At 44.0% G+C, this 109,099-nt stretch overlaps 1 protein-coding gene across 3 annotated transcripts; it reads left to right on the top strand.

Moving 5' to 3' along the window:
• The first annotated feature begins 46,098 nt into the window (after nt 1–46,098).
• LOC141476647 (alpha-2,8-sialyltransferase 8E-like) lies at nt 46,099–85,501 on the top strand. Of its 3 annotated transcripts, XM_074165430.1 has the most exons (8): nt 46,099–46,229; nt 53,313–53,420; nt 68,886–68,978; nt 72,191–72,277; nt 76,449–76,593; nt 79,737–79,849; nt 83,963–84,055; nt 85,033–85,501. In XM_074165430.1, exons 1-8 carry the CDS (start codon nt 46,099–46,101, stop codon nt 85,499–85,501), a joined length of 1,239 nt encoding a protein of 412 aa, XP_074021531.1. The 3 variants fall into 3 exon arrangements, with proteins under 3 accessions (XP_074021531.1, XP_074021532.1, XP_074021533.1); XM_074165431.1 differs by lacking the exon at nt 53,313–53,420; XM_074165432.1 differs by lacking the exons at nt 53,313–53,420; nt 68,886–68,978.
• Nucleotides 85,502–109,099: the final 23,598 nt, after the last annotated feature.

Below are 109,099 nucleotides of genomic sequence, written 5' to 3'. Positions count from 1 at the left end.
GCAATGAAGCTGGTGAGGGGCCTGGAGTCTTGTGAGGAGTGACTGAGGGAGCTGGGGTTGTTCAGCCTAGAGAAAAGGAGGCTATGAGGGAGTTGTAGAGCGCGAGGTCTCACCTAAGGAGGTTGTAGAGCAGCGGGGGTCGGTCTCTTCTCCCAAGTCACATGCGATAGGACAAGAGGAAATGGCCTTGGGTTGTACTAGGGGAGGTTTAGATTAGATATTAGGAAAAAATTCTTCACCAACATGGTTATCAAGCATTAGAACAGGCTGCCTAGGGAAGTGGTGGAGTCGCCATCCCTGGAGGTATTTAAAAGTTGGGCAGACATGGTGCTGAGGGACATGGTTTAGTGGCAGTTTTTGTCAGTGTTAGTTTGATGGTTGGACTTGATGATCTGAAAGGTACCCTCCAACCTGGACGATTCTATGACTGTGCCCTGTCAGTAGTTACTTATCAGGGCTGAGTTACGGTTGTGTTCTCCAGCTGTTTTGGGCAGGAGTTTTGCAGATGTGTTTCACTTTAAACCTTCAAGACCCTTGACAAATGTAAACTTTAAGTCATTTGAGCATCACCTGTTTAGGAGAGAGTGAGAGTGTCATAGGCTGTGGCATGAGGTAAGAGTTCAGGTGAACAGTACCGTTATCCTGCAAAGCTGATTGTAGTGAGATGAGGGAAAAAATAAACCAAAACCTCAAGTTCTAAAATGCCTCAGAATGTCCATCTGAGAACTTCTAAAAGGAGAAAAGTCTTGAAGAAAAGCTGAGATGACTTCTTACCTCTCTGTTTCTACTAGGGAAGTAGCTGGTTACTGCTTTGGGTGGACTCTGTCAAATAGACCTTCAAACCAACTGCAGAAGGAAAGCAAAGCTTATGAGACTAATACAAAGTCCCTCTACTGCACAGATAAGCAGTGTGAAATGAGTCATGGTGCAAGGACTAGTACTTTATCCCCACCCATCTGTTTATTAAATCTTTTTCTGCACTTTCTAGAAGTGAGCAGGCTCCTGGAATACCAGATACTGAAAGGCTATGCCTATACACCTGAAGACTAGTAGCCTGAGCTGGCTTCTGATTTTCATACTTCAAGGAATCACAGAATGGTAGGGGTTGGAAGGGACCGCTGGAGATCATCTAGTCTAACCCCCCTGCCAAAGCAGGGTCACCTAGAGCAGGTTGCGCAGGAACATGTCCAGGTGGGTTTTGAATGTCTCCAGAGAAACAGACTCCACCACCTCTTTGGGCAGCCTATTCCAGTGCTCTGCCACCCTCAAAGTGAAGAAGTTCCTCCTCATGTTTAGATGGAACTTCTTATGTTCAAGTGTGGGCCCGTTTCCTCTTGTCCTGTCACTGGGCACCACTGAAAAAAGAGCAGTTTTCTCCACAATATGCCGTTAATTTCAGAGAGTTAGAGGAGGCCTAGCTAGGATGTAAAATTACAGAACAGAAAATTGGTTCAGTTCTACTTCAAACCGGGACATCTAGTCCCCTAATCATCTTCATAGCCCTTTGCTGTACCCTCTCCAGCAGTTCCCTGTCCTTGAACCGGGGAGCCCAGAACTGGACATGGTACTCCAGATGGGGCCTCACCAGGGCAGAGTAGAGGGGGAGGATAACCTCCCTCAACCTGCTGGCCACACTCTTCTTGATGCACCCCAGGATGCCATTGGCCTTCTTGGCCACAAGGGCACATTGCTGGGTCATGGTCATCCTGTTGTCCACCAGGACTCCCAGGTCTCTTTCCACAGAGCTTCTTTCCTGGGATAAAGCTGCCTGAAACAATCATGAACCTGTGTAGGCAGGACTGTGCTGCCCAACAATACAGCCCTAGCCAGTTCTGTACCTGCCCAGCAGCCAGAATTAAAGCATATCATAGAATTGTTGGAAGGGACCTTTAAGATCATCTAGTCTAACCATCAACCTAACTGATAAAAACCATCACTAAACCATATCTCTAAGCACTATGTCTACCCATCTTTTAAATATCTCCAGGGATGGTGCCTCAACCACTTCCCTGGGCAGCCCATTCCAATGCTTATTAACCATTTCAGAGTAAAAATTTTTCCTAATGTCCATCCTGAACCTCCCCTGATGCAACTTGAGGCCATTTCCTCTTGTCCTACCGCCTGTGACTTGGGAGAAGAGAACAACCCCCACCTCTCTACAACCTCCTTTCAGGTAATTGTAGAGAGCAAGAAGGTCTCCCCTCAGCCTCCTTTTCTCCAGGCTGAACAACCACAGCTCCCTCAGCCGCTCCTCACAAGACTTGTGCTCCAGCCCCCTCACCAGCTTCATTGCCTTTCTCTGGACATGCTCCAGCCCCTCAATGTCTTTCTTGTAGTGAGGGGCCCAAAACTGGACACAGTACTCAAGGTGGGGCCTCACCAGTGCTGAGTACAGGGGGACTATCACCTCCCGAGTCCTACTCACCACGCTGTTCCTGATACAGGCCAGGATGCTGTTGGCCTTCTTGGCCACCTGGGCATGCTGCTGGCTCATATTCTGCTGGCAGTCGACCAACACCCCCGGGTCCTTTTCTGCCAGGCAGCTCTCTAGCCACTCTGCCCCAAGCTTGTAGAGCTGCATGGGATTGTTGTGACCCAAGTGCAGGACCCAGCACTTGGCCTTGTTGAACCTCATCCCATTGGCCTTGGCCCATCGATCCAGCCTGTCCAGATCCCTCTGCCAAGCCTTTCTACCCTCAAGCAGATGAACGCTCCCACCTAACTTGGTGTTGTCTGCAAACTTACTGAGGGTCCAGATCATTGATAAAGATATTAAAGAGAACTGGCCCCAATACCGAGTCCTGGGGGACACCACTCATGACCGGCCACCAACTGGATTTAACTCCATTCACTACCACTCTCTGGGCCCAGCCCTCCAGCCAGTTTTTAACCCAGCAGAGAGTACTCCCATCCAAGCCATGGGCAGCCAGTTTCTCCAGGAGGATACTGTGGGAGACTGTATCAAAGGCCTTACTAAAGTCCAGGTAAACAACATCCACAGCCTTTCCTTCATCCACCAAGTGGGTCACTTTGTCATAGAAGGAGATCAGGTTTGTCAAGCAGGACCTGCCTCTCATGAACCTGTGCTGGCTGGGCCTGATCACCTGGGTGTCATTTGTGCGCCGCATAATGGCACTCAGGATGATCTGTTCCATGACCTTCCCAGGCACCGAGGTGTAAGAACCCGACAGAAAGACAAGATGCCTCAAGGCTCTCTTGCCGCAAGCAGAGAGCAGGCAGGCTAGGAGGTTCCTCGAGTGTATGGAGGATAACTTCCTGACACAAATGGTAGGTGAGCCTACCAGGGGAGGTGCCTTGCTAGACCTACTGTTCACAAATAAAGAAGGGCTAGTTGGGGACGTGGAGGTCGGAGACAGTCTTGGGCTTAGTGATCATGAAATGGTTAAGTTTTCCATTCATAGTGAGGTAAGGAAGGGGATTAACAAAACCTCCATCTTGGACTTCCGGTGGGCAGACTTTAACCTGTTCAGAACCCTGGTTGGGAGAGTCCCGTGGGAGGTAGTCCTGAGAGACAAAGGAGCCCAGGAAGGCTGGACGCTCTTCAAGAGGGAAATCCTAAAGGCCCAGGAGCAGGCTGTCCCCATGAGGCGCAAAATTAAAGGGCGGGGAAAATGGCCGGCCTGGATGAACAAAGAGCTCTTGATGGGACTTAAGGAAAAAAGGAAGGTTTACCACCTTTGGAAGAGGGGACAGGCAACTTGGGAGGAGTACAGAGATTGTGTTAGGTCATACAGAGAAAAAATCAGGAAGGCAAAAGCCCAGCTGGAACTCAACCTGGCCATTAATATAAGGGACAACAAAAAAAGTTTCTATAAATACATCAACAAAAAGAGAGTGACAGAGAATGTCCATCCCTTACTGGATGCGGGGGGAAACCTTGCAACCAAGGATGAGGAGAAGGCTGAGATACTTAATGCCTTCTTTGCCTCTGTCTTCAATAGTCGGACCAGCTACCCCCAGGGTGTTCAGCTTCTTGGGCTGGAAGATAAGAATGGAGAACAGAACAACTCCCCTGTAATCCATGAGGAAGTAGTTAATGATTTGCTTATGCACCTGGACACGCATAAGTCTATGGGGCCGGATGGCATTCACCCAAAGGTTCTCAGGGAGCTGGCAGGAGAGCTCACCAAGCCTCTCTCCATTATTTATCAACAATCCTGGTCAACAGGAGAGGTGCCAGATGACTGGAGGGTGGCCAATGTGACGCCCATCTACAAGAAGGGCCGGAAGGAGGATCCTGGAAACTACAGGCCTGTCAGCCTGACCTCAGTACCGGGAAAGATCATGGAGAGGATCATCCTGAGTGAGCTCTCAAGGCAAGTGCAGGGCAGCCAAGGGATCAGGGCCAGCCAGCATGGGTTTATGAGAGGGAGGTCCTGCCTGACCAACTTGATCTCTTTCTATGACCATGTGACCCGCTTTCTCGATGAGGGGAAGGCTGTGGATGTTGTCTACCTGGACTTTGGTAAGGCCTTCGACACCGTCCCTCACGGCATTCTCCTGGAGAAACTGGAGAATCATGGCATAGACAAGTGTACCCTCCGCTGGATAAAAAACTGGCTGGATGGCCGTGCCCAGAGACTTGTGATTAATGGAGCAAAATCTGGTTGGCGGCCGGTCACCAGTGGTGTCCCTCAGGGCTCAGTTTTGGGGCCAGTCTTGTTCAATATCTTCATTGATGATCTAGACAAGGGGATTGAGTGCACCCTCAGGAAGTTTGCGGATGACACCAAGCTAGGTGGGAGTGTTGATCTGCTTGAGGTTAGGAAGGCTCTACAGAGGGACCTGGACAGGTTGGACCAATGGGCCAAGGCCAATGGGATGAGGTTTAATAAGGCCAAGTGCCGGGTTCTGCATTTCGGCCACAACAACCCCAAGCAACGCTACAGGCTTGGGGAAGAGTGGCTGGAAAGCTGCCCGGCAGAAAAGGACCTGGGAGTGTTAGTGGACAGCCGGCTTAACATGAGCCAGCAGTGTGCCCAGGTGGCCAAGAAGGCCAACGGCATCCTGGCCTGTATCAGGAATAGCGTGGCCAGCAGGAGCAGGGAAGTCATCGTGCCTCTGTACTCGGCACTGGTGAGGCCTCACCTTGAGTACTGTGTTCAGTTTTGGGCCCCTCACTACAGGAAAGACATTGAAGTGCTGGAGCGTGTCCAGAGGAGAGCCACCAAGCTGGTGAGGGGTCTGGAGAACAAGTCCTATGAGGAGAGGCTGAGGGAACTGGGCATGTTTAGTTTGGAGAAGAGGAGGCTGAGGGGAGACCTCATTGCCCTCTACAACTACCTGAAAGGAAACTGTAGAGAGGCGGGGGTTGGCCTCTTCTCCCAAGGGAATAACGACAGGACCAGAGGAAATGGTATGAAGCTGCGGCAAGGGAGGTTTAGATTAGATATTAGGAAGAATTACTTTACTGAGAGAGTGGTCAAGCACTGGAACAGCCTGCCCAGGGAGGTGGTGGAGTCACCATCCCTGGAGGTATTTAAGAAACGTGTAGACGTGGCTCTTCAGGGCATGCTCTAATGCCCGGGATTGTTGGTTTGTGGTGGGGTGTTGTGTGTGAGGTTGTGGGTGTGGGGTTTAGTTGATGGATGCTGCTTTTTTTTTTTTTTTTTTTTTTTGGGGGGGGTGTTGTTGTTTGTTTGGTTTTGTGTTGTGTTTTTTTGTTTGTTTGTGTGTTTTTGTTTTTTTTTTTTTATGTGGTTGGACTCGATGATCTCAAAGGTCCCTTCCAACCACTAAGATTCTGTGATTCTGTGATTCTGTCGCCAGTGTACTGATAACAAAGAATGTATGTCCTTGATTCTCAAAACAACTATACCCTCTACCCCAAAAACTTGCCTGCCTTGCAAGGCCCAGCACTGCTTGTGCAGCAGAGGCAAGGGGGGCTCATGCAGCAACCGTGTCAGACAATGATTGGATGAGCACAGGTAACTGTCACATCGATTGGTCAAACTATGAGTCAACAGGAACTATAAATTACTGTTATACCCCACTGCAATTGGGGACCCCTCACCATTGCGAAGGCCTGAGAATCGCGGATCAATGGGATGCTGTTGACTCCAGAGGATCGTCAAGCCGTCGTGTGGACCGACCATAGTGGTGATATACTATTTCTTGCAGCTCTCCGAAATTCTGCTTCTCTTTTCCTCCTTTCCTATACCTCTGCCTTTTCTCTATCACCATTTAGCATCATTTTTAGGTAACAATAGTAAAACTATAGTAAACGGCATCTGACCTCGTTTGTGTCTTAATTGCGCCCCCGGAATCATTTCGAACCCCTTCCCGGACCAAAAATCGGACTGAGACCTAACACGAGGTCAGACTGACAGGCCTGTAGTTCCCTGGATCATCCTTCTGGCCCTTCTTGTGGATGGGCGTCACATTTGCTAGACGCCAGTCAGCTGGGACCACCCCAGTTTGCCAGGACTGTTGGTAAATGATGGAAAGTGGCTCAGTGAGCAATTCCACCAGCTCCCTCAGTACTCTTGGGTGGATCCCATCTGGCCCCATAGACTTGTTTATATCCAGGTGTTGGAGCAGATCCCTCACCACCTCCCTTTGGATTACAGGGGCTTCATTCTGCTCCCCACCCCTATCTGCTAGCTCAGGGGTCTGGGTACTCAGGGAACAACCAACTCTACTACTAAAGACAGAGGCAAAGTACCTCAGCCTTCTCCTCATCCTTTGTCACTATGTTACCTCCTGCATCCAATAGAGGATGGAGATTCTCCCAAGTCCTCCTCTTGTTACTAATATATTTATAGAAATTCTTTTTATTGTTTTTAACATCCAAGGCCAGGTTAAGTTCTAGTTGGGCTTTGGTCTTTCTAATCTTTTCCCTACATAGCCTTACAACACCTTTGTAATCTTCCTGAGTGGCCTGCCCCTTTTTCCAAAGGCCATAAACTCTCCTTTTTTCCCTGAGTTGTGACAATATTTCTTTGTTCAGCCAGGCCGGTCTTTTCCCCCGATGGCTCGCTTTACAGTGCACAGGGACAGCCTGCTCCTGTGCCTTTAAGACTTCCTCCTTGGAAAACATCCAGCCTTCCTGGTCTCCTTTGCCCTTCAGGGCTGCCTCCCAAGGGATTCTGTCAAGCAGGCTCTTGAAAAGACCAAAGTCTGCCCTCCAGAAGTCCATGGTGGCAGTCCTGCTGGCTCCCCTCCTTGCTTCCCTGAGAATTGAGAACTCCATCATTTCATGGTCACTGTGCCCAAGACAGCTTCCAACTGTCACATCCCCCACAAGTCCCTCTTTATTTATAAACAGCAGATCCAGCAGGGCTCCCTCCCTAGTTGGCTCCCTCACCAGCTGTGTCGGGAAGCTATCCCCAACACACTCCAGGAACCCCCTAGACTGTTCCTTCTCAGCTGTATTGCATTCCCAGCTGATATCTGGTAGGTTGAAGTCTCTCACCAGGACAAGGGCAAGTGATCTTGAGACCTCTCCCAGCTGCTTATAGAATATTTCATCTATACATTCTGATTGGGCGGTCTATAACAGACTCCCACCACGGTATCAGCCTTGCTGGCCCTCCCCCTGATTCTTACCCATAAGCACTCAACCCTACTATTATCCTCAATTAGTTCTTGACATTTGTAACCTCCCTAACATATAGAGCTGTTAAAGGGTGAGTGAGTCTTGCTGATCACTCTTTGGGTCTCCAGCTGACGAAACAGGTTCTGGATGGGAATCAGAGAGTCTTGGTTAGTGCAATACTGTCATCAATGCACTGTGGAAGTAACAATTGGCACTTGCTGTTCTTTAACCTTCAGCAGTCCCACCACAGAAGGGTCATCTGAAAGGCCAGGTAAGGTAGACAGCTGTGTAACATCCTCAGTCTCTACAGCTGCTATACCAAAAGCCCACCGATACCCTTTCGGGTCTTTGAAATACCCTCTCTTGAGGTAGTCTATGCCAAGGATGCACGGAGCATCTGGGCCAGTCACAATAGGATGCTTCTCCCATTTATTCCCATTCAGGCTCACTTCGGCCTCCAGTACAGTCAGTTCTTGAGATCCTCCTTTCACTCCTGCAATAGTGACTGATTCTGTCCCTCTATGATTCCATGGCATTAGGGTACACTGTGCACCAATGTCCGCCAGGGCTTTATACTTTCATGGCTCTAATGTGCCAGGCCATCGAATCCACACAGTCCAATAAACTTGGTTATCCCTCTCCTCCTCCTGGCTGGAGGCAGGGCAGCCCTAATGTTGAGGACAGCATCTACAATTACAAGATGAGTTCCTGTCTGGACTGGGGCATTGCTTACTCTGGACTGGAGCAGCCACCTTCATGCAACAATTCTTTCTTCTGTCTGCTTTACCTTGCAACTCAAGCACTCGTGCCTGTAGGGCTGGAGTAGGTTTTTTATCCCATCTCCTCATGTCCTCTCCATAGTTGCAGAGGCAGAGCCACAGGAAACCTCAGACTGAGTCCTGTTTCCTTTTGATTGGTCTCATAGGAGAGTGTTTTTTCTTAATGGCTGCATCTTGGGTCTGAGCCAGGGAAGAGGGGGATTCTTTCCCCATCTCAGACGGTTTTTCAAGCAGTTTCTCATTTTGCTCAGCTATTGCCTTGGTCATTTTCTCTATTGTCTCAGTCATTCTCTTAGTTTGATCAGCCATCTTCTCAGTTTGCTCAGTCACTATCTGAGAATTGTTCAGCCATTCTCTCAGCCATTTGCTCAGTTATTGCCTCAGTCATTCTGTCAGTTTTCTCAGTCAGGTTTTCTGTCGCTGCAACACCGATGGGACGAGAGAGACTATCTTCATACTGTCGTACCCTGTCAGCAACCTCCTTTACAGTTGGTGTATCAGCATCAGATCCTCCCCAGACCATTGTTGACAATCTGTAGGAATACACTGATGGTGCATTCTGCACAAACTTTCTCAACAAAGGTCATTGGCATGGCATTTCATCAGGGTCTATAATCACTTGCCACTTGCTATAAATCGGAACAGCCAGTTCTCTCAGGTACTTAATACCTGGTCCATTTGCTTGGACGGCATTGGATATCATCCTTAAAGGGATACCTGCCCTTTATGGCTGATAGCAGTTGCTTCCAGAGACTGAGAGTGTCTGCCTTATTCCCAATTGCTTTATCAATACCTCCCTCTTTGGCCAGGTTTCCCAGCTGCTTGGCCTCTCTACCATCTAAGTCTATGGAATTAGCTCCATTGTCCCAGCATCGGAGCAACCAGGAGAGAAGTGGCTTCCCATCATGATGAGTAAAGTCCTTCCTCATATTTTGCAAATCCTTTATAGACAAAGATTTAGTAATTATACCTACATCTGAGCCCTCATCCTGTGTTAATGCTGGCTGAGAAGGACCCTCTCTTTTATCTACCTGAGAAGAACCCTCTCCTGAATCTGCTTTAAGAGTATGCTTTCCTTTATCTACTCTAGAAGGAGATCTTCATCAGAGGAACCCTCTCCCATGCCGTCTGGCTTGGGCAGGTCTTTGTCATAAGGGGCAGGGGAATGAGCTGACTTTCTTTTCTGCTTCCTGGTCACCTGGGCAACTTGTGCTGGTTCTGCTGGCATTTGAGTAGCAGCAGTGCTTGTTCTGGAAGCTGGAGCAGCTGGTGCCGCTACAGGCAGGGGAGGGGCTTGGGCTGGAGCCGGGGCCTGGGCTTGGGCCCAAACCAGAACCAGAGCCGGAGCTGGGGCTGGTTCCATTTGTGTCTGTACCGTGGCTCTTGCTGGGGCTGGGGGGGCAACCGTTTGTGTCTCTGCTGTGGCTTTCTCTGGGGCCGTTGTCTGAGTTTCTGCTATCTCTGATTCCACCCGTGTCTGAGTAGCAATATCGCATGTCACATAATACTCACTCCTGCACAGATATTTAACAATAAATACCGCCTGCAGTACATTAAGTAACATCAACAACAAAATTGCCATCGAATGACAGTAACAATAATCACAATCATTTTCTAAACAGCCCAAAGGTTTTTCATCCCCTAGTTCCGTTGGTGTCACTTTGGGATAATCATTAAAGGGCAAAGTAAACTTTTCCCAGGTAAAACCGAAAGTGCAATTAGCAACAGAATCCATCACATGATGCCCGAGATATGCAGGTATCATAGTAATGCAATTGATCACATTATACATCTGAAGGCAAATCCACACCAACATAGCACTCTTGACCCACCGCATCCAAACAGAATAAATAAATAAACCATTCAATAGACTCGACCATTTAAACACCACTGCATCAATTCACTTCATACAAAGCTCTCTAAAAATACCATATAACATATCGCGTAGGAATGACATGATGTGAGCTCCCTGTGCAAGCTGGAATTCAAACTATTCAGGCAATCATAGAATCACAGAATCATAGAATCATTCAGGTTGGAAAAGACCCTTGGGATCATTGAGTCCAACCATCTACCCTACTCTACAAAGTTTTTCCCTACACCATATCCCCCAACACCACATCTAAGTGACTCTTAAACTCATCCAAGGATGGTGACTCAACCACCTCCCTGGGCAGCCTGTTCCAGTGTCTGATTACTCTTACTGTGAAGAATTTCTTCCTAATGTCCAGTCTAAACCTACCCTGTTGCAGCTTGAAGCCATTCCCTCTTGTTCTATCGCTATTTGCTTGTGAGAAGAGACCAGCACCAACCTCTCTACAATGTCCTTTCAAGTAGTTATAGAGAGTGATGAGGTCACCTCTCAGTCTCCTCTTCCTCAAACTAAACAGTCCCAGCTCCCTCAATCGTTCTTCGTACGACTTATGCTCCAGGCCCTTCACCAGCTTCGTTGCCCTCCTCTGTACCCGCTCTAGCACCTCGATATCTCTCTTGTATTGAGGTGCCCAAAACTGAACACAATACTCCAGGTGTGGCCTCACCAGTGCTGAGTACAGGGGGACAATCACCTCCCTACTTCTGCTGGTCACACTATTTCTAATACAAGCCAGGATGCCATTGGCTTTCTTGGCCACCTGGGCACACTGCTGGCTCATATTCAGCTGCTTGTCAATTAGAACCCCCAAGTCCTTTTCCGCCAGGCAGCTTTCCAGCCACGCTTCCCCAAGCCTGTACCGATGCATGGGGTTATTGTGGCCCAAGTGCAGGACCTGGCACTTGGTCTTGTTGAAGCTCATACCATTAATGTTGGCCCATCGATCCAACCTATCTAGGTCTCTCTGTCGAGCCTCCCTGTCCACATGCAGATCAACACTCCCGCTTAACTTGGTGTCATCTGCGAACTTACAGATGATACACTCTATGTCATTATCAAGATCGTCAATGAAGATGTTAAACAGAAATGGCCCCAACACTGAGCCCTGGGGAACACCACTTGTGACCGGCCGCCAGCTGGATTTAACTCCATTGAGCACCACTCTTTGGGACCGTCCAGACAGCCAGTGCTTGATCCAGCAGATCGTATGCTCGCCCAGGCCATGTGCAGCTAGTTTTTCCACTAGAATTCTATGGGGAACAGTGTCGAATGCTTTTTGAAAGTCCAGGTAGATAATATCCACAGCCTTTCCTTTCATCCAATAATCGGGTCATCTTGTCATAGAAGGAGATCAGGTTCGTCTGGCAGGACCTGCCTTTCATAAACCCATGCTGACTAGGCCTGATCCCCTGGTTGCCCATTATATGGTTTGTGATGGCACTCAAGATGACCTGCTCCATGACCTTCCCTGGTATCGAGGTCAGGCTGACAGGTCTATAGTTTCCTGGATCCTCCTTTTTGCCTTTCCTGTAGATGGGTGTTACATTTGCCACCCTCCAGTCCATTGGGACCTCCCCAGTTAGCCATGACTTCATATAAATAATGGAAAGCGGTTTAGCGAGCACGTCTGCCAACTCTTTCAGCACTCTTGGGTGTAGCCCATCTGGTCCCATAGACTTGTGTGCATCCAAGTGCATCATCTGGTCAAGCCCCACATTGGGCGCCAATAAATCTGTCATGGTTTAGGCCAAATTGGCCAATCAGAATGACAGATGCCCCCCCCCCCAAAAGAGAGGAGAGGAAGAGATAAGGAGATTTAGAAGTTTAGAATGAACTAAACTACTTTAATGAAGTATTAATATTAAAATCAAAAAGGAAATAATGAAATAGATACAATATATACAAAACCGTATCAAGCTCCCAGGATGACGTCACCGGCAGGCACTGGGGAAGTCCCAGACTGGACTCGGCAACGGATGGGAACTGGGTTCCAGCTCTGGAGTCAGGAACACACGGATCAGGATCAAAGGCAGATGAACAGACAGAGTCCTCTTCAGACATTGGCCATTGAAGAAAGAGGGCATCTTAATGCCTATTGGATTAAATAATGCACATTTTTAAAATTGCATGAAGTCTCTCCCACTGGGGAAATGCTATCCTTTCCGCCTTTACTTTTTAAATGAAAATAAAGCATGTATTACAAAAATTACCAAAGAAATGGCTAAAATCCTTCCCCAAAGCAACACAGGAGCTGGGCTGAAATTCCATGTTTTGCTCACTCCTTCACCCAAGTCCTGAGGCTCCTGGGGCAGATCAGAGCAGAGAGCAAATGGGTACGACCATGTGCACGGCCAGGAAAGGTCAGGAGGGGTTATAGAGAACTGGACACTGGGACAAAAGCACTGGTTAAACTGGTTAAAGGGTCTTTCATGTTCTTGCGCCAATTCAGCCAGTGTACACCAGCTGAAAATCTGAGCCAGAGCTTTGCTGGGAGGAAAACATGAGTGAATGAACCCCTTGCAAAGAGTAGCATGTCCTGCAGGGTCCATCCAGCCCTGGTGGGGGACAGCCACAGGACATGGCACATCCCACCTGGACACAACTGTCTTCTGGTGATCCTCCAGGGACTATGGAGCCACCACTCAGGTAGAGATGTCCACCCTGATGCCCGTGTGTGACCAGTCAGGCCTGGGGACATGTGGCCGGTGCAGCAGAGCAGAAGGTCTGGATCAGGCCATGCTCGGTGTGGGCAAGAGCAGAGCCCAGCCCGGAACCTCCTCTCCTGGGAGCTAACGCTCTCCTTGGACACCCGTTTTGGGGGCCTCTTCTACAAAAAGCAGGGGGATGCTTTGTTAAAAGTTTGGCTGTGATTTGGTCATTAATCATGGCTCTAAAAGCGTTTATTAATGCCCTGTTGAGAGCAAACAGTGAAGTGCTGCTGCCCCCCCCCCCCCCTTTTTGCGATATGCAAACAGTGGTGATTAAGCACCAGATTAAACATCTTCATGAATATTTAAAAGGCTGGTTTTGAAAGTTTCCTATCCTTTTACACTAATAGCCCCATTAAAACCTGTTTACAAGCCAGTCATGAGAGTAACTGTGTGCACTTAAAACACGAGAGGGTTCCCCTAGAGGAGTGCTTTAACCACGTGAGAATGGCAGCTAATCAATAGGGACCTTAAAGTAAGACTGTCTGCCTAAACCCAATGGAAACAACCCTTACAATATAGATATAAAGAGCTGGCAAGTGCCCAACTGGTTAATTAGGGAGGCAAAACGGTAATAATAACAACAATAATACTTGCTTGAAGGTCCAGCTGTCCTGGTCCTGGGTGTCTGGCTGCCACAGGACTTCTTAGAAGCTGCCTTAAAGATGTTAACGGCAGCCAGGAAAAGGGCAGGGCAAGTTTTAAATAAACTTAACAGCTTGGTGTTTCCTGGATCTTCTTATGTTTTACACATCAGCCCCTGACTGCACACAGCCAGAGCCTACAATGGGGATGCAGATACCATACCATAGCTGTTAATAATTCATGCAATCTACATGTTAGGCAGAAGTACCGCAGAATAAACACGTCTTACATATATATATAGGGTGTATATCCATAATAGAAGAGGGGGGCATATTCAAGCAGTGCTGTAAACCCAAAATTTAAATCTACGGCGCTGAACCCTCTTATATGGACATTACTCTTGGCCCACTCTCTGTTACTCGCCGTACGTTGTATCGCAATCACTTCATTGCCTTGTTCTGAGTTACAGGGCCATGAAGCACCTTTGTAAAGGTGTTTGAGTCCAGCACGGGAGGTAGGTGCTTAAATACCATGAAAAACCTGGGCCTTTGTGTCTGTTCTGGTGTTACCGCGAGCACTGGAAAGAAATCTATTGACATCAGTGGGCTTTGGATTAGGCTCCTGCTGTGTTATTAAGTGTATTATTAATAATAACATAACAGAAATCACATGTTGCCTTATTCAACCATTCAATTTTGCCTTATGTGAGGGGTTCTTGAAAATACAGTTGCCGAGTTTAAATACAAGTGTGGATTGATTGTTCAGCCTCCTTACTCATTGCCAAGGAGAGAGTATGCTTCCATATGGGTGTCCAGTTTTAAATGGATATTAATTGACTGAAATTCATGCCATCTGCTTCAGTTTAACTGTTTGGCAAAACTAGAGATGTCAATAAAACTGGATTGAATTTTGAATGGTATTAAAACTTTCTGGAGCCAAGGTAATCATGATGGAAAAAAGTAATAAATGGCTGGAGACCTTACAAGCATGGGGCTTTTCCTACTGCTGCAAAGCCCTCTGGGGTTAGGGGTGTTTAGACCCAATGTTAAAAGACCAGTAGAGCTGCTAAGGGTCTTTTGGTCCCTTTGGCTGCAGCAAATATAAATAGGCAAAGCAGATGCTGCAACTCGTACCTTCCTAAAAATTGGCCAAAAAATGTCTTTATAATGTTTCTTCAGGTTTGGGAAAGTATCACCCCCTTCAAGTGAGAGTCAGCTGGCTGCATCCCCATGAGATCTTCTCTGAGGTTGCCCCCATGGGACTGGCACTCGCCTGTCCTGGCTCCCCGAGGGGGACACATCTACCTTACCTGCAGGAGAAGTGGCACTTGGCAGAGTGGGGAGCAGAGAGCATGGGGAGAGCAGGGTGGTCTCACCATGTAGTATTTTGGGTTTAATTCCTGGGACAGGAATTCATGGGGTAAGAGCACAGTGCATTGTCTGTCCAGCCATCTGCATCCTCACTGCATCCCAGTACCCCAGCAACTTTTATTGCACTTTTCTGCTTATTTACGGTCATTATTATTTACTTATCCACTTGTTAGTGCACTTAGTGTGACTGAAGTGCAGTGGAATTAAGGCACTGATCCCCCCAAATTGTTATCCTATTTCTAAATGGTTCCCTTGAGGATATGTCCTACGGATTAATCCATATCCCCCAAATTTAGCCATGTGAAGGTCTGGCTGTCTAATCCAGCAGCTGTCCAGACACCAGAGGTGCCTCCTCCTGCCCTACAATGATGAATTAACTGCACTCAGGTTTGCTATGGGAAGAACTTGAGCAATTAATACGAAGAGAGATAATTCCACTTGCATGGCTTACACAAGACTGTGCACAACAGCTGGTAGCAAAGCAAGGAGTTGAATAGGACTGCCTTGGAGGTTTGGTGCATACCCCAATCCAACCCTGGCCAAGGACTTCAACCAGTCACCCAGTTTTGGGCTGCACCTGTGAAAAGAGGCAACCCCACAGTAACCCAGCAAGGCCAGGCTCAAAGGACGGTGATCTGCTGTACAAAAAGCAGCAGGACAGCAGATGGCTTGAAGGCACCTCTTCAAAAACCCCTCTCTGCAGTGGCTTTTTCCTGAGAACTGGACCGTGGCTTAATAAAATAACACCAGGAAAGCCAGTCCATACTATCTTTGTATTTCTACTGCTGCAGAGCTGTCAAAACTAGTGTCCGTGTTTATTACCTATCAATTAATTAACAATCATAGAATCACAGAACGGTTAGAGTTGGAAGGGACCTTAAAGATCATCAAGTTCCAACCCCCCTGCCATGGGCAGGGACACCTCCCACTAGACCAGGTTGCTCAAAGCCCCATCCATCCTGGCCTTGAACACCTCCAGGGATGGGGCAGCCACAGCTTCTCTGGGCAACCTGTTCCAGTGCCTCACCACCCTCACAGTAAAGAATTTCCTCCTAATATCTAATCTGAATCTCCCCTCTTCCAATTTAAAACCATTACTCCTTGTCCTGTCACTACACTTCCTGACAAAGAGTCCCTCTCCAGCTCTCCTGTAGGCTCCCTTCAGATATTGGAAGGCCTATATAAGGTCTCCCCGGAGCCTTCTCTTCTCCAGGCTAAACAACCCCAGCTCTCTCAGCCTGTCTTCAAAGGAGAGGTGCTCCATCCCTCTGATCATTTTTGTGGCCCTCTGCTGGACCCGTTCCAACAGGTCCATGTCCTTTCTATGTTGAGGACTCCAGAGCTGGACACAATACTCCAGGTGGGGTCTCACGAGAGCAGAGTAGAGGGGTAGAATCACCTCCCGCGACCTGCTGGCCATACTTCTTTTGATGCAGCCCAGGATGCGGTTGGCTTTCTGGGCTGCCAGTGCGCACTGCCAGCTCATGTTGAGCTTCTCATCCACCAACACCCCCAAGTCCTTCTCCTCAGGGCTGCTCTGCAGCCATTCTCTGCCCAACCTGTATTTGTGCCTGGGATTGCCACATCCCAGATGCAGGACCCTGCACTTGGCTTGGTTGAACTTCATGCAATTTGCACGAGCCCACCTCTCAAGCCTGTCCAGGTCCCTCTGGATGGCATCCCTTCCCTCCAGCGTGTCGACCGTGCCACACAGCTTGGTGTCGTCGGCAAACTTGCTGAGGGTGCACTCTATCCCACTGTCCATGTCTGCGACAAAGATGTTAAACAGCACTGGTCCCAGTACCGACCCCTGAGGAACACCACTCATCACTGGCCACCACTTGGACATTGAGCCGTTGACCGCAACCCTTTGAGTGCGGCCATCCAGCCAGTTCCTGATCCACCGAGTGGTCCATCCATCGAATCCATGAGTTTCCAATTTTGAGACCAGGATGTTGTGTGGGACAGTGTCAAATGCTTTGCATAAATCCAGGTAGATGACATCTGTTGCTCTGCCCTTGTCCACCAAGTCTGTGGCAGTATCGTAAAAGGCCACCAAATTTGTCAGGCATGATTTGCCCTTGGTGAAGCCATGTTGGCTGTCTCCAATCACCTCCTTATTTTCCATGTGCCTTAGCAGAGATTCCAGGAGGATCTGCTCCATGATCTTGCCAGGCACAGAGGTGAGACTGACTGGCCTATAGTTCCCTGGGTCTTCTTTTTTTCCTTTTTTGAATATTGGGGTTATGTTCCTTTTTTTCCAGTCAGCGGGAACTTTGCCAGATTGCCACGATTTCTCAAATATGATGGAAAGCAGCTTAGCAACTTCGTCCACCAGCTCCCTCAGGACCCGTGGGTGGATTTCGTCAGGTCCCATGGACTTATGCACCTTCAGGTTCCTTAGGTGGTCTCGAACCTGATCTTCTCGTACTCTGGGCAGTTCTTCATTCGCAGAGCCCCTGTTTTTGCCTTCCGTGACTTGGGCAGTGTGGTTAGAATCATGAATGAAAGCAGATGGGAAACACTTTAATTTCTGGGCCAAACTAATCTGTAATGGTACTCCTTTGAAATTACTTATGTGCTTGCTTGATTTCTAAACATCATCTTATTGGTGTATGCTAGCATTGCTGTGAAATAAAAGGCCTTATTTAAGGTACATAATATAGGGAATTACTTTCTCACACATAAATTAGGGACAAATCCTTGTCATTTTCTTTCCTGATGTCAAAAGCAGCTGAAGATACTTTTATGCCCCTTCTCTGCATTTCTTTATTGTGATGAGGAACCCTCATCTTGTGGAGGTAGAAAATTTTGTTCGCCCTGGAGCATTTTGCAATTGGAGCTTGGAAGGTGACCCTGCAGACAGATGCCCTATCACAGATAAGGGGAAGCTAAAGCGTGGGGGAGGAGCTGGAATGGGAGGCAGGGGGTGAAGAAAGGGAAGATGGGAATTAAACTGATTCTGTTGCTGGGGAAAACCCCTCAAAATTGCTATTAAACCACTGAAGTCATGGGTTCTGGACATACCTAAATGATAATTATTGGGATGGCAGCAACAAAAGAAGCAGTAAGGTGGAAGAAGAGGTGATTAGGCAAGTTGATGGCAAGGCAGAAGCCATCAGGTTGCCTAGGTGAGTGGTCTTAACCACAGGTGGGAGGTGGTTGGAGCAGAAGAGCAAGCTGTGGGCCTGAGAAAGGCTTGGACCTGGAGGCACAGGGGCTACTTCAGGGGTAGTAATGAGGGACTGAGGGACAGAGGTGGCTCTGAGAAAGGGTTGAAGTCCCTGGGCTCCAGGATATGGAATACGAGGTTCTGGGAGAAGGAAGATGGGTACAAGAGGACAGAGGTTGGAAGTGACAAGCATCCCCACTGGACACAATTTTAACCAGGACCATAATTTGGGGGTACTCGAGTTGAGAATCATTCTACTTCACCACATCCTCTATTTTGCTTCTTGAAAGACCTCATCTGCTGGTAGAGGGCTGTGAGGCAGGGGATGTCCTGGATCTGTAGCACATGGATGGGGAAATCCTTGAAAATAAATCTGAATTAGTAGACAGAAGAGGGGGAAAAAACTTCCTGCTGCCATTTATGTGCTCACCTATCAAAAGCCAACCCTGTTGGCTTTTCTTTTATGGTCTGAAGAGAAGTTATTAATGATGGTAGGTTGAAAAATGAGGGAATTTTTTGTTTGTACTCTGTATTAACACAGATAAGTAGATGGTCTCAGACCTGGGCAGCAGAGAGTGGAGCTTTGTTCTTCTTTTTCCCAGCAATCAACATAAGAGGTGGGAGCACCATGTCTGAAGTATCATGAGCAAAAATCCTTCTCACTCCAGGGTCCTCAAGAGTGTCCACTATGAAAAAAAAAAATAATTTTGAGAATGTAGGAAGAAGTAAACATGGGGATCTCACAGTGAAAGAGCTCAAAGGCACACACTGGTTCCTGAGGGACCAGAAACAGGACCTGCCTGAGAGTTTTAGGATGGTACCTCTAATACTGATACTAATAGTAAATAAAACAACAGCAGTAAGAGTAATAGCAGTGATACCAAAAGGCTGTATGGTAATAAATGGACATGGGAATATCATGACTTCAAAGATATCTTCATTCGTATGAATTCAGTAATTCTGAGTGCTTTGAGAGAACCATTTTTTGTGATATTGAATACAAATCAGTGGCTGGACAAGCTAAATGAACTTTGTGTGTCATCCAAAGGGCAGGACAGATACATGCTTGAGTTACAGTTAATAATGTGGTATTATAATTATACATGTCAAATTGTTCCATATATAATCAAGGCTGGAGCCCCTCTGCTGTGAGGACAGGCTGAGAGAGTTGGGGGTGTTCAGCCCGGAGAAGAGAAGGCTCCGGGGAGACCTTAGAGCCCCTTCCAGTCCCTAAAGGGTCTCCAGGAAAGCTGGGGAGGGACTCTTGATCAGGGAGTGGAGCCATAGGATGAGGGGGAATAATTTTAAACTGAAAGAGGGGAGATTTAGATGAGATATTAGGAAGAAATTCTTTCCTGTGAGGGTGGTGAGACCCTGGAACAGGTTGCCCAGAGAAGCTGTGGCTGCCCCATCCCTGGAGGAGTTCAAGACCGGGTTGGACGACGCTTTGAGCAACCTGGTTTAGTGAGAGGTGTTCCTGCCCATGGTAGCAGGGTTGGAACTAGAAGATCTTTAAGGTCCCTTCCAACCCAAACCAGTCTATGATTCTATGAAAGCACTTTTTAAGCAGGAATGTCAAGTAGACTAATTTATGACAGAATTACAGAGATCACAAATTGTACCAGAAATGGAGAAGTCCTGCAGTGTAACTTCTTGCCCATTACCTTATCTATGTGAGTATATCCAGCCAAGCTCACACATTTCTCCAGCTTTAAAACTTCAAACCCACTTTGAGGTGTAAAACATGATGGAGAGTTGAGAAGGCAGGGACATTGCTCCAGATGTCATCAACGATCTGTTGTTATTGTTCAGTCTTACTGGAGATCCACCTGGAGGCTTTTAGTGGGAACAGAAAGCTGAGTTGTGCTGTGTGTTAAACAAACAGGAGCAGGCAGTCCTGGCCTCAATTAGCTATTGATCTAATAGCCCAGATTCTGCAAATTTTAACCTATTTTTTTGTTACCACCATACTCATGTGAGTGGCCCCAAACAGGTCAGTATTTGAGTCAAATTACTCATGAGACTGTTTGCAGGATTAACCTGTAGATTCAGCATTTAACTCAAAATTATATAGGAAAGAAGTCTTCTGCCCCCTTTTTTTTTTTGCTTTTCAGGAGTTGTACCTATAAAAAGTTGCATTGATTTAGAATTTTAGATTTAGAATCTTGTTCATATTTTAAGAGAAATAAATCTTGTCAAAGGCTTCTTTTAGATACAAACCCAAAGCCTGATAGTAGAAATGCTCCTTAGAGAAGTTTTATTGACTCCAGGGGATTTCAGTGCCACTGGAGCAACTGAAAAAGCTGTTTCCAGCAAAGGCAAGGATTTAGCTCAAGAAAGAGGCTTCCCCCAACACAAACCATTGCTTTTTGTCACATAAGAGAGAAAAGCTGCAAAAGAAACAGGACATAAAGGACGGAGGGAATAAAACTGCTGCTTCCCTGCAAACATCCCTTACGAAGTTTGGAGCACAGAAGGACTTTCCAGCTCGTAGATGCAAGAGCCAAGGCAGGGGGTGGGTTTGGTGGGCTGGGCTGAAATTTGTCATCTGGAGGAAATTGAAACCCAGCATTGGTGGAAGCCGCCTGTGATGCAGAGGTGAAGGCTGGATCTGACGACGCTTAGGGGAGGTGAAAAGGGGGGGACAGGCCACGATTCAAAGAGCAACAGAAGCAGGAGTCCGTGAGTGGCAGTGGAGGAGAACCAGAAAGAAAGGGGCAGTCTGACATAATAGGAGGGCAGCCACAGCACATGTAGAAGGTAAAAAAGTAAATCACGGTAAAATAAGGGGCAATTTGATTGGAAAACATCTGGTTGCTGTTGCTGTCCTGGGCTGGCTGGATTTCTTGCAGCTGGTATGTGCTGTTCTCTCTACAGCACATTTCTGATACATTCGTGCAAATCTCTACAGGAAATCTAGCTCCATAGTGCATTAATCTGAAAGCTTTGTTAAAAATTGTGAATCAACTCCAAACAAAAAAAATTAGTTTTTAAACAGTCATTTTTCTTTTTTTTTTTAGTAAAATACATTTGTATGGAAGAAAATGAGAGTTCAGAGACAGGCATGGCACTTCTGTAAGATGCATGTATGTTATCTGGAGGGGGGATTGCAAGCAATTAGCTGCTGAACTTCATGTGTGCTTTAGATTGTTTCCTTTAGATGTGTTAGCAAGCTGTTAACACCTGCACTGAACATAATTGCAAAAAGATCTTGGAGTATTTAACTAACTCTAACAATAGTTTCATATGTTAAGAGAACGGTGTGGAATTAGAGAAGGAGGAAATAAAGTGGGATCATAATGGAAACTGACTGTGATGAAGTGTAAACAAATCAGAAGTCCAATTAAGTCCTATTAAATCTGATTCAGAGATGATTTGCCTCAACTTGACTTCTCTGGGGTTGCAGGGTGTTTTTTTCCTGTGCTACCTAAACAGTAGTTGAGCATTGTGCAGATGCTGCCAAGTTAATGAAACAAATATTAATTTGAGCGCAAGAATGAGCTTTAGGGATGAGTGATTTGCTGAGGCTGCAGGTGGTATGGGACCCCATTAAACTAAATAGCAGAGCAAATCATCCAGTGTGGGGATGGGAATGGGAGAAGAAAGGAAGCTGTATCTTAGCATCTGACCCTCCAAATGTGACCTTGGCTCCACCCTTGAAGAAAGAGATTTAAGATCTTATTTCCTGTTTCTAAGTAAATCTCTTATCTAGGATCTAGTAGCCACTATCCAGCAATATGCTGAGAGATTGTGATAATGAATCTTTCCATCACATTCCAGGGGAGGCTGCTAGCAGCACCACACCTCTCTGACATTACATGCTCTAATTACATGCAAGGTTTTTAAGAGTGCTGAAACATCACAGAAAAGAGAAAAGCCAAGAATTCAAAAAATTCTGGGCCAGGACTTCCAAGATAAATTCCAATAGAGAAAATGCAGCTTGTTTCATGGACAAAAAAAGAATGCTTACCACAAACACAATTAATTGCACTACAGAGGGATGATCATCACTCATGTCCCACTTCAGCTTTGCTTTGAAGAACTAAATGACTCTCCAGCCACCCATTCAGCACCGCTTTGCACCCTGTCTCTGGGCAGAAGGCCAAGATGCTTATGTACATAACCACCTTCTCAAAAGACTTTTTCATCGATATATCAGAATGAGGTATTTGATGGAATAATTAGGTCTAGTATTTTAAATTAACAGTAACCGAAAAACTTAATATTTTTTTTCTCAAAAATGATCCAAATTTTGGAATGGACAGGGCCAAAATAAGCTTGGTTTAGGATCAATGTACAGAAGCACCTAAACCTGTTTCTAGAATAATTCTGAGATTTCTGAAGCATGTGAATGCATCATGGTTTTGAAAGACTGCAACTATTTTTCACTAAGGTATTTAAAGACTACAGGTATTTTTGACCACCAGTGTTGGTTTCCACCAGATCTAAATCTCTGCTTTTGCAGAGTGATTTTATTCTTGGCTGTTATTCTATTTACTGTAATATTAACTTATTTTTAGAAGTCCTCTTCATATTTCAGGCAGAAGTGTGTATTTCTAAAGTACTGAAAAACAGCAGTGTTTTCCTGTCAGGGAAAGTGAGAAAATAGGAATAGTCAGTATTTGCATTTATATAGCATCTTCTCTCAAAGAATATTGAAGCACTTTGAAAATAGTAAGTTGCCCAAGATCCAGGAAATTTTCATTAAAAAGTTGTGTGATATTTGCTGGTCTATCACCGAATGTGATGAAGGAGATGTAGCCAGGAATCTCTGACCTCCGGAATTTACATGGGAAAGGAAACCTGGAAGAATGGAAAATTATCTATCTCATTAAATAGTTGAGCTGTTCATTCTCTGACCCATAGGCATGGTATATTCTGGATGATACCTGGGGATCCACGCATGAAGGAAGGGACAACCTTAAGTTGTTGCAAAGTTGACAGATAGATAACTTTTAGAGCTCAAGTCTAACTGTCTGGAGCTTTGACAATTGGATCAGTACAGCTTTGGTACCATAGACAGTATTGGTATAGGATTTAATAAGAATAACCCCTTTTTATTGAATCCTGGGAATGTCAGTTTGCTAATTTTACCTTTAGCTCCTTTTCGGACCAACTCTTGGAAAGTATTTTTAAAATTGGGATACAGGAGGCTTATTAGGTTGCTGAAAGTGACAGAACAGAGATGTAATCAACAGTTCATCTCTGGGAAAGAGGGTGCAAGAGGAGGTGTTGCAGGTCAGGTTAATTGATTTAATGGTACTCAGAGTCACAGACCAAGAAAATTACTTTTTATTGCATTTGCTCATTATCATCAGTTATAACCCATTTATCAACTTTCCAATGTTTCCCCAAAGAATTAGGATGCATTTGCCTTACAAAACCCTCAAGAGCATGATTCTTACTATTTGGGTATTAAGATGTGAAACAGATTGTTGTAAAATATTTAAATTTATTGCTTATAGCTGTCATTACAGTCTCTGTTAGGAAAATTAGCTTTAATTAGTACAAGAAAAATAGCTTACTAAAAATCTCACTGGGTCTTTCTGGGTCTTACCAACAAGGATGTAGACCCACCGAGGAGCTTTTAGCTCTCTTTTTCAAGAAGAGAGAGAGAAGCACAACCTCTGAAGTGAAATCTCACCCTACCGTCTTTGCCCTTTAATGCTAAGTTAGAACATCTTTCTGTGTGACAAATTTAAACCCTGACAGTATTTCTGCGTTCTTAGCTACTTGCATGGTTTTAGCAAAATGCCTCTTTTTGGACCTATAACACTGGGCAAATCAGCAGTTCCAGTTTGTGAACTCAGTTATATCTATCCTGACTCGAGATCTGAGAAAGAAATAGCTGTTGGCCTGTTTTTAGTGGCAACGTGAGAACTATGTGCTCAGTTATCAGTTCTGTTTTGCTGCTGCTTCTGTCAATATCCCGTAAGTGATTTTACATGTAAAAATTGTGCATGATCGTCTTTGTTGGAGGGACTATATGTTCCATGTGATCCTGGCAAGCACTCAGTCTATTGTGGCTCCCGAACTGTTAACTGTTATCTCCTCTTTAAAGCAATTTCTTGTTTTTCAATCCTATTTATTTTAGAGTTAATTTTAAAATTGTATTACTGCTAATATTTCAATTCTGATATATTTTGCAGTATCCTAGTAAGGGGCTTGTATCTATCAATATTCTTTCCTTGCTTGAGTCATAAAGTTTATGACATTTTAGTGCAACATTCTGTTCTGAAAAGAAAGGCAAGTATCATTCAGTTTTTGTAGATGTCTATGTTTGTAGTTACTGATGTAAAGATAACCATATATATTAAGAACCTGCAGCTCAATGGATATCTAATTTTTGGAAATAAGACTACAACCAGTGGAGTTTTCTTAGCATGTGTAGCTTCCTAGAGCTGCAGCTGAAATTAATACAATTAGACACCTAATAATAAAAATGCCAGTTTCAAAGAGCAGATTCAAAGCATTGTAGAGATCTATCCCCTCCATCCCTCAATAGATATATTTTGCAAGGAGTTTGTATTCTTTATGATGAAAAATATTGCTATGTTGTTATATGTTGGAGTAATCCACAGCTTTTAGTGTCCTATGCTCTGGAATTAAAATCACATGAAAACCAGAAAAATTGTTTCTTGCAAAACATTTTGAGCTCAGCAAAGGTGACGTGGCTCCTACTGCTTTTCATCTAAACTTTTGACATCTCCTAAGGCTTAGAACAGAATGAGAGGTGTTATTAGTTAGGTAAACGAATCCCACCTGCAGTGCTTTTCATTGTGTGAAAAAAAATAATGGTTTCAGTTAGGGGTGAAAGCAAAATGCTTGTGGTCCTAGACCTCTAAATTTGTTAGATTTTCTGGGCCACTTAGCAAATTATTTCTCATATGATTTTTTTCACTGTTGATTAATTTTTTGGCAGCACTACATAGATAGAGAAGAAAGAAAATCTGTTGTGAGAAAAATCACTAAAGTTTTGTAGAATTTCAAAGCATATTTATTAAGTGGACTTCTGGGAGCATTCATTCAAACATTACAAGAGGCTGCTAGGAGAGACCATGGAATCTCCATCCTTGGAGATACTGAAAACTTCACTGGGAAAGGCCCTGAGCAACCTGTCACAATCTCAGAGTAGGTCTTGCTCTGAGTGGCACATTGGACTAGAAGATCTCCAGAAGCTCTTTCCATCATAAGTTAATCTGTCATTGTATGAATTTTGGGCTCTATGAATGAATTTAAATCCCAGTTTAGCCATGGAATCTCATAGTTTGAGCTGAGTAGATGTGTCACCTTGATCTTAGTTCAGAGAATATTTAACCAGTATTAATGCTCCCAGTCTGTCCTTCTGTGTTCACCATTCATTCCATAAAGCTTCTCCAACTTGCCAGCCCTCCTTTCTTCCAGGAGTTCTTAAGTGACAATGAAATTTTAAATGATGACATTTAAATTAAATGATGACCTTTAGATGAAAGCATCCTGTTTTCTTGGTTTCTCTCCCTACCAGTAATAACTAGAATGCTTTTTAAAGAGGAAAGAAATTAAAAATCCTAGAATGCTTTTTAAAGAGGAAAGAAATATTGTCTCCTATGAAGACAGGCTGAAAGAGTTGGGGTTGTTCAGCCTGGAGAAGAGAAGGCTCCAGGGAGACCTTAGAGCCCCTTCCAGTCCCTCAAGGGGCTCCAGGAAAGCTGGGGAGGGACTCTTGATCAGGGAGTGGAGCCATAGGAGGAGAGGTAATGGTTTTAAACTGAAAGAGGGGAGATTTAGATGAGATATTAGGAAGAAATTATTTCCTGTGAGGGTGGTGAGACACTGGAACAGGTTGCCCAGAGAAGCTGCGGCTGCCCCATCCCTGAAGGTGTTCAAGGCCAGGCTGGATGGGGCTTTGAGCAACCTGGTCTAGTGGGAGTTATTCCTGCCCATGGCAGGGGGACTGGAACAAAATGATCTTTAAGGTCCCTTCCAACCCAAACCATTCTATGATTCTATGATGTGAAGGATGCTGCTGCCTCCCTTTCTCCTGTGCTGGTACATCCCTCTGACTCATATGGAAAAATCTCTGCTCCACACTGACATGTTGTGAGCTCCCTAGTGGATGCACTTCTCCATGTGCAGTGATGCCAGGTGGACACGCAAGAGCTGCGGTGCACTAGAGCTTTGCAGTGGGTAGGATTCATAATCAGAGGGTTGTTCTAAAGGTTTTTAGTAGTGGAAGTGCCACATATGAATTCTTCATCTGCTCTCACTGGGAGGTATTTCATTTATCATCAGAGATCCCTGCTTTTCAACAGTTTATTCCTTTTCAGTTGATGGCTGTAGACTTAAAAAATACAATTCACATCTCATTAGCTTATTGTCATTTTGAGAACTCCTTCTCTGAAACCCATGGTTATTATTTTGCCTGAATCTCACACTGTAAAATATAGAGGAGTTTGTGTCCTTCAGAGTGACCTTAAATGGCAGTAGCACAAAGAAAGCAATCACATGCCGTTAGCAGCCTTCTGCTATATTAATGGCCAGTGAAATCTGGTGAAGATGCCTGGAGCTTTTTTGCATTGCTTTTGTGATTTTGTACATAATTGCCCACGAGCAGCTACACAACATCCAGCAAAGCCTAGTTCAGCCACAACATCACGCTGTCAGGCCCGTGCCACCCCCACGTCCCTCCCTACCAGCTTTCCAGCTAAGGCAAATTGAGGCCAAGTGCCTCTCCCAAGGTTACCCAGTGAGGCAGTAGCTCTCCTGCAGTCAAAATCCCCCATCTCTACATGGCTCTTAGGGGTTTTTTTTTGTCCTGGCTACTTATGTGACATGTCTTTATCCTTCTGCCTACTTGAACAGACTGGTTTTGTTGGAAAATCGGCCTGTGCTGTGCGAAAATAGAGACGTGATACAGTGTTGTCCAAAGATTTCAGCAGGGCTTGCTTGAAAATGCCACAAGCCACTTATTTGGGCCATCATTTCGCAAACGCTTTCAGCCGACAGCAGCCATCACAGCTGCCAAAAGAGTCCCTTCTTCTCACCCCTTCATCTCCAGCTTCCCTGCTTGTGTCTCCTGTGTAGCACCCCCTCTCCTGTTTCCTGGGAGTGTTTCTGTGCTTGTGCAGTGAATCCGGACTGGGAGGCTGATCCATGTGAAAACTAGCCTTTTAAATTCTTTTTATGCTGGGTTTATTCTAAACTGAATTAATGAATTATTCTAAACTGAATTATGACACAAGGGAAGGAGCAGTGCAACAGCAAAGATGGGGAGCTGAGAGCAAGACAGGTTTGCTTTTTCTGTTGGTAAGACCAGCTTAGGCCATGTTGCAGTACTTGTAATACTGCAGCTTCATGTTACCTTCAGCTGTTCAAAAACCATTCTGGTCCTGACACACCATGAACATTTTCATCAAATAATCTAGGCTGGAACAGCAAGTTGGAAACGTTTGAGAAAGTGGTATTTTATTTTTTTTTTTAATTAGGGCCTGTTAGACCAGATACTGCACTTTCATTAAGCAACTGTGCAGATGTAGGAGAGTCAAAGAGAATCCTTTCTGTACCCAAAATGATATAATTTAGTTCTCTTTCAGAGTCAGGAGATGCTGTGTCACCCCAGGGCAGCATGCAAGTGGTAACACAGTGCACAGACCAGGCTTCGGACATGGAAAATGTGAGAGGAGGAGAAAAGGCCTTTGACAGCCTCCTCGAGCTGTGAGGCAGAGGTCAGAGAGGGGAAGGGAGCTGTTGTACTTTGGATGTTTGACTTGTCAGAATTTGTTTAGTGAAAAAACAGAAATGTTTCCCAAAGCTCCTTTTCAGGGGGAAAAAAGTTAACTCCCTGACATCAGACATGGAGAAGGAATGATATCCACTTCTGGCTATCAAATTCTAACTGTGAGGGGGGAAACTTCACTGTCTAACCCACTCCAAAAGATGTGGACACAAAGAGGTTCCCAGTAGCATGTTCAGGAGGTTGTGTTATCACGGATGCTCTGGAGAACAGGGTCTGACCAGCACCTGGGAATGCCTTATGCCCAGCTCAGCGCCCGTTATACCCATGTAGCTCATCTTTAACATGAGCAGGATTTTCAGGGGGAAATGCAGATTTTTAACAGTGATGGCCTGGTTGGGACCAATGAAGATCCCAGTTATCTTCCCTCTTACTTGTCACCAAGCATTTCTAAGACTGGAGGCCAAGAAAAATGAGTCAGAACATGTGGGATTTGAGGTACCAACAGAGCCTTTGACAAGGTCTGAAATGGGAATGGGAGTAGGGAAAACAAGACAACGTCGCTTGGATCCAAACAAAAAACTCATCTGCACTAAAAAATGTCTCCTAAAGAACAAAATCTCTCTTCTATTATTGCTGCTAATTGTACTTAATTAATCAGGTTTCTTGGGGGTGTTTTCCTTCACTCCATTCCTAACAGCATATTTTTCCATAAGTGATCTTGCAGATAATTCATCGACTGCAAGGTCACAACTGCTCCAAAAAGTTGCAATATTTTGCCTTCAGAAACTAATAAATTCTTGTTGGAAAGCCATAAATAACTTTTCAAGACATCAGCCCCACAAAGGTATTTGTTCTTTTAAAATTAATCACTCTGTGTTTTCCCCATACACATAGAAAAGGAGAGGGGGAGTTAGGCTGGTTTTGATCCTGTGGAGTTGATTGAAGTTTTCCTGCTGGAATCTATTAGATGGTTTCAAACCAGGGAGCATTTATGTGCGATACACCTGTTTTCCCCACCTCCATAAAGACAGCTGCAGCAGAAAGTCCTATTCACTCCAGGGAAAACACATTTTATAATAGTTTCCCATCCCCCAGCCAGATGGGATCAAGCTGAGGCAGCTGCAGTCCAGGTCCCATGAGAAATACTACAAAAAGTGCAATTAAAATAATTAGTTAATTCCTTTTTTATCCAGCATAGTAACAAATAGGGAAAAAAAGCTTGAAATAGCTGTTCTATGTATCAGTCCAGTATGATATTGGATGCTTCCCAGGATTGCTCTAAGCTTTCCCAAGGGCTTTAAAAGAGCTTGTGGGTGCTTGGCCAGTTGCTGGATTAAAAATCTCTATTACCGATTGTGGTGATGATTGATCAGGATGCAATTGTATGCAATAAGCAGAGGCAGAAACAGCAAAAGCAGAAGTACAAGCACACTTTATTCACATACACAAAGCTATATATATAGAGCTAGTTTCTGAGCTGTTTTGTCAAACAGGATGAGCACTCCCATTCTCACGGAATGTGACTGTTTTCAGCCACATCTCTCTACACACACTCCTCCAGGTGGTTTTCCAGCCTGACCTTCACAGACACACACAATGGTTTGTTTTTTTTTTTCCTCTGTCCGGCCAGCTTGAAACAATCTTATTCTTAAAGCAATATAGTCTTATTTCTGATCAAGTTTTGCTTGTTCTGTGGCATGCTCAGAAGGGCTCCAAAATCAGTCTTGATCGATCTTCCAGACGTTCTGCATGGCCCCAAAAACAGATGGTAATGGGGATAGATTAAAGCCACTTTGCACAGTAGGTTTTGCAGTAAGAACAACAAAAAAAGTGAGTCTGAATTGATAATGAAGTGATTTAGATTCTGCTTCCTCCCTTGGAAATCAGGATTGCCTCCCATTGAATTAAGCATGTACTGGCTTAGGTTCTGATTAAGCAGAATTTGCCTGATGATTCAACTTTATGGGGGATGTACAAATGAAAAATACACGGCCAAATACGTCCCTGGCACAACTTAGTGATACCTGAAAGGAGGCTGTAGAGAGACGGGGGTCGGTCTCTTCTCCCAAGTCACAGATGATAGGACAAGGGGTAATGGCTTCAAGTTGCGCCAGGGGAAGTTCAGGTTGGATATTAGGAAACATTTCTTTACTGAAAGGGTTATCAGGCATTGGAATGGGCTGCCCAGGGAGGTGGTGGAGTCACCATCCCTGGAGGTATTTAAGAAACGTGTAGACATGGTTCTTCAGGGCATGCTCTAGTGTCCAAGATTACTGGTTTGTGGTGGGGTGCTGTGTGGGTGGGTGATGGTTTTTGGTTTGGTTGTTGTTGTTGTGTGTTCAGGTGGTGGGTGGTGGTTTTGTTTGTGGTGGTTTTTTTTTTTTTTTTTTTTTTTTTTACTGTTGGTTGGACTCGATGATCTCTGAGGTCCCTTCCAACCACTACGATTCTGATTCTGATTCTGATATCTGGCATTTGCCCAGTCGTTAGCTGCTTGTTGTTCGAGGCTTCTCTGCTAACCTTCAAATGGTGCAGCAAGTGAAGATTTCTTTTGTAGGCTTTTTAATTCCTTTTCCTGAAGTGTTCATAGCAAATAAAGCAGTGTGCGTACCAAGAACCGTAGCCCAAATAACCTGTATTATTTTCATAGCAGGTGGTATTTAGTCTGCAGCCAGGTGAGATGACCAAAGGGTGAAATATAACCTAAAAACCAGGGCAGATTCTCTTAACAATCCTTAGCTTCCCCGATTTCACTCTCAGATTTCATCCAGGGGTCAAATTATGCAAACATCAGTATTTTTTCATTTTATATTCCAGTCACCGTTTCCTGCCGTCCCTGTGGGGAAACCTGGAGGTCAGGCGTGTTAGCGAAGGGCGCGAAAATAAAGGAATATTGAATAATAAATGCTTCAGGTCGTGCAAGCTGTTCCTATCTTTCACCTTCCTGACAGATGATTATAGAATAGCTGAGCTGAGGAAGTTCTGAGTGGCTCATACAGTGATTCTGGGGTGTTAATAGGCAATCTGTGAAGCTGTCAATGCTCTTTGCCTTTCTGTGGGTCATCAAAGGAGTTTGTGAATCTCAGTAACCACTTTGCCACGTGGCAGGGATTTCCAAAAGCTATGTGCTATATAACTGGGCATTCACTTTTAATAGTTTCAAATTATTTAATTTTTGTTGCTTTTTAAATTCTTTCCCTTCTAGGAGAAACGATATTTTAAAGCAGCTGATTTTCTTAAATTGTCTGGAAATATAACTCCCCCTCTCTCCTCACCCCAGACCATTTTTGAATGTTACTGGGGGGGAAGAAATACCACGACTCCCAGATTTGCCGTGTCTTCCTTTTGACTGTGTGAGAGGAGGGTTAATGGTAGAAGTGGGAAGAAGGGTTAGAGAAGGGGAGCACTAGTCATGTGGACAGAACACCAGCAGCAAAGCTGGCACATGTTGTTTCATTTGCATGAAAGTATGTTTTATTCATTTGCTGATGCTCATCTACAGTAGCTAGGAGAGAGAAGAAAAAAAAAAAAAAAAGACCAGAATATTACAGAATCACAGAATCACAGAATGATGGGGGCTGAAAGGGACCTGTAGAGGTCATCTAGTCCAACCCCCTGCCAGAGCAGGGTCACCCAGAGCAGGTTACACAGGAACACATCCAGGCGGGGTTTGTAATATCTCCAGAGAAGGAGACTCCACACCCTCTCTGGGCAGCCTCTTCCAGTGCTCTGGCACCCTCAAAGGAAAGAAGTTCTTCCTCATGTTGAGATGGAACTTCCTATGTTCAAGTTGGAACTGGATGCTCTTCAAGGTCCCTTCCAACCAAAACCATGCTATGATTCTATGAAGGGCAACAGACATAAAATGCACAGTTAATGGCTTTCCTGCATATTTTAGGGAAGGGTCATGTGCTGGTTTCAGGCAGCAGCTGGTGAATTTAAGTACGTATTTAACATTCAAGTTCAGCTCTGCTCTGTGTAGGGCCGGTCAGAGCTTGCAGGATTTACCAGATGCATGGCCCAGAGCAAGATATGTGTTTCTGTGAAGTTGGTGACCATCTAAACTAAGATCATGTCACAGAATCATAGAATCATGGAATGGTTTGGGTTGGAAGGGACCTTAAAGATCATTTATTTCCAACCCCCCCTGCCCTGGGCAGGGACACCTCCCACTAGACCAGGTTGCTCAAAGCCCCGTGCAACCTGGCCTTGAACACCTCCAGGGATGGGGCAGCTACAGCTTCTCTGGGCAACCTGGGCCAGTGTCTCATCACCCTCACAGGAAATAATTTCTTCCTAATTTCTCATCTAAATCTCCCCTCTTTTAGTTTAAAACCATTCCCCCTCGTCCTATGGCTCCACTCCCTGATCAAGAGTCCCTCCCCAGCTTTCCTGGAGCCCCTTGAGGGACTGGAAGGGTCTCTAAGGTCTCCCTGGAGCCTTCTCTTCTCCAGGCTGAACACCCCCAACTCTCTCAGCCTGTCCTCACAGCAGAAGGGCTCCAGCCCTCGGAGCATCGTCGTGGCCTCCTCTGGACCTGTTCCAACAGGTCCGTGTCCTGATGTTGGTGGCCCCAGAGCTGGAAGCAGCACTGCAGGGGGGGTCTCCCCAGAGCAGAGGGGCAGAATCCCATCCCTTGCCCCGCTGTCCACACTGCTGGGGATGCAGCCCAGGATGCAGGTGGCTTTCTGGGTTGCCAGTGCACATTGCTGGCTCATGTTGAGCTTCTCATCCACCATTAACGTTTGTTGTGAAAGCCCCGTTTTTTGCAGTGCCAGCCAATTCCTCTGCTTCATCAACTGGAAGGAGCAATGCTGAGGAAAAAGGCCTGTCCTTTCTTTGCCCAGAGCATATGGATGCTGTATGTATCGATCTGAACTACAGCTTCCTTGGATTTCCAAGCCAAACCTGTAGTGGTACCCAAAGCGAGGAGATCAGACACAAACATCAGCTGTCAGAGAGAAACTGATGACGGTGCCATAGCTCCCTGCTGCACTGAAATGGCTTAAGTCCCCTATTGCTTTGTGTTTGATATCGTGCATTTTTCTGGTTGGGAAAAGTGAATGGAAAAAACGCCACCCAGGGCAGTGTATTGTGAGGGATGGCTCCAGGCCTGAAGGAGGAAAAGCAAGAGAAAGTGGGAGGACAGAAAGCTGTAAATGAAAAAGGAATAAGGGACAGTTGGTACACCCTTTCAACCTTTCTTTTAATTTTCTTGTTGTTATGGTTTAAGAAAACCCGTAACTATTTATTGTCGTTTAGACAATTATTCTATCACCCGATGACCCCTCCCCACCCGGAAAGGGGAATCGGGGAACTCAAAGAACCACGAGGGTTGAAATATAAATAGATTTAATAGAATAAGACTAAATAATTAACAATAATACTAAAGAACCAGTATTAATCCCGATACTGATATAAGATATACAGGAATTATACTCAGCCAATTCTATCAGTAGGAAGCTGTGCACTCCCAGCAGTGGACAGCAAATATCAGACACTGCAAGCACAACGGCTTTGGGAGGAAAGGAAGGCCTCAGGGTTCCGGCACCGGGGCAAGGAGTTGTCTGGCCCGCCGCCATCAAGGGAGAGAGAGCTACGCAGCAAACTTTTCTAATTTATATTGGATGTGATGTTCATGGTATGAAATAATCCTGTTGGCCAGCCTGGGTCAAATGCCCAGGCCTTGCTCCTCCTTGTCCCTGCACCTGGCAAGGCTCGAAAACACTAAGATCTTGAATCCCACATAGCCTGGCTGGCTGTAAAGTAAATATTTGCATGAATTCAGACACTAGAGTCTTCTAAAAGTGCAATTTTCCCCAGCATTAGAAGAAAAGTTAGTCCTGTGTCGCTCAACCCAGGACACTTGTCTGTTAAACCTTAGAGCAAAACTTTAATCAGTTTATAATGACAGTATGCAACAGTATAGAATATGTCCTCCATAATCTCTTTGTCTTCGCTACAGTAAAAAATAATAGAGAATTTAGTGTGATTATTGCCCCTTTTATTAAGCAAATATTTTGTCTGTGATTCAATTGAAGGTGAACTCACAGCATTGCCCTTGTTTGCCATCTACTCTCATAGACTGCAAGGAACCTCGAACAGTACTAGTTATGATTTTCGTTATCACATCAGGAAAGAGCTTTCCACGTCAATTAGCCAACTGTTGAATTCTGTTCAACATATTCATCAGTGACCTGGACGAGGGGACAGAGTGTATCCTCAGCAAGTTTGCTGATGATACCAAGTTGGGTGGGGTGGCTGACACCCCGGAGGGCCGTGCTGCCATCCAGAGAGACCTGGACAGGCTGGAGAGCTGGGCAAGGAAGAACCTCATGAGGTTCAACAGGGAAAAGTGTAAGGTGCTACACCTGGGCAAGAAGAATGTCAGGCACCAATACAGGTTAGGCGTGGACCTCCTGGAGCCAAGCTCCGAAGAGAAAGATCTGGGAGTCCTGGTAGACAGCAAAATGACAATGAGCAAGCAATGTGCTCTTGTGGCCAGGAAGGCCAATGGAATCCTGGGCTGCATAGGGAAGAGTGTGGCTAGTAGGTCGAGGGAAGTCATTCTCCCCCTCTATTCTGCACTGGTGAGGCCACAACTGGAGTATTGCATCCAGTTCTGGGCTCCCCAATTCAAGAGGGATAGGGAACTACTGGAAAGAGTCCAGCGAAGGGCAACAAAGATGATTAAGGGATTGGAGCATCTCCCTTATGAAGAAAGGCTAAGAGAGCTGGGACTCTTTAGTCTGGAGAAGAGAAGGCTGAGGGGAGACCTTATTAATGCCTATATCTCAAGGGTGGGTTGAAGGAGGAGGGAGCCAGACTCTTTTCAGTGGTTCCCAGTGACAGGACAAGGGGCAACGGGCACAAGCTGGAACATAGGAGGTTCCACTCGAATATGAGGAAGAATTTCTTCACGGTGAGGGTGACAGAGCCCTGGAACAGGCTGCCCGGGGAGGTTGTGGAGTCCCCTTCTTTGGAGATTTTCAAGACCCGCCTGGATGCAGTCCTGAGTAGCATTCTCTAAGCAATCCTGCTTCAGCAGGGGAGTTGGACTAGATGATCTATATGGTCCCTTCCAACTCTAAAAAAATTCAGTGAAATTCAGTGAAACTTTTGGACCTGTGAAACTTTCAGTGTGAATCTGGCATTGTGGTTCATTTTCTTAAGTGCTGCACAGATTGCAAAAGAGGAATACTGATTTGGCTTGTTCCTGTGTCATCCACATCTGTGAAATGATAATGGCACAAAATAAGGATCCAAAATGCAGATGTAATATTTAATTTTAAACTGTGAAAAAAGCAACTATCATCTGATGTAGAATACCTTCATTGCTGACTTTTCACCATTTGATATCCCAACATACTGAATCACAATTGAAAGTTTGATGCATTGAAGAACACGTTTGCAGACTCTGAGCCCAAACAACCGTGTTTTTACTGTGCTTGACCCCCAGTTTTACCTTCCTCCTTTACCCAGGTCCAAAGCCTTACTCTCTTACTGCCACCAGCTCTTTTGTTGCTGCTGTTCGCTCACGTGGATCTTATTTATTGACATTTGACAGAAACTAAAAATGCAGTTCAGAAAATGCTTTACCAAGAGTAATTTGTTCCCAGCAAGACCTTTCTAGCTACACAGTATCATGAAAGCAATAAAGCGCCAGGAGAACTTTTTAAAAATAAACTGCCCTGATGCTAAAATAAACTTTAATTGATTGAGAATTGCACTGAACCTGACAATCTGAGCCATTTATTGTTATTTTTCCTTTCAAGCTTCAGCTTCATGTGATTTAAAGTGACTGAATTACAGTTCCCACATACCTTCCTACCCACATTGCATGAAAAAAAGCCCCCCACACAAACTTTTTAGCTCCAGCGGAGCTGCTGGATGCACCTGAAAGAAAATAAAAAAGCTGATTGGAAGTGAAGTTTAAATAAAGGTGATGATGATGGAAATGTTCTGAAAAAAAACCCTATTCTGACTAAATGCCATCCCGTGCTTCCCTCTCCTCAGAGGAGAGCTCTCCTGGGGACGTCTCTCCCTGCCCAAGACATTTCTTTAATGCCAGCTTGTAGGGCACTGGATCCTGGAGGCCAGATGCTGTTGCAACTCCCTGCATTGGAGATTAATAACAAGCTGTGGATAAACTACCGCTCTGTCTTCCCCATTTTAGGTTTTTAAAGAAAAAAATACAACCAAGGGGCTGTACTCAGCTATTTAAATAAATAACCTGTTGCAGGTTTGCTGGAAAAAGGTCAACACCACCACCAAAGACTGCTGATAAACGTGCAAAGCTTTCTGGCTGATGGAAAGGTCTTACACTAGAGAGAAGGAAGCACTGGAAGTAGTTGGAATATAGCAAATTGCCCCTCACTACAAGAAGGACATTGAGGTACTGGAGCGTGTCCAGAGAAGGGCAACGAAGATGGTGAGGGGTCTGGAGTACAAGCCTTGTGAGGAGCGGCTGAGGGAACTGGGATTGTTCAGCCTGGAGAAAAGGAGGCTGAGGGGAGACCTTCTCACTCTCTACAACTACCTGAAAGGAGGGTGTAGCCAGGGGGGGTGTCAGTCTCTTCTCCCAAGGAACAGGCGGTAGGACAAGAGGAAACGGCCTCAAGTTGCACCAGGGGAGGTTTAGATTGGATATAAGGAAAAACTTTTACACCGAAAGGGTTATCAAACATTGGAACAGGCTGCCCAGGGTAGTGGTGGAATCGTAGTCCCTGAAGGTATTTAAAAGACGGGCAGACATGATGCTTAGAGGCATGGTTTAGTGATGGTTTTTGTCAGTGCTAGGTTGACGGTTCGACTCGAAGATCTGAAAGGTCCCTTCCAACCTGGACAATTCTATCATTCTATGGTTCTGTGACTTGTTTGTCAGCAAAATCGACCATCGTCACCTTGGGTTTGCATCCTAGTACGTGTTTGCAAGCTGTGCAAGTTGCATGCTGTCAAACATCACCCCTAAATCACAATTCCTGCCCTATGTCAAAGGGGCTAACAAATCTCTCTCCTCTTTCTTTCTTGCCTGCTTAAATTATAAATTCTCATGGCAAGAACCAGCTCTGCCAATGCCCAGCCTCAGTGTCTAACACAGTCCTGTTCCAGGAGTGGTGTCTATTTGCTACCTTAATACAGATAAGCATGACCCAGGAACTGACGGCAGATCGCAGATCCAAAGGAAGGAATTTGAAAGGGTCGCCAGTTTTATTAATAGCCATCTCCATAACCGCATGCAGCTTAGACCAGACACTGTGCGGAGCTTAAAAGCTAAATCCACACTGTCACAGGAGGCATGGAAGGATGTGCCTGGTCACAGTACTGTAGGGGCAGAGATTTCTTTCTTTAGAGTCAGTTGTCCAGATTTCCAGTGAGCACCTCCACGGTGCCAGAAGAGCAAAATAAAATATATTTCAGGAAGACTGGGGATTTTTGAAGACTGCAGAAGCCAGCTGTTTGGTTTTTTTTTTTTTTAATTTCTTTATAACTTTTGTCATGGACTGAACTAAGCATGGACTAGCATGGACTATTTAAAAAATCGTGATGTGTTTTAAAATATATTGGCTTTGCCTAGAAGAGTAACTCAAGTAAACAGGGAGACTACCCAAGACAGCACTTGTTGCCTCCAGTGTGTAATTAATAATGTAATCAGTGCTGCAGAATGCGAAGAATGGTTTGAAAGCTGAGCTTCTGGATCACTTGAAAGTTTGCATGCATTGAAGCTGATGGTTAATGGAAGAGGAATATACTTCCTTCCTTCAAAAATCAATGCCGAACTGCAGTAAAAAGACAAAGGTAACTTTTCACTAGCCTAAATAATTTTCTAGAATAGGCCTGTTCTACATCTTGATTATAAGCATAGTGTAAAATTTCTGAAGTACTTAATTAGATTATTATTCAGAGGAATATTTTCTTTTTCATATTTACCCCCATTATGATTAGTAATGCTTACTGATACAGCAGAACATATTACAAGATTGGATTCATTGTTTCTGTGAATTAAACCTAACTTTATATACCATATTTTAGGGTTTTTTAATATCTCAGATTAACATTTTTATTTTTGCTGTGAAAATGTGTTGTTAAAATAGTGAAATATTTGTTAATTGGCTTTTTCAGCATTAGATAATGTGTGGTCCTTATCCTGACCATGGGAAATATTTGTTCATTGTAGTGTTAATGCTACAATATTTTCAGGGAAAAGAAATGTCAAAACTTTCAATGGCCGTTAAACTTATAAAGTGAGTACCACTGACTCCAACACTTTCCAGGCTTTCACGAGAAGGTTGAGTTAGGTGGGAGTTATGACTTGCTTGGGATAGAGGCAGGATCATGATCCTATTCTGAGAGTAAATGTTGGCCATGGAAACCCTTTGACCCCTTTATGATTCTGCCAACATCTCAATCCTGTGGAACACAGGAAGTTCCATCTAAACATGAGGAGGAATGTCTTTAGTTTGAGGGTGACAGAGCACTGGAACAGGCTGCCCAGAGAGGTGGTGGAGTCTCCTTCTCTGGAGATACTCAAAACCCTGCCTGGACACGATCCTTTGCAACCTGCTCTGGCAGGGGGTTGGGACTAGATGATCTCCAGACGTCCCTTCCAACCCCTGCCATTCTGTGATTCTGTGATTTGGTGCTAAAGCCAGGCCTCCCATGCAGTGCTCCAAAATCAAACTAATGCTTTTAACAGATGAGCCCTGTAAAAGCAATTCAGAGAAACTGAGAAAAACTGAGCTTCCATCCTTCTCAATTATTTGTAGGGTTGTTGTGAGCCTGTACGGGATCATAACAGTGATGATAAACTTCCTATATTTTCTAGGAATCTGGAAACACCACTGGGAAAGCAAGGCTGTCCCTAGCATTGAGCCCCACCTAGTTTTGCACTTTGCTATACGTTTTAGCAAGCCCTGCTATAAGGAACTTTTAATAGTAAATGTGCAGCACTATAGCCACAGCAGCCTCTGCATTACAGCTTCATTAGAGCTTGGTGGATGAGAAGCTCAACATGAGCCGGCAATGTGCACTGGCACCCCAGAAAGCCACCTGCATCCTGGGCTGCATCCCCAGCAGTGTGGCCAGCAGGGTAAGGGACGGGCTTCTGCACCTCTGCTCCGCTCTGGGGAAACCCCCTGCAGTGCTGCTTCCAGCTCTGGGGCCACCAACATCAGAAGGACATGGACCTGTTGGAACAGGTCCAGAGGAGGCCACGACGATGCTCCGAGGGCTGGAGCCCCTCTGCTGTGAGGACAGGCTGAAAGAGTTGGGGGTGTTCAGCCTGGAGAAGAGAAGGCTCCAGGGAGACCTTATAGCAGCCTTTCAGTACCTAAAGAGGGCCGATAGGAGAGATGGGGAGGGACTCTTGATCAGGGAGTGGAGCGATAGGATGAGGGGGAATGGTTTTAAACTGAGGGAGGAGAAATTTAGATGAGATATTAAGAAGAAATTCTTTTTTTTCAAGGCCAGGCTGGATGGGGCTTTGAGCAACCTGGTGTAGTGGGAGATGCCCCTGCCCATGGCAGGGGGGTTGCAACTGGATGATCTGTAAGGTCCCTTCCAACCCAAGCCATTCTGTGATTCCTACTAGTGAGAGGAAGACCTTGCTTCTTTTCCAACACAGATGGTGTCAGCAGCGTAAAAAAGGGGATATATTATGCACCGAGGTAATTTCTTCTCCAGTACTTATGTGAAGCGTAGCTGGAGGGAAACTGGTCATGATTTGATAGATGATGTAATGTATATCCAGTGTACAGACCATATGTTATTGTCAGGACACTTCCTCTTATTTAGGCACCTCCACAGGTAGGAGGCCTGGTGCCAACGTAGGTGTTGTCATCTCCTCATGGCTTAGCCCTACTCAGGAGGAAATAAATGTTTACACCTTAGCTGAATCCTTTCAGCTTCCTTTAATATCCCAGTTTAAGACATGGTGGGTGTTGGCCTCTTCTCCCAAGGGAATAATGGCAGGACCAGAGGAAATGGTCTGAAGTTGTGGCAGGGGAGGTTTAGATTAGATATTAGGAAGAATTACTTTACTGAGAGGGTGGTCAGGCACTGGAACAGCCTGCCCAGGGAGGTGGTGGAGTCGCCATCCCTGGAGGTATTTAAGAAATGTGTAGACATGGCACTTCAGGGCATGCTCTAGTGCCCGAGATTGTTGGTTTGTGTCTGTTTGTGGAGGTTTTTTGGTGGGTTTTTTTTTTTTTGTTGTTGTTGGTTGGACTTGATGATCTCAAAGGTCCCTTCCAACCATGAAGATTCTGTGATTCTGTGACATATGGATGTGTGGCAGTGATGGGGGACTAGACATTGTGTTAACCACTAGATTATGCTAATAAATTCACATTTTATATCTGCAAAAGAATTAATATTGATAAGCATATGTTTATGAGTTTCATATTCAGCAGAACCTTCCAGGCATATACCTGATGTGCCAGTGCTTTGCAAAATCAAGGATCTAGCAGTTGATACAGGCACTGTAGAAACTGTAAATAGGCTTGATTTAATTTTAATCTAGGGGGGGAAAAAGAGATACTAGAATGAGATGTAAAAAGCATTCTACTAAAAGCTTTTACAGCCCCTAGTATTCTGCTCTGCTGTGTGTGAGGTTCTTCAATCTGCGTAACAGTCCTGAAGAGGAGTGGAGAGTGGCTGAGTTCCTGAAGGGGAACATGAAGCATGTTTTGCTTTACTCTGAACCTGTACAATACTGTAAGTTTAACATGTTCAGTTATGTATACCTTGATTTAAACAACCAACAGACAGATTCTGCTATCCAAGACATTAAATGACCTTGCTTTCAGCTGAAATTAGAGCTCATAATCAGTCAAACACTGATTCAAATGACAGATTCAGTGAAAGGTACTTAAGGAAATTCCCAACCAGACCTGCTCATCCGAAGAGAATTTTCCTGTTTCATTTGCATTAAAAAATCATAGAATGGTTTGGGTTGGAAGGGACCTTAAAGATCATCTAGTTCTAAACCCCCTGCCATGGGCAGGGATAACTCCCACTAGACCAGGTTGCTCAAAGCCCCATCCAGCCTGGCCTTGAACACCTCCAGGGATGGGGCAGCCACAGCTTCTCTGGGCAACCTGTTCCAGCGTCTCACCACCCTCACAGGAAAGAATTTCTTCCTAATATCCAGTCTAAATTTCCCCTCTTCCAGTTTAAAACCGTTCCTCCTCATCTTATGGCTCCACTCCCTGATCAAGGGTCCCTCCCCATCTCTCCTATAGGCCCCTTTTAGGTACTGGAAGGCTGCTACAAGGTCTCCCTGGAGCCTTCTCTTCTCCAGGCTGAATGCCCCCAACTCTTTCAGCCTGTCCTCACAGCAGAGGGGCTCCAGCCCTCAGAGCATCTTCATGGCCTCCTCTGGACCCGCTCCAAACAAACTGCAGCTTAGAAATAAAGGCTGCATGTTGTCCTCTCAGCAGAGAGAGATGTGCTTTTTCTCTGCACAAGGTAAGTAGAGTCTGACTCCTACCAGGTTTTATCCTTTTGCTAGTTCAACCTTCTTTCTGTGGAGCTTCAGAAACACGGTCTTGGTGGTTAGACAAGATTTCTTTGTATTTGAGATTCAATTTTAACTTTTTTTTTTCTTTTCCAATTTAGTTCTGCTTCATTTGGACTTAAAAGCAAACAGTGAACTCCCATTGGAGGGTATCACAGTCTGGAGCATGTTCATGTTTGCCATGTCAGAGTCTCACTGCTCAGGCTGGAGGAATTTCTGGTTATAGATTATCTCTGATGATATTTAGCAAGCATGCAGCAAATAAAGGCCAGCAACGTGTAAGACCAACTGTTTATGGCAGGTTCATATCATGATAGGCTATGAGCAGTTCCATTTTGCCACTTCTGCTCTGAAGTCTATACTCCAAGAAACAATATAGGAATACCATTTCTGAGCTTGTGCATGTCACGCAGCTTATCCATCTCTCTCTCATAATTTCATAAGAGGTATTTTGAGCAGCTGATACTAGTTAAGTGGTCCTCTGGTGACAGAAGAGTTCTTATTTACTGGCTTCCTGTGCTCTGGCGTGATGTTGACTGGTCCACCTGCAGTGCTGCATCCAGCTTTGGGGCCACCAACATCAGAAGGACATGGACCTGTTGGAACAGGTCCAGAGGAGGCCACGACGATGCTCCGAGGGCTGGAGCCCTTCTGCTGTGAGGACAGGCTGAGAGAGTTGGGGGTGTTCAGCTGGGAGAAGAGAAGGCTCTGGGGAGACCTTAGAGCCCCTTCCAGTCCCTCAAGGGGCTCCAGGAAAGCTGGGGAGGGACTCTTGATCAGGGAGTGGAGCCATAGGATGAGGGGGAATGGTTTTAAACTGAAAGAGGGGAGATTGAGATGAGATATTAGGAAGAAATTATTTCCTGTGAGGGTGGTGAGACACTGGCCCAGGTTGCCCAGAGAAGCTGTAGCTGCCCCATCCCTGGAGGTGTTCAAGGCCAGGCTGGATGGGGCTTTGAGCAACCTATTCTAATGGGAGTTATCTCTGCCCATGGCAGGGGGTTGGAAATAAATGATCTTTAAGGTCCCTTCCAACCCAAGCCATTCTGTGATTCTATGATTTTATGACTCCCTGTATGTTCCCAGTGCCACTGTAGCTACATTGCCCATTGCAGGGTCAATGCTTACGTTACTATTGGTCAGTGCTGCGCACAGCATCTGGGGCCCAGCCACGCCCAGGAAATCTGTGTTTTCAACACAACTTGCTGTAATGTCCTTTTCCCCAAGCACTTCTCAGAATCTGGAGGGGTTCTTTTGTTGCCTGTTGCTTGCTTAAGTGCAGGGTGTAAAATCATTAAATTTTTTAAAAATTGTTCTCTGCAGAGGTCTGATGCTTTGAAGGAGGCCTATAGTTGACAAGTCAGACTCTCAAAGGGCCCCTGGGAATATGCTTTGCTCATTCAGCCTTTTTGCATGCATTATATGACCGTTTTCACTTACAACAAATATTGCAGGCAACCTTGAGCATCCTTTGAGAATTTATCGATAGACAACCTGTTTCTTTATGCTTGCACAGAGCTACTCTGCTTCCAGTTCTGCGGTGTTATTGTCGTACTGGGCTGAAGGCAGCAAACAGATTTCTTTTACATATGACATCGGTAACGGTGTCTGCACAAGATCTGGCACAGAAAACCCTCTCCATTTATAATGTATATCTTCGTACTTTGCTTTTTCCTTTAGGAGTGCAGCTCTCCTGCTCATAGGCCTCTCAGGTGCTGTATCTTCTGGCCAGCTCTGTTTTAGCAGGGAAGGATGAGAGGACATGCAAAATCAAAGACTGACTGAGAGTACACAGTGCTTCCAGGCTGTTTACTGCAACTCAGGCTGACCAACAGGCCAGGAGAAAGAGTCTGGTGCACTACAGCACAGATACCTCAAGAAAAAATCACTTTGAACAGAGGGAAATAGAGGAAAAAAGGCAGAAAGTGTTTTCACCAAAACCTAGGTGATATTAAAAACTGAAAAACTGGCATCATACCCATAGAAGGTCATAAGTAGCCAAATTCTGATCTTCGATTCTTTGGTGTTTTTATAAAATAACCCCTGGAGCAACTGAGACAAATTTCTTGGAGATGATTTTCAAAGCTATCAGTAAAAATCCAACAAAATGTAGGTACCTTTTCCTTCACATCTGTCCTCACTGGCCTTACCTCTTGGCTTCTCCATACAAATCTGCCTGTGTAGTATCTTGGGTCTCAGCCTGGGATTTCTGATGGCCATACTGCTTCTCCTCTTACTGAGAAAGGTAATGCAGTTAAATCCATCTAAATGGTATGACTCCTATATAGAAACACTCCCATATAATGGGCTTACATGAAGCGACTGTTGAAAGAAACAGTTGTTTGGCCTTAGAGCTGAAGACTTTGAAAAGAGGGAATCAAACTGCTTTTGCTATTTAATTTGCAGTCCCCTGGTATGTGTATTATTCCCAGTACAGTACAAATGAGTGCATCCAATTAAGTTTTTTTTTTAACCAAAATATTGTTTTTCTTAGAATCATTGAATGGTTTGGGTTGGAAGGGACCTTAAAGCTCATTTATTTCCAACCCCCCCTGCCCTGGGCAGGGACACCTCCCACTAGACCAGGTTGCTCAAAGATCCATCCATCCTGGCCTTGAACACCTCCAGGGATGGAGCCAACTTCCAGGGATTCTTCCCCTGGTTCAGGAAGACCCTGAACTGCAAAAGGGTAGGAGAGTGTTTCCAAGGAAGTATCAGTATGTCCTTGCCCTTTTCTTCTACCCTTCCCTGTGTTCCATCACCGGCCAGTGTCAGGGACAAAGTGCTGGGCTGGATAATCTTTTATCTGACCAGGGATCATCACTCTTTTTATATGCACAGGTGATAATTGCAGCCTTTAGCAGGGTTCACAAATACACGTGTGGGAGCTTTAAAAGGGACTGAAGAAGGTCGTGTCAGTGGCTGGATCTCCCCAGAAGGTTCCTGTCTGCAGGAGTTCAGGGTGACCAGGTTTCTACCTTCATAGAATCATAGAATGGCTTGTGTTGGAAGGGACCTTAAAGACCATCTAGTTCCAACCCCCTGCCATAAGCAGGGACACCTCCCACTAGACCAGATTGCTCAAAGCCCCGTCCAACCCAGTCTTGAACACCTCCAGGGCATCCACAGCCTCACCACCCTCACAGGAAAGAATTTCTTCCTAATATCTAATCTAAATCTCCCCTCTTTCAGTTTAAAATTGTTTCCCCTCGTCCTATGGCTCCACTCCCTGATCAAGAGTCCCTCCCCATCTCTCCTGTAGCCCCTTTAGGGACTGGAAGGAACCAGCACCTTAAACACTTTTGATACTTTTGTTGCTTAAAATTAGGTAGGGTAAAGCCAGCAGGCTTTGCTTTTTTTTTTAAGCCCTTAATTTTCTTTTCTGAATTGCCATAGGTGATGCTGAGAACTAACCCTGGCTTCAGGAATTGGGTTGAAAATATTGTGCAAAGTTACCTTTAGCCCTTCTTCCTATGCAGCACCAGTTACAACCGAGACAAAGTTCAGTCTGTTTGCTGCTTCTCGCAGCTGGGCTGCTGGCACACTGGAACATTTTGCATACGCTGATTTAACTGTTGGGAAATTTATTCACACAAAAAAATCTTCCCATTCTCTTTGACAAAGGATTTTTTCCCCCATGTTTTGTTGTCAAAATCCTTTTCCTATCTGTTACTGGGGCAAAACGCCCTCCTAGCCAGGACATTTCATTCTTGGATAAAGCTTTCATTGGAACTTGTTTTAAGAAGCGAAGGGTTGGGGGCAGATTTTGCTCCCAGTGAAATCAGCAACAAAACTCCCATTGATTTCTCTGCGAGCTGAATCGAGCCCTTCCTGACAACAGGGGGATTTTTAGAGGAGTTACAATGGCCATGGATAAGGTCTTGTTGCTTTGCCCTTTCAAAAGCCTCTGGTGGAGGAACAATCAGAATATTTGTCTCTTTAAATGAATGGCTCTTAGAGCCTGCATGGGGACGCAGTCTCCCTCTCTGCGGCTGTGAGGCTACTCGGAGCCTCCAATAAATCAGCATGAGGGAACCGAGAGCTCTGTCTTTGAAGGGATGCGCCGTGACCTTGCTTAATGCTTACTCTGGAGGAATAACCGGGGGAAATACAGGAGCCCAAATAGTGTGCAGTTTGTGATCAAAGACACTGCGTTCTGCATGTAAATTCTACCGTACCAGAGGCAGGGTATGGACGACACGCTGCTACACAAAATGCAGCTTTACTTTCTGCTGTTGTTTTTTTTTTGCAGGGGACTGAATGAAATCCTCATGATCGTTACACACTCATTCAATAATAGCACACCCCAGTCACGTCTCCTCGCAAGCACGTTTCGTTGGAATCACTGAGCAGAAGCAAAGAAGAGCTGACGACTATGTGGTTCCAACACCATTTGCTGAAGCCCTGTGTTTGCCATTGGCTGCAGTTTCCTGGTTTATTTCCAGCTTCCCCCATCTGGAATATGAAAATGGGATTGAAGTAGATAATTGCTAGCAGCGGGTTTTCAAGAGAGGCTTAGAGGGAACAGAATGCCTCTTGCACAGCACAGGCTCCCAGTGCCGAAAGAGCTCCAAGAGATGATTTTAGATGTTACCCACCTCTGAATCTCCTGGAAACTGTACCTTGGAAGCAAGCCATTGTGCACAATCCTGGAGCTAACATCCAAAAGGAGCAAGGAAGGGGCCAAACAATGGGATACCTTGTCCTTGGATTGCTCAGAGACAAACCAGCAAACATTCCCCTCCGCTTCCCGGCAAAAAGGGCATGAAGGTGACAATGAACTGAATTTTACCCAGCGGAGCTTCAGTGGCTTTTAAGAAGGATGGGATACACTGACCCTTCGTCAAGCAGGGATTTGCTGGGAAACAGAACTTTGTTCTTCATCTTCATCTGTACCTTTGCCGTGGTCACCTTGCTGCAGCAGATCCTCTATGGGAGGAACTATCTCAAAAGGTAAAAGGGGGGATTTGAGGGAATAGGAAAAGTTGTCTGATTGTACTGGATGGAGGCAGAGATCCAGCCATACCATTATAACAGTTCAAACCACTTCTCCATGTTGTGCTGACAATATTAATATCTCGTCCATCTGGGAAGGTGCATCCAGCATCCATAATGTCTGTTAGATTATTAATAAAGGAGAATGTTAGGCAGAATATAATGATTTGTGTGTTTCTTAGATTGTGTTTTAATCATCAGCTGTTGTAAAAATCTAGGTCTTACTTAACTTTAAATAGACTGACTTATACCACCGGAGTATTTGCCCCTGATATAAGCTCTTCACCCTATGTAAATTCAAGCTGAAATGGCTTGAGAGGTTGAATTAAGGTAGCATGGTAATTACCTAAATTTTAATGTCTTTAAAAACAAAGAAAAAAAAATTCAGTACTCTAGGCAACTGGTGTGGAATTTTTTATTGGAATTTAGCTGCATTTTGCCAGAGGAGATCAGTGGTTTGATTCTTGCCTGGTTTGCAACTCATGTAGTTGTTTGCCTTGTGCCAAGAGCAAGCAAAATGCTGACAAATCAGCAAATGTTTCTCACTTGGAGGGGGGGGGAAAGCAAGCACGATATTAATGTGTGTAAACAGGAGTGTTGTAGTTTATCCACAGAACCATTTGTGTGCATTGCTTAGCAGCGAGGCCTTGGCTGGGGGATTCTGTCTAGTTTTGGGCACCTCACTTCCAGAAAGATGTGACTCCGTTGGAAGGAGCCAAAGGAAAGCAGCAAGAATAAGCAGAGGTATAGAAAACATGTATTTGTATGGCTTGGAGAAAATTAAGGGGAGATATAACTGTCTTGAAACACCCAAACTATTTCTGCCAAGAAGAAGGTAATAAACACATCCCTGTGAAGACTCACGAGATAACAAGGAGTCATGGGCTTAAGTTGCAGCAGGACAAAATTTGGCTTTAACCATGAAGGGAAACTTTTAAAGACTAAGGCTGCCTGAGTAGGTATAAAATCTCCATCTTTGGGGGCTTCAGGAATCTGAAGGTAGACAAGGGTAGTACCAAGGTGCCTCGGTGTTGAGAAGATGATTTTATGACCAGTTGAGGTCTCATCTTGCCTTATTTTCTCAGTTTTTCCCATTTGTCCTAGAGGCCTTGCAGCCCTACCAGTACTTGCTTTTCTAAGTTGAAATGACTGCAACAGCATTGCAGCAATGAAAAATAAAACCAAAGTACAGATTGAAATGAAAAAGAGTCCCTTCCAACCCAAACCATTCTATGATTCTATGATTCTGTGCCCCCATTGCCACTCAAGCCTCATTACCCTTAGGTGCTGATCACTCACCCTCTTGCTCCAAACTGCTCTTATGCCTCAAAAGCACATGGGTCTCTCCTGAATAAATTCCACTGTGTACATGCTCATGGCCTGCTCTCTGGTTAGAGCTCAAACAGAACTGCCAGCTGTGCTTAAAGTCTTTTGGGCCTTTTCCATTTATTAGCTGTAGAATAGCTCCCTTTTAAAAGCCTTGCCTTCTTGTCAGCTTAATTTTCACCTTTCCTTTGTGCTTTAGAAAGGCAACGAGACCCTCCTGAGGTGGGATCTCAGTGTGACAATGGCATGGATCTGAAGCTTCGTGCTGCAATCTATCCACTTGTTCATTCTTGCCTTATAGTTCAAAAATCTCATCATTGTTTGACCCCCCTCCACTATTAAAACCTCTGCTTGCACAGGAGTTGGTTGTTTGGATTGCAGCAACAGGCTTTTTGCTTTGCTTCCTGCTGTTTCTTGACAGCCGGTCTTGACAAGCCCTTCGGAATTACTGCTGCTTTGCTAATTTTTGGTTTTTTTCATGCCCCCCCCCCGCTATTCTTATATTATGCCGGTGTTTATTTGACTGCATACTGATTCCACATTTACAGTTATCAATTAGGATCAAAATATTGCTTTGACATTTGCCTGAAACTCGAGGTCTTTATCACCGAGACATCCAACTTAACAGAGTTTCTCTAATGCAAGGCACAACATCGCTCATACTCTTATTTGTGAGGATTAAGTTCTGTGATTAATGATGTCCATAAACCTTGATGAGAAATTTGCTTACAGCGAATGGGCAAAACAGCGTCTCTGCACTCAGAGTGTTTCTGGTTCTTACATCTTTTATAAAGCCTTCCCTTGTCATCGTCACCATCACACTTCGGGGGAACGTCCTAATTTTAGAAGGAAATAACATTAGGGAAAATTGAGAAAATGGCAAAGTTCCACCACTGGTAATCATTGGGAATGATCCCAGGCTTAAAATTAGCTTTTCGTTGGGTTTTTTTTTCTGTCTAAATTGCATAGGAGACTGCTATGTGTAAGTCATTTCCTCTGCTTTCCTTCCCTTTTTTTAATCTTTCCTCTCCCTCTTTTTAGTTCTGCTTCTTTTTCTCTTCCTTTTCTGTTTCCATTCTGCATGTGCTTTTCTATTTTAATTCTGATACACAGAAGCTTAATTTACCTCTTCTTTGTTTACCAGTTAAAACGTAGTTAGTGCTGAGAGTGAATGTGGTAGACTTTAACTACCATAATATGCCAAAGAAATATACTGATGGAGCAGTTCAAGTCTTTTTTGTGTTTTCTCAGGCTCTTTGCAAATTTGGCCAGACAGCAGCTTTTTGGAACACTTATGACTCCCGACAGAGAGGATGAGAAAATTTTTTATTTTTAAAATTGAAATCTCCCAACTCAAGGCTGGTTGAAATCAATGGTAAAACTCTCAGTAATCTTGTTAGGAACAGAATTATTTCAGGTGAGTGTTTTTAAATGTCTCACCCTTGATTTCTACTCGGTCTTAATACTACAAACCATTATTTTGGGAGTTGTTCTTACTGGAAGAGGTTTATTGCACTATCACTCCAGAAAATGCGGAGCAGCAGCTTGGTCTCAGTCTTGCAGACTGACAGTGAGACACACAGCCCTATGAGCTGTGTAATGTTTCTTCGGTGGTATGTTTTGTGTATATTTAAGTCTATATGTGGTGTTAAACTCTCAAGTACCCGTTTGTTGGAAGAAAAGCACCCTTTTCCTGTCTGCTTCAGGGTCGGACACTTAGTTTCCTCCTGACCTGAAGCTCAACTTTCTACTTTGTCCTTACCGTGTAGAAGTGTCACACCCAGACCCTTGCTTGCCCTCATTAGATTTTTTTTTACCTCAATTAGATCCCCCCATTCTGCCATTTCAAAGCTAAGTGTTTTAAGCTGTTCATCAGAAGACATATCTCCCATTCCTCAGTGTTAGTCTTCCTGATCTCCTCTTGGATCTCACCCAAAATGCGCATGTCTTCCTTTAAACTTGGTGCCTCAGCCGCGGTACACGCTGTTCCCCAAAAAAGGCTTGATGAGAAGAGGGTATTAAAGAGTGGTTTTATCATTTCTTTTGTTTTATGAACTGATTCACCCCCTTCCACCTTTGAGCATTTACTTAGCTTTCCTTCTAGCTGTTACACGTGGAGTGAAGATGTACAAAGGGAAAGGATTTTACTGAATGCTTTAATTCTTCATTTCATCTGCCTGAATATTTGCTGTGCTTTAGGAGAGTTCACCTCTGAAGGACACACCGATGCCAGCTATTTATCTAAGTTAATGCTCTCTATTTCAGTTTGCAAGTAAATATCTAAGCCCCAAATATCTAATTTAAATCCAATTTAAAAGTACAATTCCAGCTTGGTTTTCCCACACTTCTACTCTCTCTCCCCATGTATCATTCAGTGCTTAGCAATTAAAACATATTTTTAAAGTCACATATTTAGATGCCTTTTAAAAAGACATACACATTCAAAAGATACATGTTTCCATATCAATTACAGTGAGGGAAAAAAATGTGTTAGACTGAGGTACATGGGAATCACAAGTGTTTATTTCAACAAGCCTAAAAGTGAAGATGTCTTAGCAAAAGTGAGAATTTTCTCATATTTTGTTCACACCAATATTCTATTCGGAAGTCATACTTTGGGCAGCATCAGCTGATTAAAAACTGTCAGAGCAACGAGGAAGGTATGGGACTCCCTGACAAGCCATAGCACTGCATTACCCTATAGCCATTGTAGCATAACCTATACACGCTTTGAGGTGATTCTCCAAATCGATCACCAAAGTAGCTCTCTCCAAGCTGAATGTAAGACGTAGGTGTGCGATATCATCTCATTTTGCTTATAGCAGTCAGGATAGTCAGGATAGTCTCTTCCACTTGTCCTGATTTTTTGGAAAACAGAAGAATCATAGAATAGTTTGGGTTGGAACGGTTCTTAAAGATCATCCAGTTCCAAACCACCTGCCATGGGCAGGGATAACTCCCACTAGACCAGGTTGCTCAAAGCCCCATCCAGCCTGGCCTTGAACACCTCCAGGGATGGGACAGCCACAGCTTCTCTGGGCAACCTGTTCCAGTGTCTCACCACCCTCACAGAAAAGACATCGATGTATTTAACTAAGAAGTAATCAGAATGGGTCTCCTGTGAGCGAAAATTTAACTTCTATATTTGAAATGTTCCCTTTTTTAGAATTAAAAAGTTTTTCTTTGAAAAAGCCAAATTTGACCACTGGAGAACATGCAAGATATGAAAATACATTTGAAAGATTCAGAGGAAGCTTTTTCAATGTTTTCATAGTGCTTTTCTCCGACCTTTTGTGGTGGGTGGCAGCTTGGGAGGAGAGGGGGCAGTTTAGAAGCTCTTTCCTCAGTTCAGAGTGTTGAAGTGACTCCCTACCTTCTTCAGAACTCCTTCTTCCCCAAAGTGCTTTACCAAAAAGTCTGTTTTCAATAAAAAAACCACCACAATTAAGCAAAAAGATTAAAAGGCACAAAACATATAAGAATAAACTTCTTAAATTCTTTCAAAGTATCTTGGGTTTAGGTCACTTGGGTAGTGGGAATCATTCTGTCATGCCTGCCCACACCACAAGCAACCCCGGGCTCCCTGTTCTGCTGATGGAGGGAGAGTTTGGGGGATGGATCAGTCTCCCCTAGGGTGAAGGCCAGCCTTTGAGTAGGTGAATCTTTCCCTAAACTAACTGTACGGAGCCAATCTCTATGGATTTTTAAAAACTGAGGGACTTGGGTCCTTGGAGGACTTGGGGGAGGAATAACCCCATGCACCAGTACAGGTTGGGGGCTGACCTGCTGGAGAGCAGCTCTGAGGAAAAAGACCTGGGAGTCCTGGTGGACAACAGGATGACCATGAGCCAGCAATGTGCCCTTGTGGCCAAGAAGGCCAATGGCATCCTGGGGTGCATCAAGAAGAGTGTGGCCAGCAGGTCGAGGGAGGTTATCCTCCCCCTCTACTCTGCCCTGGTGAGGCCCCATCTGGAGTACTGTGTCCAGTTCTGGGCTCCCCAGTTCAAAAAGGACAGGGAACTGCTGGAGAGGGTACAGCAGAGGGCTACAAAGATGATTAGGGGCCTAGAACATCTCTCTTATGAGGAAAGGCTGAGGGACTTGGGTCTTTCTAGTCTGGAGAAGAGAAGACTGAGGGGGGATCTGGTCAATGCCTATAAATACTTAAAGGGTGGGTGTCAAGAGGATGGGGCCAGTGGTGCCCAGTGACAGGACAAGAGGTAATGGGCACAAACTTGAACATAGGAAGTTCCATCTCAACATGAGGAAGAACTTCTTTCCTTTGAGGGTGGCAGAGCTCTGGAAGAGGCTGCCCAGAGAGGGTGTAGAGTCTCTTTCTCTGGAGATATTCCAAACCTCCCCGGACACATTCCTGTCCAACCTGCTCTGGGTGATCCTGCTTTGGCAGGGGGTTGGACTAGATGATCTCCAGACGTCCCTTCCAATCCCTATCATTCTGTGAACCAAGACAATTAGCTCACATGGAAATGCCTGCACTGCAGATACTTGTGTTTAGACAAGGTTGTCTTAAAACAACTATGACAACAAGAAGTTATATGCACACATTTCCCCAATACAGAACAAATAAATTCCTACTGTATGTTTTTGGAGCTGTTTAGAGCAACTCCCCTTTTCTGCTGCAGGAAGCCAAAGGCCTTATTTTAACACCCCACGTTGTTCCTTCTTAATTTCCTACACTTATAACTGCTGCCAATTAGACTAGAGGATGGATGTGGTCCGAGAGATCCCCCAGTCCTTGTAATAAGCCTGTTGACCAAGAAAACTAGCGGGGTCCCAGATGCTCTTTCTTTCGGGCAAAGCGGGCTGACAGATTGCTGCTTCCTGGCTGCCCCTGCACAGCCCAGCTGGGAAGTTAACTTTCAGCATCAAATGTTCACAACTCAGCTGCCAGGCTTCTGAAATCATGAAATTGGGTTAAAATGGAGGAGACTAAAAATAACAATCTGCAAGATTCCTTTTCCTTGACTTCTGAGCTAAGGGAAGGATTCGACTTGTGTTGTCAAATGTTTTTTCCGACCCAGTTTTTTTAAATACACGTGAGATTTCTACCCAACTATAGGTGGGGTTTCCAGAAGACTGCAGGCATCGTGGGTCTTGGAATGAATTTGTGGAAGTTTGGAAAACAGGGCATTGTGATGACTGTGATATGCATTGGCTTAAAAAATACTGTCTTCCCAAACAGGGAAAAGAAGCAATATAGTGAGACTTAGAGAAGTCATCAAGTGACAAATCCTTTGCCATCACGGCCAACAAATCAGAGGAAGCACCCAGTGCCTACCACATTTAACAACTACTGTAGATGCAAAATTGAAGTTTGGAGGATTTTACTTCTTTAGCCCTGTAGTTTTTCGCTTAAGTCTCCAGCTTTTTGCACTCGGGTCTCTGGGAATGAAATTTCCACCTTGCTCCTCACATATGTATGTTGTTTATGAGCACAGATGATTACTGGCCTTCCAGTTTGATTGGGGACTCTGGTGTTGCTTTCAGCCAAGGACTTTTAGAGTCTATGGGAACTGAAAATTAATTGTTTCCACCAGTAAGATGATGTCTTGTGGTTCTTGGTATCTTTTTATTGTTTATGATGTATGTGTGGTAGTCACATTTCTGTGTTTAAAAAAAGGACATGAGAACTCATGCTGATAGACTTAATCTAATGAATGATATCACATATCAACCACCTCATTTTCTTGCTAGAGGGCTGCAGTTTAGCTGGCAGAATGGAGAGGAACTGGCAAATTGGACCGGCACCTTTAATTTCACGGATGACGGAGCAGTGAAGAGTGGCAGTGACACAGGCACCAGGTACCAACACCCAAGGGAGTGGCTACAGAGATTTCTCTCTCTTTGTGTGAACCACAAATGTGAGTGCAGGCTGTGTGAAAAATGAATTTGAGGTTTGCTTTGGCTGCTTGGTACTGCTCCCTGTGGTACAGAAGATTCCAGGGATGCCCAAGTGCTGTGCTGTTTTCCCCCTCCAAGGCCTTGGGGACATTTTGGAATATGCCACAAGTGCCCATGCAGCATGCAGGAGGGTGACTTTTGTGTCCTGGCCTCTCCTATTTCCATTCCCCCCCCCCAGTACCATGTGTCAACATGTGGCAGTGTGACAGAGTGGGACTTGGGTAGGGAACATCCCAACATGACAGTGTTGATGCATGAAGAGCACAATGGAGAATCTGGCCCAAGGCTTTCTTTGTAACAGAATATGTGTTCTAAGAAAATGTAGTTTAGCATAAAATCTTTCCAGGGCCTAGAAGGGGAAAAGTGTTCTATCAAGATAAGACTGGAGTATTTCCTTTATTTTTTATTATTGAAAATATGAGAAGCACTGATATGCCATTGCAATTTTTGTACTTATTAATTTGCAGTAGGATCCTTTTGACTGACACATATCTGAAGGGTCATTCTGCATAAATCTGGGTGAATATTTGGGGTATCTTCCTGGAACCTCAGTTGTAGAGGTTAAAAATCCTGAGTCATGTGTAGTATCATGTTCAATAAGTAGCAGGGAATTCTTAGAAAGGCTGCAAGTTAAAGAAAATATAAAATGAATTAAAAGAAGCTTATGTTTAATACCTATGTATAAATAAAACTCTCTCTGGATAAATTATCTATTTCATTTAAAATATCATAATTTTGGTAACCATATGCCACTGCAACTGTGGAGCTGATAGCATTTCAAAGGCAAGCAGAAGTACGGAGTCTGACCTGCCAAAAATCATCCAGTCTCACTGAAATGCAGCGACGCTGCAATTCCTGCTATGGCTCTTCAGGGTAATGGGATCCTGTGTGAGTGCTGCCTGCCACTTGGCTGGTTTAACTCGTTATGGTTCTTTACAAAAAGAAGCAGCTAAAGCTACAGTTTTTCGCTCAGAGCAAGGGAAAAATGGTTCATTCTATATATGTATGTGCGTATCTATCTGTCTGTCTATCTATCAATCTCTACTTTTGTTGCCTTTGTAGATGCATCTACAGTCTGTATATGCAAAGTCTCCAGTTTAGACACTTGGCATATAAAAGAACTGAATGTGGCACTAAGATACCTTCTTGGAGTCATGAGAGAATTAATAAATATAGATTTCCCCCTCCAGGCACCCTTGAGGATAACTTCCTGACACAAATGGTAGGTGAGCCTACCAGGGGAGGTGCCTTGCTAGACCTACTGTTCACAAACAAAGAAGGGCTAGAGGGGGACGTGGAGGTTGGAGACCGTCTTGGGCTTAGTGACCATGAAATGGTTAAGTTTTCCATTCATAGTGAGGTAAGGAAGGGGGTTAACAAAACTTCCATCTTGGACTTCCGGTGGGCAGACTTTAGCCTGTTCAGAACCCTGGTTGGGAGAGTCCCGTGGGAGGTAGTCCTGAGAGACAAAGGAGCCCAGGAAGGCTGGACGCTCTTCAAGAGGGAAATCCTAAAGGCCCAGGAGCAGGCTGTCCCCATGAGGCGCAAAATTAAAGGGCGGGGAAAATGGCCGGCCTGGATGAACAAAGAGCTCTTGATGGGACTTAAGGAAAAAAGGAAGGTTTACCACCTTTGGAAGAGGGGACAGGCAACTCGGGAGGAGTACAGAGATTGTGTTAGGTCATACAGAGAAAAAATTAGGAAGGCAAAAGCCCAGCTGGAACTCAACCTGGCAATTAATATAAGGGACAACAAAAAAAGTTTCTATAAATACATCAACAAAAAGAGAGTGACAGAGAATGTCCATCCCTTACTGGATGCGGGGGGAAACCTTGCAAACAAGGATGAGGCTTGTTTGCAAAACAAACTGGCTGGATGGCCGTGCCCAGAGAGTTGTGATTAATGGAGCAAAATCTGGTTGGTGGCCGGTCATCAGTGGTGACCCTCAGGGCTCAGTTTTGGGGCCAGTCTTGTTCAATATCTTCATTGATGATCTAGACAAGGGGATTGAATGCACCCTCAGTAAGTTTGCGGATGACACCAAGCTAGGTGGGAGTGTTGATCTGCTTGAGGGTCGGAAGGCCTTACAGAGGGATCTGGACAGGTTGGATCAATGGGCCAAGGCCAATGGGATGAGGTTTAATAAGGCCAAGTGCCGGGTCCTGCATTTTGGTCACAACAACCCCAAGCAACGCTACAGGCTTGGGGAAGAGTGGCTGGAAAGCTGCCCGGCAGAAAAGGACCTGGGAGTGTTAGTGGACAGCCGGCTTAACATGAGCCAGCAGTGTGCCCAGGTGGCCAAGAAGGCCAATGGCATCCTGGCTTGTATCAGGAATAGCGTGGCCAGCAGGAGCAGGGAAGTCATCGTGCCTCTGTACTCGGCACTGGTGAGGCCTCACCTTGAGTACTGTGTTCAGCTCTGGGCCCCTCACTACAGGAAAGACATTGAAGTGCTGGAGCATGTCCAGAGGAGAGCCACCAAGCTGGTGAGGGGTCTGGAGAACAAGTCCTATGAGGAGAGGCTGAGGGAACTGGGCATGTTTAGTTTGGAGAAGAGGAGGCTGAGGGGAGACCTCATTGCCCTCTACAACTACCTGAAAGGAAACTGTAGAGAGGCGGGGGTTGGCCTCTTCTCCCAAGGGAATAACGACAGGACCAGAGGAAATGGTATGAAGCTGTGGCAAGGGAGGTTTAGATATTAGGAAGAATTACTTTACTGAGAGAGTGGTCAAGCACTGGAACAGCCTGCCCAGGGAGGTGGTGGAGTCACCATCCCTGGAGGTATTTAAGAAACGTGTAGACGTGGCTCTTCAGGGCATGCTCTAGTGCCCGGGATTGTTGGTTTGTGGTGGGGTGTTGTGTGTGAGGTTGTGGGTGTGGGGTTTAGTTGGTGGGTGCTTTTTTTTTTTTTTTTGGTGTGTTTTTTTGTTGTTGTTGTGGTTTTTGTTTGTTTGTTTGCTTGTTTGTTTGTTTTTGTGTGTTGTGTTTTTTTTTTTTTTTTGTTTGTTTGTTTTAATGTGGTTGGACTCGATGATCTCAAAGGTCCCTTCCAACCACTAAGATTCTGTGATTCTGTGATTCTGTGACAGAGACAATTGAACCATCGTTGGTTGCAGGACAGGGAACCAAAACCCTTGACCGCAAAATACTAGTTGCAAGGCACTGAACAACAGTACTATTCTCAATCTGTTTAGCCCCTTCAAAGACAAAGGTTCAGAATGCGAGTGTTTTTGATACAAACAGGCTCAAGCTATACAAGTTAGGTATAAATTTCAAAGGTTATAATATCAATAAAAGATGCAAATTTCAAAATCTGTGTCATGCTAATGACTGGGAAGCTGAAAGATGGGGATTTTGAGTTAGGGATAAGTCCAGCTGCAACACAGATTGCACATAAGTGTGTTATAGACATTATTTATCCATTTGTCTAATGTCTGAAAGCTGAGAATACAGGAAAATAAAAAAGAACTGTATATATGTGGAGGTGAGGCTGTGTGGTGAATAACTGCAGAGCTATGTCATAAATTGTTTACTGTTTACCTTTGATCACCTTTCTTACCGTGTTATCACTAGACATCTCCTGAGAGTCTTAACACCCAACTTCGGGGCTGTTGATATCAACTGGAAACAAGCCTTCCTCTAATAAATAATTCTTTCCACCAAATGGAAAACTTGAAGACTACATTTTACCGACCTGATTTTACTTGTATGTATTTACAGGTCTCCAGAGAGTTATCTGAAGTGCACAATACTAATTATATATCACAGTAAATACCTTTTACTGCATGGCTCTGCAGTTTATTGTGTGTTATCACTGCCCTGTGAAAGATTTGGTGTTTAAAGGTATTAATTGAAATAGATATTGATATGCTTTTCATTAGTTTTTAGCATTTATGTATCTATATCTATATAGATACATGCTTATTCATACCTATATGGTATCAGCCCAGGTACATTCTATAATTGCTCTTTACCTTTTAATCGTGTAATGGTATAGAGACATTGACAACTCATTCTGCAGGAGTGATTTATTAGATGAAAATGAAGGACTTCCAAAGCAAAGGCACTCTGAGAGAGTAAGTGCATTAGAATTGCAAGACAGCCAGACTTCATGAGAGTAGTGGTCGTATCAAAACCAAGGAACAGTGAAGATTAAACATTGCATGAAAAGGATCAAGAAGGACAAAACTGAAGAATTTTTGTGTTATCTGATGTCAGTAGAAACTGATTCAGGTCTTAACTATTATACAAAGTTGAAGTGTGGCTTGCAATTGGAATGTTTTTTACAGTCCAGGGGAGTTCATGACAGAGTTTCAGAGAACGAGCCCTGCTCTGACTGCAGACAGCTCTGCTGTGCCAGAGTAACCACCCTCACCAAGGCTTGTCATCCCAGTGCATAAGACGCTTCTTCAGATTACATAGAACCAGTCCATGGAGATAAAAGCTAATATCACGAGCTCAGCTCAGTATATGGTGCAACTGAGAGTGTGGGTCATGTTTGTGGCACCTAATATTGCTGTGGGTAGATGCCTGACAGAGATCTCTGTTTGCTGGGGCTTTTTGGGCACCAAAAGCTTCATTTTTGCATATTGCATTGCTGCAGGTCTTCTAGGTAGTGAACAAGTTGCAAAGAGTAAAAGTGAAACACTCCACAACTCCCCAAAGCCATAAGGATGTGTGCGTTCAAACAAAGGAGGACTAGATGGGCTGCAGGCTCTTTGAAACACACACTCAATGTCAACCAGCTGTCGAGTGCTGGCTCAATTTTGGTTCTTACAAATCAGCCATTGCTCAGATTTATACCTTTTGCTTTTTATCTTGTGTCAAGTATTATAAATCTTACAACATCCTTGTGGGGAATCAGGTAAAGGGTTCTATCTAATGCTGGTTATGAGAAATAATATTTGAGACTACTTCCTAGAGCCCTAAATCCTCTGTGCTCCTTTTAATATGTTTTGCAACTTACTGGGATTGTGAGTCTTCATGCTTAAGGCATTTTTTGTTGCCAAGAAGCTGCCTTAATGATACGACGATCTATCTGCCATATTAGTTGGGTTATGGTGTTCTCTTCCACCTTCAGTCCATCTGAGCTGAAAATCAGGTTCAATGTAGGACTTAGGTGGTGAGACCACAGATCAGAGAGGAGACCAGAGAGGAGTGAGAGGAGACGTGAGCTTTATACTTTTGGGCCTGTCAGTTTGTACACTGAATTTTTCGATGTGACAAATCTAGAGCTTTGTCCCCGGTGGCTACAAAATAGAAAGTATAATCAATTGGATTCATCAAATACTCATTTTACAAAGATGAATGTAAGGGCTTGAGACATCAGACCTCATTTGCCCGGACAGTAGCTAAGGTTGTAGCTAAGTCACAGTGCTGAACTTCTCGTACAAAGCTACTAAAAACTTGAGAATCACAAGAAAAAAAAAAAAAAAAAGAAGAAGCCATTGCTTTCAATTATAAACTAAAATGTGTTTTTTGAGATGTTATTGATGTGTAAGTGTTGTCATGTGTTTTGTTATGCCTCCCAGGTGGTCGTATGGATAACAACATCAGCAGCTTATTTCAATCAGAGTGATGGGAATGGCCTTGATTAAAACAGCCAAACAGCAGTTTATGAAAAATGGGAAGAGTTCTGAAATTACACTGGTAAAATAGGACTCCCTGCAGCATAACCCAGTGCTGCTTGTTAGGAGCCGATGTTGTTTTCATACAGTGACTGTGAAAGAAAAGAAACACCAGAGTCTCCCCCAAACTACAAATGAATGTATTCTCCAACATATCATTCTGGGGGTAACACATTGTAGGGCTGTTTCTGCTTTAGCTCCCGCTGTTACACCCACAGCTGTTGGAGTAGAGCTGTACTGGGTAGTGTATTAGACTGAGATTTTGAAGAAACTTGGGTCCCAAAGAAGTGGACAGATGAGAAGGGAACAACGTGGCATTGGCAGGAGTGGATGTTTGGTCAATTTACTGATCATAGAATCATAGAATCGTTATGGTTGGAAAGTACCTTTAAGATCATCATGACCAACTGTTAACCCAGCACTGCCAAGCCCATCACTAAACCATGTCCCTCAGCACCACATCTGCCTGTCTTTTAAATACCTCCAGGGATGGTGACTCCACCACTTCCCTGGGCAGCCTGTTCGAATGCTTGATAACCCTTTTGGTGAAGAATTTTTTCCTAATATCCATCCTAAACCTCCCCTGGTGCAACTTGAGGCCATTTCCTCTTGTCCTATCGCCTGTTCCTTGAGAGAAGAGACCGACTCCCCCTGGCTACACCTTCCTTTCAGGTAGTTGTAGAGAGTGAGAAGGTCTCCCCTCAGCCTCCTTTTCTCCAGGCTGAACAATCCCAGTTCCCTCAGCCGCTCCTCACAAGGCTTGTGCTCCAGACCCCTCACCAGCTTCGTTGCCCTTCTCTGGACACACTCCAGCACCTCAATGTCTTTCCTGTCATGAGGGGCCCAAAACTGGACACAGCACTCGAGGTGGGGCCTCACCAGTGCAGAGAACAGGGGGACGATCACTGCCCAGGACTGCCTGCTGGCCACACTATTCCTGATACAGGCCAGGATGCTCTTGGCCTTCTTGGCCACCTGGGCACGCTGCTGGCTCATATTCAGATGACTGTCAACCAACACCCCCAGGTCCTTTTCTGCCAGGCAGCTCTCCAGCCACTCTGCCCCAGGCCTGTAGTGTTCATGGAGATAGTGTGACCCAAGTGCAGGACCCAGCACTTGGCCTTGTTGAACCTCATACCATCGGTCTTGGCCTATCCAGCCTGTCCAGATCCCTCTCCAGAGCCTTCCTACCCTCCAGCAGATCAACCCTCCTGCCCAACTTGGTGTCATCTGCAAACTTACTGATGTGGCATTGGGCAGCAGAGCTAAGCAATCCCAAATGATTCGTGGGCTGAGATGTGAAGACAGGAGACCAAAATCTGAATGGCAGTGAGTAGCCAGAGACAGTTTGCCAGGAGTTTTCAGAATTATGATGAAAAAAGTATCCTTAAGGGTATCACAGCTACTGTCTTAACTGTGTAAACTGTCCATGAAGTCATGGGACCAGATCAAACAGGGAATCCAGAAAAGGGGCACCTCCGAGATATGACAGATGGGTGCATGCGCTTTTCTGAGCTTACTTGGGAGTTACATAGAGCTATCAACGAACTGCTTTTGAAGGACAGAAATATAAAAGCCACTCCTCTTCTGTGGAAGATCAAACTTATGAATTTGGGGCTGGTTCATGGAAACACTTCTGTGTTGTTTGGTTTTTGTGGTTGTTTTTTTTTTTAATGAATAATCTTTAATTTGGAAGACAGGCAGGTTATCTTGGGAAACTGCCCTTGTCTTGGTGGATGGACATTTCTGATGCCATCTATTATCAAAACCCAGAAAAACTTGTGACACTGTAAGGAGACAAATCAAGCCAAACATTTCAAAATATCCTAGGTGGACAATCAAGAGGTTCATGAGTTAATACCTTTTAACCTCAGTTACACGAATCTCCTGGGAAGCATTAGTCCTTGTACAAGAACTCCAGCTCTTGATTTTTGGTTGATTACTCTGGTTCTAGAAAGAAAACCAGCCTTGAACTGAAGATGCCATTTCTATCTTTAGCTTCCAGGCACTGGATACTATTTTTCCTTGCTACACTGTATTGAAAAGCTTCCTGCCACTAGTAATTGCTTCCTGGTGCAGTGTCTCCCTACTCAGTCATGATATATTTAGATTAAGCTTCATAAGCCTCTCATACTTTTTGGAACCCAAATATTTTCTGCAGGTCCTTTCAGAACTCTTGCTGGGGTCTGAAACCTGAAATAGCAGAACTGGATGCAGTAATTCAGAAGAGCTATTACCACATGATGTATACAAAGATGTATGACCATTTTTTCTTGCTTATTTTTTCATTTTTTTACATGAGACAGTTTGTAATGACACATTTTGGTCCTAGCTACAGCCATGTACTGAAAGTTCACGATCAGTGAGACACCTACTACATGTAGTGGCATTAGAGATGAAGATGGTAAAAGATTTAAACCAGTTACAGAATCACAGATTTGTAGGGGTTGGAAGGGACCTCTGGAGATCATCTAGTCCAACCCCCTGCCAAAGCAGGATCACCCAGAGCAGGTTGGACAGGAACACATCCAGGCAGGGTTTGAATATCTCCAGAGAAGGAGACTCCACACCCTCTCTGGGCAGCCTTTTCCAGGGCTCTGGCATCCTCAAAGGAAAGAAGTTCCTCCTCATGTTTAGATATAACTTCCTATGTTCAAGTTTGTGCCCGTTACCTCTTGTCCTGTCCAATTAATGACAGTGACATTGGCATCAGCAGGTGGTAGCCAGGAGGAATGTAAATCATCTATTTTTATATTTGTTGTCCCCAAGGAGGAGGCAGTCAAATAGTATCACCAGCCTTTATAAGAGAGGACTATTCCTTCTCCAGCCTCCTCCTTTGTGCCCACAGCACCTTCTCTCTCAGTTCAGTCTTTCAAGCACCATCCTGGTATGGACAAGTCAACACAGGCTCTCAAAGAGCAGAAACAACACATGCAGCAATGTGATTTTTTTTTCTGCCACAGCCCTAGTGAAGTGTAAATTCATCTAAGAGCGTCAAACATTTCTGCTTCACTTGCCAGTTCTCAGATTGGGGGGATCTCATTTAACATTGATGCATCCCCAGATGTTTTCTTTTGCAAGGTGTGGTCATTATGATTTCCATCAGCTTCAGAGGCTACTCTTGTTCTTGGTGGGAATTGTGTAGTCAAGGGAATGTCTATGAGACCAAAGACAAGGTCCCTGTTCCTGCCCACCATGGACTTACCTCTCATTCAGCCTCTACATCAGCTTCTTTATCTGCCAAATAGGGATCATAGAATCATGGGATCATAGAATGGCTTGGGTTGGAAGGGACCTTAAAGATCATCCAGTTCCAACACCCCTGCTATGGGCACACCTCCCACTAGACCAGGTTGCTCAAAGCCCCGTCCAGCCTGGCCTTGAACACCTCCAGGGATGGGGTAGCCACAGCTTCTCTGGGCAACCTGTTCCAGAGTCTCACCACCCTCACAGTAAAGAATTTCTTCCTGATATCTCATCTAAATCTCCCCTCTTTCACTTTTGTATGTTCAGCATGGTACCTTCCAAATGGGGTCAAAATAATCTTAGGTGAATGTGCCATGCGAAGTGGTAGGATGCACTCTTTGAGGGAAAAAAAATCACTGCATTGATGTCAGGTCCTTAAACCTTTTGACCAAATGTTGTACTTTTTGATGTTGTCACATGGAAATATTAATAGAAGCAAAAGTTAGTGGGATCTAGTTGCTCATTCACATGAAGTCAACACCTAATTTTCTCTGCTCTGGCTGAGTTTTCCAGAGCCCCCATAGCCATGATATGTTCCACCTCAGCAGTATTTTTGCTATGAGGGTCTGAAGATCCCATGCTGGCCTTTCCAGATGAACGTGACTCCCCACGTGCTTTGGGGACTGTGCTCTGACACACTTGCGAGGTTCCTGAGTAGCGAAGGTGAATCTAGACCTGAAGTTGGCCGTGGATCTGCCCATCTTGATGAGCGTAGGCACTGCTAATTGGACAGTTCTTTTAATAAATATTTAGCAGAAGCCTGCAGGGCTTGGTTCATTTATTCTTATTTCTTAGTGACCGGATAATGTATATTTTTGGAAAGATCTTTGTTTTTCCTGCAGGGTAGGTGGAATCCTTCCTGCAATGCTCTGCTCTCTTGCAGCGTAAGTGCAGATCTGTCACTGCGGGAACGAGCAAATGGGAAGGTGTTGGTTTTTTTGCAGGAGAAAATGGTCTTGTTTAAAAGATGCCTGACAATTACACTCAATTATATTTTAAAAGCTTCGTTCAATGTATCAGACAATTCAGTGCCTCAATCCAAGCTTGCTTGAAGACAGGATTGAAGTCTCAGGCTTTTTAATTCATGTAGCACGACAAGAAAAGCTTACTTTTGATCAAAGCAGGAGCAGCCCAACTGCAGATGATCAAAGACCTATGAGTTTGCTGGTGTACTGGGAAACCAAATCTGTCTCTTCACTAGCAAGCTCAGCAAGCTGCTCAGCTGGAAGCGTGGTCGCAATGGGGGACAGGAAGGTTAGAAAAGAAGAAAGTCTCAGTTAGTCAAAAAAGGAAAATTACAGGGTGAACAGTATCTCATTTCTGGGCATTCAGTGCTGAGAGCCGTAAAAAGAAGAGTCCTCTCTGAGCACTTGCAGCTTGTGTGGTGTTCAGATACAGTGTTTGGTCCTGGAAAAATGTTGTAAATTTGAAAGCTAAAATTTGTTGTAAATTTGAAAGCTAAAAATGTGAATTTGAAATGGATATAGAGCTGTGAGTTGTGTGCAGAGACCGGTACCCTGGGAAAACGCAATCCCATGTGCAACTGAGCTGTTTGTTGTGATTCGGTTGTAGTTGTATTCCCTGTTGTAAAGAATCAGGAATTCTTGTGCTGGTTTTCCTGTAGATTTGTGACCTTTGAGGGATAAAAGTTGTTTCAATTTCAGCAGGGGAAGCGAAGGCAATGCAGGGAGAGGACATTCTGGCGGTGACACATCAGCTCTGTTTTATGGATATAAAGCGTGACTGTCATTCTTGTAAAGCTGAAACACAGCCCTTTTCCGTAGCAAAAGGAGTAGCGTAGTCAGGTTTGTCACTTGTCACTAATCAAGAGCATAAATCAAAACAAATTGTGCTACGCCCTTGCTTCTTAGTTGGATATCAGACTGAGGAAGACGATGGGGAGGACAGCTTCCATTTGTGCTAATTAAGCACTGTTCTGACAGGCAAATGTGTCTTCGTTCGTGGGGAACTGGATGGTTTAGAGTGGGAGTTAATAGGCAGAAGCAGCAATCGGAGCCCAGGGAGTGAGTGAGACCGATGCTTCCTCTGGCAGAGCATGGGGCTCCCAGCAGGTCCAGACCCTGCCGAGCGGAGGAACTGGGTCTCGAGAACATCTGTGGGGGTTGAGGAAACCCGTGTTCCTTGTGCTAGAGCCCAGTGTCGTGCTGTGACAAAACGGGAAAAAGGACTTCACTGAGAGGTTCAAATTAACAATTTATTTGGACTTCACTCACAGGTCCAATACGCCACTATTGCGAGTTCTATGTGTACAATGGTGATTACACTATTGCAATTTAAAAGCAATTCGCGGAATACATTATTGCAACCTACAAGTGATCCCGAAAAGTAACAACACAAGCCACAAGCGCGCTAGATATTAATACCTTAAAAGAGTGCACAAATCACGATCTTAATGGCATGCCTTATACCATACATATGTTTCTTTATCACTTACCCTCTCTCTCAGGTAAGGTCACTCATTCCCTGGGAAGTTACCCTGTACAGCGTCCTGGACAAGGGGGGGGACGAATCTCCTACAGGCCAGCTGTATCGTTGGAAGATTCCCCATTTTCCTCCTCAAACCTTGCGGTTTATATTTCCTGATTCTGTGGGGGTGCAGGATTATGCCTGAGTGGATTACACTATCTGGGATATTTACCTCTGGTGGTGTGATGGCTAAGTCTCTGTTGCCAATTTTGTGATGTCTAGCACTCAAAGTCATGGGACTAGTGGTGGGATGGGACTCAGGGCATTTTATTTGTTAAGGGAATTAAGGCTCCATTCGGTTTCAGTTCTTATTGTGATGCAATCTTGAGACAACCCCGGGCTGAGCCGTTTTTGCAGCTCCCCCCAAGTTATCTCTGCATAGACAAGGCAAGGTGGAGATGAAGCTGAGTTGGATGACAACTCCCTGCATCTCACCTATTGTGCTCTGAAACCGGTTTGGCTGGGTGCTCCCATACACGTGCAAGAGCTGTATCCTGAGAAAGTACAACGGGAAGCACTTCTACAGGAAGAGGTTGGCCAGTGCTCCAGGGAGCTGCCTCTGCTCATTTGCCTCAGTGTCTGTTGCAGGAGGGGGCTTGCTGTGAAGCAAGTAAATAGCTGTCCTGGGAGACAGAGAGGAAACTTTGTTTGTTTGTTTTTTTTAGTCTATTGACCAGATACTGTCTTGCAAAGTCCTTATTGCTGTTGTAGTATCATTAATGCTTGCAACCCAAGTGCTGCAGCATCCGTAGCATTGACACTAAGGAGGCTCAGTGTCTGACTGGCTGCTTCAGATGTGGTTCAGGGCTTATAAACAACAGCCCAGATGATGATTATTCAGCAGCTCAGGCAGGATGAGTTAGTTTCCATCGAGCTCACCCCATGGCCAGTAGCATCTTCTCCCCACTCAGTGCAGAAGTGACACCACCATCAGTGTCCCATCGGTAATGTGTCATCCAGCCTGTTTCACAGGTCCTCCCTCTGCACTTCCACAAGATGCCAAATGGTGAATCCGACACTCCCAGTGACTCTGCTGGAAAAGCTGGAGCTAGTGTGAGTGTTCGAGGCTTGCAGGACCGTCCTGTGCTTTTCGAAGCTGTAGGCTAATGGAATAACTCTCCTACAAATGCAGTGCTGCCTCATGGATTCCCTTTCAGATCCAGAAGTGGTTTATTTTTTTACCCAATCCTTTCCTCCTTACTCTTCTGCCTTTTTGGTAGCACATCCTTTTTCACTTCTATTTTTGGTTTGCAGATTGGGTAAATGGGCAATGATCAAAGGGAATGGCTGGGACTCAGGAAATGTCATCTATTTCATAAAATGACATCTTTGTCTCCAGCGCCACGGGCTGAAGCCAGCTTTCCCCTGCTGCAGCGTTCCCACTCGATAGCATGTGCTGTTTGACATCTGAGCTGCGGTTCTCTAACTTAGTAGTGGGGCCAGAAGTGTGCAGGAAAGAGGAAAAATAGGGGTTAATCTAGATTTTTGCCATTCTTATCTGTCCTGAGGCACATACAAGGTACTGAAATCCAGTGTTAGGTGAAAGGCAAGGATGAGGGTGATAGCCATCGCTATCCCCCTTACTCCCAAAGAGATAGGAGTGGTGTGTAACATGCTGATTGTTGTGTGGGGATGTATACCTGCCTCCAGCTATTGCGTAGAACAAGTCCCAGTCTTGTCTGACTCAAAGAACCAAAGTAAAGAATGGATACCACAAAATACAGTAAGAAAAAGAAGTATTGCAGAAGGACCAAAAAGTTGTCTGGACTAGTAGTCAGAGGGGATATCTTCACTGCTGTAAAATGTTGTGAGCAGCACGAAGTCCTATTTTGTTGGCTCCACAGAGAGAGATTTTTGAAATTTATCTGGAGTATATACACACAGGGCTTCAGCCTGGTGCAACCAGGTGAGCTCTTAATCCAATTTCACTTGGAGCAGCTTTCAAAATGCACAAGTTGCTCAGCTCCAGCTCAACAAGCTGAGCATGCAGATGTGCCAGCGCAATGGGTTTCAGCTATTCTTTAGTAAAGGCTGAATGTCCAGGTGAGCGACTGAGTTGGAAGGAAAGCCCAAGCCTTTTGGTGAGAGACCAGATGAAGGTTCATGTTGCCTGAACTTTATCTCCCTTCTGGAGGCTGAGGAAGGCTTTTCCGAGATTTGTCAGTGATTATGGAGGGCTTTAAATACATAATTTCCTCTACAAAACTCATAAAAATATATTTGTTGCCTTGAAGACTGTGCAAACACATTTCCAAATAGTCACATTTTTTAAAGATTGCTGAGCTATTGTTTTTTTCTGACCGTAACCAGTTTACTTCTTTATTAGGAATTTAAGATGTTCTCCTTCCACCATCTAGGCACAGCCTTCTTCCTTTCAGTGTCAAGGTTTGTTCCTCTCAGTGGATCACCAAAATGGCTGGTCTGGGATTTGGCAAAGCTGAAGTGGTGAAAACCTCAGGGAGAGATGAAGGAAACACTTCCTAAAGCAGCATTTGACAGGGTAGTTCCCAGTTGGTAGCAGGTTGCTTTGAGGAGCTCTTGGGCTTTTTCCAGTCACATACTATAGTCCCTTTCTCCCTTCTATAGGTTTATCTCTTCCTTCCTTTATCAGATTGATTCCTGGATGTACTTACAAGGCAAAATTCAGAAGCTGTTTGCTTTTAGATGCTTCTGGCCTTTGGAGGCCCTGTTGGAGATACCTAAAGAGGTTGTTTTCTGGACAATCTCCATTCCTACAGAGGTGTGAATGCTTTGGACTTCTCCAGAACAGGTCAGACTTTGGATGTCCCAAAATTTTGATATTAACTATAAACACAAACTACTAAAGAAACTAACAACACTTTCCTACTTAGGGATTATATATTCAGAACTGAACAGACATTTAGGTCAAACATGAATTTTGATGTTGTTTTAAAATGACACAAATGCAAAATATTACATTTCCAATGATGGTTTAAATAAAGCTTTTCCAGGAATCTTGTGTTTTTCTTTCATATTGAAAAGTCAAAAGATAGTTTGGAGTTACAGCCTCATGAATTCTAAGGTTTTAAAGGATCCATCAAAACAACTTGCTCTAGCTTTAGTCATAATACCTATTCCTCCAGGTTGTCTGCTGGTATTTCTTCATTATGCTCATAAATGATGTAAGGGTATGCACAGTTCTTAGGTATTAGGTTTTAATACAGACTTCTAATGATAACTTCTAATGAAACTGATACAGAGCTTGGTTTAAACCCTAAATCTTTTTTGTCATTTCAATACAGTCTCATTGAATTCAGCCTGGGCTTTCTCTGGTCTCTAAACATGAGTATCCACTGTTGTTTTGTTTTCCCTTCACTCCAGTCTGATGTTTAAGGTGGAAGAATTTAACCAAAAAAGTAAATATTTAAGTCTATATTTTAATTAGGAATAGCCCTGTCACTTGTGATGTATCTGAGCACTCAAATCCTTTCATTCTCAAAATCATCTCAATTTTTTTGAGAACAAAATCCCAACTTCCCTTCCTCTCCAAATGTACAAAAGAGTAAATCCCAATGAAAAGCTCAATTGTGTAGAGCTATGTAAGTCTCCACAGACAAGATGCAACCTCCAGCACTTTGCTTTCCACCTAAGAGCAAAATTTAAGGTCCTGTTTTTTAAAATCTCAGCATATTCAAACACCCAAAGGATGGGAACAGTGTTCTTTAAGTGATCAATGCTTTTCCCCTGACTTTCAGTGGCAGCTGCCATGTGCTGGCTGCTGGAAAAGGTAGCTGGTCCTTGTTGGTGCCTACAAGATAGATCGAACTCTTGTAGAGATGGGCAAACTGGACATGGGTGGCTGTTCTACGATCAGCAATGACATCTGTGTTTTCCTGTGAAGTAATAACCTGCCTATGGGCCAGACAGTGTGGCCTCAAGTTAAGCGGAAATCATAAATGACAACTTTAAGTGAATTTTCGTTGATCTGTAGACAAGTATTCCATTCTAAAGCTTATTTATAATCTTTCTTCTTGTCCTTCTTCAGGTATTTTGAGTTTTATGAAGGGCCTTTGGAATACAACTCTACCAAATGCCTGGAATTACGGCAGGACATCACTGAGGTGAAGGTTTTGTCTATGTAAGTATGAATGAATATTTGCTAAAAGGTTACTTTTCAGGCAGTATGAAAATTATAACCTAAAATAAGATTGTCAGAGATGCAAGGCTCAAAAGATCCCATCAACAGGGAAAAAAATGTTGGAAAAGACCTCTAAGACCATCAAGTCCAACCATTAACCTAGCACTGACAAGTTACCACTAAACCATGTCCCTCAGCACCACGTCTACCCATCTTTTAAATACCTCCAGGGATGGTGATTCCACCACTTCCCTGGGCAGCCTGTTCCAATGCTTTGGTATGTTGAAGTAGTGACATTTGAACTTGATCTGAGGTCCATTTGAAAAAAAATGGAAGCTTTTCACATAGATTGAGGCATTTTGGAATGAAATACAGTGTTTGTAATACTATTTGTAATATTATATTCTATGTCCTCAGGGTAACTGAAGAGTAATAACAGCCAGACTGACTCACAGCAAGTGGCCATCTGGCTTAAGGCTCTGTCATTGACAGTGGCCAATAGTGAAGGCTAAGAAATGAAGCAAAAAGGTTAGACCTTCCTGATAACAAATACTAGCATGGGCACTTGCTGAGCGGTAGGTGGTGACCAGACTACAGTAGAGTGGACAAAAGACTTCTCTGTTAATTTTTTTAGATCTTTTCTGAGCCCATTTCTACTTCTGACCTCCACAATTTCCTGCAGCAGTGAGTTTCACAAATTAATAACACTCACTAAAAAGTAGGAAAATGCAATTATGAGAAATAAAATATCTGTATTTTGTCTTTTGTGGTTGAACATGCACATCAGGAAACAAATGATGGACAAGTTGACAATGGTGGACAAGTTGACCATGAGGCAGGAATGTTCCCCTGTGGCCAAGAAGGCCAATGGCATCCTGGGGTGCATCAAGAAGAGTGTGGCCAGCAGGTCCAGGGAGGTTATCCTCCCCCTCTACTCTGCCCTGGTGAGACCCCATCTGGAGTACTGTGTCCAGTTCTGGGCTCCCCAGTTCAAGAAAGACAGGGAACTACTGGTGAGAGTCCAGCGGAGTCTACAAAGATGATCAAGGGACTGGAGCTCCCTCTGATGAGGAAAGGCTGAGACCTGGGTCTTTTTAGTCCGGAGAAGAGAAGACTGAGAGGGGACCTCATCAATGCTTATCAATATCTAAAGGGTGGGTGGCAAGAGGATGGGGCCAGTCTCTTCTCAGTGGTGCCCGGTGACAGGACAAGAGGCAATGGGCACAAACCTGAACATGGGAAATTCCATCTCAACATGAGGGGAAACTTCTTTCCTTTGAGGGTGGCAGAGCCCTGGAAGAGGCTGCCCAGAGAGGGTGTGGAGTCTCCTTCTCTGGAGATATTCAAACCCCGCCTGGATGTGTTCCTGTCCAACCTGCTCTGGGTGATCCTGCTTTGGCAGGGGGTTGGATTAGATGATCTCCAGAGGTCCCTTCCAACCCCTACAAATCTGTGATTCTGTGATTCTGTGAATGAGTTGAATGAGATGTATCCCTGAAGCCATAGAGATGGAATCAGGCAAAAAAGTGAGATTGCCAATGGAGCTCATTGGACACAGAAAAGCAGGGAATTTTTGTCTTGCCCTTTTGCATTTTCAGTATTGAACTGAATTTAGGTGCCTATATTACGCCTAATCCCTTACCATATCTAAAACCAGTGGTTTATTAATCTTATTGACAATCCACAAGGTCTGTAAAGTGCACTGAGAATCTCAATTGACAGTGCAACTATGCAAATGCACAGCATTAAGCTATCAAGGCTACAGCAAATACAATTTGTTGCTCCAGGTCCACGTGAATTTTGAGCATGTCTCCTCCATTTTCTGCACAGAAAAATGTAGGTTATGTCCTTGTCTTCTGTATTTGGTACTGGATGAAGGATACACAAGTAACACCTTTGAGCTGCTTGCTGACTTGCAGTGCTTAAAAATAAATAGAAGGGGTGAGAATGTGACACTTCTGCCGATGTTCTGCTGAAGATGGGGAGTTTTGAATTGCTTTTCTGCATTCTTATTAGATGGTACAGAGAATTACTAATTTCTCTTCATCTTATTTGATGGCACGTAGAAGGTAGTGGACTCCTGCTCAGCTGGATCTAGTTAGCCTTACTTTTACGATAGATGCCATTTGACATTAAGTTCTTTTACTATGCTGGATTCTTCTGATGTGATTGCTTCTAATGCTCTACGTTTCCTAAGTCAGCCCTTACGGTAATGGAAGATTTCCAAGTTAATGTGCTTTGGTGGGCTACGGAAAGTACAATATGACCTAATTCCTTCCTGTAACTTCCGCAGCCTGGGAAATCCTAAGTTCTACTCACTTTAAATATATAATTATCTTAAAAGTCTTTGCTTTATTCAAACATTCAAAGCCCTCAAGCCGGAAGAGAACTCATTAAGTCCTATCAGTCTTGAAGAAATCTCAGACTTCAGAATTTCCCAGCCAGATTAGGACATTGTTCCCTGGCTGTAGATAGTTGCAAGGCCTTCGTTATCTCTGTTATCCAAATACAGAAGAGTATGTATGAACTCTAAGGTAGAAGTGGTTGGAATTGATGATATCACCAAAAATGTGTCATCCTGTATCAACCTAGTGGAAATAGGAGTGTCATTTTTTGATATAACTAAAAGTATATTTATTAACAGAGACGGAGGGAGAGAGCCTTGTGTAAAGAGCTTTTCATGTCCTTTTAGCATCACAGTTACTTATCCCTACATGTGTGCTATTGCAGTTTATAAAATGGATTTACCAACAATGCTGTTCTGTAGGATCTCACAGATTAAGATAACCTCACCCAAATATAATGGTAGTTGGCGAAATTATCAGAAGTATCCTCTTTTCCAATACCCCCTGTGCTGGGCCCTTCTGCTGGGAGCCACTGTAATTGCCAGACACTCATTAGCTTCCCAGCAGACTGTGGACAGACTTTGGTGCAGTAGATGCTTCTTGCTCAATATTGCATTTTTTTATCCTGAAAAAATGGAGAATGCCTATCAGGGAATAGAAATCAGTCCCAAATATCTGAAGAGCTCCATCAGTACCTGCGTATACGTGGCTTAGAGTTACTATGTCTGAGCAGAAAAAGAAATAAAAATGATAAATTTGGCCCTGATAGACTGACTGGTTTGCCCTATCAAATAGCCTGCAGCTATTTTTGGAAATCAAGCCCTTGTAATAAAGTGAATTTTTATTTTCTTTCTTTTTATCTTTTAGGGTGAAACAAACAGAATTGTTTGACAGATGGAAGAGCCTACAGATGTGCAAATGGGAGATGAATGTCACAGAAGCTAATTTATTCAAGTAAGAATGGTCCACATTAATGAGCCTGAGTAAGATTTACTTTAGTTTGAGTTTAGCTTCCTGTAGAGAGACCAAACTTTCATATGGATAGCAAAAGAAAGCATTATAACACTGTTACTGTTGGAGTACCATTCTTTTGAATAAATATGGATGTTTTTCTACTTTAAAAAAGTCAACAGCAAGAGTGAAAGAGAGCTCTTCTGGCATGTGGGTCAGTCTTCCCAGGAAAGGCAGGGAATTTGGTATGGGAAAGACTTTTCCAGGTAAGATGGAAGAGATAAGGATGGAGCCAAGACTTAATGGCTACATCTACTACCTCAACCTAACGCTCTGGTAGTGTAAAATAGTCATATCATTGGTGACACTGCAAATTGGGCCTACACAATACTCAAACTGGATTTTTTTTGTGGTGTATTAAGAACTGTCAGACCTTGTTTATCACTTCCTTTTTCTTAAATGGCTTCTCATCTATTACTCCCTGACTATTGAGATATTTTTTCTGGTCTTCGGAGACGTCTGTAGTTTGTTTCTGTAGTACTCTGTCTTTCTTCATGTGCCTCCCTCTTTGCTGAAGGTCCTCCATGGTTCTTTCAAGATATAACTTTTGAAACTGATCTTGTGAAGGCAATAGTAGAATGAAGCCAAAACAATATTTGAATGTGATATATTGGTATATTCAAGGGCTGTATTTGAGTAGGTCTATAGAAGCCACATTATTTCAGAGGAAGTGAAATAGAGACTGGTTAAGTCTGGAAGTCACTGGCATGATTCAGAGCTGTTGTTTAGAATAAGGCCCCACAACTTTCTCCCAAATTGTCTTGCATGATTCCAGGAAAAAGCTGTCATGAGTTAATGAGAGAATGTGAGAATGCATGTGCTGAGCTAGTCATTAACATCTTTAAAAATAACTAATTGTTAGTCCCAGGCTCAAATCAGTTTTTCCAACACGAGCTCCACACACAAGGTTTTTTAGTGGGTTTTTTAGTATTTTTTTTTCCTGGAAATTACTTGATGGACAATTATCAGAGTTGATTTTGAAGACAAGAGCCATTCAGGATTAGAGCCTGCTATTTTAAAGACTGCTTGGAGTAAGAGAACTAGTGATTGTACCCAGAGTACATGGAGCACATTGAAGTATGGAGGTCAGCTGAGAGGTGGGAGCAATGAGAAAGGACTATCTAAAGACCATCAGGAGGACCATCCCTCTCTCTCAGGCCACCAACACCAGCCCATTAATCAAAGATCCATCCAAAGCTCTCCATCCTCGACAGTGCATTGAGAGAAAAAAGAGATTAAAAACTCGAGTTGTGACTATACCTGCCTGACTGATATATCACTGCTTAAGAAACTCCTGTAGGCACCTAGATGTAACCTAACCTTTGTTAGCTGGTTCCAGGAACAATAATCGTCCTAGTAATGGAAAAAAATAAGTTGTTCAAAGTCTGTTTCATTTTTGTCTTATGGGACAGAGACTTTGGTGTGTGAATGTGTGGGGAAACTGTAGTCCCTTAAAAGCAGACCAAAGTCTCTGAGTTTGGAGGCTAAAAGGAGGTGGTCTAACAACACTGAGTTCTGGGCTTTCAAACTTAGTCATTTCTGGGCCATCAGGTGAGCTGGGGAGAATCCAGCAAAAGTTAAATGGCAGCTACTTAAGCAGCAGGGAGGGAGGGAGGAAGCGCAAAAATCACAGTAGCTTTTGTGTCTGTAGAGTAAGGAAAACGATTTCCTTGACAGTCTTCCTCCATTATGTATCAGACATTTACATTAAGGAACACGCCTCTGGAATACTAGTTGGACATTAGATTAAAGAACAACATCTCTTTCAATGCCTTAACGCAGAACTAATGAAGAGTTTTTTCATACCTCAAATATCACAATTCAATCCTGCTACCTGCATGTAATTATTTAATGATTTTGTTATTAGGAATTATTCATTGACTTGTTCAGTCTCAATTGCTGCCTCAATCTGATCATCATATTGTGTCATTCTGCATGAGTCAAGTATATAATAGTAATTGGACATCACTGAAATAGTAATTGGACATCACTGAAATGTTTGCATAATTCTGTATTTGCTTTCTGGTTTTTGTAATAAAGCCCATATAGAAGACTGGCTTATTCTTCCAATTCATAATGAGGCCACATACCCAAGAGGCAAGGTATTTAATCTAGGTTATTTGAGAGCCATTTGGCTTTGTCTTCATGTTTGTGCATTTGCCATGACATGTATTTTTCATTAAAGGTATGAGATGCGTTGACTGAGAAACAAACTGGCTCTGGAGTGAGAGAGCTGAAGTCAGGGCTTTCAGTTCCACCAGTAAAAAGAGAAAAGGAATCAGGGAAGGATGGGAGCTAAGAAATGGACCACCATTTGAAAAGCTGCTTTTCCTATTTACATTTCATATTAAAAAAATATAATATTTAATATAATGGGTTTTCTCTTGTGCCAAGAATCCTATTTTTGAGGTTTCAAAACAGTTCTTGTTTACATTGGAATACCTCCCATTTTGTCCCAGTGACAAAGAAAATTTTGGCCATTTGTCTGAGCCATGACCAGTCTGCCTGGACTTTAACCCCTGCGTTTCTTGCCCAGTTGTTGCATCAAGAGGCAAAATAGTTTTGGCAGAAAATAAACCCCCTTGCGTTCTAACACTCCTCACCGAGGTGGGAGGCTAGGTTTAAATTCTGAGTGATGCCCAATTCACCACTATCAGTCCAGTCGCGTTTAATATAGTAAACTGTCATGATTCCGGATACACTAATAGTGGACTGCACCTTCAGTCTAGTCGTGCTCATGAACTAGCATGGCCGCACTTTAGTGTTTGGTCGCATTCAGTGAGAAACCGAAACGGCTAGCTACTTAAGCAGTGCAGTTTATTTAAACAACAGATATAAAGGTTCTTATGGTTTGCTGGTGATAAATACACTGTCTGCAAAGCATGTGCAAGTAAAAATATTGTTAATGGTACAAAGCACGTGACAAAGTTCCAAACAATACAGCCTGGCTATAAATGTAACAGGTAACCCTCTAGAGAGATTTCTAAGTTTCCCGAGGAAGCACTCAGTATAGTCTAAATCTTACCCGCAGGCATCCCTATGGGGGGGAAGAAAGGCTCAGCCTGTCGACTGGTCCCGGGAGTCAGAGGCAGTATGTGATGGGGTCCTCCCTGACTTGTTCACGATGGTGTCTTCCCTAGCATCCCCCCTTTCTTGGGCTATTTTTATATTATTTTTTACCTTCAAGGTGGAGTTTGAGTGACTCTAGTCATAAATACCTTTACTATGATTGGTGTAAAATTCTCTCGCCTCGCATTTACAGGTATAGTTTACAAAAAATTCAGGGCGCAGACTCAAGGAGGAGTGGTCGCACCTTGGAGGCGGGTAGCCTTCGGGCTGGAGGTGTGTTTTGGTATTATAATGACATTATAATGAGCAAAGTTCGCACAAAGGACAGCATTTCATCAAAATTTGACAGACCGTTGGCTCAGGGTAGCAAGCATGCCGCTTATCACTTCCATAGGATCACCTTGTTCCCATATCTGCTGTGTAATCACAGAGCTTGACCGTGGAATCTTCACTCCACTCCATCCTCCGTGTTGCTTTTGCAAGCAGTATTGTTCAGGGAGTCATAGATGTAGTGGATTCTTTGCATACCAGCTGCCACTGTGTTCCACCCTGGAAATGTTTCAATTTTTTACCTTTCCTTAATGTGTGAACAATGCTATATATTTTTTATAAAAATTATATTTCAGGAATTATTCCACACCAGTGGTGAGTAAATAATTTACAAAATGGAAGACCTCTGAAGCGGAGAGGGACTAATTCCTTAGGACAGTTTCCCCAGGATATTGGGGGCAGAAGCTCAGCTTTGGGGTCTGGAGCAGGGCAGAATTTGGACATGAATTTCCTGCAGGCTAGAAGAGACAGATACAGGGATCTCATTTCTTTTGTTGGTGTGGGGGTTTTTTTGTGGTTTTTTTAACATAAGTTCCTCAATCAAGGAAAGTTTCACTGAATCTGAAATTTTCTAAAAGAAAATCCAGCAAACCACCATTTTACCCCTCCTACAGCTGAAAAGTTTCTTTTTACCTTGTTAGGAGTAATAGTAGTTGCAAATCCTAAAGCATGTTATCAGCTCCTTCGTCTTATTTCTCTCTTTTTCATTTTACAGGTCTACTTTGTTGAGGTGTTGCAATGCCCCTGCCTTTCTGTTCACTACCCAGAAAAATACTCCCTTGGGAACTAAACTGAAATATGAAGTGGATACCAGTGGAATCTTCCATATCAACCCAGAAATCTTCAAGATGTTTCCAAAGGTGCCTCATGCCTCTGTCCATTTGCAGAACCAACTTCACTCTATTTGCTGTGTTAGATGCTATCCTATAGCCAAGCATTTAGCAGTTGGCTGTTTGACATTCTACAAACTTAATTGCTTATACTTTGAAAATGTTTATTTTTGATATGATATTTTATCTGATTATCCTATTTTCTAGTGGTCATCTGCTCTAGTATGCAGTATATATATTTTTTTTCCTGCAGAATATTACTGACCCAGCAGCAAAGTGGCTAATTAAATAACTTAAGAAAGCTGAATCAAAAAGGCACTTACTGATCAGAAGTTCCAAAGGTACAATATTCATATACAATAAACCCAACATTTGGGGTAGGTCTGCTGTTTTGGTGGCATGATTATTTTATAATTCATATTCACAACGACTGACTATTTTTATACTTATTTCTGTTTGCAGATTATCTGTGAACAGGCAATTTTAAATATATTAATCATAATGATTATTCAATACCTTTTCGCCAAATAATCCTTGACCTGAGGGCCGTTCAAAGGTATAACCAGTGGGCAATTCCTGTTGCACAGAGTGACTGATGCACAGAAATGGGCTTATGTGACTATTGATTCATCATGGGGCACACCTCATGAATTTGAAGTGGCATATTTGGAGGAGGTAACTGCAATATATTCCTTTCAGAAAGTCAGAAAAATATTCAAGTGAAGTACTTAGGTTTGTGTCTTTAAAGTTGTCCTTCAGGGTCTAACAGCTTTTAATCCATTAGCCTTGGAGCACCACTAAGAGGTAGTGTGGTGCCGTTATCTAAAGTGCACATGGGGAACTGGGGCACAGCAGGGGGAAGGCTCAGATCCAGGAAAGTACTTTGGCACCTGGAGACATGCAATGAGTGGGTACATCTAAGTCCAGGACTATTATCCTCAAAACCCTGCTTGATTGCGCAGATGAGTGCATGAAATGGAAAGGAAGGAGATTCAGATGCGATATTAGGAAGAAATTCTTTACTGTGAGGGTGGTGAGACACTGGCCCAGGTTGCCCAGAGAAGTTGTGGCTGTCCCATCCCTGGAGGCGTTCAAGGCCAGGATGGATGGGGCTTTGAGCAACCTGGTCTAGTGGGAGGTGTCCCTGCCCATGGCAGGGGGGGTTGGGACTGGATGATCTTTAAGGTCCCTTCCAACCCAAACCATTCTATGATTCTATGAAAGACTACGCTTTTGCTAGGAGTGTCCCATTGCTGCTGCTGTATTTATCCAGGTACGCCCTGAGGATGCTTTGCAGGCTCTATCCCAAGCCAAAGTGAATCCTTTGGGATTCACTGGGCAGCAGCTACTTGGCCAAAGCTGCCTAGGAGCAGGGCTGCAGCATGGCAAATGTAGGAGATAAATGGGTTAAAAGCATGGGAGCAGGACTGTAAGGGCAGGAGACTTGTGCTGAGTGCTGAGACCTGGCTTCTCATGTCCCTGAGAGGAACCATAAAGGCATTTTGTGTTAAGAAATCACTGGATAAAGTGCAGACCACTCTATAATGCCTCTCTCTTAGACAGCTGCTACTTTTCTCTGTCAGGTGTAATCTTGTGCCCTTTTTGCCTCATGGCTTATGAATGCTATGGAAAGATCCTGGGAATAATCACCTAGAAATGTCATGCCACTATCACATCTCTCTGTAGTTTGTGGCATGAAATTATTGATAAAATATGTATGTGCCGAATCGAGCACTCTCATGCTTATGTAAGCCCATCTCTCCATATTCATAAGGTGTAGTGTGACTCGGTTCTGCGTCACCACCCTCTCACCCTTAACAGCCCTGTTCTGTTCTCGGAGACGTGCTTTTTCACTCTCTCCAGCTTCAGCTGCAGCTGCTTGTCTGTGTATGAAGACAGAATTTTGCCTGAAGATTACAGAAAAATACATCCTACACAAGTCCAGAAAGGTGCCTGACCAAAATCTCTAGGAAGTACAAGTACTAATTAATAATCCTTAACACTATTAGTACAATTAGCGGTAGCAAGCACTAAAATTTCGGCTAGGTTTGGGTAAATAGCTGTAATGTGCTGTCTGATTTAAAGGGACTTCTTGGGCTTTACCAGCTGCTCTGGAACTATGTGCTCTGGAACAGTGAGCAAAGAAGGCCAAGAAAGCCAACAGCATCCTGGCCTGTAGCAGAAACAGTGTGGCCAGCAGGACTGGGGCAGTGACTGTTCCCCTGTACTGGGCACTGGTGAGGCCCCACCTTGAGTACTGTGTCCAGTTTTGGGCCCCTCACGACAGGAAAGACATTGAGGTGCTGGAGTGTGTCCAGAGAAGGGCAACGAAGCTGGTGAGGGGTCTGGAGCACAAGCCTTGTGAGGAGCGGCTGAGGGAACTGGGGTTGTTCAGCCTGGAGAAAAGGAGGCTGAGGGGAGACCTTATCGCTCTCTACAACTCCCTGAAAGGAAGGTGTAGCAAGGGGGGGTAGGTCTCTTCTCTCAAGGAACAGACGATAGGACAAGAGGGAATGGCCTCAAGTTGCACCAGGGGAGGTTTAGGATGGATATTAGGAAAAAATTCTTCACCAAAAGGGTTGTCAAGCCTTGGAACAGGCTGCCCAGGGAAGTGGTAGAGTCACCATCCCTGGAGGTATTTAAAAGACAGGTAGACGTGGTACTGAGGGACATAGTTTAGTGATGGCTTTTATCAGTGTTAGGTTAATGGTTGGACTTGATGATGTGAAAGGTCCCTTCCAACCAGGACAATTCTATGATTCTATGTGTGCAGACTGCTCGAAAGCAGGACATCAGGGCCTGAGGAGCGAGCAGTTTGCAGGCAGCTCAGAAGGCAACGCCTGGAGTATGCTAATTTTATGATTCATGTCCTCATGTGGAAATCAGAAGGGAAAGCAAATTTCTAAAACGACTTCTGCTGTTATTAAGTCTGGACAAAACCAGGTTATTGCTTTTTTTTCCCTCTTAGTTGCCCACACTATCTCTAATTGCACAGAAAACTAACCCATCCATTTATGGACACCATGGGGAAATTGCAGGCAAATGTCGACTTCCTATGATTAGTGCATCTGCAACAAGATGCAGATGCACAAAAAAAAGGAAGAAGTGAAAAAAGAGACTTGTTGGCTCCATTTTTCAGGATATTTAACTATTTCCTTGCTGCGATGTTGCAGGATATGCCGTACCACCGCTCCCAGTTTAAGAGATGCGCGGTGGTTGGGAACGGAGGAATTCTGAAGAACAGCAGATGTGGCCGGGAGATTGACAGTGCAGATTTTGTGTTTCGGTAATCACCACAGCACCATTTTTCTTTTTTTTGCCTGTTTCAATGATAGATAAAGGATTATAAAACCATTCTCTCCCATGTGGAAACATGAGATTTGCCAAACTGGCCATATCAAGCCTGCTTCTCGCACAAAAAGCAGTACTTCAAAAAAACCACCTCACTTTATAATATTTATTTAAAAATTATGCTTTGAGGAATTCTTTTTCCCTAACTCCATGTGGTTAATCACTGACTGAGTGACAAAGTTGATGTCCTCATTCAGGACATTCCCTGTTACTCAGGTCGTGGATTTATCTTTCTGTGGACATTAGCCCATAAGCAGTGTTCTATGAGCATGGCCATAATTTTCTGAGGCAGTTCTGAACCAGAGGTACAACATCTTTTGCGTGACAGCCAGCTTGGCCAGATGGACTTGGGGGGTGTTGGTGGATGAGAAGCTCAACGTGAGCCTGCAACGTGCACTGGCAGCCCAGAAAGCCCCCTGCATCCTGGGCTGCATCCCCAGCAGTTTGGCCAGCGGGGCGATGGGGGGAAATCTGCCCCTCCGCTTTGGGGAGACCCCACTGCAGTGCTGCTTCCAGCTCTGGGGCCACCAACATCAGAAGGACATGGACCTGTTGGAGTGGGTCCAGAAGAGGCCATGAAGATGATCAGAGGGCTGGAGGACCTCTGCTGTGAGGACAGGCTGAGAGAGTTGGGGGTGTTCAGCCCGGAGAAGAGAAGGCTCCGGGGAGACCTTAGAGCCCCTTCCAGTCCCTAAAGGGGCTCCAGGAAAGCTGGGGAGGGACTCTTGATCAGGGAGTGGAGTGACAGGATGAGGGGGAATGGTTTTAAAATGAGAGGGGAGATTTAGATGAGATATTAGGAAGAAATTCTTTCCTGTGAGGGTGGTGAGACCCTGGAACAGGTTGCCCAGAGAAGCTGTGGCTGTCCCATCCCTGGAGGTATTCAAGGCCAGGATGGATGGGGCTTTGAGCAACCTGGTCTAGTGGGAGGTGTTCCTGCCCATGGCAGGGGGTTGGGACTGGATGACCTTTAAGGTCCCTTCCAACCCAAACCATTCTATGATTCTATGTTAATAGCTCCACACTGTGCAGCTCACGTGCCTGGGAGGTGTGTTTCTGAAGTGGTGTAGAGCTCAAGTGCTGGGAGTTACAGCAATCAGTACCATAGACTCCAGGGTCTGCAGGGACACCTGAATGACTGTCAAATTTGAGTGTCTTCATATTGTGCTCCCCACCTTATGTAGAGTTACCCAGGTTTTGCATAGACTGGCATGTCCCTCGACTGGTGTCCCTGGACAACGGAGTTTAGCAGCACTTTTTTCATCCTTAATATATATAGGAAACATTTTTTTATCATTCTTGTGCATGACTAATCCCTCTCTAAATCCTGTTAAGCTCTTTGCCTGGATCATGGCATATGCTCACAGATTCATTACCTGTCCTGTAGAAAAGATAAATTGTTTTACTTCTGTTGGCCTATTTAATTATCTTGAGTACATTTCTGTCTGTTTAGAATAACTGTGCATAAATCACGTAATTTCTCTGATTTCATACCAACAAAATTTTTGGCTTGTTGCATTCTTAATTTAATTTGGCATCAAATGAGAAATAAATTTTTACAGGTCCTACCTTCATTATTCATTGTTTTCAGACACTTGTGTCTGCCTCTTGTGCCCACTTTATAGACAACTATTGTCTTAGTTTTAATCTGTGAAACAGGCCAGGCTTCACATAATTTGCTTCTTAAAAGCTTAGTGTACCCCATATACATTAAATAATTACTGTAGATTCCCTCCTATTGTGTTGGATCACAGCTATCATTATGGTTGAAAAGAGCAGTACATGGAGATGACAAACTGTTGAGTGGAAGTGGAAATATGGGTAGCAAATGTCATCATTTATGTATAAGAACTTTCAGTGGAGATCCCTTTTTATCACTGTTACTCTTCCTTAAACTGTACCAAAACTGATTAAAAAGAGCAGATCAGATCACTACAGAACTTAGAAGCTGTGTCACACTTGGTACAAGTAATTAATTAAATAGATGCTTAAGTAGAACCAAAATACAAATAAATACATCAGTACTTGTGCAAAAGAAACCCCTGGTTCACCACCTCCAAAATGTGTGGGACCAGCATTATGCACAAAGACGTTAGTGCTTAAGAGCTTAAGATCTGATGACATCAATTTTAAAGTAAATTAATCATCAATTTTAAAGTAAAGCTCGTGTTTAAGGTCAGGTCTGAACACATCCACTTTCCAGTCTAACACCAGTTCACCAAACTGTCAGGAATCACCATCCCGGTCACCAATGAAATAATTATTTTAAAATATTTCAAAAGCTGCCCATGGAGCACTGCTAACATTCAGTGATACCTTCAGGACACCTAAGAAAATCTTTTACTGTCAGGATGCTTGTGGCCAGCAGGATGCAACCAAGTGTTTTCTATGAAATAAATTTTGAGAACAATTGATTATATTACAATACAATATATAAAATACACACACACACACACACACACACACACACACACACGAATTGCGTTTGCTGGTTGTTAGTGTCTATCTCCATCTACTGGCCAGAATGGAGACCTGTGATGAGATGCATTTAGAGATGGGATGAATTTTTGGAGTCCTACAACTACAGTTTGTGCAGATATTTTATATTATCACTTTCAAAAAATTCATTCTTTCTTGATCTTGGTGGGAGTTTACTGTTTGAAACTATTGAAGCTGAATATTTGAAAACCTTTTTCAAATATGATCTAATGAGCACAGTGCCCAGTGCCAGGTGGAACTGAGGATGCTGGAGGACTTCAGAAGGGCATTGCATGACCTAGCAGAGAAATATGCTGGAAATAACACTGCCTATGAGAAGGATGAGGTGGCTAAAAAAATTCTCTGACCTGATAAAGAGAGACTCTCTGGGAGGTAGGTGTGAACCTCCCGAGTCTGAGAAGGCCTTTGAAGGATTTTTGTGCATTCTTCTGCTCCCCTACTCGCTCTCTCCCCATGACTGAGAAATTATGATGGCAGCCGAACTCTAGTATTGTGAAAACACTGAGCATCATTTACCCTAAATACCTCCATGGTTTTCTCCTGTTCAGCCCATATTAAAAAAATATGGAGAAGTTTGGGAATTAGGCACAGCACTGTTTTTGAGATATGGGAATCTTAACAGTGATGGCAATTATTGAGGCTTGTGAATCACTTCAAAAAGTTTTCAAAATGTCAGCAAATATCTAACGCTGGCTTAAACTGAGTGTAAAATTAGTTGCAAGGCCACTTATGTTGCCTCTGATAACACATGCTGAAGCTTTTTTTATCTGGGTTTCCTGTGGAAGCGAAGCTTGTATGATGGCTTGTGTATATGTGTGTGTGTTCCAGTACCTCAGCATCTCTTGAGGGATGCTCTAAATTTTTGGAGATGATGGATCTAGGTCAAGGCCAAGGTGAACGGAGGCTGGGCAAAGTCGAGGTTTGCAAATCTTCATAGGTTTGCTCCTAATGGCTTTGACATCCTCTGGTGAATCCGTGGAGTGAGAATTGCTGCTCTTACACTGAGCTGGGAGATGCTTATAAAGGGAAAAGGAAGGAAAGCAGATAGTTTTGGATTAATTAGGACTGGACTGATTTGTCTCCTGCGGTGCATTTCCCCTAAATTCTCTTGCGTATAAAACAAAGAATGTTAAAGGCAATGTTATAGGTATAGTTTATCTATTAATTATTGAATACAGCTCAGCTGTTGCTGAGGAAGTCTTTGATTTTATAGGCTGATTGTCCTTGGGGCTTCATGCTATTTCTAGTCCTAAACTGCTGAAGTAAATAGCTCTACTGCTCTTAAGGAAGGAAAATGAGTGAACACTGGCTACATCTGCAAAACGGGGTCAGCTCCAACAGACTCGGGGAAGAGAGGTTTTTATTCAGCCCCTAATTACTTGTTACTGTAATGCATAGTTTGGGCATCAGCATGTTTCATACAATTTTAAATTCTCAATCTGTTTCTAGATTTGTTGCTTGTAATAAATGCTTAAATCAATTCTACTTTCTAGTCCTGAAAAAGTGCAAGGAATTATTTAACTTTCTTACTTATTTCTTTCCTTTATAGATGCAATTTGCCTCCGATATCTGAGAAATACTTGACGGACGTTGGGGTAAAGACGGATGTCGTGACTGTCAATCCCAGTATAATTACTGAGAGGTCATTTCTGGTTTTTGTATTTTCATCTCCTATTGTTTTTCCAAGTCTACTTTTCACTAAGTTCTAACTTTTACAGAGATATTTTTCCCCCAATATTACTTTAAACTGACACCGTGAATCATACATTTCATTCTGATTTGAAGTTATTCAGTATATGGAATCTGTAACAACTTATAGAAATGTGTTAAACACTTAGACTTGCACGTTGATAATAGAAAGTGGAAAGCTGATGAGCTAAATCATAAACAGCAGAGCCATCCTTCCCCTGGAAGTCCTGTACCATGCTGGCAAGCCCCAGGCAAATGTACTGGACACATTAGGGTGAAATTAACTGGTTCCCACCCTAAATGCTTAAATAAAGTAGCACACATTGTCATATATTTTTTTTAAAAATGCCAATTAAACTTTATAGCCAGGATTGGCTGAGTGATTTTAATTTTAAATTTGTCAATACCTTAATACCACCTTGCTGACAGGTTTGGGACCATGGGGCTAATTCCCAATTTCCTTTCTTGCTGGGGGAATGTGCTTCTTTTCTTGAATAACATAAAGTCATTTGCTCGCATTGTGGATTTCTTTTAAATGTTGTTCATTTTAGAAGTGTGCTCTACTTTGGTATTTTCCACTTTTTATACAGTTCTGCACTGCATAGTGCACTATACAGCTGATCAAACCTTGGTAAAATTACATGCTTCTCACAATAAAATGAGAAGTGAGACATGATCAGAAATGTCTACAAAGTTTGTCCACTATTTAATGAATGTGTTGCCAGAAGTGGAGAGAATTTTTTTTTATCCCCTGCATTTTTTCCCTACATTTCATACTGACACTTTAGCTACAAATCTAAATATATTCCCCTTTCAATTATGTCTCTATCAGAAATGTTTCAGTAAAAGCCCATTGGAGGTTTCTTGTCTGCTGGGTCCAGACTGGAGTCTGCCCTGGTCTGACCAGCACTTGTCTCCTTTTCCCTTTAGATTCCATAAGCTGGAAAAATGGAGGAAACCCTTCTATGACGTGCTCCAGGTCTATGAGAACGCTTCCGTGCTGCTGCCGGCTTTCTACAACACCCGCAACACAGACGTCTCAATCCGGGTCAAATACGTCTTGGACGATTTCGAATCTCATCAAGCTGTTTATTACTTTCATCCCCAGTATCTCATCAATGTCTCACGCTACTGGCTCAGCCAAGGGGTGCGGGCCAAGAGGATCAGCACTGGGCTGATTCTGGTGACTGCCGCCCTGGAGCTCTGCGAAGAGGTCCACCTTTTTGGCTTCTGGGCCTTCCCCATGAACCCCTCAGGGATTTTTATAACTCACCACTACTATGACAATGTGAAACCCCGCCCCGGTTTTCATGCCATGCCCTCAGAAATCTTCAACTTCCTCCACATGCACAGCAAAGGGATCCTGCGAGTTCATACAGAGACCTGTAGCTGCTGTTGACAGGGACACTTCTTCTGGCGCAAAAGTGTAACAGGAACTCGATGTCTGTGTGCAGTATGGGAGGTTTTATTACACCCTGAGATTATGCAATAATTGTTTGATATAAATTTCCTTGAGGCATTGCATCCCATCAGATCTAGGACACCAGCATCTTTCCTGCGAGCAGAGTTGGGTCCGTAACAGTGTGAGAGAAGCAAAACTCCTCTCTCCCAGGGTATACACTGCCCTGGGAAGCAAGTCAGATAAGAAGCATATTTCCAATAGGTTTAGGGATAAACAGAGCACATTAATATAGTTATCATTTCACTATGAAGAAAAGCACTAAACTTTTGAGAAGAATCAGTAGTGGAGAATTTTAGCATAGATTGTAGGGCTTTACATAGGTTTCTGAATCGAGTACCTTGGGGCATTGCCAGATTTTACTGAAAGCACTGTCCTCTGGCATTTGGGCTTTTGAAAACACTCTTTAGCATTCTAGTTTTAAGGGGGATTATATAACGTGAGGATTTGTTCTGTAATGTCACAAAGTATTGGTGAAAAATAGCAGATGATAGATGTGATAGGAATAAACAAGGTCACTTTATGAAATTGTTCAGCCAGGATAGAAGAGAATGTTAAACCCCCGTTCACAGCAACAAGTAACTGTGTTGATCATGGTGTGAAATTGTTTTAGAGTTTCTTTCCTCTTCCTTCTAGTGTCTTACATTTCTGGTCTCCTCTGCTCAATCTGCTCGATCATGTTTTCTTTCTCAATGTCTGTAATGCTTTCCTTCTAGCTAATGCGTCCACTTCTTCCCACTTCTTCTGACCACCTCAGCTTCAGATTGGAGTCCTTATCCAAGAAACATTCTCCTTTCACCCTTCTGCAAGCTTTTCTTGGGCTGAATAGCAAGGAGATGATGTAGTTATATTTTCTGAGTTGATTTTTTTGGTTCAGATATCACAGCATAAGATAGAAAAAGGCATTTCCTCTTTGATTTTTATTATAGACTGTGTGAGAGTATCTGAATATTGATTCGCAGTTGTGCAGGTTGAGTTAAATACTGTCAGGTATCTGTGCTAAGTACTGGCAGGAAATGAAGTTGAAATGAAGTTAAAATACAGTGGAGATACTTTGTGGCTCGGATTATGATGCTTATTTTAAAATTATGCATCTCAAGATGTCAGATGTCTTAACATGGCAGTTTTGTATGTTGAGAATGTTATTAGGATAGTAAAAGGGCTGGTGTATTCTTTAAAAACTTACCAATATAACTTTTTCAGTTATGCCACGCTTAATTTTTCACCTGATACAGTTAAACTGGCAAAATCCTGATGCCATATATATTTGCTGGAGTTTATTTTGGCTGCTGAAATGTGGTGTAGGCTGCTGGTATGTGCCCTTTCATACTGGCATGACTGTGGACACAGGAGGGTGAGGTTTGCCATTTCATCTGTGCTGGCATAGTTAAATGAACAGAGTTTCCTCCTCTAAGTCTTAGTCTGAAGCACTTGGGCTGTTGTCTAGTGCCTTGTCTTGTCTTACTTAGATTACAAGATCTTTGATCAAGGATTTAGAATTTAAAGTGCTATTTCCATGATTCCGTGATTCCCTGATTCTATATGAGGGATACTTCTTTTTTTTTAGGAGAGGGTTTAAATCCAAATCTGGACTTGGATTTTGATTTTGTAATGCATGAATGCACAAAGCTTCTTTTAAAAGCCTCTGTGCTATGCTGAGAGCTGTGAAAGTTGCTCACGCTACGGATAAAATGATCAAAAAGGAAGTGAAGCATGATGGTCACCATTTCAAAAGTCCCTACTGACCCGCAGTGACCTAGATGGTACATGAGAGTTTATTTCCTTAACTTTACACTGGACTCCAGAGGTCTGTTTGCTTTAAAAGTAACCCATATCCTTGATAAAGGTATCAGAGCCCACTTGGGAAATACCAGCCAGGGCTAGGTAGGTAGGTAGGTGTTGTGCTCTTAGAGTTACACCGTGTAGTACTGAGCACCACCTCCTATCGGTTAGCTGTGAAACAGGCAGCGCACTAAGAATGAACTTGTAGATTAAATAGTTTCCTTGATTTAATATGCAAAAGAGATTTTCACCTGTGCTGTGTTTTGTAAATTTATGTGCAAAGGCCTTTGATAATAAAGTGCTGTAATGTAAGTGCTATTTAGAGAGCAATGTGACCCTGTGGGTTGGCTGTCTTGCTGTGCATTAAGCTTTATGATAACAAGAATGACACTGAACCCGGTACCTAGAGCCCTTACTCCTTATTCTGCCTGAGTACGGGTATAGTAGTGACTTCAGTATCGCTTTGCTGCTGCTGCTTTGCTAAAGTTACTTTCTTTAGTAAGGGATTTTTCTTTTACTGTGATGATTGAAGAGAACAAAAGCAAATGAAAGCAGTCTGCTATGTTGCGAAAGGTACTTCAAAAAAGATGGGAAAGCACTTGGGAAGCATCCCTGTGTTGGAAAGAAAAGATGCGAATCCCTCTTTTTAGTTGCAAAAATCCTTTTGGGCTTTTTTGGGCAGACAAAAGGATAAGCAAAACTGTAATTACAGCTAAACTGTAATTACAGGGTCACAGACATTTCCTTTCCTTTGTTTGCTTCATATAAATGAGCAATGTAAATTCACCTTGGCTGTACTGCAATAAGTGCAGTTTTACTGTGTTTTGATTTTGATCAGTTATAAACCTATAGCTACTCTATTTTTTAAATGATTTTAAAATGTATGTGCAGGATACTCACACGTTATACACCAAAGGCCCCATCTTGCCACATTTATCTGAAAAGAGCTCCCATTCAGGTGGATGGGTATTTTATTTGTGTAGGGACTGCAGAAACAGGCCCAGACATGTCTGTGAAGGTGTACGTAGGTGTATAGTTAGATACAGGGAGTGATTTGCAAGCCAGAAAGACATATATATAAAATAGTCCTTGAAATGAAATGCATGTTGCGACATGTTTACTTTATAACTAATTTTTCAGGCGTTGCTCAAAAAATTATTGAAAAGCTATGGCATTTGTCAGAAATGCCATATGCAGAAGCTTTCAGATATTTTTTGGCCCCCTTACCTTGCACTGGGCGCTGGAAAATCAGATTTCTGCTGCCGAACTGCAGCGTCTATGGGGGTGAGTGGAAACGGTGTGGTGGCAGGGTCTGAGGATGGATCCTACCTGCTGCTCTGTTCTCCATGAGAGATTCTCTTACTGCCCAGGAGATTTTAGCTACGCGGAGGTCACTACCTGTGCAATGTCACTGTGGGGTGGGTGAGCCAGCATCAACCAGCCTGAGCTTCTGCACGTCCTGCTTAAACGGACAAAAAAAGGGCTGTTGCAGAAAGAAGGACTCCCCTTGTTTTCTGCCATCATTATTTGGTGTACAGAGCATCAGAAAATACTCTTTTGATGTCAAGAATTTGTTCTGAGTTTGAGGCTATTTTGTTTTCCCTTCTCCCATGAGGTCAAAGCTCCAAATCATAGAATCATAGAATGGTTTGGGTTGGAAAGGACCTTAAAAATCATCCAGTCCCAAGCCCCTGCCATGGGCAGGGACACCTCCCACTAGACCAGGTTGCTCAAAGCCCCATCCATCCTGGCCTTGAACACCTCCAGGGATGGGGCAGCCACAGCTTCTCTGGGCAACCTGTTCCAGTGTCTCACCACCCTCACAGGAAAGAATTTCTATATAGTGTCTAATCTAAATCTCCCCTCTTTCAGTTTAAAACTGTTCCCCTCGTCCTATGGCTCCACTCCCTGATCAAGACTCCCTCCCCAGCTTTCCTAGAGACCCTTTAGGGACTAGAAGGGGCTCTTAGGTCTCCCTGGAGCCTTTTCTTCTCCAGGCTGAACACCCCCAACTCTCTCAGCCTGTCCTCACAGCAGAGGTCCTCCAGCCCTCTGATCATCTTCGTGGCCCTCTGCTGGACCTGTCCCAACAGGTCCATGTCCTTCCTGTCCTTTACTGTCCTCACCCTTTACATAAACCCCTCTTCCTTGGGTTTGGTCTGTCTTACGTAGCCGCAGTCTTATAGGCTTATACTTCCAATAATATTCTCAGCATCAGGAGAATTAAAACATAAATGTAAAAATATTTGCAGGAATAGAGAATAGCAGATGAAACAACCATGTATTTTTTGAAATTGGGTCTTTTCCTGGGGCATCCTCTTGATTATAGGTAATGGAAATAATATGATCTTGATCTTAGCACTGGTATAAGGAAAATGTAAATGACTTTGAAAAGGCAGAGCTGTGGTGAACAAATCAGTTCTCATTCTTGCTGACATTAAAACCAATGGAAGTACTTCCTTCCCCCAGCTGCTTGTGATTATTGTTAGTGATTATTCAATCAAGAAGAGGAAACATGGAGAGGGAAAAATGAATAGACAAATTGACACTGGATGATATAATTGCTGTCTATCACACTGCAAATTGCTCAGCTAAGCAAGCAATCAAGAAGTGGTTCATTTCCGAAAGACTGCAGTATCTGTCATCTTCCTTCGTGGCGTTTGCAGCTTTTCCTCTGAGAAAGTCTCAATAAAAAGGCCGTAGTGAATTATGAGATTTCATAGAATCATAGAATGGTTCGAGTTGGAAGGGACCTTAAAGATCACCCAGTTCTAAACCCTCTGCCATGGGCAGGGACAACTCCCACTAGACCAGGTTGCTCAAAGCTCCGTCCAGCCTGGCCTTGAACACCTCCAGGGATGGGGCAGCCACAGCTTCTCTGGGCAACCTGTTCCAGTGTCTCACCACCCTCACAGGAAAGAATTTCTTCCTAATATCCAGTCTAAATCTCCCCTCTTCCAGTTTAAAACTGTTCCTCCTCATCTTATGGCTCCACTCCCTGATCAAGAGTCCCTCCCCATCTCTCCTATAGGCCCCTTTTAGGTACTGGAAGGCTGCTACAAGGTCTCCCTGGAGCCTTCTCTTCTCCGGGCTGAACACCCCCAACTCTCTCAGCCTGTCCTCACAGCAGAGGGGCTCCAGCCCTCTGATCATCTTCATGGCCTCTTCTGGACCCACTCCAACAGGTCCATGTCCTTCTGATGTTGGTGGCCCCAGAGCTGGAAGCAGCACTGCAGGGGGGTCTCCCCAGAGTGGAGCAGAGGGGTAGAATCACCTCCCTCGACCTGCTGGCCACACTTCTTTTGATGCAGCCCAGAGAACATCAACAAAAATAAGCTTTCTCTGGGCTTCTTTGCATCTTTGGAAAGAAAAAAGGACTCAAATCCACTGTTTTCCTTTCAGATGGCATAGTTTTTGTTTATTTTTGCAAGGAAGGGAGAATACAGAATAGATCTTCTCAAATTTACCAGCAGTCATGGCTGTCACGCTGTCAGTTTGAGCAGTCTTTCCGCCTTGCTGGACTTAGAGTCAGGTGGGTTTTTTTGGAAAATGAAGTTCATCCTTTTCCCAGATGAGGCGAATGAAATGCCGTCGAGGCCTCGGGGCTGGTGCCCGGAGCTTCGTGGGAGCTTTTTCCTCCCACTGCCTGTTCGCTTGCTGGTGATTGATAAAACTGTGGGGCTGCAGCCAGGTCAGGCAGGGAAATGACTTTCGGGCAGGAGAAATTAATCTCAGCAACACCCCAGTTTCTAAGCACGTTATTTCCCTTGAGAAGCACTGAGACATGGAGGGAGCCTGATAATTTTGCAAATAATTTGTCCCTTTGCTGCTCGGTGTGAATGCCATTGGGCAATAAAATGAAATACTCGATTCCCTAATGCCCTGCTCTTTGGATGTTTCTGCGAGCGCATGGTGCAGGATGATAAATATGGAATATACGTCCCTTTTGGTTGAAAAGATTAATGGCATTTTTTACTTCCCTCATAGGTGTTTCATGAAGTACTGTGGACTGAGAATGTTTTTTGTTGTTTCGGAAGTGTCTCCTCAACCACATCTTTAACAAATCTCAGTAACTTTGCTTCACGTGGCAGCATTTAGGAAAAGTTATGCAACAGTGATGGATTTCAGTGTCACACTACGTGGAAAAACTGATTGAGTAGGCTCTTGGAATGATGGTAAAAATGAAATTTAACCATCATCAGATATTTCTCTTTCTCCTTTATGGACTATCAATTACTTACGCAGAACCAGTGCTATCCTTGCAACCAGAGATGTTCTTTTCCCGTCCAATGCTGATGCTCCAAGTATCCCATAGATAAAACTGGTTAAAATAAACATATTTTGGAGAAGGAATAGCCATGTCTCTGGAGCAGTGAGGGAATTTGGCTGAATGTCCCTCTGTTTACCTGACATGCCCATTTGGTGACCAGCTTACCTCTACTGAAGGTCCTTGGGTGGTGGGACCCAGATTTGCCACCTGCAGGAGGAGACCCCCGGGAGCGATGGCAGCTTTTCACCCCTGTCCACCCCATGTGTGTGGAGCCCCCTGTAACCGGGTGGTTCAATGTGCACATGCCGTCTCTCCTGTGGAGATTTAGGGTGCAGCTGCACCCTTTCTGCTCCCCTCGATAGGAATAACATAGTGGGGTGCAAGCTCCTTCCTGCACCACCTCCCTTCCCTTGCTGAAGCAGGATGAGTCTTGCTGTTCCTCCTCCCTTTCTGTAAATCTTGCTGGCTTTCCCTATGTCCTGGTTTGAGTGACACATGACTAATTTCTCTCCTAATACTAGGGGAAACTGCACTTTTAGAAGACTCTAGAGTCTGAATTTATGAAAATATTTACTTTATTGCCAGCTCTGGGGTGTGGGATTCAAGGTCTCAGTGTTTTCGAGTTAGCCAGGTTCAGAGATGAGGAAGAGCGAGACCCAGGCACTTGACCCAGGCTGCCAACAGGATTATTTCATCCCATGAACGTCACATTCAATATAAATTATACAGTTTGCTGTATAGTGCTCTCTCTCCCTTGATGACTGAGATCCTGAGAACTCCTTGCCCTGGTGCTGGAGCCCTGAGCCCTTCCCTTCCTCCCAAAGCCGCAGCGCTTGCAGTGTTCCCACATTTGCTGTCCCCTGCTGGGAGTGCACAGCTTCCTGCTGATGGAATGGGCTGGGTATAGTCCTTGTGTATTTTATATTGGTATTGGGATCAATACTGATTCTTTAGTGTTATTAACATTAGTTATCTAGTCTTATTCTTTTAAATTTGTTTATATTTCAACCCTCATGTTTCCTTGTTTTTCCCCAATTCCCCTTCCCGGCTGGGGAGGGGTCATCATCTGATGGAATAATTGTCTAAACGACAATAAATTGTTGTGGGTTCCTCAAACCATAACACCCTACGACAAGTTAATATGGAAGTGGTGAAGGGTAAGGGAGGCAGAAGGGTGCTGCAGAGCCTCTGCACATCGCTCTGCGCTGGTCTTGGACCAGGGCCAGAGCCAGACTTGATCTGACCTTTGCTTTGCTGATTGCCACTGAGAAAACTTAAAAGCCACTCTCACCTGGCACCTTTGCAAACTACCCCAGGAGGTTCCTGGTCTTGCTTGAGCTGCCTTCTTTTCTAATGAAGATGCATTTTTCTAATGCATTTCTTTTTCTCCTTAACACTCACAGATTTATGGCTCTTCGGTCTCTTCTTGCCTTGCAACCGTGTACAGTGACTTGTATGTAGCAATGCAGATGTTGGGATTAGATTGATTTTCCTCATGGGAGCAGAGAAGCCCCGCTGTCCTCCTGCTGCTTCAGGAGTAGTAGTAGCTGCTTTAATTGTTTAAGGTTTGGAGTTGTTTCATCTCAAATCACAGACCTGTTAACGCTGGCAGAAAAACATCTTTTGCCTCTTGGTATTTCTTTATCCACTTGTCCTGGGTTGAGAGACACAGGACTAACTTTTCTTCTAATGCTGGGGAAAATTACACTTTTAGAAGACTCTAGTGTCTGAATTTGTGAAAATATTTATTTTATAGCCAGCCAGGCTCTGTGGGATTCAAGGTTAGTGTTTTCGAGCCTTGCCAGGTGCAGGGACAAGGAGGAGCAAGGCCTGGGCATTTGACCCAGGCTGGCCAACAGGAGTATTTCATACCATGAACGTCACATCCAATATAAATTAGAAAAGTTTGCTGCGTAGCTGGCTCTCTCTCCCTGATGGCGGCGGTCCGGACAACTCCTTGCCCCGGTGCCAGAGCCCTGAGGCCTTCCCTTCCTCCTGAAGCCATTGCGCTCGCAGTGTCTGATACTTGCTATCCACTGCTGGGAGTGCACGGCTTCCTCCTGATATAGATGGCTGAGTATAATTTCTGTATATCTTATATCAGTATCGGGATTAATACTGATTCTTTAGTATTATTGTTAATTATTTAGTCTTAGTCTATTAAATCTATTTATACTTCAACCTTTGTGTTTTCTTTGTGTTCCCCGATTCCCCTTTCCGGGTGGGGAGGGGTCATCGGGTGATAGAATAATTGTCTAACGACAATAGATTGTTATGGGCTCTCTCAAACCATAACAAATTTGGCGCCCAACGTGATATTTTAACAAAATTTGGCATGCGGTGTGGTATTTTAATGACCTTGATACTTAATGTGATAGTTTGCATGTTATTTAAATAGTGCTGGGAGAATCAGAGGCTTTAATTTGAGACTTCTGAAGGGTTGAAGTTGTAAACAGATTTGATCATAGAATCATAGAATCGGATTTGTAAAACAGTCATTATGGATCTATTGGAGTGGTTTCAATGTACTGTAAGCGGAGTTCTCTGGTATCTCTGTGCAGCTGTATGTGGGCAGCTATGGGAGTGGTGCAAGAGGTTGTTGCCATTTCTCACTGGTTTAGGGAAGCTTATCATTTCTAAATGTGGAGTTAAAAGTATTGCCTTGTTATTTTGTGCAGTGGTGTTTTGCTATGTTATTGGGTCTTCTGTAATTGTTCCGTTTTGTGTCACTTATGTAATTGCATCTCGCAAATCGCCGCGATTAGAATCACCTCAGAACGGGGAAGGATCCTTTTTGGGCACCGTGCATAATTACACCTTGGGTTATATTACGGGCCACTTAGTGAGGGGGGGGATATCTTTTAAGGATTTGTATGTTCCGGTAGCATCAATAGCAACAGTTTTTGAGAGTTTGAAATACCCTTGGAATGTTTTGGTCATTGCGCTTATATTGTTAATTTTTGCGGGCGTGTTCTTTTTTATGGGCTGGATTTGCGGTAGCGGAAAGTGTCTGATAGAGATCCCACTGGCCCCCCCGACAGACACTGCTCCTTCAGAGAATCTGCCAGCCTCCCCCACAGTCAGTGCTCCTGTACAGCCCCCGCAGACTCCTGCAGCAGATGTTCCTCCCGCGCAGACACCGCCAGTCCCTGTGACAACTACTGTGCCTGTCCAGACCCCACTGGCCCCCCCGACAGACATCGCACCCGTGCAGACCTCGCCAGCCCTCCCGACAGACCCTGATCTTATCCAGACCATGCTGGCTCTCATGACAAGACCTGCAGCTGCACCAAGTACTGAATCTACTTCGACCTTAGTAATGGATGATGCAGCTGATCTACAGACTCAATCAGTGCCAGTGTCAGTCAACCCTGTACATAAGAGGAAGCGTGCCGTAGCATCAGATGACAATGGTCAACCAGGGACATCAGGCAATACAGTAACACAGGAAACTATTCGATCATTAACCCTAACTGAGCTGCGAGACATTCGTAAGGATTACGGCCGCCAGGAAGGCGAGCAAGTGATTCCTTGGCTGCTCCGATGCTGGGACACTGGGGCTGATAGTTTGGACTTAGATGGTAGAGAAGCCAAGCGGCTAGCACCATTAGCTAGAGAATCAGGTATTGACAGAGCTTTTGGAAGACCACCACAATCCCTCACCCTCTGGAGGCGACTCCTGTTAAGTGTGAGAAGCAGGTATCCCTATAGGGATGATATCATGTACCAGCCATCCAAGTGGACAACTATTGAGAGAGGTGTTAAGAATCTGAGGGAAATAGCTGTGCGAGAGATGATTTTCAGTGACTTGGACGACCTGCAGACATCATTAGATCCAGATGCACTCCAAATTACTGGACCTGTTTGGCGCAAGTGGGTACTGAGTGCACCAGCAGCATATGCTAATGTATTGGCATTATTTTGCTGGAGAGATGATGAGGCACCAACAGTGGGTGATATGGATGCTCGAATGCAGCATTATGCAAATAATCTTCTTTCTGCCCCACAGGCCAGTGTCTCAGTGTTGAAGAAATCATTTGGCAAGGCCAATATCTTAGGTGGGGACAAACCCTTCCCTACTAAGCCTGGTAGAGAGAAGCAAAGCACACCACGACACATCCTGTGGTCTACCCTGCGTAGTCAGGGAGAAAACATGAGGAATTGGGATGGAAAACCTACTTCAGCTTTACAGACACGTGTACGTGAGTTGCGGAGTAAGACACCTCCCAGGAGGGGTTCTTCCAGGAGAAGTGTTGCTCCAGTTTCCAGAGAAAAGTCCCCTAGAAGGCAGAGATGGGCCTCAGAGCCTGATTTACGACAAGCAACTGTCACAGATGGAAGCGGTGCGCCCTCTCTTCTAAACTAGGGTTGCCCTGCCTCCAGCCAGGGGGAGGAGAGGGACAATCGAGTTTATTGGACTGTGTGGATTCGATGGCCTGGCACACCAGAACCACAAAAGTATAGGGCCCTGGTGGACACTGGTGCACAGTGCACCCTAATGCCATCAAATCACATAGGGGAAGAACCTGTCACTATTGCTGGAGTGACAGGAGGATCTCAAGACCTGACTGTACTGGAGGCTGAAGTGAGCCTAACTGGAAATAAATGGGAAAAGTTCCCCATTGTGACTGGCCCGGATGCACCATGCATTCTTGGCATAGATTACCTCAGGAAAGGGTATTTTAAGGACCCGAGAGGCTACCGGTGGGCATTTGGTGTAGCGGCGGTGGAGACGGAGAAAGTTGTGCAACTGTCTACATTGCCTGGCCTGTCAGAGGACCCTTCTATTGTAGGGTTGCTCAGAGTCGAGGAACAAAATGTGCCCATTGCTACTACAACGGTGCATAGGCGACAATATCGCACTAACCGAGATTCTTTGCTCCCTATTCAGCAATTGATTCGTCAGTTGGAAAGCCAAGGGGTTATCAGTAAGACTCACTCACCCTTTAATAGTCCCATATGGCCAGTGCAAAAGCCTAATGGGGAATGGAGACTGACAGTAGACTATCGTGGCTTGAATGAAGTCACACCACCATTGAGTGCTGCTGTCCCAGATATGTTAGAACTTCACTATGAACTGGAGTCAAAAGAGGCTAAATGGTATGCTACAATTGACATTGCTAATGCTTTTTTCTCTATTCCTTTAGCAGCAGAGTGCAGGCCACAGTTTGCTTTCACCTGGAGGGGTGTCCAGTATACCTGGAATCGATTGCCCCAGGGGTGGAAACACAGTCCTACTATTTGCCATGGACTGATACAGACTGCACTGGAGAAGGGTGGAGCTCCAGAACACCTGCAATACATTGACGACATCATTGTATGGGGTGATACAGCAGAAGAAGTTTTTGAGAAGGGAGAGAAGGTAATTCAAATCCTCCTGGAAGCCGGTTTTGCCATCAAACGAGGTAAGGTTAAGGGACCTGCACAGGAAATTCAGTTTTTAGGAATTAAGTGGCAAGATGGGCGTCGCCAGATCCCAATGGATGTGATTAACAAAATAACAGCTATGTCACCACCTACTAACAAAAAGGAAACACAAACCTTCTTAGGCGTTGTGGGTTTCTGGAGAATGCATATTCCTGGTTACAGTCAGATTGTGAGCCCTCTCTATGAAGTGACTAGAAAGAAAAATGATTTTGAATGGGGCCCTGAGCAGCAGTCAGCCTTTGAGCAAATTAAACGGGAGATTGTTCATGCAGTAGCCCTTGGCCCAGTCCGAACCGGACAAGATGTAAAAAATGTGCTGTACACCGCAGCCGGGGAGAATGGCCCTACCTGGAGTCTCTGGCAAAGAGCACCTGGAGAGACTCGAGGCCGACCCCTAGGGTTTTGGAGTCGAGCATATAGAGGATCAGAGGATCGCTATACTACCACTGAGAAAGAGATATTAGCGGCATATGAAGGGGTTCGAGCTGCCTCGGAGGTAATTGGTACTGAAGCACAGCTTCTCCTGGCACCTCGGTTGCCAGTATTGAACTGGATGTTTAAAGGGAAAACTCCTTCCACACATCACGCAACTGATGCAACGTGGAGTAAGTGGGTAGCACTAATTACTCAGCGAGCTCGAATAGGGAACCCCAATCGTCCAGGAATTCTGGAGGTAATCATGGATTGGCCACAAGGCACAGATTTTGGAGGATCCCCAGAGGAGAGAGTGATGCGGGCAGAGGAGGCACCACCATATAATCAGTTATTGGAAAACGAGAGGCGATACGCGCTGTTCACTGATGGATCTTGTCGTATTGTAGGAAACCAGCGAAGGTGGAAAGCTGCTGTGTGGAGTCCTATTCGACAAGTCGCAGAAGCGACTGAGGGAGTGGGTGAGTCGAGTCAGTTTGCAGAAGTGAAAGCCATCCAGTTGGCTTTAGATATTGCTGAGAGAGAAAAGTGGCCGGTACTTTATCTTTATACTGACTCATGGATGGCGGCGCATGCATTATGGGGGTGGTTAAAGCAGTGGAAGAAGAGCAACTGGCAGCGCAGAGGTAAACCCATCTGGGCTGCTGACTTGTGGCAAGATATTGCTGTCCGATTAGAAAAGCTGTCTGTGAAGGTACGACATGTAGATGCCCATATACCCAAGAGTCGGGCCACTGAGGAACAACAAAACAATCATCAAGTGGATCAGGCTGCTAAGATTAAAGTGTCCCAAGTAGACTTGGACTGGCAACGTAAAAGTGAATTGTTTTTAGCTCGGTGGGCCCATGACACTTCAGGCCATCAAGGAAGAGATGCAACATATAGATGGGCTCGTGACCGAGGGGTGGATTTGACTATGGACATTATTGCACAGGTCATCCATCAATGTGAAACATGTGCTGAAATTAAGCAAGCCAAACGATCAAAGCCTTTGTGGTATGGAGAACGGTGGCTGAAATATAAATTTGGAGAGGTTTGGCAAATTGACTATATCTCTCTTCCACGAACTCGCCAGGGTAAACACTATGTTCTTACTATGGTGGAAGCAACCACCGGCTGGCTGGAAACATATGCAGTGTCTCATGCCACTGCTCGTAACACTATTTTAGGCCTTGAAAGACAAGTCCTATGGCGACATGGTACTCCGGAGAGGATTGAGTCAGACAATGGGACTCATTTCCGAAATAATCTTATAGATGCCTGGGCTAAAGAGCATGGTATCGAGTGGATATATCACATCCCCTACCACGCACCAGCTGCTGGGAAAGTAGAACGATGCAATGGACTGCTGAAGACTACACTGAAAGCGATGAGTGCTGGAACATTTAAAAAGTGGGATGAACATTTAGCAAAAGCCACCTGGTTAGTCAACACCAGGGGAACTGTCAGCCGAGCTGGTCCTGCTCACTCAGAGCTTTTACCTACTGTAGAAGGGGATAAAGTCCCTGTGGTGCATGTAAAGAATATGTTGGGAAAAACAGTCTGGGTTACCCCGGCCTCAGGTAAAGGCAAACCCACTCGTGGGGTTGCTTTTGCTGAAGGACCAGGGCATACTTGGTGGGTGATGCAGGAGAATGGAGAGGTTCGATGTGTACCTTTAGGAGATCTGATTTTGGGTGAGAATCCTTAATTTAAATGATACGGTGTCAGTTGTTGCCTAATACTAACAGTGTTCAATAAGTGTTTTTCAGGATAATGTAATGGTAACGGACCCAGAGTCAGTTCTGTCGAATGGTGTCCAGCGACAGGGAACATGCTGGCCGTGAGCACAACATCTTATATGGATGCGCCCAACTCTAACCATCTGCGTTCCTGTATTGAGGCCTGGTCCTGATCTGACAACTGAGTGAATGCCACATCACTTGTTCCTACCCTAAAAGACTATTATGATAGATGGAACTCACAGTTTTGGACTAAAGAAATTTAATGGACCTTTTAGAGGAATAGCTCATAACTTTAGAGGATTATATATGTCTCTCTCTATATATATGTATATTAGAAGATAAATATAATAGTACGCTGAAGTGTGACATATATATGGTATGAAATAAGGGGTGGAATGTCCTGGGTTGAGAGACACAGGACTAACTTTTCTTCTAATGCTGGGGAAAATTACACTTTTAGAAGACTCTAGTGTCTGAATTTGTGAAAATATTTATTTTATAGCCAGCCAGGCTCTGTGGGATTCAAGGTTAGTGTTTTCGAGCCTTGCCAGGTGCAGGGACAAGGAGGAGCAAGGCCTGGGCATTTGACCCAGGCTGGCCAACAGGAGTATTTCATACCATGAACGTCACATCCAATATAAATTAGAAAAGTTTGCTGCGTAGCTGGCTCTCTCTCCCTGATGGCGGCGGTCCGGACAACTCCTTGCCCCGGTGCCAGAGCCCTGAGGCCTTCCCTTCCTCCTGAAGCCATTGCGCTCGCAGTGTCTGATACTTGCTGTCCACTGCTGGGAGTGCACGGCTTCCTCCTGATATAGATGGCTGAGTATAATTTCTGTATATCTTATATCAGTATCGGGATTAATACTGATTCTTTAGTATTATTGTTAATTATTTAGTCTTAGTCTATTAAATCTATTTATACTTCAACCTTTGTGTTTTCTTTGTGTTCCCCGATTCCCCTTTCCGGGTGGGGAGGGGTCATCGGGTGATAGAATAATTGTCTAACGACAATAGATTGTTATGGGCTCTCTCAAACCATAACACCACTGTTACAGACAGACTATCTGGTTCTGTTTATATGATTATATCTGATCAGTGTGTTACCTCACTCATCTGAATAAAGAATAATTAGTAAAAATCAATGTATATAATATTCTATAGAGAGCAGATCTTGACTCTGTGTCTGCACAGGCCTCTCATTCTGTAAAATAAACCTGCTGGCATCACTTTATTTCATCTGTTAGCAGAATTTAACATTTACACATCACTGCAGGAGGAACTGTGCGTGTCCACAAGCTGAAAAGATCTAAAATGCATCCAAACCAGTTTTATGAGCAGTGGAGCTGAGGAAAATTATCTTCCTCTGGATTTTTGGATCATGATGGGCAGATTATTTTTTTTAAACAAGTGCAGCAGTGGGTTTAGCCCCTATTAGACCTTGGAGGACTGACCCAGCAGAAGAGATGTTATGAATGCTTACATGAACAGAAGAGATTAAATCAGATTTTCTGCCATATTAGACACCAGAGACTGCCCTCCTTGGTTGGGATTTCTCCTCTTCACAAGTTTTCCAGTATAATGAAAGCACAAATATAGGTGCAGTGTCCACAATAGCTTTTTATTTCCCTAAAATATTCCATAAACTATCTCGGAAGAGACTGTCTCTGGGAGCACTTTGCTCTCAGCCTTGATTGAAATTTAGCACAGGAGCTGGAAGGCAGAAGGGAAGGACTGACAGACAGAGAGGGGCTTACACAACCCTTTCTATAAGAAATCATGTCAACAGGCAATATTTACCCCAAATATTAAGTACTTGCCCAAAAACTGCTCTGCTATCTTAACATTTTTTTATCCCAGTGTCGAGGTTTTGGCTGAATTTACCAAAACCGGACCGACAGATGGCCCTTCCCCCCCCTTCCCCCCCCTAAAAGAGGAGAGAGGAGGAGAAAGAGATAAGGAGATTCAGAAGTTTAGAATGAACTAAACTACTTTAATGAAGAATTAATATTAAAATAAAAATAAAGAAGAAAATAATGAACTAGATACAATGTATACAAAACCGTATCAAGCTCCCAGGATGACAGTCACATCACCAGCAGGCACTGGGGAAGTCCCAGACTGGACTCAGTGACGAATGGGAACTGGATTCCAGCTCTGGAGTCAGGAACACACGGATCGGGATCAAAGGCAGATGAACAGACAGAGTCCTCTCTGGACGTCGGCCATCGCAGGAAGGGGGTTGACCCTTTGATCCCTCAGCTTTTATACTGAGCATGGGGCAGATGGGATGGAATACCCCAGTTGGTCAGCTTTGGGTCACCTGTCCTGTCCACTCCTCCCCACTGATGTGACCCCTCTACGTTTTTTCCGTTTCCGACCCTCTAAGGGGGCAAAGAACGAAATTGGCCGACCTTGGTTGTTATAGCAGTAAGTATAAGCAAGGGCCTCCCTGCATATCGTTCCTTGGCATGGAGCACAAACATTGGTCTTATCATTCTGAGAACGAGCAGTTTTCTCCACAATATGCCGTTAATTTCAGAGAGTTAGAGGAGGCCTAGCTAGGATGTAAAGTTACAGAACAGAAAATTGGTTCGGTTTTACTTCAAACCGGGACACCCAGTGAATTTGCAGACACTTTGCCAGGCTCATGCTGAACTGTTTGTCACAGAGAAGAGGCTGATAAGACACATACAAATGGAATGCGGTGATTCTCTTGGGAAAGTAGCAAGCATTTGCATCTTTATAAGCTCTTATTATTAAAGTTTTTTGGGTGAGTTTTTCACCAGCTCACCACATGCTGACTGTTCTCTGCAGGGTCTTTAATGTGCTCAGTTCTCATCAGCTGCAGGTCTTTGCGGCACAGCTCATTTCCATCTTCTGCGCTCAGTAGTTTCGACCACCCCTAGCGCAAATTTTTAGTAAGCATTGCTACGCCTTTGTTTGAAAAATGTAATTTTTTTTATGATTAGCAAACTTTGTAGCTGCCTGAGCAAAAGATTGAATTTCTGGGGATTAATTAACCTATACCTTAGCCTTTTGATTGTTAATTTTATACTAATAACTATCAAGAAAAGCAAACAAGAGGCATTCATTGAGCAAATATCAAATATGTTTTTACAGATCTCCAGAAGACATTAAAATGGCCCTGCCCTCTTATCCTATCAAATATTATTTTGATTCTAAAAATTATTGTTTTCTACTGCATAATTTTATACCATGATTATGGCGATTTAAATGGGCTTGCTATGAAGGAGAGGTATTTGTTAAAGTCTCACAGTAATCCAGCCATAAATAACATAGACTTAGGTGGGTCTGGCTGGGTTGTTAGCTTTGACTGTCTCTTTTTAAGGCCAATTATACTCTTTACACAAGAAGACTGAATGCGGCTCATCTCAGAATGTTCAGTTTCATCATTTTTGAGTGGCAATTGAAACCTCAGCCAAGGAGCAAATGGCTTTGTCCAAAGCTGAGGTCAAGGTCTCACTTGTTGACCATTTGGGACACAACCCCACCGTGGTAAGACCCTGATGAATGAAGAGGTGAGAACTTGTCTCTTTGGCCATTGATCTCCAACAGCTTGAGTAGCATTAACGAATTTAGCTCTATATTATTCATATTCTCAGTTTATAGATGGAAACACAGAGACAGAGAAAAGTTGAGTCTGCACCTCCTGCAAATATAAAGCAACAATACTTAGTGGGAAATTAATCTCTCCTAATTTTAGGTATCTCCAATGCAGAGCCTACAGGCGAGCTCCTTGCCAGGGCTCTGTTTGTAGAAACATGCCCCAAATTTACCAGCTTCAGCCACGTATTGGTTTTGTTCCTCCAAAATGGCATCAGAATGATCGCAGTTTTCCTGAGCATCCCTCATCCTGCCTTTCCTCTCCCTCCTCTGCATCACCCTGGAGGGACTAGAGCTAAATGGAGACTTCACCCTGTGCCTGTCCAAGGCCAAAGTTGGGGTTTGTTTTCTCTGAAAGATGAACTTATGTCCTTAAAGACCTCTATTTAAAAAAAAAATAATAAAATCAGGCTTACCTTAAACTTGGAGCAGTCTCCTGTTTTGCATAACTACAGGAACAAAGCAAATATCTGATTGATCTGTAATGCTGTAATTTAGAAAGGGCATTTGTCCATCCCAACAGAGCCAACTTGTGTTGCAGAGCAGCATGTGCTCATGATCTGGGCTCTGATATTGGGAACGCAATTGCTTTTCTAATATCCATGTATTATTTACACTATGCTATGGTTGCAACCAGTGGCAAACTCCTGACTCCAGATCTGTTGTTACTCTAATGTATTTATTAGAGCAATGCAATGTCAGGCCAACCTCAGTTATTCATCTGTAAATGACCCAACTGAAAGCAATAGTTTTAGTCCCGTAACACCAATGTAAGTGAGATCCAAATAAGGACTTTGGAGTATTAATTTACTTTATTGCCATATCTTGATAGGTGGTTATTAAGTACTTTAAGTATTAAGTATTAATGCTGCTGCTTTATTTATAACATGTTTCATAGGTATTGCTTCAGGAGAAGGGCTTGAAAGGAAAGCAGAGCAAGATGCGTACACCAAAGATGATCGGATCAACAGTGACCAAGGCAACATCAATCTTCAAACTCTCACTAGATTCAGTTAATACCTTTGCAATCCACAGTCCAGAGATCATCTATATAAAAATATCACCCTACAGAAAACTGTTGGTGTGGGTTATCAGATTACTCTGATTTTATTCAAAGTGAAATTACAGAATAGAATGGGCTGGGGGAAGCATGGGAGCTTCATTGGCTTAAAACCTAATAGCCTGGAGAAAAGGAGGCTGAGGGGAGACCTTCTTGTTCTCTACAACTCCCTGAAAGGAGGGTGTAGCAAGGGGGGGGTTGGTCTCTTCTCCCAAGTAACAGATGATAGGACAAGAGGAGATGGCCTCAAGTTGTGCCAGGGGAGGTTTAGGATGGATATTAGGAAAAATTTTTACACCGAAAGGGTTATCAAACATTGGAACAGGCTGCTCAGGGAAGTGGTGGAATCACCATCCCTGGAGGTATTTAAAAGATGGGCAGATGTGGTGCTGAGGGACATGGTTTAGTGGTGGTTTTTGTCGGTGTTAAGTTGATGGTTAAACTCGATGATGTGAAAGGTCCCCTCCAACCTAGGCAATTCTATAATTCTATGATTCTAAGATTCAAAATATTGATGTAGTCAGCTCTCCATGACCTCTGGCAAAGGAGGCAGGACCAGCCTGAGCAAAGAAAAGCCCAGGGAAGAAAGGCAGCAGAGCGCCATGCAGAGACATATCTGGTCATCGTCTGTAATTTGCTCTGTGCATATGTGAGGCTGATCATGTCCCTGCTCACCACCCATGCATTGCTTTCCTTGCTCTAAGCATGTCTTTCCTGCTTTTATCTTTCCAAGGACATGCCCTTCACCTTTCTGTATCTCCACCTGTGCCACTCGTGGAGCCCTAAGGCACACAAGGGCAATCTCCTCTATCACCATTTGAGATATTTGACTATAGCTTGAGGTAACTGATGCTTGTGTTGAATGGAAACTGCTCAAAAAAGCCCAATTCTCTCTGTGTGTGAGTTTGGGATGTCAGTACCCTCTCATGGCATTTGTAGGTCCATTGGTGTGGTGCTGGGCCACCCATCCTGGCTGTGCAGGCAGAGAGCTTGGTTCCCCTCAGTCATTAGCTCACAACCATGCAGAAAGCCTGGCTTTAATGGCAAAATATTTGAGATATTGTCCCCAAGCCAGTCAGCTGTACTGGATTTAGGTGGGTGCTCTGTGTAAATGAGGGTAGTGGAGCATAGTTCCTCTGCTCTTTGCTGAATTCAACAGCTCAAGATCGCAATGTCCTTGCTGCTCATGTGATGAACCGTCGTCTCCATCCCACCGTTATCTTGCTCTCTGGTTTGAACAAGGGTAGTCTGCAAGTTTTTCCACATTTCTTTCTTTTTGGGGAGTTTTCTCTGGTGATGCATGTATATCTAGAAGGGGCAACTGTTGCCACATCAAAGGGATACCAAGTGAACCACATTTAAAAATGTAAAAATTTCCCAAGCATAAATTTTATTATTTCATTGATGCAGCACCTGAGTAGCATTTTTCCTCTCATTATCCCATTCAGTGGGACTGATATGAAAAACACCTAAAAAAGCAAAAGAACCCAGCCCAATGTTTAGCTGACAGATAGAAAGCCCAAGGTGAGAAGGATGAGGTGGGCAGGCTGGTGCTGGGAGCTCTATAAGCTTGGAGCATATTTTCATTCAAAGGAATGAAAAGACCTTTTCCTTTATACTGATTATTCTTCTAACTTTTTTTTTTTTTTTTTAATTAGCTCCATGCCTTTCATACACACCCCCCCCAACCATTTGATAAGCTCTGGCTCACTTTTTCTCCTTTTGGCAAAACCCCTTGTCTCCTCTTCACTGCCCAACAATGCTTGAATCAGTCCCCACCTTCTGCAGCTGAATTCAGTTATTTTCCACTTCACAACTTAGTCTGTTATGGAACAGACTAACACGCAAATATAAGACAGCTGGCATGTTTTTGTTTCTTAAAAAAGTCAGTAATCAGAGAGAGAATTCAGGTTAATCAGGCACCCTCTCTGTTTAGAAAATCCATGTTGCAATATCTTATTCTTTATTAAGCTCCTAAATCTAACTCAGACTGACTTTTAGAGTATGTCTCCCATCACCCCCTTAATTTATGATTTATATCTGAAATAATAGGCTTTGAACTGCTGACTCAAAAAATTTCCCAGCTGCCTCCAAAATTTGGTCCTTCAGCTCTTTGAAGCAGTTGAATTCACTGACTGGCTCCATTATTTGTTTCAAGGTTTGTCTTTTTGAATTTAAAAAAAGCTAGTAAAGCAAAGAATACTTCAATATGTGCTCATTTATACACAGGCTTGGAAAACTGGGGCAAGTTCATAAACAACCATTTGTGGAAAAGTGCTTTGTCATCACAATAAGTAAACTGAAACAAGGACTAAATTCAATATTTTCTCCCTGAGGTGTGGTCTGCTGTAAGGTATAGAATCATAGAAGGGTTTGGGTTGGAAGGGACCTTAAAGATCATCTAGTTCCAACCCCCCTGCCATGGGCAGGGACACCTCCCACTAGACCAGGTTGCTCAAAGCCCCATCCAGCCTGGCCTTGAACACCTCCAGGGATGGGGCAGCCACAGCTTCTCTGGGCAACCTGTTCCAGTGTCTCACCACCCTCACAGGAAAGAATTTCTTCCTGATATCTCATCTCAATCTCCCCTCTTTCAGTTTAAAATTATTCCCCCTCATCCTATGGCTCCACTCCCTGATCAAGAGTCCCTCCCCAGCTTTCCTGGAGCCCCTTTAGGGACTGGAAGGGGCTCTAAGGTCTCCCCAGAGCCTTCTCTTCTCCAGGCTGAACAATACCAAGGGTGAACATGCCTGGCTGGGACCTGCTGGTCCATGCCCCATCACAGGCTGGCATTGCCACCCCAGCTACTGCTGGAGCAGAAACACCCCTCACAGCACCCTGTGGCAGGATTGATATGTTTAATGTCTTCAAAGTTCAGCATTAAGCCTTAAAGGTTGCACTTCCAAAGAGACTTTGTGAGACATCACTTGTTTGCTGTTGGCCTGCAGTGATGGCCAGATCTTGATGAAACCAGCTCTGTAAATCTTTATGTAGCATTTTAATTACAATGAAAACTTTACCTTTTGCAAAAGAAAGTGCATCTGGTAAGATGTGACCTGAGGAAGAACTGCATATGGTGTCTTCAACGCAGGGTTCCTGGATCAGATTCCAAAGGCTTCTACACTGACCTAATTTTGTTTCTATTGCAAAGCAGCGGTGACCTGCCCTTTGGCAGGTGAAGCTGGCCATCACGCACAGCTCTCCCCACTCATCCTTTGTTCCCTTACCCAAGTAGAAAATGCTTGGGAAAGAGGGAAGATATCTGTGCTTAAGTCTGAATACTGAAAAGAGAAAAAAATACCTTAAGGTCCATTTAACTTCAGGGCTGAAGATATTCTCAGTTATATAGGATAGACTCCATCAAACAAACCTGGTCTGTGCCTTGAGAATAGGATTTTGCTGTTCTTTGTATTGATGTTAAAAGTCAGAAACTGGAGGTTTTTTCCTCCTTTGTATGAAATGATAAAATGGATCTAGTTTGTAACGTATGGGGAAAGTCAAGGTGAGTTAAATGGGAGAAATGAAATTATGGGTGAAGCCTGCAACGGCAGAACATCTGCTTACTGTGCAATTAGTTATTCCTCCTTTACCCCCCCCACCATGTTATCACCTCCCCACCATCTCTCAGAGGTCGATAGGTCCTTGCTGGCTTCATTTTTTTTTTTTTATTTTTTTTTAAACCCTCATTAACTCTGACAAAGCTCTCAGCTGACTGCCTTTGCACGTAAATATCCACCAGACTCCCCTCCCAGCTGCCTTGACCAGTTCCTCTGCTGAGGACACCTGAGACCTTGGGAAGGACCTTTTCCTCTCCCAGGTGGCTTCATTTAGCAATCTCCAACCAACAGCTGAAGAAGGGAACTGGCTGAGCATTGCTGGAGCAAGAGATGTTAGTCTGGTGGTGGGTGTGCTGGTAGAGTAATAATTTTCACCTTTCTGTCTTTTATACCCCAAAATCTAGATGCACACAGACCCTTTTTTCCCCTCCTTCCAGAAAGTGAGCCCCAACAAAGTCAATTTGAGGTATATCCAAAAGTTATAATGTGACTTTTTTCTTTTCTGCCATAATTACAGGCACAAAAAACCAATTTTAAGTCTTTTATCTCTGTAAGGAAAAAATAGTTAAAAATATGGAGATAAAAAGTCTTGAGGCTGGAGGCATGCAAAGGAATGCCACAACAGCTTCTGTTTATCTTGAGCCTGACGCCAATATTTTGCAGTCAGGTAGAAAATCTAAACTGGCACCCCTTTTTCAAAGTCTCCTTATATTGTCCTTTGCAGGAGAAAGAAAATGAGATCAAAAATGAGTGCTGCTCTTCAGCACAGGTGGAGGGTATCTGTAAGAATATGCATAAATTGGGAAGAAGAGTAGCAGTGTCCTGTTTGCCCCCCTGCCACAGCTTCACTCTCAAAGGAGCTAAATTTACATAAGTTAATAGTGGGGAAATAAAAGCTTATGTGATGACTTGATAACTTAGGATTATAATAAGCTTCCCCAAATCCATACAATTGAGGGGTGCATAGGCTAGGCTGCTGCAGTGTGAAGTAAGAGGTTTATTGTTTAATATTTTAAATGAAATAATGCAGACTAATATGGCCTTGAAGATCTAGGGGGCTGAAGTAGTTAAACTTCAAAGGTCCCTTCCAACCCAAACTGTTCTATGATCTGACCCTGGCAACGAGGGCTGAACTGTCTTGAAAATCTTGATGGTAAAATGATAAAGGGTGAGGAGCCTTTTGTGCTTTCCTTGCTTTATTTCTCTTTATTTGCCTGTGAAATGGTGTGCTAGTTAATCATAAAAGTCTCTATCAAAAGACCAAGAAGACTTATACTTTCACAAGACCTTTATTAACTGTATATTTGAATAATTTTGCTTTGTAGCTTCTCATGAAATGATGTGTGCCTTTCAAATAAAGGTACGATTTGTCCTTTATATTTTGGAGACAACATACCATTGAATTTTGGAGCACTACCCTGTTCTTTGAACAGCTCTAATGTCACCACCGAAATCCTTAATTTGGACTCTGGAGTCAGAGGCTTAATTTCAAGCATATCTCAGGTGTGCTGCTGGCCTAGAACCCAAGCAGAGGATGAAGGAGGCACAGTGTTGTATGGTCCTAATCGCTGACCTCCCATGGCGGGTGGGATGCCATGGTCAAGGTTAGGTAAAGTTACACTTTGACTATAGTCCTTGGTTAAGTGGGTTGCAAAAATGTTA

This window comes from Numenius arquata, chromosome W (assembly GCF_964106895.1).
Source record: "Numenius arquata chromosome W, bNumArq3.hap1.1, whole genome shotgun sequence".
Taxonomy (NCBI): domain Eukaryota; kingdom Metazoa; phylum Chordata; class Aves; order Charadriiformes; family Scolopacidae; genus Numenius; species Numenius arquata.
The sequence above is the reverse complement of the archived record's forward strand: the minus strand, read 5'-3'. Positions and strand labels throughout refer to the sequence as shown.

Coding starts and splice junctions, on each gene's coding strand:
- LOC141476647 (XM_074165430.1), top strand. CDS start 46,099: ATGGGATACACTGACCCTTCGTCAAGCAGGGATTTGCTGGGAAACAGA. Junction 68,979..72,190: donor GAGGTGAAGGTTTTGTCTAT/GTAAGTATGAAT, acceptor TTTATCTTTTAG/GGTGAAACAAACAGAATTGT. Junction 76,594..79,736: donor TCTTCAAGATGTTTCCAAAG/GTGCCTCATGCC, acceptor GCGATGTTGCAG/GATATGCCGTACCACCGCTC.